Source organism: Parus major, chromosome 1A, assembly GCF_001522545.3.
Source record: "Parus major isolate Abel chromosome 1A, Parus_major1.1, whole genome shotgun sequence".
NCBI lineage: Eukaryota > Metazoa > Chordata > Aves > Passeriformes > Paridae > Parus > Parus major.
This window is the reverse complement of record NC_031773.1, coordinates 56,620,507-56,750,050: the sequence shown is the minus strand read 5'-3', so window position 1 is coordinate 56,750,050 and position 129,544 is coordinate 56,620,507. Positions and strand designations below refer to the sequence as shown.

The following is a 129,544-nucleotide window of genomic DNA, read 5'->3' as shown; positions in this document are numbered from 1 at the left end:
CACACACAATTTGTGGTTGGTAACAAAAAAAATACTGTAAAAATAACTGTAAAATCACAATGTAAAAGCAAGCAAACTGCCAAACAACCAAGCCTCCAACCTCCTCATTCTCAGATGTTTCCCTTGTTGTGCTCTGTTCTGAGGACAGAAACAAGAACACACATGTATTTACCCAATAAACACCATGATGTGTTTTGCAGACAAGGGAGCGCAGTTCTTTTCTTGGTCCTTTGACAGGCAGGAGATGTGGGAACAGGAGCTTTGCCCACTGCTTTGGGAGAGTCTCTCACGTCCCAAACCCCCAAAGAGCAAACTTTTATGGTTTAACATCCCAAGGACATTAAAAGGAGATGCCAAGCCAGGAATGGACCATGGAGCAGGGATGGTGCCCAGCAGAGCAGTGACCATTCAGAGGGTCCCACCAGTCCATCTGTGCTGCCCAGGTTTGGGATGAGCAGGGATGTCTGTCCCTGTGTTTGCTCTGCAGGATGAGGAAGCCAACCTTGGCAAGGAGGAAGATGAGGAGATGGGGGGGGGGATGGAGACAGAGGCCACCAAAGGCTGGAAAAGGCACAGAGTCAGGTAGGAGACATTGCCTTCCAAGGAGAGACACTTGTCTGTCCCATTGGAATTTAGGACCTGAGGCCAATAGAGCAAAGGGCTTGAGTCCATTTTCCTATGCAGGTTCTCATGTGCCTTAGAAGAGATTTGTGAAAAGGCATTACCCCTGATGGAATCTCTGAAAAACAGGAGCTGAAGCTTTCTGAAGTGGCCCAAACCTGCCTGCATGTATCCAAATGCAGCCCAATCCCTATTTTTTTGTACAGCTGGGGTGAGACCTCAGCTGCTGTTACTTGCCAGCTCCCAAGTTGTGTATCTCAGAGTCTGCAGCCCTGAAGGGCCAGGCTGTGGTTAAACAACCTGAGGTGCCAGAGAGCTGGAGTAATTTCCTAGCAGGTAACTTGGAAGCTGCATTCCAGACTAGTCCACGTTTATTTTGTTTCATTTCCCACATGGAGGCACCATGCATAAAGAAGCAGAAGTGGGGTGCTCCCAAAAAAAGGACATCCAAATTCATTGGTGCTAAAGGGCTTAAAATTGAAGTATGAGTGGAGGTGCCTTTAGAACATTTCCAGTTCCTTATTATGAATGGAATTTAAATGAAGTATCCAAATCATGACAAGCCTGTATGAACTCCAAAGCCTCTGCAAGTGTTTTACAACCAGGCAGGGAGACAAGAGTCTGGAGTCTCTCCCCAAAAATTGGCTGCTGGTTTGAGCAGGCAAAGGAATAATTTTGTATTCCCTAGGGCTGGCCCTATGGATAAAGGTTTATTTGTGTGCCCTGGGTTTATTCAGTGTATCTCCAAAATGCTGGAAACAGATTTCACTGAAATGCCAGGGGTGCCAAATACCTTCCCCAGCCAGAGCTCAGAGCCAGCCCTGTGGGAAGGGGTTTAATGTCCATTTTCTCAGTCCCTCTAGGCAGCAGCACCTGCACCCCAAAATGCCCAAGGTGTTGAGTGCTGGCAGGAGGCAAATCCACGGATTGGACAGTAGGAGTTTGCACTGGTACTGTAATCCCAGACCTGGAACTGTGCTTTACAACTCCCAGGAGATGCTGCCTCACTCAAAACCCATTTAAAGTTCAGCATCCTTCCCGGACCTTTGGAATTATTGTTGCTCCTGTTGTTGCTCTTTCCCAATACTATTAGGATTATTATTGTAAATTACCACTCCATTTCTTCCATAGCCCTTTGCTTCCCAGAGGTGGTTCTTTAAGAAAGCCTCTCCAGCCTGGAATGGTGCTTTTGGTTCCAGAGCCATTCCCAGCCCCGGGCCCCCCAGTGCGATGTGTGGAAGGTGCAGTGGGGCCGGTGTGTGTGAGCAGCCCCGTGCGGGGACTGCACCGAGGGCGGGGAGAGAGGAGAGATGGAGAGTGAGGAGGGAAGCGGAAGGGGAAGGGGAGGGGGGGAAGAGGGAGGGCGGACAGACGACGGGAAGATGGGAACAGATGCGGGGGTAGCAGGATAGGGGACAGGAGAGGAAGAAATGGGGGGTTCAGGTTTGGGGGAGGAGGAAAGTGGGGGAAAGAGGGAGAAAGAAGAATACCGGGAGAAGGAAGGAGGAGTAAAGGGGAGGACAGAAGGGGAGGCCGAAGCTCCCGCGCCTCACCTGCCGAGCCCTCCTCACTGTGCCCTGAGTGAGCAAATGGCGGCCGACGCCATTTCCGGGCATTAAATCACCTCGGCCCCGCCCCGCGCAGCCGCTCCGGGGCTCCGCGCGCCTGAGCCGGGCCCGAGCCCCGCCCCTGAGCTCCCGGCCCCCCTTCAGCGAGCCCCGGCCTGCCCGGGATGGGGCCGGAACCGCCGCTCGCGTCTCCGCCCATCACACCTGTGCTGGCATCGGGGTTCGGGTCCTGCCCGTGTCCGCTGGGGGTCCCAGGGCCGGAGGACCGGGGCAGGATTGGCGCTGGGATGGACCCCGGGCTCGCCGCGGGCCGGAGGAGCCGCTCCGGGACGGGCGCTGGGGCCGAGCCCGGCGCTGCCGCTCCTGCTTCGGCGCGGCCCCGCCGGGACTCCGGGACCCCCCAGACCCCGCTCGTCCCTGCACAGCCCGGGGGATTTAGTTTGAACTTTTTATCCAGTCTAGGCAGATAATTCTCATGGAGAAATCCCAAAACTAAGGATATGGGGTCGGGGTAGGGGGGTCGGAGCACTGTCAGTGTTCTTTAATTTAAAATTGCTTTAAATTAAAAACGCATTGGTGTCAGGAAGATTAATTCACAAACACCAGAGGTTTATGTCCAAAAAGGAGACAGAGGAGTGCTTTTACTTTTTCGAATAAAGGGAGAGGACATGGGGCATTCCCCTGGGGTCTCTCAAATTTTTGGAGGACGCAGCCTCCTTTTTATCCTAATTTCCCGGCTACATTGGCTGAGGTACTTGAGAGGTACAGACTTCCCTATCAGGAATCTGCCCTATCAGGCATTCCAAAGATTCCCCTCTAAAGTATAACCCTCCCTCCTAATTTTTAATTCTTATGGGATTTATGGTGTTTTCCCATTGTCTCTTTCATCTTTCAATATCCAGTCTCATTTATCAGCAAACATACAGTTTGTTTGTAAAGGCAAATATCTTTTTTTCCATTCATCAACCAGTGGAATCTTTCCCAATTTTTCTTTTATCTCTCAGGGCTAGTTTTATTTACCAGCAGACCCACAGCTTGTTTGTAAAGACAAATCCATCAATCCTGTCATTGGGAAAAATAAGTCTGTGGAACATCTCATTTCCAGTCCTGGACCGGCTTCTGTCTGTCTGGCTGTGATTCCAGGTGCTTCCATGGGATTATTGGCCTGTGCGACTCTAAGGAAGTGCCAGGTGCTGCACATGACAGAAAATAATGGGAAAACTCTCTGGATCAGGCACTGTCTCAAAGAGCTGGCACTGCCTAGCATTCCTGGCTGGAATCTGTGGATCCCAGCACAGCCCCCCCATAATGTCCCCATGGAGCTGACACTGCCCACCATCCCTGACCAGGGTTTGGGGGTTCCAGCACAGCTCCCCCCCCACCCCCCCCAGCACATCCCACTGCTTGATCAATTCCCCTTTAACCAGGATCATTTTTTGGAGTGGGGGCACCCAAACTCAGCAGAATTGGCTTTAACCAGTTTTGGGGGATCTCCCCTCTCCCCTCCTCACTGAATTCCTGCTGCCAAAACCCAGCCTGAGGCTCAGATCCCCATCCCCTCAATCCCTCTGAGGAACTGCACTTGGATTTCCCAATCCAGCAGGGCAGCAATGCTGTTCTCCTCATTGTGCATCTGGATTGCAGTGACTGCTTAAGAAATAATTCAAAGAAATTCAGAGAATGAGGAGATAAAAAAAGAGCTGCCAGCTCCAACCAAGGGCTGCTCAAACCCCTTCTCAACTATTTGCTTTAATTAACGAATGTAAATGAACCAATCAAAACCACATTGATACAGTTTTATACTTTTTTATCAACTGACAAGTACTACAGAATACAAAATACCCTTTTAAACACCAAAACTCTTCTAGGAGATACACAGGGCAGGGCTGCACTGAACCCCCAAACTGAGAATTGGGAGAAGAAAATCCAGACTGAGATTCCTGGAGATTGGTGCAGCTTCTGCCAGCCAGAACAATCCTTGGTCTGAACACAGAGCTGTGAATCCCAGGAACCTGGGACGACATCAATATCCTCCTGGGCCCTTTCATTAAAAGCAGATTTCCACAGAGAATTAATGAAATACAGAAAATTAAATGGAAATGGAAAGGAGCAGCTCCCCCAGCCCATCAGGCCACAGCATCCAGAAGAAAATGAACAAAGATTATGGATGGGGACCATCACCAATCCCAAATCCTTGGTGTGGAATACCATGCTGCTTTGGTTTATAATCACTTCTCTTAGTGGACAAACCCTTCAGCTCTGCTTCCAATTCACCGAATTCCCAACTGTGGCCACTGAGATTCTGCTGCACTGGCGGGATCCAGGGAAACACGCAGGGTATGGTCCCATGGGAATACTGCCCAGGAAGCACATGGACCTCATCTGTGCCTGCAGCCCAGAGGGAGATCTCTTCCCAACAGCTCCGGCTGTGCTCCTTGTGTCCCACGGTTCCCACGCTGACACACCACAGCTTCCTCTCCCTGCTGCCTTGGGGAGTATCCCTGAGGTGCCACCAGCAAAGGAGCCTCTTGTGGACACAGAGTCTGGGCATTCAGGGCAAGAAAAGGAGTTTTCAGTCTTTAGACTGATCCAGCAGCTGGGCCTGGCGGTCACTGTTAAAGCCACCTTGTCCAGGGCATTGCTGCCAGGAGCCATTCCTGTAAAATCAGGGGGAAAGGGCTGAACCTTGGAGCTCCTGGAGTTAGCCAGGAGCTTTGCCAAAGGACTGGGAAAAAAACTCACATCCCTGGCAGAGATAAAAATGGGAAAAATGCAACCCATGGTGATGAAAAGGGAATGGAATGATCTGAACCATTTGAAATGGACAAGAGGAAATGGTCTCACGTGATCCCAGGGGAGGTTTAGGCTGGATATTGGGAAGTCTCATAGTGGAAAGGCTGTCCAGCCCTGGCACAGCTGCTCAGGGTAGTGGTGGAGGCCCCATCCCTGGGGGGATTTAAAGCTGTGTGGATGTGGCACTTGGGGACATGGGACAGTGGTGGCCTCAACAGCACTGGGGAACACCTGGGCACCGTGATCTCAGAGGGTTTCTCCAACCTGAAGGATTCCATGATTCCAAGGACACCCTATACACAACCAGCACAGACACACCTGTGCCTGCTGCAAGCATCATTTCACTTCCTCTCCTTCACTTGGCCACCAAATATTCCCTGGTAGCAGAGAACAACAGGGAGCAGTACTTGCTGTGGGAGAAGCCAGCAGGATTAGATCAAATTCCCTTCAGAAAGAGCTGACAGGATCCAGCCAGCCCTGTTCCCAGTTGCTTGGGATGCTCCCAGTCCCTTCAAGTAGCAAAAGAGAGGGAAATCCCCTTGTGCCAAGGGACAATGACACGAGAACTCTGGGGAGAAAGCAGTAGAGACAGGAGAGGAACACCAACACCAGAGCTTTCCAAAGGGAATGCCTGCCAAATCAACCTCCAGGACCTGTGGAAAGCATTTTCCAGCTGAGCTGAGTCCATCTATTCCTGTCTTCCACTCACAGACCTTTCAGACCTCCATGCCCAGGAGCCACTCTGGATGAAAGGTCCCCTCTGTGTCCATGGATGTGGCTTGTCCCTTGCCGCCCCTGTGGTCGATGGGGAGCTAAAGGAGAAGGAATGAACGGGGAATAAAGTATCCATAAATACAGCAGATATGGCCACATGCCTACACTGAGGTCATAACAAATAATATCCCAAGTTATTGTGATTAAAGTCCCATTTAGCTGGGAAAAGTAAGAGGAAAGACTCCTGGTCCCCATCTCTGACTCCTTTTTGTAGTACCTGTCACCCTGGAGTGCCAGGACAAGGGGGAATGGCTTCCCACTGACACAGAGCAGGGATAGATGGGATATTGGGAAGAAATTCTTCCCTATGAGGGTGCTGAGGCCCTGGCACAAGGTGCCCAGAGAAGCTGTGGCTGCTCCTGGATCCCTGGCAGTGTCCAAGGTCAGGATGAACAAGGCTTGGAGCAAGCTGGGATAGTGGAAGGTGTCTCTGCCCATGGCAGGGGGTGGAGCATGATGAGCTTTTAGGGTCCCTTCCACCCCAAACCACTCCGGCATTCCACAGCTCTGGCTTTGGCTGGAGCCAGCAGCGACTCCTGGGTTCCCCTGCCCGTGGTCTGGAGTTCCCCACCTGGGTCCCCTCAGGTGCCCAGTTCCAGCCTTTTGTTCCGTGCCCCTCAGGACTTGTCATGGTCCTTGGCCAAAGCTGCCTCCCCAGCTCTTCCCCTTGGCAGATCCTGCTGTGCCAGCTTTTTCTGAGCCCCTGCCCTGAGCTGACACCCTTTGCTTTGCACCAGGGGCCACCCCAGCGATTGTTCATGCTGGAATATCCCCCCACACTGGGTGTGTGCCTGCTGGAAGCTGGGAAGTGCCTTGGTGTTGGGTTTTTGGAAGGATGATTGGGATTTAGCACCTACTGCAAGCACTTGAGGGACTGCATGCCAGTTTGTACAAAAATGCTAATTTGTGCCCAGGCTTGTCTAAATACCCATCCTGCAGAATTCTAGGGCTTCTCCACTACCGTTCTGTTTAACTGGAACCTCTGGGATTCGGAAGGCTCCCAAGGAAAGCTGGAGGTTTGCAGGAAGAGCAGAGTTCATCTAATCCCACTTGATCCTCAAAGGCACGGGAGCTGGAGACCCAGAGCAGTGGGACTTGGGGCTGGCAGGTCTCTGCTGGTTGCTCCTGGTGATTCATCCCTGTCTCCTGTAGCTGAGAGCAGGCAGGGGATGGACACGGGATTGGCAGGCAGCTGCTGTGCCCCTGCAGGATTTAATCAGCAACTCCAATCACCTCCTGCTCTTTGGGGTGTCCCGAGGTGCCCTCACAACCCAGAATAGACACCCAAGCTGGGTGGGAGCTACCATCCCATGGATCCCTGCCTTTTGGAAAGCCTATTTCCAACCTCTGAGAGCAAATGCATTTTTCTGTCCCTCGTTTGCAGACCCTGAATGACGAAGCTCCAGCTCTGGTGAGCATGAGGGGTCTGGAGCCACATTAGCACAGGAAATGGCAAAGGAAACGGTGGGAAACAAGGACACTGCACAGTCCACACGAAGGAGCAGAGGGAGAAGAGAGGCAGGGAGCATGGGACTCCTCCCTGAGCAGGCATTTAATGCATCCTCTGGCCATTTTTCCAACTGATACCTGCTGTGCTCAAAGATAAGGTGGCCGAAAGCAGATCTCCATCACTGGGTCAGTGTCGATGTCCTCTGACCTGAGGCAGCTCTGCTGATTCCAGTTCTGCTCTCTCCACCCCACCTGGGTTATTTTCCAGCCATCCACAAGCAGGGGTCACTTGTCCTATTCATAGGGACAGCACACAAGCCAAGCCCAGCAGGTCTCTGCTAGCAATGGGATGCATTCAGCTCTGTTTCATGCCTGGATTGCCCACTCCTGCGCATCCTCCTGGGAAATGAAGCAGGCCCTGCGATTCAGGCTCCCAGCCCTGCCCAATCCAGGCTCCCTTTCACCTCAGTCCCCTGGGTTTCTGTCCTCACAGCAAATCCTGAACTGCACCCCAGATGATACCCCAGTGCTTGTCAGCCGGCCCCAGAAGGCTGCAGAGGCATTCCCACAGCCCAGCCAAAGGAAGAAAGGGAGGCAGAACCAGAAGAAAGGGCCAGCAGGGGCAGTACAGCAGCCAGAACAAACGGGGAGCACGGGGGAGGGCACGGATGAATGCAGGGGGACACCTCAGCTCCTGGTCCAGCATGGCTGGATCGATGCTGCAGCACAGCCACGGATCCAGGCCCAGTGGTTCCCGGAGGTGCTGCTCCAGGGGCACCTCTGGAAGAGCACACGGTGCCTCCGGCACACAAGAGGGAGTTTGCCTTTCCTGAACTCCTCATTTTCAGTACCTCTGGTCTCAGCACCCATTTCTGCTGTGCCTTCTGCACAGGCAGGCAGATGGAACCTTCGCAAAGGGAATGCTCTCACCAAAGGGGCTCTCACGTGAGAGCCCCTTCTCTGCCCCTTCTTCAGGCAGAGGGAATGCTGAGCCTCTGAGCAAGATCCTCAAGTGAGGCCAAGTTCATTGACTGCTACCAGAAAACCAAACACGCTTCGAACCTCTTGGTGAGACAGAGAGGAGTTTCCATTTGTCCTCGCTTAGGGCAAATTTGGGAGAAAACTTCCAAAGGGGTCCCCCTAGAAAACAGATTTCCATGCAGGGATGACTCGATCTTCTCGAGTGTGGCCCGGCTAGCTCAGTGATGAGGTTTCTCTTCACTCCAGTTTTGAGCCAGCATGTGTTTGTGGGGTTCACTGATTTTCTTCAAGAATCCAAGTCTATAGAGCAAGTAAAGAAATCAGGGGGGGACTCTCTCTCTGGTTTGCATTCCAGAGTTTATTTCTGTGAAGGGGAATCCAAGGGATGAGAGACAAAGGATTTGGGGTCTGGGGGGTCTCTTTTAACAGGGTTTCTCAGAGGGAGGGAACATCAGAGAAAGAACAAATTATTTTCTCAGTTAGTACATCTTACAAACTTTCTACAAATCAAGGTTACACACACCAAGATAAGAGATAACAGACACCAACTTCTTCAAATGCCCACAAAGATGTAGGAGTATTCTTCACAGAGGGGCAGAGGGGGAGAGAGGGGGGGCTTTGTTTTCTGGCAACACAGGGGGGAAAGGAAGGGAAGGGAAGGGAAGCATGCCCTCTCAGCTTCCATAGCTCAGAGGCATTCTGGGACAGGGAAAAGTTACAAACTTCCGTGTTGGAAAGAAGGGTTCTCTTCTCCCAACTCCGTGTTTTTCTGGGCTAAAGAAACTTCAAGCAGCTGGAAATGCCAGCAGGGTCTTCTCTTTACTCTATCCGGCCTCTCGCCGTGGGGCCGAGGAGAGAAACTTCGGTAACCATGGTAACTTGACACCAGGTAAACAGTTAGGGGAAAGAAAAGCTGGGGGGTGGAAATCACAACTAAAAGATAGGAAAAAATACATTTCAGGCTATCAACTACAACACAGGGACAGGGCTTTCCCCTGTGTATCCCAGCAGTGAGTGTTCAGAGGGAAATCTGAACAGAAAACACTGCTAAGGAACAAAGGTGTGAATTCCAGGTTCTTCAGAATTCAGGACAAACCTTGTGTCATGCTGTCACACAAACTGCCCTGGGATTTCAGGGGCTGGGGGCTGCACCTTAGCTGGTCCATCAGCACATGCAGTCACAGAAGCCTGGGGATGGCTGTGAGTCACCTGAGCTGAGGCTCCAGCTTGGCTCAGTGGATGAACATAGAGTTCCATGGTTAAATACTTTTCACTGTTGTTAACCAGAATCCAGAGACTTGGCCAATTCCCACCATGGCTGAGGGCCCAGGGGCCTGAGCTAAAGCCCACAGGGGAAAGGGCCAAAGTGTGGTGCAGCCTGGGAAACATAACCCAGCTCCCAAAATAACATAGCAAGGCTATGTGACATCTCTGAGTTACCAGAGCCCTTTGAGAGACACAAATCAAATCAAAACAACTGCCCCTGTGAGTAACTCTCACAGTTAAAACTCTATACACTCAAGACACTTGGATTTTCCCCTTCCCTTTCTATTATTGAGAAAGCATGCAAGGGAAAAAAGGCCCAGTTTTCTAGTGAGCCAGCTTTTCTAAAGAACCGGATAGGTGAAATCATACTAGTTAGAATATACCAATTTAATCCAAAATTAGTTTTCTGCAGGTTTTTTATAAGCCAGTATCAATCCTGCTGCAGTGTTGATTATTCTGCTAGTTTAAACAGGCAAAAAATCCCAATCCCCCACAGCTATGCAGATTCTCTATGCAGCACACCAGAACTGTCTCCTCTGTCCCACCAAACCCAGCCACACACACAGAATACAGTGACAGCATCTCTTTAAAAACAGTTCTATCTCAATGAACTGTTTCAGCACTGAAAGGTCACCCTTCTCCAAACCCAGCTATGTTTGTGACTCAGCAAAAATGTCACAGTTCTGTGTTTACTTCAGTTCCCCTTTCAGATTCCCTGCCTCTGCCATGGAATGCTGCAAATACTTGTGGCACTGATGTCTCAGCCTCCTTAGGCTCTTTTTAAATGGCTTGTTAAGTAACAGCCTCTGATTCTCAGCTCTCACAGCTGCCCCCATTTTACAACTCAAATAGTAAATAGTGGAAGATGAATGTGTTTTCAAAATTATTTTTATTCTGTTAAATGACTGAATTTATATGAAAATTAGTCAGATGAGTTTTGTACTGACAAGACTATTCAGACAGCTATACCCAAAGTGGGTTTACCAGACTGAATGTGGATAAGGCCCTCTTTCACTGGTTAACAGTAAAGCAAGTAATTGTAATTGTATAACCAACCCAAAAGCCTCACTTAGTCCAGTAAAAGCTGAGGGAAATAGAATAAACCAAGCCCATAAATACCATCAGCTGCTAAACTACTGAAGAGGAATTCCAAGTGAAATAAGCTTGCCTCTTCCAGGTTTGCTCTCTTCTGTGCATGGTCAGGGGCTGCCTCTGTTGCTGTGATAAGGTCCCACCCACATCAGGCCTGGTTTTTGTCCCCATTGTTTGATTTTTACCAAGCGTTCTTTAACATATGCCCCCTACCTTGCCCTGATACAGCCATTCAGTGCGAAAAGCTTTGCAGTTGGCCCCAACCCTGCCTTTGGTTCACAGCTTCAAGGCCCTGTGGAGCCTGGCACCAACGGTGGGGCAGGTAATTAGTAATTCTCTCTCAGAGTCCATTTCTAGCACTGGGCAGGGCTTTTCCTCTTAATTGAAACCAGCTCACTCCTTCCAATCAGTCATTTTAAGGCCTGGTATTGTCCTTCACACTCATTGCAGCTCTTCTGACCAGCACCAGCACATTTCCATTAGTACAGGCTCACCCTCCTAGGACAGAAAAAAGCTGCCACACAGCAAACAAAGGCTCTGGGTCAAATCCACCAGGACCTCCCCAGAGCTCTGGCTGATAAAGCTTTCAGCAGCTCCAGCCAAGACTTAATGTCTGGCGAACAAAATGTTCTGGAAAAACGTCATGCCTTCTATAAACACATTTTTCTGGCAGGTCTGCCCTGGTGTTTTAAAACCTGGAGAGGCTGACTCAGCCTGGCTTCTGCAGGAGCTAAGGGAACACCATGGGTTGAGGGGAAGGTGGAAGGAATAGAGTGTGGGGAGGAAAGAGAGGGGGGCAGAGCTGAGCCCTGCGAGGACCTTACTGCTGCACGGAGACACTGCTCCTGCCCAGCTGCTCACACAAAGTTTATGTACACATTGCCCATGTCCTTCAGCCCATTTCTGGTGCCCAGGCAATTTTCCAACATGTCTTTTGTGGGCAGGGAGCTGTCAGTGCTGGTGACAAATTGCCGCAGCGCGTTCCTGCCCGACAGGTGGCATTTTTGCTCCTCCTTGGCAATGCTGTCCAGCAGGACTCCTCGGATGTCCTTGGGCTTCCCCGGCACACCGAACACGATGAACAAGCCCAGGCAGTCCCGTCCCACCAGGCGGCAGAACTCAGCCAGCTTCTCAAACCTGCTCATGTTCTGGAAGCACTCGTCGGCCAGCGCAGCCTCCCGGCAGCAATCCTCGGCAGGACCCTCGCCGTGGAAGAGCTCGGCCGGCTGCAAAGCCTGCACGGCGATCTGGAGCTTGATCTGCTTGTCAGACCCACACAGAGTCCAGATCCAGTCCACTCCAAACAGGGAGGACTGCTGCTTGGTCATTTTGCTGGTCATGATCTGCTCCTCCATGCCCTTTCCCATGCAGAAGCTGATGAAGTTGACCAGGAAGATCTCACTCAGCGTGTTTGTGGCTGGCTTGAACTTGCTTTGAGGATCCACAAAACCGAGATAGTCTTCCAGCTTTCGAGATGCATGGAGCACACCCTGGCTGAAGACTTCACAGATGACCAGAGTTTCAGCCTTGTTCTCCTGGTTGTCCTCCTGGGAGACCTTCTGGCCCATTTTCTCTGCCGGAGGAGGTAGTTTCCACATGCAGATTGCCTCAGGGACAAACCTTTATTTTCCGGCAAAGGCTCTGCAGGTGCTGGGCTCAGCCAGACCTACTCAGCTGCACATGGATACCTGCAGCCTTCCTGGTGAAGGTGATGGCAGAGCTGAGCTCTGTGTGCCCGTGGGGTTGAGCCAGGCTTTCTCCTGGGTGTGTTTCTCCACAGCTGACTGGGCAGGGACCAGCCCAACAGGCCCTGCAGCTTTCACACGTACTGAATACATCTGGTGCTTGTTTTCCTTATTGTTAATTCCGGCACCATTTCTTTGGCTGATGTTATCTCATTCCGGTCTGATCTTATTTCCTTGGATCGGATCTCCTTTCTAGGATTATTGCACAGAAACCATTTTTTTGGCACAGAGTGTTGCTTGGAGATCAAACCATCTTTTCTTTCAACCTCCCAGAGAAAGGAGGTTAACACTTGGGACCAGAGAGAGTTTCTTCCACAGCAAGAAGGGACAGAGCACCCTGGAAGGGCTCCCTGTGGAGCACACGTTGAGCAATGATGATGCCACTTCTCACCACACCAAACAACCCAAGATGGTTCAAATCTGGATCCCAAAAATAACTAAAAAGTCTTGATATAGTTGATTTCTTAGCTGTTAGTTGAGCCCTGCTATAGGCACTACTGACAAACAGATTAACAAGTCAACAAAAAAATGTTTGATTTTTCCCCTTTTCCCTCCTTGGTTTTGAATAGAACAGAACAAGCTTCTTTGGAAAGTTAATTGGAAAATAAAAAGGAAAAAAAAAAAAAAAATAGGACATGAGAAAGGGAACCAGCTTCCACAAAAACACTTGGCATTTTCCACAGACTTTATTGGATTTCACATGGCAATACACAGCAGTTACGTTTGCCCTCTCCAAACCAATTAAGCACCTCGACAGTATCGACAGTGTGCACACACGCACATAAAAACCTCCTGACTTCATCACCTCTCTCGTATCCCCAGAACAGAACCAGGGTTCAGATCACAGCTCTGAGGGCATGACCTGGCACCAGGAAAGGGTTGTTTGGAGCAGAATGCTGCTTACACTGCACTTAAATGATCACTGCCCTCACTGGTAACACGCCAGAGAAACTGGAGAGTGTTTTTGGCTATTTCAGCACACAGAATTGTGTCACTAGCTCCCTTTTCCCCCCTGTGAATTCCCATTCCTGCCCAGTAGCCAGTTACTAGTGAGAGCCATCCAGAGGAACACTTGTTGGAAGCCTGCACCACATTTCCTAGAGCTTCCACAGGTTTTTACATTCAACTTCCATGTAAATAATAACAATATTGCAGAGTATTCACAGAAAGGGAGACCTGAATCCACATCCCAAGCATCAGCACCCTAAACCTGCCCACACTGAATTTTGCATCTTGGTACATCAATAATCACCTACACTGCACATCCTTCAGAGGTCCAGGTTATCAGCTTACATCATTCTAATGCTGGAATACGCCTCTGATCTGAGGGGAGTTCCCTGGGAAGAACCTTTATTCCTTTCCTAGCTTTGTTAACAGTGTTTTATAAACACCCCCAAAGTCAGCATGAACCCCAAATCCCCTGCATGACACCAGGAATGGTCTCATTTCCAGCAAGGAGAGTGACAAAATGAGTGACAAATGCTTGGCAAAGCAACACCACCGCAAGGAACAGTTCCAGCTGGACTTCTGTTTTCCTTTACAGAGCAAAGCAGCTTCATGCCATTGTGCTAAGAGACATGCAATGTTCAACACCATACAAATGACCACTGGAATAAAAAGTTACTTTTGTTTGTTTGTTTGTTTGCTTTTGGCTAGGACACCTCACAGTACTGGGAGTCTGACACAAGATTCCCACTGGCTAGTTAAAAATTTTAAAACCTGATGATCCTCAAGAGCAGAGGAGCTGTGCTTTAAGAAGGTAAAATGATAAGCAACACATTTGATATCTCAGTTTTGGAGGAAAAGTCCTACCTTAGGCTTAATAATATGAAATAATATATTTCCTATACATTTCTCTATATAACTTTTATTTTTTTTGCAACTACACCATCTTCACACGTTAGTCACAGCACAGAAATATCCCTTCCACATGGGAAGGGAGGGAGTACTCTCAACTTTAAGGAAATTTTTTAAGTCATGGAAGTGTTAATAACTTTATTGAATGTACTAACTACTGCTGCCAGGGACAAGAAAGAAGACATTTTAAAATGTGCAGTTTCTGGATGAGCCACTGCCAGAAGAAACATGCTTTAGAATTGTTTCATCTCAAAATGGAAGATCATTAAACTGTGCACTCAGTAAAAAGCAACAAAAGCAAACAGTTCCAAAGGTCAGCCTGCCTTTCCCAGTAACCAGCTGGTTTGCAAACTGGCATAATTTTTTTACAACCTTCTCTCTTTCCCTTGCACACCTGCAACTTTCCATCACTCTATCTCACAAAATTTAAATTTTTGCTTTTATATGTACCTCATATACTTATTTTTTCTTTTTTTTTTTTTTTTTTAATACAAAACAGTATAAAAATAGGAGCAACAGTCAAGAGCTACAGGGGAGCTTACACAGGACACGGATCTCTAGAATCCTACATTGGATAGGGCTGAACTGGTGCTTGTGCCAAAGAAAAGCACTTAGAAAAGAGCAGTAACTTCTATTTTTCAGCTGAGAGCGCAGAGAGCTGATGTGCTGTATCTACAGATGCAACACTTTCACCTAACATCTTCTGTTCTTTTCAAACAGTATAAAGGATTATCTGAGGCCACAAATAAGCAAAAGGAGCACTATCATACCACATCGATGTCAAGGCAACACTCTGAAACATACCACCAGTTTTTACATTAAATAGAGTTAAAACAATTACCATTCACCAGTGTCTGGGTGGTTTTTACGGCAACTTAAGTAGGCACCTTGTTTTTTCTCCTTTTCTCTTTAAAATTCTCCACCCCTCAGTGTTACTTCCAACAAACAGAAGCAAGAGCAATGTAAAGTACATGATCTGCTGCCTGTCACGTGGAACAGGGATGTCCTTGCATGCAGGAGAACTGCCTTTGTCAGTGCCTGGTGGTGACTGTCACACGTTGGAGTCCTCATCTGTTATACTGGTGCTAGGAGAGCGAGTGGCAAAGTCTTTGAACATTTCATCTTCCTTCAGCATGTGCTGGAAAGGAAAGGAGGGAAGAGTCAAGGTTTCTCACAACTGGAGTCACCTGTCCTGTGCTGGGCAGCAAACACTGCCTGCCAGCCACTGCTTTGTTCTGCTGAGGGAGGTCTTCACCCACTCTGCTTGCAAAACCAGCTCACCACTGTCTGCTGGCCCCAGTGGCTCGAGGTTTCCACACAGAAAATGCAGCCTGACTCCCAGCTGGAAACCCACTAACCATGGGCAATGTGGGCTGTGTCTCCTGCCTGTGTGTGGGGAGCCAGAACAGGCCACCAAGCCTCCCCACCAGGATGGGCCAGGTACCTTCCTGAAACACTTGGTTTTCTTGTGCCCTCTGTCCCTGCAGAAGACCCAAAAGACCTCACTGACCCCGTTTAACATGAGCCAAGGGGCTCACACCCATCCCACAGAAACAGAGACCTTACAGCACAGACCCCATTCACAGACTTACTGTCAAGTTGTTGATGCCTTCAGAAAATGCTCCTATTTGCCTCACTGTCCCTTCTGAATCTTCCATCTATAAAAAACAGAAAATGAACCATGAATTAGTAGCAACTTATTTGTATCACAGAGTGCAATCACAGAATTGGTGGGGTTGGAAGAGACCTGGGTCCAAATCATCTGGGTCCAATCCTCTGCCATGGGCAGGGACACCTTCCACGATCCCAGGTTGCTCAGAGCTCCATCCAGCCTGGCCTTGGACACTGCCAGTGATGGGGCAGCCAGAGCTTCTCTGGGCAACCTGTGCCAGGGCCTCACCACCCTCACAGGGAAGAATATTTTTCTAATATCCTAAACCTCCTAAGATCTAAACCCACTCTCTGTCAGTGTGAAGTCATTCCCCCTTGTCCTGCTACGACAGAGGGACAATTAAGCACAGCACACAATTTACTGATTACACCTGAGATGTTCAGAGCAAGGAAGAAGCATGGCTTGTCAGGAAAGGAGAATTACTCCAGAGCAGGCCCTACAAAGGTGCTGCATTCACAGCTTCAACCTCCTTGGGAGCACAGCCTTTTGTCACTAATGCTGTGTGACAGCAGCAGGGCCTTCATGGGCCAAAGCAAAAGAATGACTTCCCTGGGAAATGAAAGGCTTTCCCACCAAACCTGACAGCTCAAAGACTCAGAATTGTTAGAACTAGCTTACCTGCTCCAGCCTGTCCAAATCATCATCATCGTATACTCGGATATCCAGGCCAGGCTTAAAGCCCTTCTTCGATCCACTCCCAGATGCTCGCCCCAGGTCCATAGGACACACATACTCCTCCACATCATCTTGCTTCTTCTTCCTCAGGCTCCCAAAATTGCTGAAGGTAAGTTTCTTTGGCTTGAAAGTGAAGAGAAATTTGCCAAGGAGTTAGAGAATCACCGAAGAATTAACAGGCCTACTCATGCCCTCTTGTGTTTCCATGACAAAGGGTCAAAACCCCAGTGCTCTCCTACACAAAACTTCTGAATTTCATGACCGTGGCATCTGAAAGGACAATGTGTCCTCTCATTCTACCACTGTTAAGACACCACCATTTAACAGATCCCAAATGTGGTCAAAATTCCACATTAAACCATGAGTCTGTAAACAGTAAGGGACAGTCTCCCTCCCAGTCATCCCTCAGTACAGACAGAAGGGCGACATCTCCTGTTTGTGCATGTCAGAGAAGCTGAGAAGTGGCCTGTTCATGGTAGACAGGAGTGTCAACCCCAGATCTGCCAGGTCCTGCTCTCATGCTTCTTTTTTTTAGGTACAAACCCCTTTTCTCAGATCTTACTGACATGCCTTCCCAGCATGGATAAAACCAGAGACCCAAACGCCTCTCTGGAACCCCCCACCCCTCCCAGAACAAGTGGCCTACCTTGACTTTGGCAGTTGCTGTCAGGAGGACGTAGTCAGGGGACTCCATGGCTTCACGTTTCTGCTGCTGGGCCTCCTGCCCCACCAGGAGGTTGAAATGAGTGGCCAAGTGCCGCCTCAGCAGCGTCTTGTTGGGTGGGATGTTCAGCAGCTGGGCCATGGTTTCTACATTGAAACGGGGCTCCAAAACCTGGGAATCCAACCACAGAGAATCCAATCACACAGAATCCAGCTGAAGCCAGCACTGTCTGATGAGATGTCTGATGCATATCCAGGCCTATCTTGGTCACTCCCTAAGGCTCTTGTGAGATTTCTGTTGGTATTTTAGAGGAACTACACAACGAAGAAGAAGGAAAGAGAGTTAACTTGTTAAAAGATTCCTAAAATACTACCAACCTTCAGGCCTTCCTTCTGCAGTTACAAATAGGAACAAATTGGCAGGTAAGAAGAAATGAACAGATAAATCCACCCTTAACCGAAGTACTGTGTGAAGCTGCCACAAAATGTTTACCCAGCATCATGTTCCAATTCTGGAAAAGGTAGCCAGAAGAATCATGGAAAATAAACAGACACAAAATGTCTGGAGCAGGGATACAATTCCTAATCACCACAACAAACCTCTGCAGGTGTAAGTCTCTTGTCTGGAGTATGTGATGCTAGAGCAATTAAAAACAATCCTGGTTTGACAGTGTAATCCCAAATTTTATGAAAGCTTCCTTCACAAAAGAAAACCATATCCAGACTAGGAAGGCAGAAAATGGCTGTTCAATAGTATGGCAGCACTGCAGGACAGGAGGTGGAGAATGCCATACCAAAATAGAATTGTAAGGGGAATACAGAGTATTAAACCACACTACTTCCTCTCGAGACATTCATATCTTTTAAACTATAAGGTAAGAAACTTCTTATTAAGCAGGATAAGCAGAAAAAGCATGTGCAGCAAAGATAATGTCAGAACATTGACCCAGTGACTCCCAGACATCTTTTTCCTTCATAAAATGGAAGAAGCCACCCCAAAAGCTCACCATCAGCCCCCCGTGCACTCCACTGCCCCGCAGGTTGGGTGCGTACTCTGCCAGATCCACGGAGCGCAGCCACTCCATCACGCGGTGGTTGGTCCACTGGGTGACCTCGGAAGGTGTCACATTATTCTGCCAACAGGAGGGACAGGCAGGTAAGGAGACACCCCAAATCAGCTCAATCCCAGCCCAAATCTTTACTGAAACGTACCTCTCCTGCCCTTAAGGAATACAACCCTACTTTGCATTTGAGAAAAAACTCTCTTTCTGATTGCTGCCTTGGGCAGGGGACAGGGGTGTGTCAGATCATTTGACTATTGCACTGTGCATTAGGGTTATTTGCCATTTCTACCAATAGAGCTGAAAATTCAGCTGGTTCCATGAGCTCCTGTGCTGTTCTTGCACCCTGTGAATCTAAATCCAATACACTGGGTTGTTTTGTCACCCATTGCCCCATACAGAATTCACTGCTTCCAAAACACAATGATGGCAGTTTCCTGCCTGGTAACAAGGCCAAGCTCCTTTTACACAGAACATTTTGTCACAGCCATCAGTTTTCCAGAGTGTTGCACAAGACTCATGGCAGCAGTGCACTGAGTTCAAGATGATTTGTGGTCCAGACAGCACATCAGAGGCTGGGCCAAACCAGCCAGCTGTTAGCTTGGAGGCGATATGGAAGACTTGGAAAGGGGGACATGAGTTTGGGGTCATGGCAGGTAGAGGAAAGAAAGTGATGTCAGAGCTTGAGGTTAAAGGAACAACATGAGAAACAGGAAACTAAAAATGAAGCAGAATGAGGAGGAGAGAGCAGAGCAGGAATAATCAAACACCAGGGATAAAACCCTAGAGGATTCATCTTTACAGCTTCCTCATAAAGCAATACCTCATCAGACGGCCTCCTGCGCAGGCAGTTGGGCTCAAAGTTGTTTATTCTCAAAACCTGAATGGCTCTTTTGATGCTGAGGTGGTGAAGGACACTGATGACCTTCAAGGACAGCAGGTCATCCTGTCAAAGAGCAAGAGGGGGTTAATAAACACAGACATGCTTATTCATGGGACCAGCATTCTCCTGGAGGGGACTGCTTTAGCCCCTGGCTTAAAATGGCACATCTGACACATGTGGGGGAAGTTTCTAATATGTCAGACAGGTAATTCGTATCAAACCATCTGTCCCAAGATAAAAACTTTCTGTGTTGCACTGTACTAGCTCTTGGGGGATGTTTTTCACACAGGGTACAGAGCTTAGTACAAGAAATGTGGGGTAACAAGGAAGGAAAAAGGGTGAGATAACACATTCTCAGTGACAGGATAAGATCCAGGACATCACCAACACACTACATTAGACTCACCTGGCATTTAATCCTGCCAGAAGTTTTAATACCTCAAATGTCCAGCTAGAAGTTTAACTGAAAACAATAAATTACCCTGAAAATTGGGACATTCTCTATGGTTAGAATAAAAAAAATAGGAGGGAATAAGAAAAGTGTCTCGAAGTCAAAATGCAATTTGGCTTACTTAAATAAATTTATGCACCCTTGTTCCAGAGTTAGCATGGCTTAATCTTTCAGTTTTACTTCTATGTTATGAGCACTGAAATCTATTTTGTCAGATGTTTAAGACAAGATTCTTTGCTAACCCAAACATCCCACTGTGTTCAGCTAACTTTGTGATGAATCTGACAGTAGGTTAACTATGTCATGGTTTCCTATTTCATTTAATATAAAATAATAAATGTTATTATATGAATTAATATTAAATATTAAGTATTTCATTATAAAATAATAAATGTTCACTATTATTTATTTTTAGCTGGAGTAACTTCAAAAGATAGTAACAAATATTATTTTAATACTTTAGATACTTTGTTGGTTATTTACAGCTGTTACCATAATTTGATAGTTAAACTTCCTCTAAAAATATCCCCAGTGGATCTACAATTAAAGGGCATTGACAATGGTAGTAAAGTCTCCCAACACAACATCAAACTCAATGGAGGCTGCTGGCATCACACCTCCCAGGGTTAAAAAGAAGAAACAATCTTATAATAAATAAAACCGTAAACCATGACATAAAACCTATGCAAAACACATGCAAATGTGGCATGAAAAGGTAACTCATGGTTCATGAGAGAGCAGGGCTGTGATTGATTTCTTCTTTGTTGTACAGAAAGAATGAATATTAGCCATGTTCAATTTGCATTTATATCCCCAGAGAAGGAAGGTCTTATCTCATCTTACCTGAGCCCTTACACAAAGGAAACCTGACTGGCAGTGAAGTGGGGAGTGGGGAGGTGATGCCTGTGCTAAGCACTTTGAAATGCAAAAGCTGCTAAGTGTAGCCTGCTTTCAAACAAGCTGGCTCTCAGAACTGCAATTTTCTTCAAAGGAAATTGCTTGGGTTTTCTTCACCTATGCATCCACGTAAATAAGCAAGCTGATAGAATGCTTGCTTACTGAAGAAAAGGATTCCATCTGCTTCTACTAATTAATAACAACATGAACAGCAAAAGCATGAGTGGCAACCACAGCATTAGCAGCTTTGCATTTGTACCTTTGTGAACAATCCCTGCCTGAGCACACTGGTGTGACACACAACTGTTGAGCTCAGGATTGCCCACTTCTGATGCATGAGTCCGAATTCTTACTGTGTTTGCTCTTAGGCCAGAACCTAGTAGCTCTAAAGATGGAAAGAACTTAGGAAATGCTTACAGGTGAGCAGCAGTATCTGATTTCTATAGGTTACCACTACTGGCATTAACACAGGGCACTCACTAGAGTTTAAAGGGGTCCTTTGAAGACCATGAAAAGAATGTCAGAAAAGGAAGAAGCCATTTACTCACCACACTCATGTAATGGAGCATGCGGCCATCCACCTTCCCCTCATCAAACTGGGTCTTATACTGGGGCAGGCCAATGTCATCCAGCCACCCTAGGGCAGGACAGATACTCCTGTCACAGTGGCAGCTACATTACCCAGCACCACTTACTGTTCCCATCCTCAGCACCCCAAAGTAGCCACGATTAGGGACCCCTATCCAAAGCCACTGCTTCTGCATGCAGTAAAATCTTACTTGTAACCCAGTGGTAATCCAGTTTTCCATGGTTGTTTTCCTCTTCAGATCCCAGTGCCTGCAGTGCAAGCTGGAGCTTCTTCCGATGCAAAGGGTGTTTTATCCCAAGCTCCTGTGAAAGGAAGAAAAGCAGTAAATCTAGAGATAATACTATTTTATTCCTCCCCCTGCTGAATGACCAAGGGTTTCTAAGAATCACACTTCCACAGCACTGCTGGTGACCTGGCAGGTGCATTTTCTATTTGCTGAATTACAGTGTCCTTTTGGCACACGTTCAGCACTAGGGAAAGGCCCACTTACTAGGGTGGTTAGTTTCACAGTGTTGTAGATTAATTTCAAGGAGTGATGGATTCCAAATTGCATTAAAATGTTGGCCACAATATTCTCATACTAGGTTAAAAAAAAAAAATCCCACAATACAATAAAACCTTTAGCATTCAAAAAAATACTTGCTGGGATTAATTCTTCCTCTCCCACTTAGGCAGGTAAAGTTAAAATAATTACTTCATTAAGAGCACAGGAATTACTGAAATTCATCAATGCTTCCAAATGCATAACATTATTCCTCAGTTTAGTTGCAAATGCAGCCATTCCAGGATCTCTTTAATCCCATTTTCACTTTCAGCAGTGCCTGCTGGTTAATGTTACCTCTGATAACACTATTACAAGCATTATAACACATTACATTACAAGCAAGTAACACATTACATTATGTTCATAATACTTCTCTTAGTCCAATTGTTGTGTAACTACCCAATTGAGAAAACAGGCTTACTATTTGGTGAAGAGATTTTTAAAAAGCTGAAAATTCAACCTTTAGCAAATATTAGGGATTAAAAATATAAATTGAATCAATTTCTTCTGTATTTCTTGTTTTTAAAAATAGACAAACAATTCTGCAACAAATAAAGACAGACACTGATCAACTTGTGTGTAACAAATCCTCATTCCTCTTTGTATAAAATGGACAGAAAATACAATCAGACCAAAACAGCACCTTTTTATACCCTTCTCACATAGGCATAAAACAACTGTAGCACATATGACTGCTAATGAAGCAGGGCTACAAACCCATATGATAATGAGGCAGTCTCACATGCATATTTTTAGAAGGTACTACAGTCAAGTGATGTGTCCATGCTTAATGAAGTTAAATCACGTATTTATAATTATTAGCATCATTACAGAGCATTAAATTTCTACAAAACTTCAGCTAAAAAGAAAAGGATTTGGCATCACTGCAGGTGACAGTATTTTGAAAACTCATCTAGCTTCCATTTTTCTACCAAGTGCACTTTACAGACCTGATTTACATGCACAGAAACTGTGATTTTTTTTTTTTTTGTACCTTTATTTGAAAGGAGTGTTTCTGGTATTCCTCACCTTTTCCAGATCCTGCTGAGAAGCCTGCAGAAGGGTTTGTCCAGACAATATCCAGTGCCTGCCATTATTGATATAAGAGCCAAGTCCTTGGTCCTGGAGCCAGTTGCAGACCTGCTCCTTGGTCCACTTTGCGAATGGCATGTCCAGCTCACTGCGGGAGATTTTACCCAAGAAAGACTGATAAATCCCTTGCTTCCAATCTCCTGTTCTCATAAATAATGAGAAAGCCAAAAGCTAAGCCTAATTCACATATTGTGGAAGCTGGGACAATCTCTGAGGGGGAACTACCAGCATGATGAAGCGCTGGGCGTTGCTGATCTATTGCGACTGTCACAATGAACACGGCCTCCTATAATCCTACTGAAAAGAGCCACCTCTGCTGCCTAGCAATGCTACAGCTCTGGAATGAGACTGGAATGTTTCACTTTCTCCTTTAATCCCTCGAAGTGCAGCAGGAAAGGCAGAGAAGGAGTATCTGTCACTGCCACATGAGGGCTCATGCGCTGCCTCAGGGCCCCATCCTGTGAAGGCAAGAGCTCAGCAGCACGACCCCACCACTCAGCCCACCTCAATCCTGCAGAGACCCTCTCTCACAGGAGGAAGCGGCCTGTATCTGCCTGGTTTTGCTCAGAGAAGAGAGAGGAGGTTTCATTTTGGCACTGCCCTTCTCCTTTGGGCCCCGTGCTTGGCTGGAGCCGCCAGGATCCAAGCACTGGCACACTGGCCCCCCTCGTGTCTTACTTGTGGGACTGCCCCAGGTCCCGAGACCAGCCCAGCCGGGGCCCTGCAGTTGCTCTTGTCCCTCCTCTTTTGAATTCTGTCTCAGACATGTCTTCTGGGTTGAAGGTGGTGGACTGACTTCTTTTAAGTCTAAAGGAAGAAAGCACATTGACATTTGGCTAAGGAAAAGGCACATCACTGCCACCCACTGCAACCAACACTGGCAAGATCTCCCCCAGGGCTTGTAGCTCCTCTTCTACCTGCCCCCAGCCTAGTCTCATCTCTCCCAAATACCACACAGGCTCCTGCTCTTGGGATATTAAACCACGAAGCCACATGTTGGCAGGGGAGAAATAGAAGGTGTGTTCCCAGCAAACCCCTGCCCAAGCCCCAGCTCTGGAGAATGGTCATCTCTCATCTTTTACTTACCTTCCAAACAACTTCTTGATTCCCTTGGCCTTTTTCCTGGAATCTGGAGAAGGTGGTGTCATCTGCAGACTATCTGCTTCTTTTGGGCGAGGGGGCAAGCCAGCCAGATCTAAGTGGTCTGCAGATCCCTTCTCTGTTTCAGCTGTCAGAAAACAAAAGCTCTGTCAAGACCCTCTTATGCAGGACTGTACAGACATGCTCCTGACCTTGGGAATGACTCCTGCTAGATTACTGACAGCCACCATGTCAAGAAAATGGGGCAAAGAGGAATGGGAAAATCCATGAGAAACGCCACATGTTCCTCTCTCATGGGCCTGGCTGGTAATGCTCCAAGGCAATCCTCTGCTTCAGTTAAGCGCCTCGCTTCCAAGGTGGGAAAATCCACCTCATGAATCAAGCAGTGAATTAAATCCCAAATTTACTCTTCCTGAGGGAGTGTTCCTACAGTGCTTTCACAGGAAGAGCCAAGGCACATGGGTGCCCAGAAACAATTCAGAGCAGTGGCAGGGAACTAAACCAGAAGTCCCCAAAGCACAGAAAGCCAAGTTACCTTCCTGTGGCTATCTTCCCCAATAGTATGTAGTATTTCATTCCATGGCCAGGAAATTCTAGCAACAAAACTCCTGCTGCAGAAGGAGGGCACTCTTTCCCTCACTTCTGCAAACTGTGGAATATTTTGTTCCTCCTCAGAGGAACACCATGGATTTTAGGCTCTGTCTGAACCATATCTTCTGAGTGAACAAAACATCTCTGATCAGAGACCCTCAACATTACCACCCACTCTAAAAATATTAAATCCTTGATCTGTAGCTGTTTTCCATGACAACAAACCTGAGGGCTCTTGTCCCTAAAGGACAAGCCACAAAAGCTAAACTATTAAAGGAAAAAACAATTTTAAGGTAATTGAAAAAGGAAACTAATAGGATTGCAGTATCTACTAGATTACATAAGCAGAGATGTGCCAGCAAGTGCCAGATAGCTGAATAAAACTACCACTTGGAGTTTATGCCAGTTGCTTGCTGGGGAAGAGTGAGAGCATGAGCTTGTTCAGCTGAAGCAGCTGTGGCAAGGCAGTCAGGCCTGGAATCACTTGCAGCATCTTTTAATACAGCTCTGTAATTAAATGACCATCACTTGTGTTTGAAATGGACTTTCAGACTTACAGGAGAAAAGTAAACAATGCATCAAGGCAGAGCTTATATTGTTGGGACATGTCCCACAAGCCACAGAGTTGATGCTGAGATGGCCACAGAAGGGCCATGACCAGCAACAAACTCTAGGCTTTGTCAGTGTATCCTGCTGGGCAAACTTCAGATGGTTCAGCCAGAATATCTATGAATGAGTCCCATTTTCCACCTTGTCAAACCTTGCAGTGAAGCAGCAAGGTCACACAAAAGATCATTTCCAGGCACTTTGGTTTGGCCACTGTCAAACACAGGGATCGTGCTAGTGAGAGAGAGACAGAACTAACATCAAACCAGGATGTGGCATTTGTGGTTTTTGCTTTACGTGTAGAAGGTAAAGTAAAAAAAAACCCAAAAACATGTAAATGGCATTCTAGAAAGAGAACACCAGGACAAGGTTGGGTGCATTAGTAGCAGAGATATGCGGGAATTGCACTGTTTGCTCCTCATACCTGGCTCCTTTTCATGCACTGACACAACCCTGTGGAACAGATAACATTTAGGGGGCCATATGAGAAAAAGAGGGCCCAAAGTCCTTGGTCTCTTCACCACCCCACATGACACAGCTCTGCTTCCAAAGGCAGGTCTGACCTGCCCTGGTCAGAATCATCCAGGGAATGCTCACATCACAAGACTGGTTTTTATTTACTATGTGAATGGCTCCTTCCCCATTTGCCCTAGTTATTTCTCATTTGTTTTATTATATCATTGATGCAACTACATCTAGAAGACTAATTACATATGCTTTCCCTCAGAACTCCCTTAAATGAATGCCTGGGAAATACAGCTCATTCCTTACTTCACCACTCTTTATAAACTCCTCCAGTGGATCTAGGACAAGTGGCAGCACAAAGGTAACTAAGCATCACAAATTCTCACCTGGTACCTCAAAGTACACCAAAAGTACTCAAACTTTGTGCTCAAAGTTACAGCAAAAGTCTCTGCAAATTGACCCGCAATCTCTCATTAGTAGCAGCTACTCAGGAACAGCACAGCTGACTTCTAGCAGAGGGCAAATGTTACGTGAAAACTCCTTTTAGTGATGGGCAGAAGTTCCGATGCAGAGCTCTGGTGCCTGGCTGTGGTTTGGGAAGTGTGTGGCCACAGCCAGCTGTTAGCAGCAGTCGGGGCACAGGGCTGGCACGGGCAGGCATGCAGGATTACTGTACCTAAAGTAGGTGCACTTGCACTTCGACTGCGATCTTCAGATATCCACACAAGGCACAAACCCACACGCAGCACAACGGGAGAGAACACGCAGAGGCACAAGGTCAAACACAATTCAAAACTCACGGTGACAAAGTACGGGACAAAAGGAGGGAGGGACGTGAGACACAAGCGCCACACGAATGCTGAATTCACATGGGATTAGGATTCACTGGGACCTCCCTTTCTCAACAAACGAGTGGAACAGAGCTCTGTGGTGCAGAGAGAAAAATGGCACTGCACTCACTTCGGTGCAAGGGGGGTCACTTGCTCCAGGACCCGCTGCTCCTGTGAGGTGGCAAATATCTGGACAGCAACTTTACAGATGGAAGCACTGAAATCTGGATAACATCAATAACTTACTCAAAGCCACAGCACCCTGATTTAGATGACCCATCTTCCACTCCTTTATGACAGCCACAAGTACTGTGCTTTGTTAGACAAATTAATTTCAGGACAAAACAGGGTATTACACAAAAGCAAACATGAAATAAACCAAAATGAAGAGTCTAACCCTCAGAATTGACTGTACATCTATTCCAAGTAACCTAGCAACTTCCCAGGCTGTATGTCACAGGCAAATATGGGCAGCTTATCATCAGTGTGTAGGTATGTTACTTGTTTTGAAAAAAAATCTGAAATTCTCTTAGAGTAACAAAGAAGAAGCTATCCCCCTTCAGGCTTTTGAAATAGATAGCTAAATTCCTAAATCTCATGCAAGAGGATAAACAAAAACCTCAGGTGCCTGCAGTAGATCTGGTGCAGACACTCGCTGGATGCTTGAACCAGATCATTGGAAAGACTGCTAGAGCAGAGTAGTAAATGTAAGTAGAATTCCAGTTAGTGGCAACAATGACTTCTGCATTAAGCAGAGCATTTTGTTTATTTCTTTGTCATATGCAAATGTCACCAAATGACAATACCAAAATACCCCCCCCACCAACACTACAAGTAAAAACATCAACGTGAGCTTGAATGACTTGCCAATCCTGTTCCTGTTGCCACCACTTCTTTTGAAAGGCTGCTTAAGTAAAAAAAAAAATAAAAGAAAAAGTTTAAAAAAAAAAAGAGAGAGAGAAAGACTGAGTGCTGCTGTCCTATTTCTGTGTATCTGAAAATCTTATGAAAGATAAAAGAAAATCTTATAAAAAGATATGAGGATGGAGCCAAGGGAAAAAAACCCCACAAATCCCATGTGTGAACTACTGCCAGACAGCCAGCATTTCATACAGCAGCAATCCCCTAAAGGTCCCAGGGGAGATACCACAGCAGAGTCTGAACCACATCAAACACTTCCTTACATCAGTGATTTTTTTTTGTTGTTGTTTGATATTTTCTAAACATTCTACTGTCAGAAGTGCCACCAAGTCACTGTGAGACTAAGGCCGGCTTTCCTGCTTCTTAAGACAGTTACAGCTGTTGTTAAGATGCTTCAAAATGCACAGAATATGAATGCAGAAGTGTGGTACCTACCCAGATTGGGGGCACTTGCAGTCCTCTTGTTATTTTTTATCTTGAAAAAGCCTCTGCCAAAGGAAGACCTGGCTTTGCGGGTGCCGAAACTGTCCTCATCGCCTGTGCCACCATGGGAAGGAGACTTGGGAGGGAGGGTTGCAAAATTATTGCCTTCCACAGGAGGTTTAACCTGCTTGAATTAGGGAAATAAAGAATCAATACAAGGGAATTGCAGAAGGCCTTTTGAAAGCCTGCAAAGTAACCACTGGCAGATTATCTGGGAAGTCCTCATCTGTCACTACAAGAATACAGAATGTAAAAACCATTAAGAAAAACATAAACAAGATCTTCATTGGAATATGTTGTCCTGGTTTGGGCTGGATGGAGTTAACTTTTTCTTAGTTCAACACTGTGCTGTTGTTCAGTGCTGTGTTTTGGATTTAGTAGGGAATAATGTGGATAACACTGGGATGTTTGGGTTGTTGCTGAGCAGTGCTTGCCTTGAGTCAAAGAGTTTCTCTTTTCCCATGCTCTGCCAGCAAGAAAGTGCACAAGAAGCTGGGATGGAGCATGTCCAGGACAGCTGACCTGAGCTTCCACACCACAGAATTCCATGCTCAGTATATAAACTGTGGGGGTTACTGGGAAGGGGAGCCAATTGTAGCTTGGAGATGGGCTGGGCATTGGTCAGTGAGGGATGAGTAATAGTATTGTGGTGCATCATTAGTCTTTTCAGGGCTTTCTCTCTTCCTCTCCCTTTTATTATTAGTTTATTATTATATTATTATTATTATTAGGATTTTACTTTGTTTCAATTATTAAACTGTTCATATCTCAACCCCCAAGCTCTATCTTCTTTTTTGTTGATTCTCCTCCCCATCCCACTGGGGCAGGGAAGTGGACCAGCTGTGGGGTCCTTTGTTGTCAGCTGGGATTAAACACTGGCATATGTTCAGGAACCAGGATAACTATCACTACCTGCTAAGAGTAAATTGTGTTCTTTAAGATGTATCTCAATTTCTGCAAGGCTGACTTAAAGACATGGCAAAGGTAAAAACAGAGTCCTGCAAGGCTTTGAACTTCTCCAGCTTTGAAGGGTCTCTGTCTCCCCCACTGGCAGCTGTAGGGGCAGTAAGTAGGAAGCAGAGAGACAACACCCCACAGTACATTGGTTCTCTGCCAAGTGTCAAGAGAGCTCTTTCTGTCTGTCACTACTCTGCAATTTCTTAATTAATGGATTAATTGACTGTGTCCACTGCCAAAGCAAAGAGGAAATTACATATCAAGCAAGGAGTATAAATACCAAGAGAGGTATCAGACACTCCAGTTAGCCCGTTTAAAGTAGTTCTTTAACCTCACCAGCTGTTTCACTGTCTCTTTGAAAGAAGGAAGCAAAACTATTCACAGCCCAAATATAATCCTTTGGCTTTTGCTGAATCAATACAGCATTCATCCTAGGGCTGGTGTCTGAGGTCTGTCACCCCTGCTCAGGTGTTCCTAGAGGTAAGGACTGCAAGATGTGGCCTTAAGGTACCACAGGGTGACTGTTCTGCAATGTCAGGCTTTTCAGAAACACACTTGCTAGTCACAGGAAACAATTGAGAAACCCAAAGGTTTTTAAAGAGACACTAATCAAAGATAATTACAGTCAGTAAAATGCTTAATGGTTAGCTTTGCTAATTATCTTGTGTGAGAAAAACATTAGCTTAGCTTGTGCTCAATCAGACTGGAAGATAATCCACGTGTGAGGATGCAAGGACATGCTGAGCACTGAGCACTGAGAGTGGCACCACCAGAGACTCCTCACTGTCCTGTCTGCAGGATTTCATTCCCCCTCTGGAACAGCGTGTGGCAATTCCACACCTCCCAGCCTCCCAACACCTCCTCACTGCCCGTGTTTCTCCAAGGACACACATCACCACACACAAACACAAACATCACACATTACCTCTGCTGGCTTCTGTGCACAGTCTCTGTCCTGTTTGGGAAAGATTAAGACATTTACAAAGTCATGGTTTACAGCCAGTATTCAATTCATTATGATTACCCAGAGTTAAGTTCTGACTGAAATACCCTTCCCTGACTGTTCCTTTTCCCCAAAATAAATCTCTTCAGAGCTGTATTTCACACAGATTAAGTCTTGATTGGTCTGAGGTCAGTGAGCCAACATGGAAATAGGGTTGCTGTAGTTCACTTTGTGGAGGATTAGCTGTGCACATGATTAGTGACACGCACAATGTTAAGGCATTCACAGGCAGAGCTGCTTGAGGAACCCAGAACAGGAACCAGGCAGGGTAGAAGCCAAGTAGATAAAACATCCACAGCCTCTACTTCTTGTCTGTCCAAACAAACAAAAACCAAAGACCCCAAACCATGAAGGCCAGCTCTTTTCAGGTTCTGGTGACATTTTCAGTCCTGCCAGCCTCCCCCCTACACTGCAAGGCAAAGGGGGTATCAGGGAATTCAGGAGCTTCTAGGAGTTCAGGCTGTCACAAAAGAGCACAGGAATCACACTGACTTGATGGCATTGCTAGAGATTAGCTGCTTTTGGTCACTTCCACAGAAACATGAACTGAAGCTATCCCCAGACATCCAACAGCTCAGTATTTTGTTTCCTAAATACATAGGAATACATGTATTTCGTAAATACATGACTACCTAAAACATACAGTCAGCCCAGACTGTATTTTATTGTGATTACATGGCCTTCCAAAATTATTCACCTTAAACATAGGTAGGAAAAGGTGGTGGTAGTTATTTTTTTCTTGTCTCAAATCAGAAAAGCATATCCAGTAAAGAAATACCACCTCATTATCTGAGCAAAAACACAGCAAGACAGTCTTGGGTAAAAACCTCATACAAAGATTTTTAAAAAAGCACCTGTGTTTTCAAGGACAGATTTTCTTCTATAATAGAATGTGAAAGATGTGACATGTGTGTGACTACTGCCAAGACACGCGACAAGGAGCCCTGCTTTGACTCAGAATTTCTCAGAAGGCAACACAACACCCACAGGGTCACAACAGAGATGTCACACCTATGTGCAAGGAGATGGGAGGAAGTAAGAGAGCAAACCTACCACTTCAGATGTGCCTTTCCTCAAACTGCTCAGACTGCTGGACTTCTGCAGTGTGGAAGTTCTGAAACAACATAAAAACCAAGCTCAGTTATTAGAATTAAATTTGCTAAGATAAAGACCCTCAAAACAATCAGCTTTAAAGACAGCTTTATAATACATTATGAGATACACTAAACCCAATGATAATTTGAATTAAGATGCAGTAATTCAGTGCAGTAAATGCAGTAATCAGAGCTCATGCAGTTTAATGAGACACTGTAAGAACTTTCACACTGGAATAACTGCTGCTTTAGGAATATGGATATGTGGCAGAAACTAAAATTATTCTTATTGTAGTCAGCTGATCACCTTTCCCCCACTATCAAAAGGAAACAGCAAATCATGTGTGCATGCATTGTGGAAAACTATAAATTTCATAATATACTGACAGTCTACCATGAAATTAGAGATGCTTCACAATGTAACAGGAAGTACCATATGCCCAGATAAAGCACAGGAAAATAATGATCATGAAAGCATGGGACATAAGCAGAAACCTACCATCACCAAGTACCACCTAGTCTAGAATTAACTGACTTATTTACATATGCAAATGTGTATGTATGTGCTTTGTGGGGGTTCAAGCTGACCATCACATTTAAGTATGCCCACTGAACAGTTTTGATTATGGCACTTACACTGGACTATCACACAGATGAGTTTCAGGGGAGGAACCTGCTGATCTTCCTTCACTGTAAAAACAAAAGATACGAAAAAAGGCTGAGAAACAGAAATCCTATGATCTCAGCCTGCTTTAATTCTGTTTTCCCTTCAGCTCTTACGGTACTAATACAGGGCAAATTTTCCCCGCTGTGGTGGCAAGTCTTGTAAAAGATAAAGGACAAAGGTGAGCTCAAGAGCCCCAGGAAAGACAACTCTCACTGTAAGATGATGACAATACCGAACTATTTGGCTTCAATAAATGCAGAGGTTCCAGCAGGGTCTGCAGCAACACAAGGAGTGGTGGTCACCATCTCCCAGTCATCACCCACAGCACAGGGAACTTTGCTGCAGTTTAGTGCTTGCTTTGTTTTTTACCAGGAGGAGACACAGGTGAAATCCCTGCTGGTGATGGCTCGAGCTGCATGAGGAACATGCACAACACAAACTGAGCAAAGCTGGGCTTCTGGATCCTTTTCTCAACTGGAACTGGAAAAATCACACATCAAATTGAGCTTGCACTGATGTTTCACATTCAGACTGATGATTGTTTCAAGTCAACACTTCCTTGCCTCTGGATTCTTAGTGTTTGATACTCCTTAAGATAAAGCCAGGGATTTGGACCCAGAAGAAGACGACCAAAGCACAGCCTTTGTTGAGCTGTGAGTCTGGGGTGCTTTTCTGTACTCCCTGCAGTGCCAGTGCAGGTCTGCAGGGATTGGGTTTCCTCCCAGGAAAAGGAGGGTGCAGGATTAGAAATGGTGGTGAAAGGTGACAACCACTTCTCATCCAGCAGCTGTTGCTGGTTCCAAGCACGGGGACCCCTGGCTGCCACAGCTCAGCCACAGTCCCAGGCTTCAGCCACACAACCCTTGGGTTTCTCCCTGCCTCAGGTTAGAGCTGGAAGCCCTTTTGTTCTGGCACTGCCTTACAACCATCTTTAGTCCCTCTGAAAAATGTCTGAGCACAAATCACCAGGGCTGGCAGAGCCTATGCCACGCCAACCGTATTTCCATGATGCAGCCTAGACAAAAATAACAATTCCTTGGCCTTCATTGCATTAGATCAGCTTCCCTCTCCTTCTGCTCATTCCTGGTAAAGCAGCTGGTACAAATCATGAGCGCTGCTACAACAGCAACTGTTATAAATGAACTATTTTCTGATGGTTAATGTTACAAATGAACTAATTTCTAGTAGTTAAGGTTACAAGTTATCATTGTTTGGTGATTGTATTAAATGTACCGGTGAAAGAGAAGTAATGGTTGGCTCGGCCCACGTGGGAGGAGGGAGGTAAATTGAATAGTGGGAATCTTCTAGAAAAGCAGTGTCATGGAGGAAGACAGCACCTTGAGGTTTGATTGGAAGAGAGACTGACCAATAAGGTGGAGAAAATTGGAAATGATTGGTCCAGGATGTTCGTCTGTAGAGACCAATGAGAGGACTGACAGCGAGCCAATCAGCAGGAGGATGGAAGAAAGCACCAATCACAGACCCCCAGAGGATATAAAGGCTGCTTCAAAGTTCTGCTTGGGGTCTTTCGAGGGAACTTGAGTCCTGAGGAACACCCAGCTGCGGAGGTGTCCGGGCTGTACCGGGTTTCTTTGTTATCTGATTGCTGTGCAGGCTTCTGGGCTTAGCTCAGGGCCTCGCTTTCAGACGTTCTTGTTGGTTTTTTTTACTAAATGAGTTTACTTCTTTTTCAAGAAAAAAGTGATCGGTCTCGTTTACAACAGCAACTAAACCAGCCCTTGCTTACTCAGGATTTAATCAATTCACTTCAGGAACATTAGCTTGGTTTGCAGCAGCTAGGCAAGGGAATCCTAGCCTTGTTTACCTGGCTAATGACTTGAAAATTCAATGACTGTCAGATTATTGCTCTTCTTAAATGTCATAGAATATTTGATTTACAATTGAAAAATACATGGAAACCATAATACCTCATTTCACTTGCAGGATCTGGCCTAGAGTGTGTTTTCAGTCTCTCTGCAACAGTTTCTGAGCTCTTGGATGTCGATGAAAAGGAAGGGATTGAAATCTGTAAAATGCTGGTGTGGATCTGTAACGAATTCTCAAAAGAAGGAAGACTATATGTTAGAATCTTCTGAGCTGAAATTAAGCAATCATAAATGAAAAAAGAGTAACAGATAAACCATGAAGAGAAGGATCTGAAATAAGGTTTCAAAAGTGATTTTTTCCTTGTAATAGAATGATTTACTCCTTGAAAGATGGCACTGCAGATACAACATGAATTATTGCACACCTAAGTTACAGCACAGACAAAAAATCTCACAAGTCTCCCAAGGCTGCCTGCTAAATCTGTCTCTACCACAGACACCATGAAGGATAGTCCACTTTTCAGATTTAATTCTGTCCTCAGACACTCAGAGACTACAAAAACACTGCTAAACATTTAATTTAATTTTCTTCATAGCATGTTCTTGATGTTTAAGTCAAGACCCTGCTCTGACTCAGAGCTTAGAGAACAGATCCATAGTTTTTTTACTGGAAAATCTGATTGTAAAAATCAGAGATTGAGCCACAATCTATGTATAACTTAACTGAATGGATGCAATTATGATTGCATCCTTATAAATATGACAAGATATATTTAGTAAGTCTCAACATACTTACTTCAGGTTCATGACAAAGTAAATGTAGCTCCTAAACCAGTTACATTTGTAAGAAAAATAATTTCTGTCTAATAGAAAAAGTAATTTAGATCTGTTCTCATGATAAATACAGCTATTAGCTGTCTCCTGACCACATTTGAAGATTAAGAAAAATAAGTTTAATTGAAATTCCTCAGCAGCTTTCACAAGAAAACTACTTTCTCCAAAAGGATATGAGACATAACAAAAAACTGTGAAACCCAGAAAAAATATTTTCAGAAGCTTGAGTTTTGTTATCTGCAATAGGAATCCAGCACAAACAATGTTTTAAGGAATGATGGCATTAAGTAAAGCAAAAAGAAACAACCCCAACCTACCTCTTCATGAATATTTACATTGAACTCATCATGGATTGGAGATGCTGTTACTGGGGTTGGGGATGGGCTTTTCTCTGGGTCAGTCAGACTTGGTGTGTCCAACAAACCCGTGGAAACAGACCCTGAATTCAAATCTTCACTTTCACTTTCCTTGCCTGAAGGAAGAGAACATGGAAATTTGTTGGTTTTATAAGCCTTGCTCCCACACAAGCTGCAGCCAGTGTGCTTAGTTATGGGCCAAAACCAGAAGGATTTGACTGCTGGGGATTTTTAGGACAGACTACAATAGGAGAAAGAGAGTCATGGCCAAGTGTCACTTCTCAATTCAACCATCACAGTACAGCAGGGTTGGAACAGAGGGAGGTCTGCAAACACCCTCAGGGCATTTAGTGCCATCAGTTTTAACAAGCTCAATAAACTGGAGTACTTCTTTCCTTTTGTCTGTTCTGGAATTTCATTCTAAATACTTTGTTTTCCTTATTTGCTAAGAGAAAGACCAGAAGGTTGAGTCTGCCTGAAACTTTAAGATGTCTCTGTGGTATCTTCAAAGTACCCTGAGGAAAAATGCAGCTCACTGCTCAGGAGTCTATAACCAGCCTAGAAGTGACCACATCAGGTCTGCAGCCTGCCACAAACTGCGTGTGTCTCATTTAGGTAGTGCTGAAGACCACACCAGGGTTGCCATCCCCTGCTGTTTCCACCCTGAATGCTCCTGAACTGCTTCAGTGCTACCAAAAGGCTCAGACTGGCTGTGAAAGACAACCAATACTTTCTAAAAGGTGACCAGAAATCCAGTGCTTGTTGCCAAAGACCTGAGGCAAATACAAACCAAATTCTGCTCACAGCAAAAACCTCTCTTGCCCATTTTTCACCACCTGGAATCTGTGCCCATGCTCCAGGAAGTGACCATGGAGCACAGTCCCCAGAGAATCAAGGTCTGTTCTAACACCCTCCTGTGCTTGAAGGCACAGCACTGCAAGAAAGGGCAATACTAATTTAAAAATTGCTCCCCCTCCAACACTCAGCACGGTGTGAACCTAACACCACAAAAATACATATTTTACTTCCTCATTCTTGCTGGGCTATTGACAATCTTCACCCTCTGAAGGGGTCTGGAAACCTCCACCAGTCTTATAATATATAAGCCATTACATGTTGCGGTATAGATCTAGCTCTTCCTTCAGTCACACAGTTAAGCTCACCACCACAACACACCTGGAGTTTAAATGAAACAGCAGAGTTTCATTTTTTTTGGTTGTACAATACCTTTTTTACCTTGAGCCAGTATCACCATGTCTTGGACTTTCTTGTACCTGTTCAGTGATTGCCGAAGCTCTTCTATCTTCCGATCCTAAAATAAAAGGAAGTTGTGACTGTGCTGCCTCCCCCAGAAATAATACAAATACTAGATCCTTTAACTGGCTGTGGGACTAAAAGAAATGGGAAGTGTGTATGGGACAGGACTCAGAATACTGAGTGGCTTTGAAATATCAAATATTGTATACAGCAAAAACTATCATCTGATTAACCACCAGAACTACCCCAGCTTTCAAAGTGGATTTCAGAACCCTTATTAAGTCCAAGGTGGAGCATAATAAATTTGCCATGTACAAAGGATTTAGGGCTTTGGTGATCAAAAGAAAACATTCTACAAAATGCACATGCATATGAAAGAACAAAACTACGTATGAAAATAATTCATACTTCACAGAAAAGCCCTTTTGGAAATGCAGCCTGTGATTTGGCACTTGTATGGAGCTCTTTATGTTTGAAGAACATGGTGGAAATTAATCACACTGAATTCAGCAAAACAACAGTGTATGGACTCTGTACAGATCTTGTGCACACGCAGAGAGCTTGTAAATGCTTACAGCCCCTTAAAGGCACTGCAGTGCTTCTGACTGCAGAAAATCACAGATTCTTACAAATCTGATTCTTCTGACTATAGAAAGTCATTCATTCTTACAAATCTGATTTTTAATTAAAATGTGAAAAGCTCATACATGAAGGTTTTCTTAGAGATTTAAATTAATCTGATGAAAGATTACTGAAAAAATAATGACTTTGCTACCTTCTCTTCATTTGCTGCCATTAGAGATTCTACCGCCTTCTTCATTTTCTGTACCTCTATATCTAAAAACACAATACAATTCTCCAAGTCAATTTAAATAAGACAGTGTAAGAAAATAAGAAAAACAAAAAATCCAGAAGCAACTCAGTAACATCTGAAAGTAGATTGACAAATTTACAAACTTAAGTCCCTTAAATTCTTTTTTAGATGCAAACACAAAGAAGGAAGCTATTTTTCTTCAAAACCTCTTCTCTGACATTTTTATCATTTTTTCACCATTTAGGAAATTATGAAATCCAGGAAATTTCTTTCCTTCCTCCACCCCTCTCCAAGCCTTACAAGAATGGAAAACTCAAGAGTAAAACTACTGCTTGACTCTCACTATCTCCATCTTTAAAGTAACCAAATACCTGCAAAACAACAAGTTCAAAAAAAAATAAAAAATACTACATTTGAAATGCAATAAAACACATCCTCAGTGCAACAGCCAACGACCACACCAAACAGCATCTCACAAACCCACTCAACAGTGCCATGGTATTAATGGATGTGATGAAGGAAGCACCAGTGATGCTCAGCCCTAATCCAGTATGTATGGAGCAATGAGGAGGGCACAGAGAATGATACAGGTATTTGCTGTGATGAGCAGTCATGCTGGAATATTACATTGCAGTTCAGGCCTGGGAAAGGTTCCTAACACAGACAACAGTGCTTCATCTATAATCCTTATTTACCAAGAAGTACAAATACAAGAGAACATGTATATTCTGGAAGTATTGTGAACTAGGAATTCAAAAAGAATGGAAATAATCTCCATTTTTTCCTAAAGATCTACTTTGCATAAATGAAGTAAAATTCAAATTTCATTACAAATGCAAGCAGGTGGCCAAACTCACAGGCAAAAATGCCTTGTTTCAATTTCCTAAAAATTCATGGAAACCAAACAGAGCAGGAAGAACATTCTCCTCCTTAATGAAATGCACAAAGAAAAGAAGCTGCCTGACTGGCTTTCTAGATGAAAGACATTTAGACACATTGGGCTAAACCAGCAACTGATCCAGTTCCAGTGATTTTCCCCCAGTTGCTGGCTGAAAATCTGGTCTACTGGATTGCAACGGCATTTCACTGAGAGGAAACTGCTTTGTGAGCCTTCCCAAGACTCAATCCTCTATCAATCAGGTTTTCTTCAGAAAACTTTGTGTTTCAAGTGTGATGTTCTGACCCTTGTTCTCTAGTTTTACTCTAAGTGTAACTAAGGGTTATAGATGATGCAACCTAACAATGTTTGTTAAAGCAGTTTTGCAAACACATGCAGAAAGCTATTCTGGAAAGCGCTTCTGGAATGCAAATGCTCATGGAAAGACACCAGGAACCTTACTTTTATCTTTGAGCTTCTTTTTACAATTTTCATCTGTGTGGGGAAAATCCATTGGATTGGAAATTAGCATGAAGGTTATGACATGAAATAACTTTTAAGATATTATTGATACTTAATGAGTCAACTCTTCCTCACTTCATTCAGCTAATGAAGCAGATAATTTCTTAACTGCAAACAGCATTTTTTACTATCAGTCCATGGCAGATAAGACATGTTTCATGACAGCAAAAGATCTTCTGCTAAGCTACACTGAAAACCATAAAGCTGAGGACCAGAGAGTAATAAGAGTTCAAGTAGTTCCCCAGGGAAAAAAACCCTATATAAGTAGTCATGAATGCAATGAAGTCAGAGCCTGTTCATGTTTAAATGCTCTTTAAAAAAAAAAAAAAAAAAATGGAATTACAGTTCATTGTGGTCACTTTCAGTGATCTCAGGCAGTGGTTTTGAAAACACCATTTCATGAAATAAAATGTGACAATCTACACACAGCATATTCCTCCTCAGGTCAGGGGAGGAGACTAATCTCTTGTGCATTTCTTTTTCTAAAAAACGTATTTAAAAAGCACAATCTTAAAATCAGCAATAGCTATCAGTAAGCTATATTTAAAATTGAAATTGTATCAGGTCAAAAAAGTCTGTGAAAAATTTCTGTGATGTTTAAAGAAAAAATTTCTGGTTTTAAGTAAGTCCTCAATCTAAGATTCCCTTAAATAAATACTAATGGTTTCTTCTTTAGAAGCAAATAAAAGAATTACCCAGCATGTAAAATTTTTTGTGCTAATTCAAGCTTAATTAATGTTTAACGAGCACACAAATCCAGAATCAATCCTTGATTTCACCTACTCACAACTAGGTCATCATTCTTTGGTCTGCAGTATGGTTTTTCCCCTTCCCAACCAAGAAGTTTCCTTTTCAACACCATGTTTTTGGAGGATTTGTTGAAATTAGTTTAAAAATTTCTCAGCCAGTATAAACGGTATCTTTTGAGGCCCCATGCAAGCCACGTAAAGAGCTAATTAGGGATTTTTTTGTCTTGTTTAAATTTGAACAAGACCTTTCTGTGACAGTGGGTTCAGCACTTGCATCGCCAATACCCTCTAAACATATTTCAAGAGGCAAACATCAAGAAAAAGTTCAGGAAAACTGAGATTTATATCAGTTATTTCCTCTACAAGGAAACATGACCTCAGATGAGCTGACTGAAGAGGACATGGTGACAGAGGTGACAGAGACAAAGGCTGACAGAGCCTCCCTTTTTCTTACCTCTGTCCAGTATTTCAATCCCTTCTCCTTTCAGCTTGCAAACCAATTTTTCGTGCAACCTTTTCACCTCGGCTTCCTTCTGCTCTAGTTTGTCTTTCAGAGCTGACAGTTCATCCTGCAGAGACACAGAGCCACTTAGTGCCAGCTTCCACAGGCAGCTGAGATGTTTCCACAATTCCCTCCTAGGAAGCACAGTGGACAGGTCCTCAGCAGGTGCAAGTGACTGAGGGCCCCTGACATTTGACACTGCCTGAGGGTGCACCCACCAAAGTGACTCTGAACATCCCAACAGACCTCTGAGCCCATAACAGAGCAGAGTCAGCAGGTCTGTGGTCTGAAATTGCTGATCTCGTTTATAATTGGAAAGAAACCTCACATCAAAATTTAAAGACAAGAGCTAAAGGGGAAAAAAAAGAAGCAGTTTTCTTACTTTATTTTGCAGAGATAGAAAAAAAATGCAGGTGAAAAGGCTGAATGCTAACATTTCCATACTTTTTTTTGGTAATTATAGGGCATTTTGCATGTTTGAGCCGAACAATTCTGAAACTGTGCTTATGCCAGGCTGAGGACAGTTTCAGAAACTGCTCCTATGGAAGAAGAATCAATCACAACACCAGCAAGCATATGAACACATACAGGAAAGCAGTTCAGACAAAAATGTGATACCTCTGCAACAGTTTGGGTTTGCTGATCAAGCATTAGGAGAGGAAGCTTGGAGCTGAGATTCTTAGGAATAAGACAGATGGTGTTTGGGGGAGTTGGGGTGTATTAGAAAAATGCTGTCAAGTTTTAACTTAGATCTAACCATCTGCACTAGCAACTGACTGGCACTGATCCATGCATTTAACTTTTTAAAATTTGAGTCAAATCCTACCCAGTTTAGTAACATGTTTCTTTGATGTCCGAGGATATCTCGTGCAACAGCATCATCAAGACAGGACCCAACACTGAAAACTTAATTTGTTCAGTTTGTAAATAAAGCAAAACAATGCAAGACTCATCATTTTGCCATTTACAGCTTCTAAATGATATTTTAAATCCTTAATGGAATAAACCAAACTAGAACACTATGGCTTAGGTATTTCCTGAGCTACCCTCAGAAGATCTGGTGCAAATACATAGTGATGTCTGCAACCCAAACTAGGGCCCATCTACAGAATCTCCTGAAATTGGTTCGTGTTTGGTCTAAAGTATCATTAAAAAAAAATAGATCAATCTTAAAATTGCCAAGAAATCAAAGCTCTTTCCACAACAGTGGCTGGGCAATAATTACAATTCTCCAGTGCTCCAAGTTGGCACTGATTATGATGGGATTTCTGCCAGTGTAGGATCCATGCTGCTTCAAAACAAGACCATTTCTTGGTCACTTGAGAAGCTGCTGCTATACCCAAAGGCAGCTAGAGCTGCATGTTGTCAATGTGTATTTCTTCCCCTGAATTAGAAACACGATATGCAAATTTACATGTGGGAGAGGGGACAGTATGAAAGAATCACTATTTCCCAGCTAGTTTTCATGAATACATTTTCTCTAAAAGGGTGATAAAAAGTTCTGTTTGAATAATGGATGTAAGCTACAGACGAGGCAATCTTCCCTTGGAAGGGGAGTGATTTTAACCCAAGTCCAAAGCCATTAGGTGTAACCTATGCAAGTTTCAGAGCAGGAAAATCCTCTCCCCTGCAATATAAAAGCTGTTTACAAGGAATATCTACATAAAGAGCTTTCCACATCTAATGAGGAAGGGCACACCGCATATGAACACACAGCAATTCATGAAGAACAGAGCATGACAGCACAATGCAGGACAGACCAGTAAAGGGTGGAACATGAAGGATTCAAAAGAGACCCAGCATTACCCAGAAACTGCCACACCTTTAGCATCTGGCTTTTTTGCTCCATCCGCTGCTTTTCATACTGCATCTGACCCACTTTGATTTTCATGCTAGAAAGTTTGGCCATTAAAGACTGGTAACAGAGACAGAGGAATGAGAGAAAAATAAAGGTAGAAAAGAGACAAGGCTAAAAGGCAAAGAGAAGTTAGACACTTAGAGAAACAGGCTGCTAGAAATACTCAGGTGAATGCTTTCTCTTCAGAAGTGGATTGTTTTTAGCACATTTAGGAGAAAATAAATGCTGTTTTTAACCTGTGGAATACACCTTACATACTGCAACTGGTATTTCTTGGCACACATGTGAAACAAAGGTCTAAACAGGTAATAAATTTACTGTTAACAGCACGGTAAGTTACCCTTCATAAAAAAACAATGCTCAAGCTGAAAACCACAGCAAGAAATTTGGGAATAGCCACTGCTGCTAAGTGAGAACCATGAAACCCCAGGACATAAGAGTGCTCAGGATTTTGCAGAGTGCAGGCAAGGATTAGGGAAAAGAGCGAATTCCTAAAGCCAAATTTACACAAATCTCTGCTTCTTCCACTCAGCCTCACTTACTTTGGTTGTTTTCAGTTTTTTCTCATACTGGAGTCTCTCATTGTCCATTTCTCCCACCCTCAACCGCAATTCATTTATTTCCTGGATCAAATCCTGAGTGGAGGGAAAAAGGCAACCAGAAACAACAAAGAACTTCAGTAAAAAAAACCAGATGAATAGCTAAGACTGTAACAACAAGAAAAGCAGGCATAAAAGGAACTCAGTACACAAAACCACACCACTCAAATCCATCACTAAGTCAAGCAACTCAGAGCTTCCTAAATATCCAGGGACCGAGTTTCTCAGTTTCTGTTACTGCAGCAAATGTAAGAGGGCAGAGAACAAAGGGAGACACAAATTGAAGTTGTGTTCCCTATGCTAAGGGCCAGGACTCCTGCTTCTCTGTTCAGCTGCCTGCAGCCCAATACCAAGGATGGGCAATGGAAAACAGTGGCAGACTTCCTTCAACATGTAGCAGCCACATCCTCCCCTCTGCAGTCCCTCCTGCCCCAGGCTCACCAGCCATCACCTGCTTTTTTCAAAATATGAAGTGATTACACTGTAAAAATCTTCTGCCACTTAAAAGAGCCCTCTCGCTGAGGGCTAACAGAGAAGCCATCACAGGTTTCTACAACAAAAGGCACCACTACATCCAGGCTTTGCAAATCCAGCCTGGCTTGGAAGAAATTCAGAGCCATCATAAATTCACATCTGAGCTCTTTAGCAGACCAGCTCAACCTCCTGGCCAGCCTATTGGATCCTGCCAGGTTTGGGGGTCAGACCTGAGCGCCCCCAGCCCCCTTGGTCAAACAAACCCCGAGTCTGACTGCTCCATCAAGACTCCTCATCCTCTAGGTCAGGGAATGGTTTGGGTTGGAAGGGATCTTAAAGCACATCCAGTTTCACCTCCCCTGCCATAGGCAGGGACACCTTCCACTACCCCAGGTTGTTCCAAGCCCTGTCCAACCTGGCCTGGAACACTGCCAGGGATGGGGCAGCCACAGATTCTCTGAAGAACCTGTGTCAGGGCCTCTCCATCCTCAAATACAGAATTTTTATGGTCCTTAGGTTTGCTTTCCTTCCTACATCTGAGGCAAACCATATCCACGGCAAGCAATGCTGTACATTGAACTAACAGCTCTAAGCACAATTTTTCAGATCTAATAGTATAATTAATAGGGATTTATATTTATAAATTAACAAGCCAGGAGCTGACATTTAGAGGGTATTCATGGGTCTCTGATAATGCCTGCCTTCCTAAGGCTTACAAGCCTCTAATTATTATCTTGTGCTTAATGAACCTGATGCTAAGAGAGCAGCATCTGTCTTTCCTCAGAAAGATCCATGTTCAATTCTCAGAACTACAAGGAAAGTGAAAATACAGAACATTTTAATGCTTTTAGTAATTACTACTTCTAATCTATGACTCTCTAATTCAGGTACACCTGAAATTCCTTGACAATTGATTTGTTTAGGGCTGTTCTCTCCTGCAGCATGATCCAATGTCAAAATATATTGTGTGGAACTCACTGCTGAGGCTGTTCTCCACATATTTGTCACTTGAACTATATGACTTTTAAAATACTCAGTGTGACCCAGAAAACAGAACAATCTTGTAACGAGATTGGAGGTGATGGTGGATAAATCACAAAGAATTCCCTGTGACTGAGCCAGTTTTACCCTCTGGCTGCTGCTTCAAAGCCCCAATCTGGCTATGGACTCCTTCCTAAATAAACTCCCTTGCAGGGTATTTTCTTACATAAACTCAGCCCAACTCAGACCACCCATGTTCCTCAAGGAAAATAATGTTGGTGTCTGCTGAGAAAGTGGAAATACTGGAATAATTCAAAGAACAGAACAATTACAAATCTCTGTTAAGTACACAATTAGCTTTGAAAAAGCTAGGTGTTTGTGAACATCTAGACAGAAAATCCTAGAGCACGAAGATCTAGTGAGGCATCTGTTTAGACAAAGAATAGGGAACATGAGTAACCAACCAAGCTGGAATGGGAAGTTGCAACAACAGACATAAGTAGCACATGGATAATATGAAGGATTTAATCAGAATGGTAATTCTGTAGGAGACAGTAGCTCCACAAGTTGTCAGACACCAATTTTTTTTCTTTTCCCTAAATAAAATCAGAAGCAATATTCATAGTTTTGCTTTCCCAGTTTAGGTATGAATCTTTTTCCATTTTAATCACTCCCCATAAATGCCATTATGTGTTTTAGGGTCAAATATTTTAAATATTCATTTAAATACTCAGCTCTTCTAAAATAACTGATAAACAGCAATATAATTAGATCAACACTGAATAAAATACTGCATACTTCTGAATAAGTACTGCCTCCAAAATATCTCTTAGAGATTTTGTAAGGGCTGAGACCCTTACAACTAATTAGACATTCATATTTTCACTAACTAATGGAAATTAAGATATAATACCTCTTCCAGTGTTTAAGCCTAAGTGTTTTTACAGCTACAAAGTGTTGAAATAGACAAGAAATAATATAATAATATATATCACACTAAACTACATCATTCTGGTTTTTAAATGGAAGGAGAAACATTTAATAATGGTTCATTAGTTCTGGCATAAATACCCTTTATATAAATCCATATAGTCCCTATTACAGTAACTACTATTTAAATAAAATTTAGGTTATTTTTATCAAAGGCATTTAGTGTATTTGAAAGAGGAAGGTCTTCATAGGAGATAAGCCTCTTGCACAGAGATTACAGATTTGCAGTTCGTGGTGTACTCCCCACACTGGCAACATTTTTCTGGGAACCTGTAGCTCCATGTCCACCTTCTTGGTATGCTGAGCTGTGCTATGAAGTTATGGAGAGACTGCAGTTCAGGGGGAAACAAAGAAAGGGAGAGTCCAGGAGAACGCTACAATATTCAGTAAAAATAAGGATAGATATAGAGGAAGCAAACTACTCAAAGCCCAGTGTTATAGATATATATTATATTGTTGGCTTTTTGCAAATATTGGAATGAATGTTATATGTATAAGGTTAGAAAACTTTGTTGTATTAGTGTGGTTCCTTCTATTTCTGTTGTTGATTAAGCTTAGAAATGGTAGTATTATATACATTATGTGTTGAGCTATGGCATGGTATTGGAACGGGGACTACTTTTGTTTGTATAACCCAGGGACTAGAAGAGATGGTTGGAGACCCCCTCCATTCTTAGATTACCTTGTCCAGATGAGGACAGCAGTAACCAGAGCTCTGGGGGAGGAATTTATTGCATTTCTGTTATCAGGGAATGTGAAACTCGGTGGAGCCAAGAAGATCGATTTATTGAGAAGGGGGTGAGTCAAAAACTAAGCAAAGAAACATCCAAAACTTAAGGAGAATGTTGGAATCATGTATGAGAATTTATGAATATGCAGTAGGATTCTGTTTTTAAGGGACAATCCTTTGTCAGTAAGGTGTGCTCTCTTGGCTGAATGCAGACATCTGGCCGTATCTGTATACTTTATTTTTATTTCCTAATTGTCATTCTATTAAACCTTTAAATTCTATATAAAAAAATCCGTGAACCTCGTTTTTCACACCCAGTCACGCTTGTTTCCAGTTCTGGAAAGCACAAGAAACCACGGGGTGTTTGCAAATGAAGATACAACAGAACCCAGGTCAGAAAGCACCTGCTCCCCATGGTCATCTGGACCAAACCTTGCTTCCCCACAGCCATTTACTGCTGGTGCCAGCCTGCTTATCCCTTACTTGGGCTGCTTAGAGTAAGTGTCAGTCCACAGAGAGTTATTTGCTGTGTGCTGTAATTCATGAAAGAGCTGAGCTCTGTGTGGGAAGAGTCCCAGGAGTGCTGTGAGAGCAGCCAGCTCTTACACACACCTCCCACGGATGCAGGAGACCTTCAGTGATTTCCTCCAACCTTCCCCCTGCCACCTTCTCCAGCAATGCCATGCACAGAGCTCATCTGCAAAAATCAGCTGCTTTGAAGTGCTGTGATACTTCACATAACACCTGTTACCAACTAGAGGGAAAGGTAACAGGGAATCTGTTACCATCCCACAGCTTGGCAGCACCCAAGGAAAGGTGCTGCACTGCAGGAATGAACACTGCTGTCACTAGCTAAAGAATCACTTTCAAATCTAACAGTGATACAAGTCATTAGTTTTCAACCTGTGGACTTCTTTGGTTCTGCAGATTACTTCAGACAAGCCCAAAAGAGCAATTCCAAAGCAAGTCTGACTTCTGTTCTTGTGCTTGAAATACAAGTGCAGAATGGTGCTTTACTGGAAACTGAGGAGTTGGGAAACCACTGGCAGAAGTGGAAAGGGCAATTTTGTGTCCTGTCATGGCAATATGGCTTCTTTCCTTCTAGAAACAAATGACATCTGGAACATCCACAGTTACAACAAACACCTGACATTTCAGCTCATTTATGAATCCAGAACTGGAAGTTTTGTTCTGCTTCATAGACAGACTGAGGTATTTCTGATATGGGCTTCCTCATCCTGTCAGGACAGCTTAGCTGATACTTGGGGTTTCCTGGGTTTGCCCACCTGCTTTGAGGCCTTCTGGCTTCCAATATGACTGAGGTTCAGCTACACAGACCTGCAGCACAGAGGGAAATGCCCCAGGAGAGCACTGCTAGGGATGGCAGCTCTACCTGTCTGTGTTCCCCCCAGCCTCTTGTCCTGGGCTCCTGTAAGGCTGGGGTCTGAAGTCAGGCTTCTCAACAGCTCCACAGTGAGTCAGCTCACTCCCTGTTATCAGCCCCAGAAGTTCTCTTACTGTGCTGTGTCTCTGCACATGGGTGCTTTTGTACTCACACTAGGCTGAGCCACTTGCCTCAGACATGCTTTACTCAGTAGGTGACATTTTCATGTAGGGTCAGGAGAGTGCAGTATGTTCACTATCTTATTTAAATCCAACCTAAATCCATCCCTTCTGAGACCTGACAGCCAAAAATCAAAAACTGCCTTTGGAAATCTTCCTTTGTAAAACCAGAATTTAAGAAAGAGGACACTTTTTCTGCAAAAGGAACATGTTTTAACCTTAAAGATGAGTCCCCTTCTTGCCTGACAAAAAAGAGAAATCCCAGAAACTGCTCAGGTAATGTGAAGATACACACAGCTTTCACAATTTATCCTGCTGGGGTTTACTCACCTCTGTGTCTCTGAATCTGTCCTCAAAGTCCAATCTATCCTTCTCTACAGATGTAAGCTTTAATTTCAGAGTGGAAATCTCTGCCATAAGATCCAGCTTCTGAGTTTCAAGGGTTGTTCTGCTTAAAAGCTCCTGATTGAAGAGAACGGAAATTATTTACCCAAGGGGAAGAAACCAGTAATTTATTTTGACAGCTAAAGGTCTCCTTCATGGCGAATAGCATCACCCTCCTCCTTGCACTATGTGAAGCCTGAGACACAGCTATTATCCATCTGACAGATTCCAGGCACCTAGGATGCATCTGGGATCACGGGGCACTATCATGGGCTGGCTGCCAGGACAAGGAAAAAGCCTGTCTGTCATCACAGTCACTCTGGGCAGCAAGAGGCTGTGAGGGGAATCCACCCATCCTGCCAGGAGCTTTAATCTAAGGCTCTTTGAAGTTCAGGGGGGAAGGACTCAAAGGAGAGCAGAACTGGGTTCCTGCAGTGTAAAGCAGCACTGACATTACTAAGCACAAAGACTTTAAAGCCAATATGGTAGAAAAATATCCCTTAGTTAAGAGCCACCAAGGGCTGCAACACCTTGAAGGGCAGTGCTCTCACCAAAGTTTGTTAAGACAGCAATACAAGGATGACAAGACAGACATGGAGCTGTGAAATACCTGCTGCAGCATCTCCTCTGTGGCATTCAGCTTCTCCCTGTGCTCCTCCAGGCAGAACTCCAGATCCCGGATCTTTTCTCCTTGGGCCTCGACCTGGTCTGTAAGCACACTTACCTGGACAGCAGGAAAAAAGGGATGCATGTTTAAAACCTTGCCATACGGGTCAGCTGAAGAACTGCAAGGGAGCAACAGTGAGGGCTGGGCCAAAGATTAACTGGGACCATGCAGGGAGGAAGAGGAGAAGCAAAGCTCTGCAGTGGACACAACATTTGGCAAAGGAAACAGGAGAGGAGGGAAGGCTCTCCCCTCACACTTACTAGAATTTCAGCCAAAGTTCTGGCATACACATCGCAATTCTGCAGCTCTCCGCCTCACTGGAAGTTTTCACAAGGGGTGGCTGCTGCATTTTACTACCAATAATTATGCCTTTGCTGTGACAATACATTAACTCAACCCATTAGCTCCTGTCTTAACCACCACATAAACCTTGCTGCTTATAATTTATTCTCCCTCCCAAGTGATTGCACACAGTGTACCGTAACAAGAACTTTCCTCTTTTTAGAACAATAAAAGCAAAGGAGGTTAAAACACACAGCCAGAGGCTGGGGAAGACCAAGACAACGTTTTTAAGACTGCAGACAGATTCCCATTTTGCCTTCTCTGAATAATTTTTTTTATTTTCAACAGGCTCTTCCTGCAGTACTGCTGGGAAGGAGGGTGAGCTGCCCAAAGCAGAGCTCAGTGCTGTCACAGCCCCTAGGCTGGGCCCACATCAGGTAATGCCACCTGCGCAGTCCGAGGGGTGCCGGGTATTCCCGCCTCCAACAGCAAGAGGAAGCCAGCAGTCAGAGCAGCCCTATCCAGCCCAGCAGCAGGTGAGCAGGACCACCAAGGGGCTGCTTGTCTCCTCCTGCCCGCTGGCCAGTCCTGCAGCTTTTGTCACCTTTCCTAAGGACAGGACAACTCTCTCCTGATGCAGACATCATGTGAATGCTGCCGGGAAATAGTGATCTTAAGGATATACATGGATGTAAGTAGGTGGCTGCTCTGAAGACCTGCTCCGCTAACAAAATTCAAAAAGAACAGATACACAGACAGAAAGACCTTTAGGTTTTTTGCTGCAATCTAAATTCACACCTTTTCCTAATTTGGGTTAATTCTCACATACCAGCAAGTCTTCTGAACACTGTCCAAGACATCACAACTCCAAATAAATTCTCAGAAGTTTTATCACATACTATCATACAGTCTTGTGAATGCAAGAGCAGAAAAAAATAATCTGGGTGACAACTCACTTGCAGAACAAGAGATTCCTTATCATTTTCCAGACGAGCCAGCCTTTCTTGATAAACATCTCCATTCCCAGATATGTGTCCATTAGTCTGGAAAAGACAACAAATATTGCATACACAACAGATTGTGCCACAGTGTCATCCAATGTTACCAAAACATTTAATGAGTATTTTTAGTCTGCACAGCTTAAGAACAGGTTTGAAGTATTCTCCAGCCCCATAAGGGTTATAAATCAGAAAAATTGTCAAAAAAGGACACACAGCCACCATTCAGGACAGAATTGTTCAGGGGCTTAAAGATGAGAAAGGAAGAACCTTCTGGTGACCCAGTTCTGCAAAATTCACTTACTGTGCATTCAGCGTTTTGCTAACAAAACTTGGACTCATTGCTGTACAATGCTAAGCCATACTTGCAAAGAGACAAATACCCTGAGACATTCAGCAAGCGAAAAAAGCCAAACATACAATCTACAAAATGTTTATTATGCTTCTTGCAAGTCATACACACAGTCAGAGACATCCTTTTATATCAGGCACATTCTACTGGGTATGGGTGAATGTCTGCACTCTAAACACATCTCTTTGTAAAGCTGCCTGAGGCTAGAGAGAAACAAGAATACATGGTAATGCTATCAGGGAGTTCAGAGGAATCAGCAACTTTCTTCATAATAACTTCAATGCTCTTGAGCAGCGGGAAGGATTTTGTTCTATCCATATTCAAAGCTGTCTCAAAGCACTTTGTGATCCACGCCACAGTCAGATCTCAAGCTCAGAAAAGGAAGTCTTGTTCCCATCATGGTATAAATCACTTAGAGGAGTCTGAGAAGCTGCTCTGAAATCCAGGGTGCTCAGTAGAGACATCCAACAATGTTGAGGGGCCCTGATTTCCTCCTGAGTATGTGATAAAAAGAAACTGGGGGAATAATCCTTCTGCCCCCATGAGCCTACAGTACAACCCTGCCTTAAGAGGCCACCACCACTCAGGAGCTCCAAGCCTCCAGCTCTTGCTTGGAATCTCCCCTGATTACAGAGGATACCTCCTGGATAAAACTACTTTTCTAAGTTACATGTCTTACCTTGAGTGGTGGGAGAAACTGCCTTGTTTAAGCCTGAAACAATAAAACTCCCTCCAGCATCACCTAAAGATCCAACATAAAGCAAACAGGAGGAGGTAAAAGTGTTTGACCTCACCTGAAGTGCTCTCAAGAAATCAGGCTGCATCCTGGCAGGTCTTAAAACACTGAGCAGTACCGTGTCTCCCATACACGAAATTTCACTTGGTGACCATAATATATCTCCACCAAAATTTGCTCCAGCAGACTAAGAAAGCATGCTCTCTAGTAATTTGTACCAATACCTCATCACAATGACCTGAATTATGACCTGTGTCTGAATTATTTAGCAGCATAATACTAAGCCACCTGACCACCCAGACACTAAACCCCAGGGCAAAATTCCTCTAAATTTCTGAGTTGGCCATATTTTCCCCCTGATCTCTACCAGAATTTAGGTCATGCCATTCAAGATCAGTGAGATCTTCTGCTTTGTAACACTTCAATTTACGTGAAAGAATTCAAAATGAAATAATCCTTTTAGCTGTTCATCTAGTAGATTATGCTTCAGATTTTGTGACCTGAGTTGTTTATGAAAACCAAACTGAGGGTTTTGTCTACTTTTGCTGCTCTGCAGCTTCCTTGGCCTTTAAGTCCTCCAGTACATCTCAAGCACTTATCCTGCATAAGAACAGCATCTGTACTTTGTAATATACAACACATTTATCAATCTGGTGCATGTGTCTGATGAAGGAAAGGGGTATCCATATCTCACTACGGGCAGCAGAGCTGCAAAGTCACCTCTCCAGGCTGCTGGGGCTAACATGGAATTCCTTGCCAAAGCACAGACTTGACTCCCTACCTCCCAACCACCACATCAACACCTGAACCACTGACCCTCCTGATAGCTCCAGGCAGCATCACCAGACACAAATTAACTAAAATCAAAGTCTGCAGGAAGAAAATGTGGGGAGGGAAGTCTTGGTTTCACAGCACGATTAAAATGTCTGTGAAAACCAATGAGGTGTCAAAGCAGAATGTTAGTCATTGTGCAGAACATCTTGCCAAGACACCTTTGTTGTTAAACTCAGTTCACATTTCTCAGGAAAAATCCGCCTGGCTCATCACGTCAGCCTTGGCTTTAAAGCAGGAGCGTTTGGAGAGGGAAGGTTCAGGCTGCAGCTGCACATTGCCATTAGAAAGAGGTGATGGGAACCCCAAACAGGCCAAGTGCAAAGGCTGCTCTCCCACAAAACAGAAATTAATGCTAATAGAATCACAGACTCATTAAGGCTAGAAAATACCTCTAAAATTAAGCCAAACCATCAACCCATCACCACCACCATGTTCACCACTAAACCATGTCCTCAAGTGCCATATCATATGCACTTTTATAAAGTGCCATATGCACTTTTTAGAAGTCCCTCCAGGGAGGGCGACTCCACCACTTCCCTGGACAGCCTGCTCCAATGTTTAATAACACCTTCAGGAATGAAATTTTTTATAATATCTGACCTACTCCCACTCTCGGCACAACCTGAGGCCATTTCTTCTCATTCTGTCAACACTTAGGGCAGTTTGTCTATTCTTTGGGAGAAACCTTGCAGAGATGTCTTAGTTTTGCAAGTTGTGTGTACTGGTGTGAAGATCTCTTTTCTGGGTATTGCTAGAAATATTGTCTAAGATCTGCATAAAACCAGACCTCCTGTAGCACACCGAACCCAGAAAGTTCTGTGTGCAACACAAGAATTGTTTGCTTTTTGCCTGAAGTGTTGTAACTTCTGTAAAATACCTGTGACTGACTCTTAATTTGAGGTATGAAAAGGCAAGAAATCCCCTGACTTTGGTTGCAGTGAAGAAAATTATGATAGTTGGAGAATGTATGATAGAGAAAAGACCATGGCAGCTCTTTCAAAGAGAGCTACCTTAACAGTGCTCACAGTGGTGCATAGACCCAGGACCTGCAGGCACTGGACACACAACACTTTCCCAGATCTTTTCTCTGGACTGTCTTCAAAGGTAAAAAGTTGATTCCTGGCAAGATATTCTTCCCAGAGAGATGAGGAAGGAAGAGGGGAGATGAAACATATGAAAAGAACAGAGCAATAATGGTAGTGAGCAGGACTGAAGAGAAATGGAGTGGGAATATGCTCAGACACTGGATTTAGGAAAATAGTGCATTAGGAGATGTGGTGGAGGGAGCCCAACAGGCAGGAATGGGCAGCAGGGAGGTCTGAAAAATGCCAGGAGACCTGGTGTGTGCAAAACCTGGGTGAGCAACACTCAGTGTGTCCCTCAGAAGCATCCCTCCACCAGCAAATCTGCATACTCCCCTCCCCCTGAGACTGAGCCTGGCAACTACTCACCCTGCTCTGCTTTTGGGAGTGGGGGGTGGGGAGGAGAGAAATGAAACAATAAGAGAAGCAAAAAAGAAAAGCAAATATTTGATAAAACAGCAACTGCAAGCATATTTAGAGCACTTGGTAGTTCTGGATCAAATTTGTATCATTTAATAAAATAAAGGATTAACATACTTTACTAGCTGTGTAAGAAAGGTTTTCCATTTCCCAAAGAAAGCATTTTTCATTGGCAATTTAAAATCTATCTTCAATTAAGCATCTAGATTTTGCTTGTGTTTTCAATGTTAGTGATTAATTGCAAAACACTATATGGGAAGAGAATGCAGATTTACCAACACCGATTTTAATCTTAAAAACAAAAGAAGAGTTGTCACAATGGCACTGAGACTTTGCAGAAGTTTGAGGTCAAGCATTTATTTAAAATGCCTTGTAAGATCAGAACCCAGTGCACTTATTAAACTCTGCAAGATCAATCCACAGCTAATCTGATAAACATGTGTGTAAAGCTTTGTCTGTAATCATCTAAGTGTAAAAATCCACGCTGCTCTGGAGGGAATTATTCCTGTAGTAAGTAGATGCATCACCAAACTTTCACAGCTTGCCTGCCTTCAGTCTTTAATCCCTTCTCCCTGGAAGCGAGTTAGCATTCCAAACTGCAGGAACATTTCTGGTAGCTGCTGGTTTAAACCTCCTAATAATAGTAATTTAAAAAAAGTTAAAAATCCATTTCCTCTCAGTTGCTGAATTCTCCTTTCAAAATTAAACCTCATTTTTAGCCTACCTCAGCTGATACCCTCATTTTCCTTCATTTTCTCTTCTGCTTTGGAGACGAAATAAGCAGCACAAATCACACTGCTCTTGCTGTATGTGCTGTTTGGTTTGTATAGAAGGAGCTGCCACTCCACAGCATCATTTCCCTGTACAGCAGATTGCACTGACTGTTTTGACCACCACAGTCAAGTCAACAGTTGGGCAAGTGAGCCTTTCCCAACACCTCTTTCCTGACCATCTGGAGTCAAATTAGAGCTCATCAACATGCTTACGTGGTTCAGATCATTACAATACACATTACCTATGCTCAGTTAAACAAAGCTACTGCTGTTCTGCTTGTTTCCTCAGCTTTAGAGCCCCTTGCAAGAGGGCTCCTCCAGCCTCAGCTACCTCAGCATCACTTAGTGTGTCTTGGGCAGAGCCTCCAGGTTTCCCAAGCCAACTATCCACCACCTGTGATACAAATCTGTGGCAGCTTTACCCTCTGTCAGCATCAATCCCATCCCAAATTCATACTGGTCATACTGTCTGAGCTGGTGTGTAACCAGCTTATGTGGGAGTCCACCTCTGCCCTCAAACCAGCCTCTCCTGCATTTCCCGCTTCCCTGCTCAGAGTATTTGCAGCCTGTTCCACATACTCCAGCAGCAGACCTGCTGCTAAGCTTTTCCAAAAGTTTACAGGTTACTTCCTCCCCAGAAAATGAGAAGGGGAAAAATAAAAACAACTACAAACCCACCCAAAGCTCCCCACACTATATTTTAAAGGCTTCACTACAATAAAAGTGAATTCTGAAAGAAAAGCAGCTGAACACAGCCCTTCACTCTGAGGCATTTACCTGAAACATTTTGTAAGCATAAATAACACGCTGCTGAACAGGGAAGATGCAACCTCTCCACAATACTCGGTTTCCTCAACAGCAGCCCAGCTGTGCAGGGGAAGGATGTGAGGCTCATTCCCAGTGCTGCCCAGCTATGGCTTGTCACCGGGAGAAATGCAGGAGCCAGCACAAGCAGTGATCTCCTTACCTTATTTAGCCAGACGCAGTGCCCGTGAATGTCCCAGCTATACTCCATGCTGGTCATGACTGTTTCCATGCATTCACGGACGCCAGAAGCCGTGGCTGAGGGCTCCAGGCTCCTCTGAGCCGAGGTTAAGTGACAGCAGGTCCCCTCGCCCAGCCGAGGATGGAGGCGAGTGGAGTGGGAGACGTGGGAAGCAGCAGCGCTCCTCAGGCGGAGCAAACAGCTCTGGGGAATTAACACATCAAAGCCCGGCAGGAAACTCCTCCAACCCGGCACACACAGGAGGAGGATGCAGGCAGGGAGGTGCAGAGCAGCATAGACCAGGAGCAGGGACAGCCCCACGCAGGTGTCACCTGGCCATCTCCACCCTCGTTCTTGTCACCATCGCAGCCCTCTCCTCTGGACCCTCCCGGAAAGCACCCAACCCAACAACACAGGAGAAAAGAGCAATTCCCACCCCTTCACCTGAGCACAAAGTAAACGGGGAGGGGTTTCCTAATAATCGTAAAAGCTGCAAGAACACATGTAATTAATTCACTTGTAGACACCAAGAAAAAATGGAAGAAAAAGGTGACTCAACCATCCCAGGTCTCGCAAGTTGCTTGTCCCAAGTTTGTGTCACACCTCAGAATGATGTAAAAAGCAATAGTAATAACTAACCTCTGTCCTTAGGTTCAAGTTTCAGTTGACCCACTACCAGCAGCAGCATGACAAATTCCTAGTATTTTTGACCACAGAGCCCAGCTCCAAGAGTCATGTGATTATCTCAAAAATCAGTTTTATCATAATGAAACGTCTACAACTACCATTGACAGAGAAAAATCTTGGAACCATGAATGCTGAATAAATCAGGAGATACCAGAAGAGCAAAGGACGAGCAGAAGCTGTGCTTTTGAAGCCAAACTGATTCATCTTGGATTGGGAATGGTGATTTTTGATGGGTTGTTCTTACTGCCAAAGAACTCATCCCAGATGCATGAAGATGCCACGCCAAGGCGTACCATAAATGAGCCCCTATTTTCTTCCAGTGTTAAAAACACACCAATCTGGATGATCACCTTTAGCAAGAAGCAGGGTCCTGTGTTTCCAGAACTTTGGGAGGTGGATCTCTCAGGGACAGAATGCATTGCCAGCAGGGAGTGGATGATGACAGACCAACGTGGTATCACAAGACTCCTTTCATATTGCAACTCGAGGAGAGATCTCAAAGTGTTTGGCACCAACACCCTGCATAAGACCTTTTGATATCTAAACTCAATATAAGCAGAAGCTGAATCAAATGACTGCACTGTACACCCACACCAAGATAATCAAAAAACAAACCTGGGATTGAGGACAAGATTTATTTTTTTTCCCACACGTAAGAGATGATTTCTGTTTAACCAAACCGCTTCCTCCACTTGGGAATTATCCTCTTGTCCAAACAGGTCAGCACACCTCTGTAAGATTACAAGCTATGTCTATGCAGCAAGGAAAATTTCTCTTTGAAAACTAATATCTCCTCATATTAACTCTCATTACTCCCAGCTATTCTCTGGAAGAACCAGCTTAAAGAAAAAATGTCAAAATCTGAAGCCGGTCTGTGAGGCAGCAGCAACACAGTGGATTGCCTAGCATGACAGCTACCTCAGCTCAACCATCATGAGATAAACTGAAAATGTTCTGTGGTTGGACTTGATGATGATCTCAAAATTCTTTTCCAACCTTAATGATTCTATGATTCTATATGATTCAAGAAACCTTCAAAGGCTGTAAAGTTCTGCTTGATCCTAAAATCAAAAATTCACTTATGGTGTGAAAACAATTATTAAAATATGCCTTATAATATATATATATATATATATATATTTAAATCCAGAAAGTCACTTCCAAAGCCAAAGCCACAGCTGCACTTGCTGTGGATATTAAAGAAAAAATACTATGTTATCCTGGCTCTTTCACTTCAGGGGCATGTCCTCTAAAGAGAAGAAGGCACACACCAGGACCTACACACCCAAGTTCAGATCAGAAGCATGAGGAAAATGGCTCTGAGGTGTGGGAAGGCACTGTCCACCCACTCCTACCCTTCACTCTTTTTTTGAACAACACACAGTTGGTTTCTTCTTTCTGGGAAAGTTGTTGCATAAGATGTACTTTTTAAAAAATGCGAAAAAAAACCCAACCACTTTCAAGAAAAGTAATAATCAGAAACAAAACTGTCTCTTATTTGTTTCAACTGAAGAAAAACTGGAGCAACGTGGATTGGGAGCAAGGTTTGCAGGAATTACTCTTCAAGAGATGGTTCTATCAGCTTCCAGCTGGATGCAACAGGGCTGCCTTGATCTTTCAAAATGTGGAGTTTTGTTTAAAATGGTTTTGCTACTGTTGCTGAGTTAGAGATTACTCACACACTGCCTGTACTGAAGCCAGAAGCTCAATTTTCAGAGTACAGTACACGCATTATTAAGGCACACATTGAAATACACTAAACATTTCTGCTGACCAAGGGTATTCTGAATAAATTCCAGAACTTTGGGACAGTTATGACCTGGCTATGGCTTTCAGGCCTGGTTCCCAGTTAAAGCATGGAGTCCAAACATGCTTAAGCTCAGAAAGGTCTCAGTCTCCTCCCAGACTTGGAACAAATGGCTTCGTTTGTAGTTTCACCCATGACATTCACCATTCATACATGGAGACATGAGCAGGGTTTCAGCAGCAGACATCAGTTTTGAGCTGCAATGACATGTTACAGTAAAACTGACTTCTTTGTGCAGCAGAGTTGCTTGTACAAGTTTTCCCAGCTCCCCTTGGGGACGACAGGATGGAGTCTGTTGGAAGAGCTGTGCCAGATGTCCGGGCAGTGTACGTTGCTCTGGTGTCACGTGGCCATCTGGCACCCACCCGTTAGAAAACAAAAAGCAGCATGAGGTGTTGTAACCCACTGGCCCTTTCTGAGTGCATGCACACACACCCTGAGAGGAGCAGGAAAGAAGAGGATCAAGGACACATGGCAGCCCATTCTGGCATGGCAGGACTGAATGCTCTACCCTATTTTACAGAAGCTTTGGTGACTGCTGTCATCCCCTTTTCCCAATGTGGGCACCAGTGGCTTGGCTGCAGGAGCCAGGGGAGGACTTTTCTCCTGTGACACACTGTCTGGCAGCAGCAAACACTATTTTTGTTTTCCTCTGAGACACAAGAGGCTTGCTTACAGCCCCACATGGGATGTCACACACCAGTTCCAGCATCCTAGGGGATGCAACTTCATGCATGGAGAATTAAACCAGTTTCAAACAAAGAAGGTGTCCCCCTCTGTAAGGAGGGGCATAGTTGCAAAAAAACTTTCTGCAAATCATCCAGGCACTTCATGTGACACCTCCTTGCTCAGACAGGGACTGGTGACACCTGCAAATCCTGTGGCTGTAGCACACTATAAGTGGAATGATAAGTTTTTCCTACAAGGGGCTTTAAGGATGATAGAGAATAACAGATAATAATTTGAGGCAGATTAAGGAGTAATTGAGGCACAGATGGAATAGCAATTTTCTGTAATCTTTGGTACTCACAACCCCTGCACATCTTCCCCAGTGATTGGGAGGCACTAAACTGAATGGCACAAGAGAGTCCTTCCTCTCCCACTGACCCTGTGGGTACAATAAAAACTCACTGCTGTCCTACCACCATTAGGTGATCCACATTGTGCAGGTCTGAAGGGTCCCATTCCAGACCCCACTAGCCAGGCACCCCTGAATCACACATCTGCCATCACAGGGGGCAATGACTAGTCTCCATCTCCTTAATCTCATCAGGCACTGCAGCCTCAGCCATGCTGCTGGGCCCCTTCACTCCAGAATAACCTGCAGGGGATCAGCACCACTAAACATGGCCTACAGATGACTGTGAACACCATGGGAAAGTGCAGTTTCCAGGACTGTTTATTTAGCTTATTTTTTGTTCATCAGAACCTGTTATGGCCACAGAGAGCAGTGAGTAGTTACAGTGATGTTCACGGCTGTATGTTTCACAGACAGGGAATGCTGATGTTAGCAAGAACTCTGCCTGTTTTAAAGATCTGACTTCAATGTCATTCCTGTCTCCTCCTCCTGATCTCAGCGTTGGCTGCCACACTTTGACAGTGAGGGCGAGATCCAGATCCCACTGGAGGCAGTGGGAGAGCTCCCACGTGCTTCATTAAGTTTCAAGCATTTCCAAATGAGTAGTTCAAAGTAAAGATTTTAAAAAAAAGAAAAAGAAGGCTCTCCCTTCAGATCTTTCTTCAAGGGCTACAGTAGCAAATCCAAGGTGCCCGTCTGTCCCTGCACTGCTGTGCTCAGCCCTCATGACAGCAGATGGCACAAAGGGTTGCCTAGCGCCAGCCGAGCAAGCACGGCCCGCACCCAGGAGTCCTCTGGGCTGCCACTGAGCACTGAGATCAATCCATTTGTTGAGATACAAACACTTTTTGTGAGATCAGCCATGACTCCAGGGAGATTGATTCCTTCCCAGGGGGTGCAGCGCCCATCCTGGGAAGGGAGCAGGCAATGGTGGCCATCTGTCCCAACAGCAGCAGTACATGGGGCACATCTAACACAGAGCCACCACTGTCCTGCAGCAGCCCCAGCCTCCACCAGGGCTGGCACTGCAATTTCAGCAGCACAGTGCCACCTCGGCCATCACCCAGTGTGTGACACAGTAGGACCTGGCCACGGCCGCAGGATGGGTTTGACAGCAAATGTGGAAGTGCCCACCCACCTCTGTCACCATGACAGCTGCAGTGAGACTGGCTTAAAAACCTAAGTGTGATCTCTGGGAGCAACTCCTGACTTCCACTGCTGGAGCTCCCCCAAAACCGGCACACGCCTGGACCTCCACAACACAAACCCTGGCACACACCACAAGAACAAGGAGCCTTCCTTGGACCTGCTTGGAAGTCACCAGCCATGGAGCATTTGGAGGCAAACCCAGCAGCTTCTTCAAAAATTATTATTCAAAAATTAACTTTTGGTAAGTACAACATTTTATTTCCCAGAGCAATCTTCAGGTAACCTACACTCAGATAATTGATTTTTTGTGAAAACAAGTCTTGGGAAAAGAACTTCCTTGTCAGTTATATTTCTGTGTATTTTTAAAGTAAGGTGACAAAAACTGGCCGATTCACAAACACAGAATATAAATTTTGGTTTGGTATCTAGATTAAAGGGATGCAGAGCTTACACCACTCCCCTGTGTTATAAATTGGGTAAGGAAGCTTGCTGATCCCCATATAAAAAATGCTGCCAAAAATGCTTTTCACTGAAAACTACTCAAAACAACTTCTTTCCCCCCACCTAAGCATCTGATTCTTAAAAAAAAAGTCTTTCCCCAGCCCTCTGAGATGAAACTGCTGTTACCAAGTATTGTTTGCTCCCTAGATTGAAGCACAGTGGTATGTCAAAGACAGCAAAGGCCAACCCATTGCACAAAGCATTTGAGCAACAGCTTGTCCAAGACTCCACAGCAGCATCTCCAAAACAAAATCTCTTCCCTGATACACACTCTAAGCTTTATAAATAGCTGTGTGAAACAGAACCAGTCTAACCAACATCCAAAATGAGCCAGGTAGAGGTAAAACAAGGTGAGAATTTACCATTTGACTTTGGAGCCATTCGATGAGAGCCTCCGCCGTGGAGTCTGGGACCTGGCAGCGCAGCCCCTCCCTCTCATCTGCTTCCATCATCTCCAGCAAGCCCCTCAAGTCCTCCACGAGGTGCAGTGCCCGCAGGCCCCCCATGAATGGGGAGGTGGGAGACTGGCAGTCAAAGATGCCATTGGAGTATTCCAACGCCTTGGAACCTGCAGGGAGCAAAATTGCATGGGATGAGGCACGGAATGAGGGTTGGGCGCACCCCGAGGCTGGGAAAGGGTGGGGGTTGTTCCTGGCAAGGTTTATCCCAATCAAACTCAGCACCGGTGCTTGGGGAGGAAGTTCCAGCATGATCGAGGTGGGCTGCTTCTCAGGGAATGGGAATGCCACAACCTGCCCATGGGGTTGAGGTGTAGGCTGGGCTTCTGATCTCCAGGATGAATTCCCAAGGGAGAAGGTGCTGCCAGGGATGGAACATCCTCTGCCAGTGCCCTAAGTCACCCTGCAGGCACTGAAAGATCCAAGTCACATTCCAGTGATGGTGACCAGAGGAAACCATGCCCTGTGTTTTCCATACAGGAATGTGTTACGCTGCTCCAAGGCACTGGAAATTTTTAAAAATAATAAAAAAGATGAAGATAAATTAAAAGACCAAATCGCTTCTGCAGGGGAATAAATTTTAAACCCAGCAATTTGATACAGCAGCACTGACATTTGCATGTTAATAAAGAGAAAAATCTCTCATTTGCATAAACTCACAGGATGCATATTTGACCTACATTAGAAGTTGCTATATATTAAGTAAGAAAGGAAACTATGAATTTAGGATTAAGGTTGATTTAAGTCAACCTAGCTAATTCCAACTGTAATTCCAGTACACTGATTTGTGACCTTAATTCTGTAATACCTTGGCACAATGACACGTGTTCATGACAGACCTTCATTTGTGCTGTCAACTTTTAGAAACTACAAGGATTTGCCATATATGCACTTCCATGAACTTTCATTCACCCCATGTGGCAAGCCACAAAAATCAAAGTATTCTGCTGAATTCCCACTGAAAACAATAAAGAGAAAAATAACCTCAACAGCACAGGAGCTGATATCCCTTTGTTATATTCCTTTACAGATCTATTCACAGACATGGGTAAATGAAGTCTGTGGTGACTTAAATCTTCCAACATCACTTTTTATTTTTTTTTTTTTATATTAAACCTCATCCTGCCATAACCAACTTGGGCTCTTGGAAACACAAACACATGATCAGATCCAAATACCAGTGTCTACTTACGGAAATTACTGAAGTCACAGCTCACATGTATTTTTAGAGATCACGATGATAAAACTGTATTCCCTTTACATGTGTTCCTGCTATGTGTCTTTAATATCTTTATGCAGAGAAGAGCCATTGTTCAAATAAAGCACACACTGTATGATTATTTTATCCCTAAGGAAAATTCCTTAAGTGGAACTACTAAAAATTTTATAACTGTGTTGCTATACTTGTGAGCGTATTATTGACTATTGACTTCTTGATCTTACCCTCCTATGTGTTGGGTATTTATATCATTTTCTAACTCACTAAACTCAGCTTAAAAGCAGAGGTTGTATTCTTTGTGATGCCTCTCAGTGGGCAACTCACAGTTTACAGATACTTATAAAAAATCCAAATGTCCAAGGCAATTCCAAACCAAATGTTTGGACCCAAAGCATTACAATTTTAAAAATATTAAAAAAAAAAAAATAAAAAAAAAAATAAAAAAATTAATGTTTTAACTTGTCCGAGCTGAGGGAAGTTCAGAGTAGCCACTTTTGTCCTTGACTCTCCTGGTGCCCTGTACAGGATCTGAACTGCATCACTAAACCACTTCCAGCAGCCCTTTGAGAGAGGGCAGGAGAAAACCCAATCCATGGAGCTTGTGCAAGTCTGTGCATTCTGGTTATTTGTTAACTCTAAGCTATAATGGAAAGCAACAAAAGCAGTTCCCAGCATATTCCCTTCTCCACCTAGAACTCTGTCCTCACAGTGGGAGAAAGAAGGACCCAAAAAAGCAAAATAAACACCTGCCCCAGGTGTTTACCTGCTATAATGCCATCCATCTGCTCCAGGGCTGCAGCGAGCATGTCACTTGCATCACTCATCATCTTCTGTCTTCTCAGGAACAATCACCAGCCTAAGAAGCAGTAAAATGCCGATGGTGTGAGTCGGTCCAGAGCCTCAAGTCTGCAATTTAATCTGCAAAAGAGAATTTATCAGGCATCACTGTTGTCAGATCAGAAAGAAGATTGGGGCCATTTGCTGACTACAAATAAAACCCAGAGGTATTCACTATGAGGCATGGACCAAGGTGAAGGAATCAAAGCACTGACCCGATGACCCAGTTTCCAGTGACCCATGGCCTGCTCTGCCCACAGGTCCATGCCACTGACTGGGCATTTCACAGAACACCTCAGAAATCCCACATGGCACTTCCAGGAAGCTCAGAGAAGACACAGGCACTGTGTCTCACTGTGTCTCCCTTTTCACTGAAAGGGAGCTGCAACTCAGCAGTATATCGTATGTGTGTTTGCTGTAATTTTCTCCCCAAGAAATAGAAAAAGACAAGTCTGAGATTGTCTGAGATTTTTGGATATCTGATAATCCAGAACTTCCTGGCATGGAACTGTCTCCCTCTAGACAGGATCTCTCAGGTGCCCAGCACTCACTGGATGAGTGTGCATGCATGGACTATCTCTGCTCTGAGTTTAGCAGATTCACATCATAACAATGCAATGTGATCTCACTCTCAAACTTCTACAAGCCAGAAGTGGTCCCCAAAGGAGTATTTCCAGCAGGCTGGAAAAGCAAGCCTGCCCAACATGCTGCCTGTAGGTGAGCTAGTAAACCAGAAATCCTGATGGGCTACAAGTTAATTTAAGCAGGTGCTAAGAAACTTGGCTGAAGTGGAGCTGCAAGGGTCAGAGGCATCCCCAACCCCTCCAGCCCACCACAAGGGACACACAAACCACTAACACTGTGCAGAGTGCCTTGGCTTTAATTTAATACACATAACATTCCTTCTGCTATAAATACAGCTAGGAAACAAAGCCAAAAAAAAAAAAAAAAAACAGGAAGGAAAACTCGCTTTAACCTTTGCATGCCCTGCCATTTGGTTTTTGTATTAGCCACACCACTGCTGACATTCGCCCCAACACAAGCAATTAAGAAAGTAGTTCACAGTATCTCTGGTGTAAGAGAAAAAGCCTGGAAAAGAGTCTACTAAAAACAAATCTAAACAAAAATCCACATTATAAAAAACTGATTTTCCCCTCCTACAAGTCAATTTATTGGTCTGAACCAGGTGGGAAGAAGCTCTTATTGGAGGCTGCCAGCTGGCTTTGCTGAAATGTTATCCTTAAAATGCCAACAAACATCTTATCTTCACAACAACATTTTGATTACATGAAGTAGGTCCAAACCCTAAGGTAACCTTTGAACGACAGCACAAAGACTGCTGTGCTTTTGCCAAATGCCTCGTTTTATTACGTGGTTGTCAGTCAGAAAAACCAAAAGAACTTTAAACAGTCAAAATACCTGTAAGTGAAGATGCTCAAATCTTAAAAAATGCAGTAGCATTGTAACTGAAGACTTTCAGCTTCCAAGGAGGAAGCCCCCAGCTTTAAACACAATGTAAACATTCAGCTTCAATCAGTACAAGACCTGCCAAAATATGCAGATCCTACAAGACAACTGGTTCGGTGCCTCCACATCATAAAAATGAGCAGAAAATGCAGCTTTTCCAGCACACAGATTCACTTGGACAACACTGAAGACAGTCTCTTTTTTTATCTACTTAAGATTTCCTGGCTCTGATACCAGGTCCTGCTCAAAAATGGGTGTCTGTGAAGGCAGAGTGTGAACAATCTGCTGTGGATTTCCCTCAAAGGGCAAAGGACACACGAGAAAGCCCGGGGCTTCTACAGCCCCAGGCAAAACACTGATTCTTCACAGCTCTAAGTGGAAAAAGACCAACAACACAAAGCAAGCACAAACCCACAGAAGCAAATCAATGTTTGGGAACCAAAAGTGCACATGAGTTTTTCAAAGTGCATAAACACCTCATGGGGCGAGTGAAGATTACAGAGCCAGGCTCTTCTCAGACGTGGCCAGTGACATGGCAAGAGACAATGGGCACACATAAAAACACAGGGAAATTCACCTTAGAATTAAAAAGGGGAAAGAAAGAAAAGCCTAAATTAATGGAAATAAATTTAAAAATCTTTTTTACTATGAGGATGGCAAGTAATAGAAAGGGTTGCCCTTTTGGGGTCTCCAACATTGGAGCTACTCACAGCCCAACTGGACCCTACATGGCACAGTATGTCCCAGGCATCCCTGCTTTGGGCAGGGGCTGGGCTGGAGACCTCCAGTGCTGCCTTCCCACCCCAGCATCAGCAAGCCCAGTGCAGCTCATGCTCAAGCAATAAACACAGTCCTGGAGGCTGGTAGGAAAAGACTATGTAGGCTAAAAACACACAAAGGAACAGAGTGCTCCCTAACCACATTTGTTCATAGTGCGCCCACCCCTTGATTCTGACTTCTGGCTAGGAAATGCACGAACTAGGGACAAGGAACTGCTAATTTGTACTTGCACAATATAGCCATGGCTTGCAGGCACAGAAAAATCACCATCCTTGCACTTCACCCAGGCGCAACCACCTCTCATGTCTGATGTTTGCAAAAAGAACTCCTTGCTTTCCTAAACAAGGGGTTTGTACATGGTTGTTAGAAATCCCTAAGACAGCTCTACTGATGGGAGCAGACAGTGGTACCAATAGCATCCAAGAGACTTCCAGGTTACCTGGCTCTGCCTCCAAAGAAAGACACATCCATTTGCACAGAGCTTCCTCCTCTGTTACTCCCAAAGAAGCTGCAATGCTGAGGCAGCAAGGAGAAATTTTAAGATAAAACTTACTGAAGCAAGACCCTGAAAACACACACACCTCCAAAAACTCTTCTACCACTCATGGAACATCTGCTAACAGCCTGACCAAGCCCACAGCTGAGAAACTTGGAGAGGTGAAATGAAAAAGAACAAAAAGCCCCTAAGCCGAACAGCTGGGGATGACACAACAAAATCCCATTTCCCTGGTTATTTAGTCCTAAAAGTGGTCATTGAAAACTAGCCTGGAACAGCACATCCTGCTCTGGCCACTTTCCCAGCACAGTGCAGCACATCCAGCAGTCAGGAAGTAAAACTGCTGTGATAGAAAAAGAATTCCCTAGCAAAGACTAGGGAAAAAATCCTAGAAAAATCCTTCCCTAGCAAAGGCATAGAATTGTTTTTGATCTTTGCACAACTATCATGAGCACGTGGGGAGAGGGTGGGCAGAGGGCAAAGAGGACCTCATACACCAGGGGAGCAAAGGACCAAACTGCATGGAAACAGAAAAGACAACAAACCCCAGGAGGAAGAGGATGGAAAGGGGAGGTGCAGAGGGAGCCAAAGAAACACAGATCAGCAATCAACAGCCCTCTGCAGACTATAGGAAAGTGGACAACATTAAAACACCAGCAGATTAATCCCTGTGACTCCTGAAGGACCCTCTGACTTCACAAACTTTGAGAGAAGCCTCAGCTGGTCACTGACACAGCAGAGCTTTTCCAGTATGTATATTCCATTCCTTCCTCCTTATGGTTTTGGTCTAATACAAATAAAACCTAAGAGAAAACTCAAGGTTTTGGGTTTTTTTTCTTGGCAGTGATTAAGGAAAACCACACAGGTAACACGAACAAAAATCCATCCTGGAGGAGAGCAATGGAGCTCCTTAGGAAAATAATGCATAGCTAATAATGACAAGCAGTTTAAATTCCCTTCATCTACAAAAGCAGGAAGGGGAAAATCATAATTTTAACACAGATGGATCTATGGCATGGCAGATGAATGAGATATCAAGGTGCACACAGGAGACAGAGAGGCAGATGGATGAAATCCACCCCTGCCATAATGTCACTGACAACACACCTGAGAGGAAAGTACCTCTGACAGTGCTCTGCCTGACAGACAATTTAAAGTAAGTTTTCTCTTGCTTTCCAAGAAAATGACAACACTTACCTTCCTGTGTGCAAAACCAGTGCCAGGTAGGGTGTGGGGGGGTTGTTTGAACAGAGGCAGATCCTTCTTTTAGAGCTCCCAGCTGAATACCTTCCTCATGCCAAGAACAAGCATCGCTTCGTCAAGCTTGTATTTACAACCCATCATTAAAGAAACCAAAAATAAACTACAAATGCAGCTCTCTCCACTATAATTTATGATTAATCTTATCACTGGCTGGCATTTCTACCACATCCCTGGCTGCAACAGAGAAGACATAATGTGGTCTTACTTGTTTAATGTCCTTTCCTCTGGTTCAAATGCACCAGCCGGTTGCTAGGGCTGTACTGTTCACTTTTCGGTAGGTGGAGATTTTTTATTTTTATTTTTGAATGACATACAAACCCTCTGGCTACAGCGCTGGTGAAGACGTATTCCAAACGGCTTACAGAGAAAACAAAACACTGCCCTGCAAATAAACACAAGGAAAGCTGGGGAAAAAACCCAGCAAGGGGCTCTGTGAATGGAACTGCAGTCTGTTGGATGCAAAGAGGAAAGCTGCCTATGTACGGATTTCAAAATCTGATATTTAATTAAGATGGCAGACTTCAAAAATGAAGGGGGGAAAAAAAGTGCTTAAGCATTTTACATATGTAGGAAATGATAGTTTTCCCACCCAGAGGCTGCCTCTTTCCCAGATCAAACAGCACACACAGAGGCATCAAGGGGCAATATCTTTGAGCCCATTTTTTTGTAATTTTGGGGGTGGTTTCATTCTGGATCTCCACCTGCAAAACACACCATGCTTTAAAGCCCAGAGGTTCACAGAGTTAAAAGCAATCAGTTGCCTGCTAGCAGGTCTGAAGGCCCAGAGGACACACTGTACCCTGGATGCCACTGCTCTGAGGAAGGGAGAGCTGGCCTTTTGTCCCACTTGCCTCCCTCTTTGTGCACATGGGCTGCAAATGCTCAGTGTTGGGAAATAAAGCATATTTTTATGACATGATGCAATAAGATGGATGACCTAAGTTTCCCAGCTCTCCCATTCACACATAACACTCCTTAAGCTAGGAAATCTTGGTACACAGAAATTGAGAACCTTGATTAGGGCTTGTTTCTGAGAGCTGTTGAGAGTAATAGAGGACCCCCAAGAGTTGGCTGTCACTCCAGAGCAGCCTACCACAAAAGTAAAATGAAAAAGCTAAGAAGCTGCAGTCATCTTCTCTGGGGAGGCTGGGGGGAAAGAACCTGTTCCACGGCAAAAATAAGACCCTAAGTGCTGTCATAGATTGTCCTGCATTCTCAGTCCTAACATGTACCAGATGACTGCACAAGAGGTCTAAAGCAACTTCTGAATTAATCTCTCTTGCCTCACTACACTAAAACAACACATCCCTAGCAATCAACTTTTACAAAATAAAGCTCTGTTTCATGAAGACAAATGCCATTTCAGACACATTTATTTCTGCTTTTTCTGGGAGGCCAGAAGAGAAACACAAACACACAGAGACTTATTTACAAAATACATTTCAATCACAATTGCAAACAGTTTCAAATTAATTCAATCCAAATCCCTGGCACAGTTTCTCATGGTATGTTTTGAAGATGCTCAACTACAGTGCCACCAGTCAGTAGCAGTTTAACACTTACTAATGAATATATTCGGGTAATTTACACTTGGAGTCATTAACATTTCTTCTAATGTAAATGACGACTCCATTTCACTCCTTCCAGGCCTGGAAGAAGAAACTAAAATAGAAAATGGATCCTAGTTGAATACATTGCTCTGGTGTTTTGGAAGAAAAGAACAAAAAAGTAAAATTAGGAAATGCTGGAAATACCGCAACGGGAACAATATAGCAAAATATCTTCGCTTGAGGCAGGGATGGGAAACTAGTAAGCCCCCAGATATGCTTTTGGCCAAGTAATTCAGACACTGTCCCCCTTACCCAAAGTCACCATGTGGAGCCAGGTGTATCCATAACCATTATTATGGATACAAACAACCCAAACGTTGGCAAACGCTTACTTTAAATGGATAATGTCTATTTATTTTTACAAATAAAATTGTTTTTGAATTTGCTGAGCTGTAGTCAATGACATCAAAGCAATACTGCTCTTGTATTACGAATGTCTACAAAAAAAGCAACAAATGTCCCTTTGTTCCCTAAGTGTAGATCCTTTCTTTGTTCCCTGAATTTCATTATTTCTTTATTATACAACAAACATTATTTATTTCCTTTAACTGATAAAAATGAATGGAAGCACACTGAGTTTAAAAGCCCATCCCATAGTACACATGAAACATCTCAAGATAAAAGGTTTCAAGCTGTAGAAATTACTTTAAAATCCTTTAAGAATACAAAACACAGAAGTCCTTCCAAAATATAAAAGTTTATACCTGGGAAAAACTTAACCTCAAATCACACAACTTTTACTACAAACCAGCTGAGTTGTATTCTGCACTTTGCCTTAAAATTTGTTAAACGCTCTGGTCGTAAATCAAAAGCTCAGCCTCGACAAGATAAGCATCCTTGAGACTCTTTGACAGAGATGCCTACACAGCAAACAGCTTATGTGAACACCCAAAGTCTCTGAGTCAAGGTTTATGGCTTATGGCTCATATCCAATTACAAAACAAACCCTTTATTTGGGTCCCCAGCACTGAAATCACTCTGGTTGCTTATCTCTGCTATCCTACTCCAGCAGTTCTTTTGTTGTTGTTGCACTTGAAAGGAAATTTAAAAACCTGGGTTTTACACTGACAGGCGATGTTGTTTTGTCGACTCTGAGTGCTGGGTGACTGGGAAGCAGCTCCTTACCTGCAAAGCAGATGATGTGTGATGCTAATACCTGTCTGCACACCCTCTTCAGACTCACTTTCGCTCTTTTCTCACAAGAAATACAAGGTCTGACGAAGTCTTGTTAAAAAAAACAAAACAGAAAACACCCCCCACAGACCACTTCAGGCTGTTCCTGTTCTACTGGTTAAATGTTTATTAATAGTCTTCAACTTCTCACCTCAGAGAGCCTGAATACCAATACATTATTTTCTCACTTGTTTTGCCTGGGTCCACTGATGAGAAAAATAAATGAGATATTCATCCCTGACTCCAAGACTGCTAATGCAATCAAGGAAATGCCTCACATTCCCCAGCAGCATGTTACTGAAACACTGTGATCACACAGGCTACAAAACAAAAGGGGCACTGTCAGGCCAAAAGGTAGTTCTTAAAAATACCTTAAAACCCACCTAAGTCCTGAGCACTGACCCACATTTAGATCCTATTTCATAGTTTGTGCCACTTTCTTTCAATGAGTTGCCTACAAAGGCCAAATTCACAAGCCTTCAGATTTGAAAGGACTTGGCTCTAGATTTTGGACCTCCAGGTCTAAGGGGTCCTAGATGCACACTTTCAGAGTCGACACTGCACAGAGCAGAAGTAGAGGGCATCACTCATAAAAAGTCCCTAAAAAATATATATTTAGCCTGAACAGTGTTTTAATACATGTCTGTAGAAAATAACAAAAAATCCAATGCCTTATAATTTTGCAGCATCAACTGCTACACATGGAAAAAATCTGTCTATATATTGCATCCTTCCCCTTCTATCTACTTCTGATTTTGCTGTGTTAAGATTTACCTTTCAGGAGTACTACGTAAAACAAGAGTGTGATATCTGAAGCCCACGTTTGTGTGTGAGGATACTTTCGTTTTTCAAAGACTCATGATCTCTGAGAACCTGAGGCTGCCAGTACCACCACTGCCACAACATGGTTTGCCATCTCAACTCTCCTGACATTTTAAAAATGAAGCAGGGTAAAATTCAATTTGGTTAAGGGATCTTTTTTCTGCCATGTAATAGAATGGGACTGAATTCTAATGAGTAAAAAAATAGAGGAAAAGTGAAAACCAATAAATTGCAGGCTAACTTTCCCTCTGATTTTCTCTTTTTCTCCTCAAAAATTTGTGGATCTCTTAATTTTCTCCTAAACTGAAGCCCTTTGCCAGTAACTCCCACTGGAGATTTTCTAACAGCCTTTGTTTAGGTAGCACAATTGGGAATATCAGAGAGACCACACGAAGACAAGCTGCTTTAGCAAGCACATGGACTTTAATCACTATTAAAAATGAATGTTTTACCTTTGACATTCCTGAAATACTCCATGTGGGTTCAAAACACAGATTTCAAATTTTGCATTAGTTCTCAGCTTGGAAAGGGTCAAGTGGTTCATGGGCAAAACACTCTGAAAAGTGTGTTTGTTGTCCTCAAGCAGTGGCCTCTAATGTTTGGTAACTGCGGCGTGTGCTATCCCACAGCCAGTCAGAGCTGCCACAGACCCTGCAGAGCAAGGCTCCACAACAGTGCCTCCTGTCCAGGCAGTGTGGCTCTGCTGGGATGCACTCCCTCGTCCCTTCAGGATCATCCTCTCCTTGCTCTGGGACACAGCCTGTGCTGACTGCCCAGCTGCAGAGCCACATTGATGCTAGAGTGAAGAGGTCACACACACACACACAGGGCATTTCCCAGCATTTTCCCTGTTCTGCCCTTCCCACACGTTTTCGACCACTTCTCTTCCGCACATCCTTTTTCCAATCCCTAGTGAAAGCACAGCCCTGAGGATTTCTGGAGCAAGCAAAGTTTTTTAATTCTTTTTTATTTTCAGCCAGGGAGCTGAGTGCTGTTGATTCTGTCTTGCTTTTTCAACACCAAAGTCCCAGTGCTAAGACACGAAGGACAAAAGCTGTGTGCTCTCAGCTCTAAGGGAGGGCCTTTCTCTGCTGAATGCTGCACTGGTGAGTAGTAAGCAAACAAATCCCAAGAACCCCACTACTACTACAGTGCTGCTTTAAGGAACCACATGCTGCCCACACCATTGCTCGGCTGGGGAGCTGTGTGTCCTGCCTACCCTTGTGCCAGCTTTGCTCCTCAGCACAAAGAAATTTAGCACCCAGGACACAGGAGGAATCAGCTCTTCTACTGCTCATTCCTTCTCCTGGAAGCCTACAGATGGTTCTTTGGGGTAGAGATGTTGTCTTTTCCATCCTCCTCTTACTCAACTGACACCTCCTCACCATCCCTTGCAGAAAGATGGTTTCAGTCCTGGTGCCCTGCAGCTTCCACCATCATCCAAGGCTAAAACACTTGGTGAAGCAGGGACTGAGCTGTGCTTGGGGCTCAGAGTTCATAAGACAAAGACATCAGTGCTAGGGGAATGGAAACAATTCTGGGTAAGGATAATACATCCATAGCTGATACTGACGGGTAGGAGGGCTTCACCTGCAAGGCAGAGGGAGACAGCAGATCAGCAGCAAGCCAGAGCTGTGGCCTCTGCAGGAATAGACCTTTAAACACAACTGGGCCCAGCCCTATACTCTTCTTTCTCCTGCAGCAGGAAGAGGAAACTGGGGGGGAGAGGGTCTTCTTTCTGTTCTTCCCCCAGTAAGAGAGAAAGGTCTAGGGATGGAAGGGAACAATCACTCTCCATCCCATGGCCAAGCTTCTGGATGTATGTAGAAGTGGGGAAGATCCCACCCCTCACCCCATTAGCAAGATAAACAGAAAGTGCTGGCTTTGCAACTGAACAAGATGCAGTCCATGAGATGAAGACAAATTTTAGCACTCGGAAAATTAAGACACACTTGCATCAAGAGATATCTGACACCCAGCTGGGGCAGAACTCCAGCTGCTGCAGACCTACATGGATTTCTCTGGGATAACAAGGTACAGAAACTGGAATCACTTACTACAAGTATTCAAAGTGTGGAACTGTTTTAATTATACAGAACAATGAAAAATGCCTGTTTATTTAGATACAGCAATAAACTGTGGTTTATTACTGACCTTACCAATAGTGGGCTGCCTTTAGCAGACAGGGCTATAACACAATAAAAAAGAGAAGACAACTTTCAAAAGCAGTTTGCAAGAAAGTTTGCAGTGCAATTGCAGCAGTTCAGTGTGAATACACCTATAAATCACCTGGTTTGATAATTACAGTATAATTGAAGCAAGAAGCTACAAAACTTTCTTTGTAGGCCCAGGATCAGCAGTGGATGGGTTAGCACACAGCACCAGTGGGGCCACAATCCAAGTCAACAAGTCTGAAGCAAACTTAGGTGTGGCTAAATCCCATGACAACAACAATAATGTAGAAATACCACCACATGCAAGAGCTGAACTGCCCCTCTTCATTATTAAGTATCTGCTACATGTTTAAGCCAGTCAGGTTTACAGACTCTTCTGGAAAGCCAGTTTTACCCCACAAACTCTCTCAAAACTCGAGGTCATCCAGTGGAGTCATTCCACCAGGATATTAGTTTTCAGAAGAAAGAACAGCACTATTGAGGCACATGGTTGTTGAAGGAAGTTTTGTGATCTATGAATATTGTGAAAGTTTGAACACAGAAAGGCCCTTATTTGACATGAAATACAGTAAGGCTCAGAAGGGAAGGAAGCCATGGGGAAGCAAGATCACCTGATGTTTTTAAAGTCTGTAATAGAGAATAAAAATCCTAGACTGCTTAACTGTTTCCATTCCCTTGACCTACATATCTAATTAAAATAAACCTTCAAAAACAATAAAAAAATTTAATAATATTTTAAGATAATATATTAAAATTAATAATTAATATTTTATTAAAACACTGAATAAAATTTCAAATATGTTTTTATGACATAGAAAGACCAAAAGTAACCCCACTGTTGTTTCGAAGTTGTATTAGGGAAAAGTGGCTCTTGTGTAACTTCATAGTTTTCTAACTTTCCACAGTTCCACTCCAAGTGATGATAGCAAGGATGGAACAATACATCTAGGATTAAAAGCTCCCAAGCCCATTATTTATATACAACTAATTAGCTCCTCCTGCACACATACATACACACCCCTGCCTTGAGCACTGGGAACTGCTAATATAATTTCTGCAATTAAAAACTTCAATGCCAGAATCCTTGTCTGCCAAAAGGAAAAACAACAACCACTCTCCCCCAGTACAGCTGGGCATGTTTGTACAGGAGTGGATGCCCAACCCTAAAACAAAGCTCAGCTCTAAGATCTGAACTCTCCCAAAGTTCAAGGTATTTATTAGAAACCTGTAATCCAGCACCACAGACCACCTTGGACCACAGTAGAGCAACCAATGAAAATCAGAAGTTTGGGGAGTTTACACACTGTGGTTTTGTTCAGCCATACCAGAAATCTCTGCTCATCATGGGATAACAATGCTGAACAAGTCTCACTCTGTAACAGCTTTTGCTCTGGCTTCCCCCTCAGAGACCATGTTAACTTATGTTGTGTCAGGGATGCTGGCAGTGCAGACAGATGGGGAAAGACCACTTACTTGCCTGCCACCATGTGAAAGCAAAACTAGCCCAGAATAGTTCAAGGCCAACACTCATAAAGGCTTGGATGCATTAATGACCCTCAGCATTTCCATACAAATCTTCCTCTGAATACATAATCTCAAGATAAAGCTTCAAAAACCTTGAGGGATCAGATACACTTATAATGTTACATTTCTTTGAAGTACTTTTCTCTTTGTATTTCGACCGCACTTCAAAGTTTTCCTACTTACATACAAATCAAATTAGATATCTAATGCTAAAAGAAGCAGACACAAAGTGTTTCACACTTTCCCAGCCTTTAGGGGTGGTGGGGCAAGACTCAGTCTTGTAGAAAGAAAGGTATATATTAACCATAGGCTGATTGTCACTATACCATCTGGCCAAGGAGTTGTTCTTCATGTATCAAGTCAAACAGAACCAAGATACACCTCCAGTCCACACCTGCGGCTGAAGATCCAGCTCCCAAGGAACAACACAGGTTTAACCTGTAGGATGCAAACTGACTTGCTGCCATGAAGTGGGAATTTGTGATTAATAGAAGTGCCCAGTGCATGAAGGGAACAGGATGGAGGAGGCTAGGACAAAACCAAGGTACACCAGCACTGGCAAAGCCCTTATGAGGTTTAATTGGGGTGAGCTGATCATCTTCAAGTGTTCTCTTAAGAGGCAAAAGGAAAAACTCAACCCAACTCCCAAACACTGCAACCTTTGCCATGGAAAGTGATTGGGGATGGCTGTCAAGATGTACCAGGTTTTGTGCTTCAACCAAAGACCTTTCTGGAACCATTAAAAAAAAAGGATGATCCTAGAACTGTCCTCTACTACCATGACAAAAAAAACCCACAGAAAACAAACCAACCAGAAGACTGCAAAACCCCACCCCAAATAACAGAAGTAAACAAATCATTGCATTTTCTCATCATGAACTAGCAGCTTCCTCAGCAACCACGCAAACATCTGGGGCCAAATCTTTTGCAGCGTACATGGAGACACTGGAGTTACCTGGAGATAATCTTGCATGCTCTCAAGCACTAGGTAAGTTTTAAAATGTTGGTTCTTGTTTCATATATAACAGATCTATACAAATAACTATTTAAAACTATTGCCTCCTGTGCTTCCCTTTTAGGGCCGGAGTATTCTTCCATATGTTTACTGAGCCATCACTGGAGGGATGGTTTCTGGGAGGTTATATTTAGCTCTAAAGGACTAAAGATGTTTTTTCCCTGTCTAAAGTCAGGAAGGGATCCTCCCTTGGAGGAGGATCTTACGCTAACTCTGCTGAACATAAAAAAGCACTGACACAAATCTAGTTTGGGCTTGCAGAGGACACTGGTGATGCCTCAGCCATGATTATCCTGCTCCTTAAAATGGGAAAAGTAAATCCAAAACTGGCACAAATGTTTGCTTTACATATACAACAGAACTACAGTTTTATCCCTGTTTAGGAAAAGAAACATCACTTATTTCAGGATGGAAATTGTCACATCTTCATGCAGGGCTCATGTCACAGTACAGCTCCTCTCAGGGATAACCCAACATTTATTTACCACTCCATGGAAACAGGCTGCAGCAGGGGCATTTTGGCAGCTCTGCATGGCTGCCACCTCAGTCACTGGACAGAAATGGGGACAGCTCTACATTGCACTCACACTGAACTGCTCACAGAAAAATACACTGCTGCACACACCCTCCAGCCGTGCGACAAAATCCCTTCAGTCACCACCCTCCTTACGGTACCAAACCACTGCTTGCCTACATGGATTCATCCACTTCAAGGTTTTGTTGGCAAGACACAGCTACCACAGTGATTTACCTCAGAGAGGTTCAGGTCTTGTTGATAAATTCTTATTTTTGCAAATTAATTCCTATCATAGAATCAGAGAATGGTTTGGGTTGGAAGGGACATCAAAGCCTATCTCCCTCCATCCCCCTGCCAAGGGGAGGGACATCTTCCACCATCCCAGGTTGCTCCAAGCCTCATCCAACCTGGCCTTGGACATTGCCAGCGATGGGGCACCCACAGCTTCTCTGGGCAACCTGTGCCAGGGCTTCACCACCCTCATAGGGAACAATTTTTTCTCAATATCCAATCTAAACCTGCTCTCTGTCAGGGTGAAGCCATTCCCCCTTATCCTGTCACTCCAGGCCCTTGTCAAGAGTCTCTCTCCATCTTTCCTGTGGGTTCCCTTCAGGCACTGCAAGGCCACAGTGAGGTCACCCCAAAGCCTTCTCTTCTCCAGGCTGAACAATCCCAATTGTTCCCTCAGCCTTTCCTCCCAGCAGAGCAGGGCAGAGGGGCAGAATCCCCCTCCCCTGCTGCCCTGGATGCAGCCCAGGATGCATCCCTTAATGCAAGTGTGCTCCTTTCTGGTATTGCTACAGCTTCAGAAGCATGGCAACAGCTTGGGAATCCTGCACTACTGAGTGTTAGTGTGTTTCAGACACTGATCTCTTCTCTCTGGTGACCAGGGACAGGACCTGAGGGAGCAGCACAGACCTGTGCCAGGAATTTCAGGCTGGGGCTCTTCACAAGCACACACACAGAAAAAGCAGGGAAAATAATGCCAGAACATCTCTGCGTGGTAACAAGCAGACATCTCTGGCAGAAGAAGTACCTGAGTCATGCTGTTGGATTTTGGGATTTGTTTTTTGCCCTTTAATAAAACTTATGGCAGTTCTAAGTTTCTGTTTCCTGCAAATGGCTCAGTGATCATAAATGCATTTAGGCCTCACCTAGTATTTTAATGAAATATCAGCTCCTGCTCCTCTACTTGACTTGCAGGCAAAATCTGCCATTTTAAGGAGATAATCTTAAGCAGCTTTCTGCAAAATATCAAGAATTCTAAATTGCCATTTCTGTGCTCTGGTTTGGGGGAGATTTTTTTTCCCTCTTCCCTAATATTCTATTTAAATTGTCTTTCAAAAGAAAATGGAGGGTTGCCCAAGATGTAGTAGTGTGATGTGCAGTATTCTACAGATTACAAGATCTTAATCAACATGTCAGCTAATTAAAAACCTTCCAAAATGTAGGGGTTTAACTCCCTGTTGCATTATTGTGTCTAAAAAAAAAAATAAAAAAATCAAGACTTAGGAAAGTAACATGAATAAGACAATTACTTCTAGGGCATCCTGTTTTTCTAAACTAAGTCTCAGTATCAATGAAACAAGAGCTGATGTCCAGTCACACTAGTGACCATTGATGAGGAGAGGAAGGAAGTGACAGCACAAGTGTACGCTTACCAGGGAAGAAAAAGGTGAGTAAGGTACATGGGATGTCTCCAAAGGCAGCCTCCTGAGTAAACAGGTAATGAAGTCAACCTGAGGCTTGAGGAGACATTTACCACCAGCCTTACAGTGGCTGACCAGTGACTTGTGCCCAGAGGCAGTGCTCTGGCTACCTGGGCTGCCCAGGGAGCTTGCAGAGGGAAGGAGGAAAACCAGCAGATATGGGACAGAGGACTTCAGGCTTGAAACCAATACTGAGAAGCCAGATCATGGCCAGACAGCTGCAACCCTCCTTCCAGCCAGAGGAAACAATTCCACATGGTTGCTGGTGAGTTCCCATGCCACAGGCACTCCTCAGGCTGTACTAAGCAGTGCTTCCGGCAGCTGAGACCACCTGTTCTGTACTCACATAACAACTCAACCTGTGGCAGCAACTCTGCCCAAGAGGGTCTCCTGGTACTGCAGCATTGTGGGCCAAGGTAGGAAACTTCCATCTTAGATGAGGTCAACAATTTTGAACTTGAACACAACAGTGTGCCAATAACATGCTCTAAAACAACCATTGTTTTCCTAATTCCAGCTGCCAAACTCCAGAGAGCTAACCTGATTAAAGACAGACATGAAGGTGAAGTAAACTGGGCATTAAATCAAAAGAAACAGCTTAGCTAAACCAGCCACCCTGAAGGACTTAGGTTAAAAGTTGCTCACCTGAGCTGGGGCTCCTGTTACTCTGGTCTTCATGGCTATTTTAAGGGGTGTGCCTACCCAGGTAGAGCACACATTCAACTTGGTGCAAAATTCCCACCAGTGGGAACTTTTCATTTGTGGGAACTTTGCACCAGTGAGGAATAAAGACAGCACTCCATGTCCAAGAGCATCTAGGAATCTGAAGCATGGCTCCACACTGCTGCTAAAGCCAAGTTCAGCGCAAGCAGATTTTCAACTTGTGCCTGAGCAATTTTTTATCTCATAAACAACCTCAACACTACTCCACTGCAGATTTCAAAACACTCATTTCAAATCCTTTACAACTGCCCACAGCATGGGGGAGAGCAGAGTCAACTTATTTCTCACTGACAGTAGAATTGTGGTAGTGCTCTTCTGAAGTCAGAAAATACCAAGTAACAACAGAAGAAGAGAAACACACCCAGTATGCCTGCCAGAATGCACAGGGCACCACAAGGACATATCAGCAGGTACCAGTTCTGTGGTATCTCTGCATCAGCAGCCTGTTCCCTGGAAGCTTCTTGTCCAAGAACTGTGACCCAGCCTGGTGCTCCTTTGCTTGCAAGATCTGACAAAATCCCAAGATGCCGGTGTGGCTGCATGCCAGCAACCTGTTGCTCCAAGGAGCTACATGCAGATGTCTACTGAGGGTAACATGACCACACATGTTCCCTCTCCTGCTGTAACACCAGCAAGGCTACAAACTCCTCCTGCATAACGCAAGAGATAACACAGCCATATCCAACTGCTCCCTGGCGTGGATCACAGCATTCACTATGGCTGTCACAACCCTCTGTGAATTATACACAGCACACACCCTTAACAACACAAACCTCAGAGCTGTCTCCACATTCTGTGGCAGCAGAGATTAACAGATGTTGACAACTGATCAGATAGGGGAAGCATTAGAGGAGACAGACACAGCCTATTACTACTATTTGTTGTGTACCTACACGGTTTCTCGCTGTCAGAACTGACTGCACTCATAGTTTCTCCTGATGTAGCAATGTTTTTGGGCTTCCCTTTCCCATCTTCCCAACAGGCAGTTGTTTCAGTTGCTCAAAGCAGTACTGCCCCTTCTTTTAGTGACAGGGGGATAATCACTGGCTGACAGCATCCTGCTAACAGGAAATCACACCTTAACATCACACCCAGGCACCAGGAAACCCCTTGGCAGTAGGCATCTGATCCAAGTGATTACTTGCAGGAACTATCCAGAGGACACAATACCACATTCATACTGGACTGGGCACATCACTCCTCCCAATTCCCTGCCCAGAGCACTGCAGCACAGCTGGCAGAGATGCTGTGAAAGACACCACAGTTGCAAAGAAGGTCCCTAAGGGAAATTATGAGATCAGCTACAGAGGAATGGGAACACACTCTAGATACTCATAGGATACAAAGGTGTTACATTTATACATGACACACCCCTTGATAACAAAAATATTAGAAGAGAAGGTTTCATACAGATCTCACAGCAGCTTTCCAGTATCTGAAGGGGACCTACAAGGAAGCTGGAGAGAGAATCTTCATTAGGAACTGGAGTGACAGGACAAGGGGGAATGGCTTCACACTGACAGAGAGCAGGGTTAGATTAGATATTAAGGAATTGTTCCTTGTGAGTGTGGTGAGGCCCTGGCACAGGTTTCCCAGAGAAGCTGTGGCTGCCCCATCCCTGGCAGTGTCCAAGGCCAGGTTGGATGAGGCTCTGAGCAACCTGGGATGGTGGAAGGTGTCCCTCCCCATGGCAGGGGGTTGGAATGAAATGGTTTTTGAGGTCCTTTCTAACCCAAACCATTTTATGATTCTCTAAATACCATCAGTGCCCAAAATCTGCAAGGGAAACAACAAAACACTATCACATTGTTGCACTGTGAAGGACAGGATGGGAAAGGGCAAGGGCAAAGGAGAAACCGTGGAAATCTCTGCTGAGGTCTTAGAGCAAAAAGCAACCAAAGCCACGAAGAGGCTCCTGCAAGCGCTTGCAAGCTGCCAGTTTGCTCTGTTGCCAGGCTATTCTGGGGCTGAAACACTGACAGTCAGCAAAGCTCTTCCTCAGACAGGGATGCAGCATTCGCACCTATCACAGTTTCACCTCCTGCTGGGAGCTGGGAACAGATACAAGGAGACCAGAGCTGCCATAAACTCTGTTTTGGTATTCCCAGCAATGCTGCAGCATCCAATGGGATGCACGACTCTATTTTCTGTCCCCACAGGGACAGACAGCTGTTCAGTGCCCAGATGGCAGAACCAGGATGGCTGCTTTACCACTGCCATCCCCCAGTGTCCCTCAGGCACAGTGACACCCAGGGCACGTCAAGCCTCAGTCGCTTGGCATCCAGCCAAGCAGGCAAACCAGCCAAAACACCCCTGGCACTGAGCCCTGGGAGTGGAGCCAGGAATGGCTGCCCAGTCCCGCAGCAGAGCTGAACTTTCCAAATATTTTGAACAGCTCCTTATCAGCAAAGCAGCTTTGCACCAGCTCAGCATTTCGGTGTTTATAATCTGGCCCCCTTAAATTGGATTGACAGCCAAGCGGAACCACAGCCTGAAATAGCGACAGTCTCTCTGTCGGCATAGGAGCTTTTCAGCAAGACCCACCCAGCCTGAGATCAGCAAGTTGCACAAGCCCACATTTGATGTCAAGCATGTTTCTAATGCCACTGAAGTCAGTGCTGCTGAGGACATGCTTAACACTGGCTGCCTGTTTGACCAAATGACCAAAACAGGATGTCAAAATACAGATCCTGGCAGCTTTGTGCAACCTGCGGGTGCTGTCAGTAATAAAGAGCAGCCCTCTCCTCACCTTGAGTGACTTTAGACCATCTGCCACACATGGCCTCTGCCACAAGCACAACAGGAGCAAATCTCCACAAACATCCTGATCATTATGGTGGCAATCTGTCTTCCTTCTCCACTTAGAGGCACCACCAGAGTACAGCTCTAGGAGTGTGTGTGAGTGGGTGGGTGGGTGGGTGTTTGAGACCAGGGGAAACACTGAAGTTCCAAAACTCACACCCAATCTGCAACAAAGACATGTTCACATGCAATATGGATCTTGGTCCACATCACTCTGATTCAGTGTGACACCACCATCACACAGAAAGGTAACTTCTTTACCAAGGTGTCTCAAGGCAAAATTTCCCTAGGGTTACACAGAGCCACCGTTACTCCATACTGAATACAAATCAAAAATCATTCAGTAAATCAGCAAACAAGTGCTGCTCTGTTGCACTGAGGGAATTCACAGGGTGCGAGAGCAGGCTGTGTCTGGGAAAAGGAATGAGGCACAGAAAGCCACTACTGAACAAAGTTCACCCATCTGCCAGCATTCAGACAGCACCTGAGCTAAAAGTTAACAGCCTGTGCCCCTCATGGTGAGAAGAAAACAAGCACTGGCCACTGAGTCATCACCCCTTGGGGACATCCTGCAGTATTACCATCCTTAGTGTATCAGGGACTGACTTTACTAGCCACTGATGCTTAAATGACTGCTGTTCCACTGCTGTTACCTAACAACAGTTGCTAAGGGCGTGAGAAAAAGCACCTCCTTCAGGTGTAGGACTGTCAGCTTGGAAGGTGCTCCAGACATTAGAGATCTTGGATCATTCTACTCCCAAATTCCCATCTTGTCCCGGCCAGTGCTGCTCACTCAGAGGTCTCAGAGGAACAACTTCATATCCCTCAAACAGGGTGTTGGAAGGCGTAAGCCTAAATCCCTTCTGCTTAATGTACCTCCAGTTGGTGGGCACTGACCTATCCAGGGTTTGGAAAGAAGGGAAACACCCTTCTGTAACTACCCCATTACACACCTCAGAAGAGGTGTCCCAGAGGAGGATCAGGCCTCTGGAATACAGCAATTGTTGTGTCATCCTAGGGAAACACATGGAATTCTCTGGCCTTACCATTACACTGAACACTAGATGATTCAACTGAATTTGCTCTCCCCTCATGAGGTAAGGCTATTTCCTACTTTCTTCCAGTAACTCAGATTTGTCTATGTCCTATTTTTGGTTTCTAAATTAAGAATATTGCTCATTACTGGATTATATGGCATTTATTCTGAGGAGCAAGAGATACTGATGCAGCTAAAAAATCAGTATAAACACCCTGTGGATGTAAGCCATGACATTTATATACCGGATTAATAAGCACTAAGAGGAATTTCTGATGTAGGGCACATGACCCTCCCTTCATTTCAAAAGCAATTATTTTAATACCACAGTTTCAAAGTGTGATGTGTCCTTGAAAACACTGGTAGACAGGCAGCTTTATCAAAAAAGCTTCCAAATCCTGGAAGGACAATTTCAGGTGCATCTCTGGTTTTGTGATAAAAGAACATCTGGAGTGAGTGTGGGGGCTGACCAGCAGATAAGCAGGATGAGACAAACAGCAATTTAATGCAGAGTGGGTCTGAGCCTCTTTTAGAAAGAAGGGAAAGACTGGACACAGAGCTCCTGCTCCAGCCCACCTCCAGCTTCATTCAGCACCTCTCCTACTGCTGTCACTGCCAGGTTTCTGGAGCGCTCTCATTGCTCAGAGTGGCCCTTGCCTTTCACACCTTCTCACCTACCCCTTGATATTTTCCAGATACCTCAGCCTGGAAGCCACTCCCTTGCTCATTTTAGAGGGCCAACTTACAGCTGGAATCCTCACAGAGAACAGTCAGGCTCCCTAGCTATCACTTGTCAAACCTAGGCTGCACCACCTCAGCCTTTCAGACACAGGAAAAATGGGGAGCTTGCCAATTTGTCGTGAGGAGAGCTTTAAAAAAGGACAACAGTTGGTTTTCCACTGAAGACCTCAGTGCTTTCTGACAGTGGTTTGATGTCCCAGGAAAAAAAACAAAACAAAAACCAAACAAAAATAAACAGACAAACAAAAAAAACCTCCATCCAACCCTCCCTGGTCAATTACCTTCCAGCCCTTCCAGCCAGTTGGTCCCTTCCTCTTAATTTCAAATACCTAAGGAACACCCAGAGATCCTAAAGGATCTCAACAAAATTCCTTGAGTATCAGCATGATCCAAGCAATTCACCCTGGGCACGCTCTTGGAGGTGCTCACTACTTTTGGATGCAATACCTCAAAAAAAACTACAGAACACAAAATTAAAACAAACACAGCAGAACAACCCCAGACGCACATGCAGTTCCCCACACACTGACCTGCTGACATTTTTCCTAAGCAGCTGAAATCAAAACCTAGTGAGAGAAGCTGTCAAATGACAAAGGAGAGACATCAAGACCTCACCACAAGTACTCACACCCTGCAAGCAAGGCACGAAAGCCTTCACCAAATGCTCTGGACTCACTGCTGCAAAGTCCAGTCCCAACTCAGCCCTGAGGGCTTCCCAAGCCCAGCAAGGGAAAAACATCCAGATTCATGAAAAGTCACATTCAGATCCATAAAAAGTCAGAAGACAAGTAATTTGGTTGTCATGAAAAGCAGAGGATGAATCCAGAGCCCTGGGAACATAGAGTGGTTCAGGACAGCTCTGCCCAACACTGGGAAGGAGCATGCACAAATAAGGTACCAGATATATAAGAAAGTCAAAGAAAAATTAAAATAAAAATTTTCATTTCTAAAGGTCGTGATACCTTGGTGCTGCTGTCCATTGCTGAAGGTCTCATCTAAGGCATCAGGATAGCTGTCCTACCCATCAGAAACAGAAAACTAAATATAATCTTGGAACTAAATCTTGAACCCCTAAAAAAGGCTCTGCAAAGTTTTGCATCCCCAAAAGGAGAACATAGCTGGAGACAGCTGCTTTCTCCTTTCTGCCTTCACTAGCACAGCATGCCCAGAATAAAGCTGTGCTAAGCCATGCAAGGCCTTTGGCCTGAAAGTCTATCAAACAAGGCATCTGAAGCCAGTCAGAAGGTGGTCAGGGAACCTCTGAGAGCCTGCAGAGATGCAGCCATGAGATTTTCCTATGGAAGATGGAGTTCTTCATGTGATTTCCATGCTCCTCTTCACCTAGCAGATTATCTGTTCTCCCCAAAAGGACTCAACTATCCTAACACTGCCCAGCGCTCCAAAGCAACTTTGTAAAAAGCCAGAAATCCTGAAAAAAAAAAAAAAAAAAAAAAAAAAAAAAAAAAAGTGTTAACTAACTTCTAGCAAGTAGACAATGAAATTGTTGCCATGACTTCCTCTGTAACAGAGTGCCTAATTCCACAGTTTACTGCCTACAGCACTCACCTTTTCTGTATGCCATGCAATGCATTTGGGGGGTCTTGTCAGTTCATTAAGCAGCTGTAAATCAAAGCCTATAGCCTAGTACAGTTGTATGAAATTATTTCTGCTAATGACATCATTCCAGACACCACTCTAATGCAATAATTTCCACTACAGTCCATAGGAGGGAAAAAGAAAAAATCTTAGCATGGTATGTGGTGGATGAAACAAGATCTGCTTCCATGTATTGACACAGTTCCCGTTTTGAGGATTGCTTCTCCCATCTTAGTCTCAGATGGAAAGCAAGATGGGGAAAAAAATATTCCCAGATAATACAGAAAAGGTCTCCCCTGCCTCTGGTTTGAGAGGAAAGAGGAAGGAAGGAGCAGAGAGATCCCACAGACAGCAGTGACTGACACCCCACAAACCTAACCCCATTAACATGCTGCTTCACCTTTATAAAACTTCAGACAATTCCTCACACACCTCCAATCACTCATTAAGAAGGAACAGCCCTATCAGTCTGTGAGAAAACTTATTTAGAAAAAAACCCAAAACAAACGACAACAACAACAACAAAAAAAAAAACCCTGAAAAAATACCACCAGTAAATGCACTTAAGCAGTTAAGAAGGCTAGGAAAGATCATTACATTTCCCTTTGTGTCAAGCTGAATCAAACTTTTTGTTGCTCTAGCAGAAGCCAGGAAGGTGGGAACTCAAATTGACCTTGTTTCTCTTTCCATGGCCTAAGCTCATTTGACTTCTTGTTCACTTTGCCCATCTGTAAAATGGGGGAAATGAGGAGAAACTAATACACACAACATTATAGGAATTATTCAATCCATAGCCACAGAGTTCTTTGAAGATGCAAAGCGCCAAGCATTATTACTAGATGAAGAAATGATATATTTTCTCCCCCAAGCTATACAGAGAAGAAAAAAGCCATGCAAACAGCCAACTGTATTCCTAATGAGATGCAATACTCAAAAAGTGGGACATCATAAAACAGATTGGACAATCTTTCTCCAGCTCACAAAGATTATTCTCAATACATAAACCTCAGAGGATTATAAATTCAAGCAAAGAAACTTAGCTTTTTACAAGATTTCTGCAGACAAAATAAGCTTGTCTAAATAAACAGGGAAAATGTACATTTTTGGTCTTAAAGAGAGCAAAAAGAGTTTTTCAAAAAAGAAGGAAAGAAGTAAAATCAGATTTGCAAGCTTTGTGAGGCATGAATTTATGTTTTCTGAACATAAAGCAATTTCCAGGACTGGGAAAGTCAGTAAAATAAGAAGAACCGGATTGGAGGGAGGCCGGAAAACACTGTGCAGCAGAAGGGTCACATGCTGGATAAACAGGGCAGGCTGCTTGCTCACTGTTTACAGATAAATACATCCCCCCTCTCTGCAGAGATTTATGTGTATTAGAGAGCCACCATCAGAACTGTGGATGAGCAGAACTTTAAGTTACATTAAGGTTTCCCAAACCACATCACATAAAATGTGAGGAGCAAAAAGAGAATAACATGCTTCTTTTCTGCAAGCAGCATTATTACGTCTCAAGAGAAGAGGAGGAAAAAGACACCAGAAAAGTTCCCATCAGAGCCTGCCTGGGGACCTATGGATGCTGAATGCAAGAAAGCAGGCAGGGAGCACAGTGTCTGTGTGAAACTAAGTCACACAAGGTTCTCACTCTGGCCTGAGAAAGCATAAGAAGGAATCTAAACAGTCCTTGGAGAAAGACAACAACCTTTGCAGGTGTTGTTTTGATCCTTGTTGTTTACTTGCAAGAAACAGTCAAAGGGTGTTGTTCCCCAGTTGTCCAATGATTGTGATGTATTGGTTTACTGACCAATGAGAGTTTTACCTCGGACCGGTCTATAAAAGAAGATCTGGAATAATAAATCTTGCTCTCTTAGGCAGCCCAGCCACAGAGTCTGTGTTGTACTTTCTGCTGTTCCTAATATAGTGAGACAGGGACCCTCCTGTGCCCCAACCATGGGCAGTGCTGCACCTCCCATAAACATGCAGAACAGCCACAGGCTCTGGGGAAATGTTTGAAATTATTTCTATTTTGAGCACAATTTAGTTTAGCACAACTATTAAGAGCCTCAGAAAAACTGTGTGTGGGCTGGGCCCTGCAGGACAAGTCATCAAGTGCTAATAAATGGAATACATAGAAATTGCCTTGTGCTTCGCTCCCTCCCTTCATTCAGTGTGACATTGAGGGGGGGGAACCCAACAAATACTGATTTTTGCCTCTTGCACACAGGCACTGTAAGAGAGTGGACTGGACACTATTTCAGTGCTGCATGTGATGCTCTGTCTCAGCTTTAGACACACTAAAAATCTGCTGCCACGGAGCACAGACCTAGCTCAGAGCTGGTGGAAGAGGGTGAAGACACAGCTGCAAAACTGCAGGGTTTTGCTAGGAAAGAGCAGGAGCTATAGGGAGCACATGACTGACTCTGGCTACATGGACTTACCCTTTCTGTGTCTTCATGGCACCATGCTGAAGGAGCTGTCTCTGCTAAGGCTTATTTTAAAAGCCTTATTTAGCTTTTCTGGATTATTTATACATGTGGCCTTACTGTGGGGCAAGGCTGAACTGGCAGCAGCATGTTAAACATGGAGCTAGCCAGGGAGGGAACAGCGAGATGGAAAAATCCATGCTTTTATGGATAAATAGAGGCTGTGGGCAGAGGCACTGAAACTCCACTCTGAACACTCTGGTGTATTCTGTGTGGTGAGACTGGAGGTCAGACATCTGTGCTGAACTTGTGGTAACCCAGCAAAGAAGCCCATGTTCCTCTCCATGTGGGAGAAACAACCAGCAGCACAAAACACAGTCCCCTGCCCCTGTCAGCACTGAGTCAGGCACAGGAATTTCCTGCCATCTCATTAGGGGAGGCCCTTATTCATCTGTTTAATGGGGAAAGCAAGCAGCAGCTGGAGAAATCAAGCTTTTCAGACTGATTGCTGAGTGCAACAGGTCCGATTCCACCAAATGCCAGAGACCTGCCAGTAGTGGAGCCACAGGAATGGAGAAGGGAGGACTGAGCACCTGCTCCTACAGCCCCAGATGGACATGGACACACACACCCCCTTCCCAGAGAGCAGCAGCACCAGAGACAAGGAAAACCAGGCAGATTTATGTCCCAAGCCTTCTGCTGCTCCTGGGGAAGGGGATTGAGCACAGCATTTGGGGAGCAAAGAGGGAGAGACTTCCAGCAAAGGCAAGACATTCGCACAGTGATGCCAGCAGATTGAAAGTTTCCAAACACGCATCCAGCAGAATGTGGCTGCCAGCCAGCACCAGACATTTAACCATGTTTTTACAGCCACGATGGATGCAAATCCAGCTGGAGTATAATCTCACTGACCCTGATAAGCAGTGATAAAACTGAACAAATGTGACCAGCATGGGAGACAACAGGTGACAACCACTCCCAGAGCCAGCAGACCTCTGATTAAAAACCCAAGGAATAAAAACTTTTGGCAGTGGAGTTTAGGGCTTCTGACAAACAAGGAGCAACAACAGCCACTTCTTTCCAGGTCTGGTTCAAGACCTTGGGCAGCTGTGAATCCCAGAGAGAGCTCATGCACAGTGATTTAGTGTGGGAAGGGGAAAAGAGCCGCAATGAAGCACTCCAAGGGCTATGGAGAGGATAAAGGAATAAAATAAAGGAAATGGTATTTTAAATGAGACACCAGTCCTCACATCCTGAGGGACTAGGAGCTCAGCTGTGGAGTTATGGGATAAGCACATCCCAGCCATGGGTTACAATGATCAAGTGCAGGCTCAGCAATCTGACCCAGCTCTCCAGCTGGAATTTAGGATGCTAAATCATACCATAATATCCAAAACAAAGTAGATGAGGGATCACCATTCCCAAAACAAGACTGCCAGCTCTGACATGCACTAGGCTACTTGGATCAAATCAGTCTAGACCGAATGCAAAATCCTGCTCCTTGAAGCCAACAGAACTGGGACACTTCCAAAAGACCTCACAACACATACTCTGTTTTGCTGAATGCATTTTCTCATAAACTTGTCCCAATAATCTGAAAGCTCTTGGTAGTTTCTCTGCACATTGCCATAGACCTGCTGAGTCAGGTTAACTGCACATGCACAGCTACATCACGCAGTCACAGCACGTCCAGGGGGAGCTTGTGCTGGAGCTGAACCCTCCAAACTGGGTGCACTGGCACCGTTTGAACCCTTCATATGCCACAGAACAGCTCCAGTGCTAATTTCAGTTTTGCTTCTTGGATAATCCAAACACACTTCATTACTCTGCCACAGTCCACACCTTAACCCTAAATTCACTGTCATTAAAATGTAGAAACATAGTTTCCACATTTCTCTGACCCTAAACTACAGCTTAGACTGTGTTAAGTAAGGACCATCCTGTAAAAAATACAAAATCAATGGATATCTGGAGAAGCAGACTGACATTCTTCTACAATTCTAACTAGAAGTCATATAGAGCATCATTTTAATGACATTTGAAATGAAAACCCAAAGGAGCTGTTGTGTAAGATATCAAAAAGCAAAAAACCAGCAGATAGTAGATAACAGACATCAGCAATGCAGTGGGTTTAGATTACTTACCTACAGGAACAGACTTAGTGTTGATCTCCACTGTTACTCTTAAGCACGTACCACTGATCCATATAAACTTCCAACACTGAGAAAAAGAGAAATGGAGATTTTGATTAATCACTCAAAGCCTGAGATGACTTAACTGTGATATCCTGTAAAAGTTTATTATCAAGTGACACAGGATACAGGAAGCACTGTGGATAATGTACATAACAGCATTTAAAAAAAGCTAATACCAAGAGATTAAAAGATGACAACTGATGTACAAAACTGAAATGAGCTTGTTAATTCCAAATAATTCCCAGCAACATTATTTCCCAGTATCTCTACATTACACAGTTGGTCTGTGCCTGCCCTTGACCTCCCCAGATGATCACACACATACAGCACAAAAAAAAGGTGAATAATGTCTGGCAATGCTTCCTTCTCACTGCTGCAACCTAAACAAACCCCAAACAAGCACCCAATGTTGATGAACATTTGAAAATGTGTGAAGTAAAGCCAGTGGAAGTCAGAGGAACCCATAGCACTGAATCAACCCCACAATTCATTCTCAGCTTGAGTTCCTGAGTCTCCTTGCTATGACTATTTTCGTAAATCAAAGATGTTCTCTGTTCCTGTGGCTTGACAGGAAGCTTTAGTCTCGGATACTCCCATCTACAGACTGTGGACAAAAGAGGAGTTATTTGGTATGGGAAATTTGACAAAACTGTTCCAGGAGAAGGCTCTGGGTAGGCTTTGAATCTGAAATGCAAAAGGGAAGTTTGGGGAATAAAACTTCAGGCTAATAACTCAAAACTTCCAAACCTATGCGGTTACACAAGCTCCCATTAGAAGAGGCTTAAGAATAAGTGACTCAAAGACGAGTGCTCAGTGAAATATGGTTGGTAGAATGATGGAAACAACCAGGAACACACCAGTGTAACCCCACCTGCAACACTTCACTGGCACACCAAGACACTGCTCTCCAAAAAAAGTCATGCCAAGAGCATGAGGAGGAGTTTGAGACAAGCAAGTAACATCATCAGAAAGCAAAGAATCAGCTCAAAAAAGTGGGAGTAAAGGCACACTGACTAACTAGTTGTTGACTTGTGGCAACAAACTGCAAATATACAGAGACTGTAAACTGGAAGACAGATAATTCACCCCTTGTATGACTGGGAAAGGAAAAAAAGAAATCCCAAATGTTTTCAGGGCTATACACTAAAAAGCTATAATAGATCATCTCAAGATGCACAAATGACTGGGTGCTCATTACTTCTCTGAAGAGTTTTTTAGAGTAGATTGAACAAAACCACCAGGGGATAAAAAAAAAGACACAGAACTGAGCAGGACATAGGAGTCTGTGCAAGCAGACTCCATCACAGGACAGGGCTCCAGGCTATTGCAACAGAATAATTATGTACTGAGCCCAGTGCAACACAGGGGAAAAAACATCTGCCAGATGGAAAAAGACGCAAAATGTTGTAGGCGGGGAAAAAAAAATATTTGAGGTTTCTATAAAGGGCACTGCAGAATGTCATGTTGGTGTTATTTTAAGCCTGCCTAAAGTAATATGAAGGGCCAAAATGGAAAACCTATAATTAGATGTAGCTTCTCCCCTTCGTTACAATCTGACCAGAGCTGATGCTCCTGGATTGACAGGACCTTTGGGATTCCCATTGCCCGGGCTACCAAGACACACAGGCAGCAGGGGGAAGGAGACATGGAGCACGGCAGCCGTGGGATTCTGCCACTGCATCTTTGCTGCGTGGGACTGGCCACCTCTGCTCCTTGCAGCTGGCCTGGCCCTCCTGCTGCAGCCACTAGTGGTGCCCCAACTCCCTCAGCATCTTCTGCAGTTGTTCAGAACCAAGCTCCCAGCTGGGTCTGTCCCCCTCCACCACTGCAGGAAACTCACACTCCCCACGAAAGCCATTCTCCAGACTGACTTGCTACTCCCAGCATGGGTGGCAGCACCACAGATATTCCCAAGCCTCTCCACCACCACTATTTTGGTAAATCAAAGATGTTCTTTGTTACTGTGGCTTGACAGCAAGTTTAGTCATTTCCTTCTCGACAGAGTCAGAGTTACACACACACAACCCACACCTCGGGCAAGCTGCACAGCCACTGGCTGTCTGATGAGGAAGGGAACGTGTTCCTGCATTCCTCAAAAGGGAACAAACTGCCTCAGACCCTGGCAACACAAGGATTCTGTTTGTTCCCAAGGCTGCTAGGGAAGTGGGCTTCATTTCCCATTCCCCCGCATCCTTCCTTCCTCAAACTCAATTTAATTTCGACTAATGAAATTCTGGTCCTGGTTTTGGCTGGGATAGAGTTAATTTTCTTCACAGTGGGTTGTATGGGCTAAATTCTGGATTTGTGCTGCAAACAGTGGAGATGGTTTAGTTCTTGCTGAGCAGGGCTTGCACAGAGCCAAGGCCTTTTCTGCCTCTCACCCCACCCCAGTGAGGGGCTGGGAGTGCCCAGGGAGTTGGGAGGGGACACAGCTGGGACTGCTGACCCCAACTGACCAAAGGGACATTCCAGACCATATGTGGCATTACATTAGTATATAAAGCTCGGGGAGGATGTTTGGGATGCTGGCATTTATCTTTTCAAGTCACTGTTACCTGTGATGGTGCTCCTAGGGATGGCTGAACCCCTGCCCATAGAAGGTGGAGAATGAGTTCCTTCCTTTGCTTGTGTGCACAGCTTTTGCCCTCCTTATTACACCATCTTTATCCCAACCCATAAGGTTTGTCACTTCTACCCTTCCAATTCTCCCTCTGATCCCACGAGGAAAGGAGTGAAGAAGTGACTTTTTGGGGTTTAGTTGCTGGTTGGGGTTAAACCCCAACACTATCCCTACCAGACACCCCCTAATCCTAAGCTAAAGAAACCCCCTTGCACACCCTCACCTCTGAAGACTGTTTACAGAAGTATTTCCTATAGGATTGGCTGTGAGGTTTATCCCAGCATTTCTCCAGCCTGAACAGGGCACAGGACACAGAGATCCAGGGGGCTTCACCCTGCACTAGGATGCCAGGCAGGCTGACAGCCCCCAGGGAAAGTTTGGTGTTCAGGACCATGAGTGAAAACTGGGACTTCTGGGAAAGGGTGGGGCTTTTCTGGCTTAACTGGAAGGGTAAATTATCATCCAAGAACAGGAGCTGAGGGCATAGCTGCTCCCATGTCACACAGCCCTGACCTGTGGGCACACAGGAGACCGGGGGTTCTCCAGCCTTGACAGCAAGAGCAAAAGCCTCCATCAAGTTCAATCCAAGTTCACTTTCAATATGAAGAAAACAACCTCCCAGAAAACCACACTCATAACCAAGAGCCAGTCGTTAGGAATGATCATTTAAGAAGAACAGGACTAGGCAAACCAGGTGAGAGTTAATTGGGTTTTTGCTTTCATAGAGAGATCACAAAGTATAAACGCCCTGGGGGAACCTCTCCAGTATCCCCAGGAAAGAAAGATGCACGATATGGTCTTTTTCTTTTGCAGACTCTAATTTCTTAACCAGAAAGAAAATGCAAATCCTACTCCCACAATCTTGCATGTTCAGCAGCAATATTTTACCTTGCCAATCAAATGTTTTCTGCAATAGCCACCCATTCCTTTTTTAAATTCAAGACACACAACTGCATGCAATTAATTACACGCTGTGTGAATTTAAACAGGACACAGCCCTGTGCTCAAAGACCTGAAAAAAAATCACATGTTGCACTGTGTTTAGGGACACAGCTGAAAAAGAAAGGTGCAGCACTATTTCTTTGCTTTGTGACTCCTAGGAGCTTTGTTTCAGGAACATTTCCAGAAGAATGCAAGAGCAGTGCAAATAAATAGTTGGATTCATGTCTGTTCTTTACTAGATAAAAATAAAGATCTGTTTTGCCTAATCATTTCTGATCGAGAAAAACAGGACTTTGAGATACAAGATCTGAAAGCCCCTCCTCTCTACTAAAAGCTAAAAAATTATTCTGAAACATGGGACCCAGGTAATCACAGCACAATTCAAATTAATGCTCCTTCCCACACACATGCCTCATGTCTGTCTGTTTATATTGCAATTAAAAAGCTACTATGACATTCGTCCTACGTTTTTAAAAGAAATTTCCACAGGCAACAGGATTCAAAATTACTAAGGAAAAATTATTAACAAATGCAGTTCCAAGGAAGTCACTGATGCAAGCTGATTCTGTCCAGCTATCTTGCCTTGGAAAAGTGAGAGGAGGATTTAAAGCCAAGAAGCCAAGCAAGGAAGAGACACTAACAGTTTGAATGATCTGGAGAACTAATGGTTTTCCATGGAAAAAGCCACTGATGCATGTCTTACACTAATGACATGATTTTTTGTAAAAGGCCTTTGGGCAAAGGCTGGTTTGAATCTTAATGGAAGCAATCAGGACTGCAGTTTGAATGCTTTCCTCAATCTTATACACCCAAGTATCACTCACCAACACAGCCTCCTTCACCTTTAAATCACCCTGTCCCTGGAAGCATTCTTCAGCCTCTTCAGACCACATAGCAGATCTCTTATTTATGCTGGGACTGGCTAGCTGCACTCAGATAAATTAGGCAAGAACAGAAAACACAGACACTTGAGCCCTTATCTTTATTTTTGGTTTCTGGAAGGCCACAGACATTTTGACACAGACAAAAATCACACAGCATCAACCGTAACAAGGCAGTCTGGTTTTGGGTCTTATTGCACCCACAGCTGAAACCCAAAACGTGGGCACTTACCAGCCCAGCAAGTGCCAGCCTGGAGCTTAAAAAACAAGTTTCGATCCAAACCCAGGGAGTCTGGCATAACTAAAGGGGCCTGGACAAAAATAACCTCTTCATTAACTCCAGGGATCCAAACAGCTGATAGCTCACACATTTCCTACCACAAAACAGTAGATTTGAACAATGTACATGCACAGAAGTCACTGAATCAACACAGCAGCACTGGAGGATGCAGACAACATAGCCAATCACCACAGCAAAAAAACACTTTCTGGAAGCATAATAAAATATTCTGAATAATTTCATGAGTCAGAGATGAGTAACACAAGATTAGACCATTCAATGAAGTACTTTTAAGACCAGCAACAAGAACAAACTACAGAAGGTTTAAATAAAAGCTTTCAAATCACTAACTTATCAGATATTAAGTGGAACTAGATATGATTTACACAAAGAAAAAATATGACTAATCTATGACTAATTTCATATTAATCACTGTGTCCATCTCTGAATTGGAGTGCCACTGTATGCAGTTTCTGTCAGCTAGTGCTTTGTTTTAATTCTACAAGCCATAGCCAAAGCAACAGATTGTGCAGTTCATCGTCTTTGAAAATGCAGATGTTAGTTGATGGAAGATGCAAAACTGTCTGAAAAATGTGGAAGACTACCACATTAATTTAACTGAAGATCTCATGCCCCAAAACTCACGTTATTGAAGCAGGGTGATGATAAGTCTGTGGGATCAGATATGAGAGAGTGACAGATCTGAGAGCACCAAGCGCTGGTGCTGTCAGTGTTCCCCCCTCAGAGTTGTGTTATGTTTGCTGACACTGAGGTGATTAAAGCCATGGATCCTGTTTATCAGACAACAACCCAAAGCAAGCAGAGGCTGCTAGAGTTTTGTTAGAGGAAACTGCTTTTTCTTTAGGGCAAGATATCACAGTGAAGCACTGCTATCACTAAATGAACACAGGAAGATTTTCAAAGTGTTTTCTCTCTCAGGCACCAGTTTGGTTTTCTTCTACTACAAATGCAAAAGAGCCAGGAGAAGCCTCCATGTCCTTCATCCCTTCAACCCTGGCACACCCCATCAAATGCAAAAGGCACTGCTCTATCAGTGGTGTTTATCTCCTAAACCTCACTGGTGTTGCCATACTACTTTCTGTCCTCCTTCCCAACTCTGCTCAAAACAAGCACAAGATATTCCTTGACCAAAAGGCATCAGGCTTTTACATAAGGTTAATGTGGTAGTTTGACTGGGAAACTCAGATTGGCAAATCTAAACCACTACAGTTCCCCATGACACTTTCCAGGAACATGCCTGCCCTGTAATTACCCTTAATTGTTCTGGGCATCCTTCACATTCACAGCAATACTTTGACATTCCTCAAAGGAACTTAAATAGCTCAAATCACCACAAACTTAGAGAATCCTGTTATTGAAGCACACACAGCCCAACTCTGTGTTTCCAAATCTGGGAAGTGAGGAGGAAGCTTTGCAAGAAGCAAAACCCAAAAGCACTTACCAAGAAAAGGAACAAAATAACATCCCTTTGCTGCTGTCAAGAGGAGGCAGCCAAAGGATTAGAGTTGAAAACCCTAAAAATTAGGATCAATTTAACTAGTTGTTTTGCCAGCTTCACAAGTAAGTTTTATACATGTATTTTGCTTTCTCTCCATACAGACACTTGGGTTGTCTCATCCCTGTTAAGTTGGTTACATGCTAATACACATGCACACATCAGGATTCAGCTGTTGTGCTTTTATATGCACTGCAAAAAATCCTGAAAATACCATCAGAATCACAATCTTGTTGTTCCACACAGTTTTAAAGCACATGATTGCAGAATAAAACCCTCAGCACATATTTCTGGCCTGGATTCTTAAGGAAATGAAGCTTATGTGGTAGTGGTTTTTGTCAGTCCTCACCCTAATAAATTTTCAATTTGCTTGTCAGTTTTGACCACATTTGGCAGAAGTCAAAGAGATCCAAACAGGTGTCACATTCCTACACCTTTGGGAAAAATTATTATTCAGGTGGAGGAGACACATTCAAATCAGCCTCTCAGGCTGAATCAGGATCAGATTCTACTGCAGAAACTCAGCAACTCCCTCCTTTGGCTGGTCCAGCAGCTTCTCCATCAGCAACCTCAGAGCAAGTCCCATGGCCACCAGTGGCAAATATAGTTAGTCCCACTTCCTAATTTTATTCAGGAATCTGCTTTATAACTAACCTATTACAGCAGTTTAGTTAAGGAATGAACAAGGATGCTGACACAAGTATTAAAAACCATTTCACAAACAGTCAGAGAGCATTATTCTCAGAGGAAAAACTTCATTAGCTTTCAGTCTGCCTTTTTTAAGAGGTCAATGTCTTGCAAGAACAGAAAAAGCAGCTTTTCTCTCAGAGAAAATATCAAGGAGGCAGTTCATGACACAGAAGAGATGCAGGCAGAGTACAAGACTCAGGAGCTAAACAAGATACAAAATCATTTTCCACTCCTAGACCACCACTCCAAGTGCAGACCAATTACACAGCAAGTTAAAAAGTCACCAGCAGCAGCTTCCCCCCAAGCTCTCCATAATATGAAGAATAATGGATATGAATATGGAAAATTAATATATATGGCCATAATATGCAAAATCACATCCACCACTTGTCAGAGGGCACTTTAGCCAGCCTCCAGTCTGGAGGACAGCCACAACAGCTCCTGCAAACACCCCAGGTCAAGAGCAACACATGTCCTGATGATAGCATGGGGAAAATACTGGTCCTGCCAGGAGCATGGATGTGATGAGGGGATCTCTCTCCAGCTGGGAGAGTCAGGCTCCACTTATTAATAGAAGGTGCTGGCATCCACAGCCCAGGACTCTGAGCCAAGCACTGCAGTGTGTCAGGAGCAATGTGGTGAGGTTTATGGAAAAGAGCTTCCAAACACCGGACCTGGGAACAAGACAGAGACTGGGCATAAATGTAAAGTTATTCCACAAAAAAAATAAGCCTTAAATCACAATGAACTTCAACCAACAAAATTCATTGTACCAAATCCTGAAATAGAGTCAGATGAGGATATCAAAGCCAGGCTGGACTGGGCCCTGAGCAACCTGGGATAGTGAGAGGTGTTCTTGCCTATGGCAGGCGGTTGGAACTGGATGATCTTTGAGGTCTCTTAAGACCCAAACCAGTCTATGATTGTATTATCTGACCCCCAGAAAGCAGCATCTTCACCTATGAGCTTTCCACTCAACTTAGTCCAATAAACGCTCCTACTTCAATCACCCAGTTTTCACTCGCACGGAAGAACAAGCCCTGGCCACCATAGCAGCCAAGCAGACCCCAGCTCAGTGAGAGCCACTTTCATATTTCACATGAAATATGGATAAATAAATTTTTCATATTTAACTGGTTGGTTTGTTTTGCGGAAGAGCAGCTGTTTGTTTTATTGAGGAAAGAGGCAAACTTTGCTTAGACTCCAAAATGAAAGGTCAGAGGTGGTCAAAGAACTACTTAGAAAATGCTGAGGGTAAACAAGTGCACCATTAAGTTTTTGTTGTGTTATACTTTCATTTAGAAATCACCTAATAACCATCTTTCCCATGGGAAGAGCTAATATTGGAAGCAGGATACATCCCACAAATGTTCTATTAAACATCCTACAAACAGATGTTCCTAGAGTCCAACAATTCAGCCAAACAGATTTTTAACTGCTGTATAAAATTTGAGAGACAGCAAAAAAGACTTCAATATCACTTAAATGGATTATTTTCTGCAAGGTAAACTGGGGAGGGACCACCTTCAGGAGAGGTTGTGAAACACAGGGAGATCTGTCCTCTCTGCAGAAGGGCTGGGTGAAACCTAAGCCTCTCGCTGGAAGGCTGCAGGGTCTTGTCCCTTTGAGCCATACCCAGGAGCATGTGCTGCTGTCCCATGAAGGAGATGGTGGAAGCAATGAAGACAGGAGAAGATCTTTCCAAGAGATCTTTTCAGGGAAAGTCACCACATCTCTCACCTCCTGCAATCCAAACTCATCCTCATTACTGCACACAGTCATTGAGTCTCATTAGAGATCCCTCCACACAGAAAATGAGAGACTTATTCTATGATCTATGATTCTATGACCTTCTGTCTCAACTCCTTTTATCCTGAAATTTCCTCTAAGAATCCTATTAACCTATGAGGGGAGAAAATAGCCTTCCATACCTGACCAAATAGTAAAACACAACTCCTGCTTTATCTACATGGCAAGTCATCACTCACAAAAACTTTGATTTCTATAAAACCCTTTAGCTGCTGAGCTGCAAGACAACCTTCACTTCCCACACATTCCTTGTTTACTATCCTTAGGTAGCTAGCATCTCTCTAACCCAGCAAAGACAAGGTCTAGGAGACACTGAACTGGCATCCTCTGCCAAATCTGAGGCTCTGCAGGTCAAGATTAGCTTAAGAGAAGACTACATCCATGCAGTGCTCTACAGAGGGTGGTCTAGATGAGCCAGGAGAACACAAGAAATGAAGTACAGGGAAGAGAAGGATAAACTGGGAAGATCTGTATGAGCTGTGTGTGCAGCACTGCACAACTTGCCATACAGAGATGCGTGCTACCTCTCTTCTGCAAAGAAGGCATCTCAAGCACAGGGCTCCCATCATGCAACAGCACATTGTTTTTTAATTTGGGATTTCCTCCTGCTCTTCATGCAAGCTGGGGACCGGCAGGCTGAGAGAGCACCTCCTGCAAGATGGAATTACTGAAAGAGCTTCCCGCAGGTCCTCATTAAACCCCAGTAATCCTCACAGACATGGCAGCAATGCAGCTGGTGGTAATGCATTTCCCCTTTCTGCTTGCATCACTGATTATTACTCATTAGGGCACTTATAATCTTTATATAGAGTTCTTTTATGTAGCCTAATTTGCTAAGAAGTAATCACTCTTCTCCTCCCTTGGTAGTACAAAAGAGGGCTGTAAAGTGATTTCATTTGCAGATTATTCCAAGGTTGTCCTTCCCAGAAGTTTCTTTCAGATGTTCAGTCTGAAGCCAGATACATTTGATCATTAGAAAATAGCTAAGAGAATCCCTACATTTTACCCAGTTTTGTGTGGAAAAGACGAGTAATTTAGGAAGCTTTACATCTCTTAGTGCATTTTGAGTTGCTTGCCAAATAAATCCATGAACTTCCTTCTTAAAAAAAAACCCAACAAAACACCTCTGCAGCACTGAAGAATTCAACTCTTCACACAGAGCAGGGTAAATGGAGTTTACCTAATGCTCAGAATGAGCACAGGACAGAAGAGCAGGACAGACACCTGCATCACATGCAGCAGGAGAATGATGCACTTGTGTGTCTGCCCAGAGCTGTAGCTCCAAAATTAATGTCTGGTGATCACACAACTGCATGCTCTGGCTTCGGGTTCAGGGCTCTGCTGCCAACCCATTCAGGAGCTCCAGCACATTTCACCTCATTCTTCCAGGCTTCCCTCAGGGGAAGCAACAAAAGACAGCCTAAACCCAGAGCTGCTATTCCGTGCTCAGACTCCAGTTCTGTGTGTGCAATCCAGACTTTAAAGACCCATCTCACTATAGCTTTTCCAACAGTTTTTGGACAATAAATATGCTGGATGCTGAAAAGGTCACTGTTGAAATAATCACTGTCTTGCACTAACTACCACTCCCTACAAGTAAGTTGAAAAAAAGGGAATACAGATTTGTATCCAGCCTTCCCTGTAATCCAAGACTGTTCATGACAGATGATTTTGCTTCTGGATGAGTCCAAGTCCTTGCTGAACTCTCAAAATTTCCGTAAACACTCACCAAGGAAGAGAAAATGAATGACTGGATTGCAGCACCTCATGACACACAAACCTCAGAGCTTTAGCTGTTTAAAACCACCCACACCAAGCAAAGGAATAGGCTGTAGTTACAAACTCCAAACAGCAAAAATAGGACTACTTAAGACAGAAGAAAATGGTTTTTTAAGAGTAGAACAATTCAGGCAGTTGTATTTGCAAAAGCCTCCTTCGACATGCTTCTATGCTTCTGTTTCTAAACAGTCTTTCCATACTACAATGAATTTTGTGTAATTACTATGTACTGAGAAACTTAATTACACTGTATTAACAATAGAGGTTTTGACTTCCTATCCAAAGGCTCTGCTACTTTTAATTAAACGTGAACACTGTAGCCTTGTTAAGCCTATGCAAATCCAACACTGTGAAGTTGCCTGTAATAAATCCAGAGGCAATGCTGCAGCCTCAATGCAAGGATGCTGATAGAGTTTAAAATAAGCTTTGTTAGTACAGATCAAACAAACACGCCAGAGTGTGGGATATGGTTTTGAATATTGAACTTTGCACAAGTTCAATATTCAATCCATCCTCAGTGTGTTTTCAAAAGGTCAGTGAGCCACTACAAGTCTCCTCAATTCCTTGTTAAAGCTGAACAACAGAGTTTTCCATCAGATTTGCAGCAGATTAAGGATTGCAGCTGATTTCCCACATGGCAGCCATGCAAACCACAGGACCCAAGTGAGGCATGACCTGACAGCACTGGGAAGTCAAGGAGGGAAGAGAACATTGAACAAGATAAGCAGGGGAGTCTGCTAACCCAGGCCAACACCACTCATTCCCCCTGTCTCAGGATAAAGGAACCAGATTTGATTCAAAGGGCACTTTTTACAAAGTTATAGCACTGACTTAATGGAGCACCACCTAAATATCCACTTCCTCAAGCCAAGGCTGGATTAGTCCCAGAAAGCCAAGTTCTGATGCTCACACTTGCATGTCATGGAAGTAGAGTATGAAGGTGCCAGGTCAGGGCTAAACCAATTTTTAATGTTTTCCAAGTCTTTTCATGTCAGTCACAGATTTTTTATAGTCAGAGTTGTGAAGATGCAGTCTAGTCCCAAACCCCGAGGGAGAATGATCCAGACATGCATGTACCCACTGATTCAGCAGCTGGAGCTCCCTGCTCTCCCGAACAGATGCAATTATCCCCAAGATGATATGAAAGGGCAGAATGGGGTGGGAAAAGGAAGGAAGGTGGCTGTATGGCCACCTGAGAGCCCTCCCTGATGATGCTGCCCTTAATCTGGGCTGCAAGGAGAAGTTATCCCTATGGCCCACTAGCCCTCTGAGTGTTCCAGACTGCCTGGCCAGGGGGAAGAAGGGCTGTGCTGCAGGCAGGCTCATCTGGCAGGCAGCTCCAGTGAGGTGAGACTGCTCTGGGACAGATGGGGCAGCAGGGGACTCTGCTGCAACTCCTCATCAGTTGCCCCCTCTGCCTTTGCTAAATCTAAATTTGATGGAACTGATCATTTGCATGAGGGAAGATATCAAAGCAAATTTAAAGCCCCTCATGGGGTTAGATAGTACTATATATAGTGCAATTATAGTTGCACTGGCTAAGAACCAATTTTGGCAAAGCATGGGGCTTTCTGGAAAGTGGAGCCAGGAAAACGACAAATAAAGGAAAACATGCGATTGTTCCCACTGCTCCTTCTCAGTAACCATTTCATTACATCACTATTTTCTTAACTAATAATTGTCAAACCGTAATTTTTGTTATTTCAAATTTATAGTTTCCCTTAAATTAAAGGTATTCTTAAGCCAGGAAGAAGCAAAAAGATCTATCTGCCCTACAGATATCATGGCAAACTTAGGTCAGAATTAAAACAACAAAGAAACTATTATTTCCCCAACCTCCTTAAAAGGGGAGAGAACAGTGAACAAGATTACTAGCAGGCAGAAGAAGGAATAAAACAACAAAAACCAAACAAAACAAATAAGAAAAAGAGTATGAAGAGCCTTTGTTCCCAGGAAATCCTTTTAAAGATCTGAGGAGACTCCAAGCGATGCAGCTGTACTTCCTGTGACCTGCAGTGTCCAGTTTGGGAGCACTAGAAGGGTCACAGCCTGGGGACATCTCGGTACAGCCACGCTGCACACACAGAGACCTCAGCACAGGAACCCCTCACAGCAACTGAGACATCCTGGGCTGCAGGGAGCCACGCTTCAGAGCTGTCCTGCAAAGGGGACCCCTTGAGTCATACGCGGTAGCAGGATTCTCTCAACACTCAGAGCTGGGGTTGCTCAGCCTGCAGAAAAGGAGGCTCCAGGGAGACTTTAAAGCACCTTCTGGGGCTACAAGAACACTGGAGAGGGACTTCTAACAAAGGCACGTACTGACAGGACAAGGGGGAACGGCTTTAAACTGAAAGAGTATGGGGTTACATTGGAAATTAGGAAGAAATTCTTCCCTTTGAGGATGGTGAGGCTCTGGCACAGGCTGCCCATGGAAGCTGTGGCTACCCATCCCTTGAAGTGTCCAAGGCTAGGTTGGACGGGGCTTGGAGCAACCTGGGATAGTAGAAGGTATCCACTTGGCAGGAGTGCTGGAACTGGGGGATGTTTAAGGTCCCTTCTAACCCAGGCCATACTAGGACCCCTTTAGAGCAGAGTCTGAAGTAACAAGAAACAGCAAAGCTCTTTAACAACATAAAGGTAATAAAACAGCACCTTAATGAAACTGCTGCAGGACTTAGATAAACTGATTACCAGAGAGTTTGTCTACATTGAAGAATTAACTCCAGCACTGTCCCTGACTTGCTCTCCCACCTACATCTTGAATTCGAGCACAATGCTTAACTTCAACTGGCAGGAGACACAGGCAAATGTTTGAATAAGCACATTAAGTAGCGCCTAAGCACCACTGCAGGCAACCAACACTCAGGGACCCCAAAGCTCTCCAACTATTCCCATAACTCCATCATACTCTGTGGACAAACTCAGAAAGCAACACAACATTTGTATACATATTTTAAATGTTTTACATGTTTTAAAAGTTTTGTGCTGCATATAAAGCTTTCAGACTCCTTGGCATCCTTAAAAGCACAGCTACTGCTATCCAGAGCAGCATTCTTCCTGCAAAGGATGCCCAAGATCCCTCATGTTTGACTCATTTGAGAGTCCAGCTCCACTGGGACACACAGCTGAGAATGTGTCTCTTCAGCCGCTCACCACGGGAAGAGTGGCCAGACAATAGCTCAGTATTTTGGGCACACGAGCCCTTAACTGCTAGCAGGAGTCAAGTTCAATATATGTGGGCGAGATCACTTGAGCTTAACTCAAATCCAAAGGACATCAGCATGAAAAAAATGGGAGGAGAGGCTGCCAGTCCCTGAGGAATAGGAGAGGGAGGCAACAGTTATGCTTGCCTATAGCAAGGAGGTATTTTACCCCAGCTGAGATCCCTTGAGCTGGAACCCAGCCAGAAAGCCCAAATAATGGCCCTTCTGCTCACAAAACCATCCCTGAATTTTGATTGTTCACAAGCTGCCTGGAACACAGTTTTAAACTCATCTAAAATACAATGAGGGGAAAATTTCCTGCTTCTCGTTGCTCAGAGAAGATATTAAAACAGTATTTTCTTAATTCCTGCTTTGCCTGGCTTTCATTACTCATTTTCCAGCTTTCTTCAAAACTGAAAAATTTTAAAGTACAGGGGTTTTATGTATAATTTTTTACTTTGTCCCTGCACAGGCTATCATTAGAAGTATGCAATATTTAAGCACTGCATATACACAGATAGGAAGTTTTTGCTTTTACCTTGATTAAACATTTGCTTTGTTTCTTTAAATCACCCAGCTTGTGTCTTTTACAGGAAATTAAATTAACATAAAGTGTCTTTTAATAATCATAAGAGCTTCCCAGCAATTCAATTTGCAAAATGACAGACCAGCATTCTGCATCACAGTAAACAGTTTATCAAGCTATTCTGACAGCAAATCTTGTTCAAAGCCTTGTCCAGAAACGTAACACTACCTCCTACTATTCCAGGCGTGCTGTCAATGACAGAAAACAGTTATGAAAACACAGCCAAGCACAGGCTCTGTCTCCACAGCATTAAAATCTGTAAATCTCTCTCTCTACCAGCTACGACCCAGCTGAGCTGCAGCCAGGACCAGCTCTGTGAAGACAAGTTAATACCGACCTGCATTATCCTGTTTTCCTGAAAACGAAGCCAGCTCTGCGCTGCCGGAGGCCCCAGCCTTGCGTAGGAGGGAGCCTGGTGGTTCCACTCCCAAAACCTGCATGAGGTCTTAGCAGGGACTCCTTGGCACAGGTCAGCTCACAGGATGCACACAAGAGAGGAAAAGATGCAGGGAGGAAAGACAGCATCAAGGTATGGAAAGGACTCAAAACTACAAAGTAGCTCAGGGGCAAAGGCTGTGTGTGAGGAATCGCCCCTACCAAACCCATAACACATGGCCAGGGCCAGCAGCCCAAGCTCTAGGAAAGGCCTTGCTGTGACACACTGACTCCTTCACATGCCACCTGACTGGCAGTGCCTCCCCAAAAAGTGTTGTTCCTACTCAGGCAGGACTTCTGTCTGCCCTCATACAGCACAAAGGCTTCAAGAAGCCAGATACAAACCCTGATAGCAGGAAAGCAGTGAAAACAAGGAAGGCAACTTATCCCAGCCTCAAAGGCTATGAGTGGTGGAGTTAAGAGCTCAGTCTGGCCCTGTCCACACAGCAGCAGCTCCAGCATGAGCAACTGGCTTTTCTGCAAACACTGAGACACGGAGCGTACTCCAAACAAATATTCCTCAGAGCAGGAAAAAAACCAAAGATGCATCAAGTGAGACTTATGGGACAACTACTTTCACTCCTGGGTTCATGGGCTTTAGCCTGTTTTTAGCAAATTGCCTTTGCAGATGTCAAAATAGCATCCCTCCTCCTCCTCTGTACATATACAGCTGGACATGAATCTCCACAGCCTGGCTGGCAGCATCTGCATTCAGGTTCGCAGTAAGAAGTCTAGAAGGGAAGCCTCTTCTTTGGAATTCCAAACACAAGTATTTAATATGGTCCAAGTGCCAAGTATATAGCCCATGGAAAGGAGGGACCCACAAGCATGGAGTTAGAAAGTTCCTTCCTTGCCACCAGCAGTATTTCCCTGATCCTTTATTCCTAAGCAGTGTTGAAAGAGATCAATATGCATGACTTAAAGACTGAAATATAGAATTGCTCCTTTGCTCCAAGCTCTATTTGCACACAGTATCGCAGCTAAGAATCAGTGTTCCACTCAGAAGCTGTCTCTCCTTGGCCAATCAGAGCCCTGCAGAAAGGCTGCAAATCTATTTACAGCCACCAGACCAACACAAGCTCCATGTGGGCAGGAGAGGAAGCTCTTTCCCTTGGAGAAGCACTGCTGCATTCCTGGGCTGGCCTGCAGTTTCAAATTCCGTGGCAGCATCCAGCCCTGCCCATTCCCAGCCCCAAAAAAGCAAGTGGCACTGCAAACCCTCCAGAGGATCACAGTTCAAGGCCAGAACAAACTTATCTGCAGAACTGCACTGGTCCATCTCTTGCCTCCACTGCTCCCAGCATACCTTCCTGAGCAGGCATATCTTTGTACACCTTTTCTTCTTTGAGAGGCCTAAAAACCTCATTAGGAGCAATCTGTCCATTCCAAAGACATGAACCAGCAAGGCCCCATGCCTCTGGGAGCTGTCTCTGACTTCATCCAGAGAAAATCATTCCAGCCTATGATGGCTCCTTAATACCACCACTGCTGGGAGGCCCAAAACATCTTCACTCCAGTGCTTGGAAAAGGGGGCAAGGGCCAAAGCCAGTCCCAGCAACATGTTTTCACACTGCCCTAGGGAATGCCAAGCTTCCCATTGAGAGTCTGGCCATTAATCAACCTCCAGCATTTCTTCCACCAGAGGCTCTGTAACAAGAATAGGGCTGTCACCCACTCACTGGAAAGCTGCCCTGACCAGACTGCTCTCCCCTGCCTTCCACATCCCTGCCACATACTCCATGGCTGTGGAGTGCCAGGAGGAAGCTGGCATACAGAGTGGGATACAAAATCCCATCATGTAGGCAAAGCAGCTCCAGTTTGGCCCACATTAGCATGACACACAACCCTCCTCCACAGGGAGGAGTTTGCAGGTCCACAGATTCACCATGAGCAGCCCCATAGATTTTTAGTTACTTTAGTTCATCTCCAGCACTCCTCTGCTTCCCTGTAACCACACATCCCCTCCCAGAAATCTGCCTCATTTCCCACGAACGCCTACACAGTGAGCTTGGCGTACTGGCTTGTCTCAAAACCTCATCAGGCCTCAAACAGGGACAGCCAACTTTTAGAGGAGGATTCGCATTTCATTTTTCATAGTCTCAAAGCTATGCAACACGTTGAGTCTGTGCTGTAACCTCCTCTTTATCAGGGAGTGATTAACAGTTTAATTTGGATTAATTTCACGTATGGCTTCTATCCGACCCCACAGTACCTCTGGCTGCCCTCAAGCTTCTGTATAAACATCAACAAAATCCAGGCATGGGGACCTAGATACCAGAGGAAAACGTCTGCCTCAAAACTTTGCAGCACAGGCAAGATAGGAAGGATTGAAGGAAGGACACCATGAATTACAGCACTCTGAATTTCCCTGTGTGCCTGTGGGAGGGCAGGGACATGCACTGAAAGGATGGACCCTATGGCAGGAGGCACTGCCAACTCCAAAAGTCAGCAATGTCCCCTCCTCGGCAGCAGCTCAGGCAGGGCTCTCACCACCCAACAAGCCCAGTCCAGTCCCCCTATATTCCCTGGGGGACCTGTTTCCTTGCTGCTCATTTCCATGCCCAAGAACTTCATCAGCAGAAACCCCACTACCCCTTTGGTACCAGGGTGCCCTACTCCCTTCCCAGCCATCCCCCTAACACCTTGACCAGACAAAAGGGACATCAGCAAAGGCATCTCCATTTAGACCATCACTGGGCCTCCATCCCCAACCACCTCTCTCTTCCAAGAACACATGGCAAGTCAAACAATGTGAAGTGGAACTCTGACTAGAAGCAGAAATGGGATTTTCATTGGCTCTAGCAGGTATTTAATGGAAAGCACTCCTATTTCTCACTCTGCTTACAGCAAGTAACACCTCACCCACAAATGGCTCCACATCTTAGGGCAAAGAGACAACAAAGTAAGGCGCAGAGGGAAGGTGGTAGGACCCCTTCCTTCCTTTTAACACAGAGACAGACCCCCTGTTTTGCTCCTAAATGCACATTCTGCAGGAGGTACATGAACACAGCTGGATCCGAAGAATAGAAATGCTGTTCCTCACCTTGTGCAACAGCAAAGCCAGACCTAATTACCACAGCCATACAAAAATTATATCTAACATTTTTACTACGAAAAATTAACTGCAATATCACAGCCAAATCCCAATTCAGCATCAGCAGTCCAGCTGAATACATTGTCCTAAACAACTGGGTTGTTTAGGAAAAGCTGATCCCACACAACCACATATGCTGTAGCTTCCCCACCCTTTTTAGTAATAGAATGAGCTGAGTAAGGAGGGACCTACAAGGATCATCAAAGTCTAATTCCTGGCCTGCACAAGATGGCCCCAGGAATCATCCCCTGCACCTGAGGTTGTTGTCCAAACACTCCTGGAGCTCTGGCAGCCTTGGGGCTGTGACCATTCCCTGGGGAGCCTGTTCAGTGCCCCAGCACCCTCTGGGGGAAGAACCTTTTGTGATACCCACCCTAACCCTCCCCTGACACAGCTCCTGGTGTTCCCTCAGGTCCTGTCCCTGGTCACACAGAGCACAGATCACGGCCTGTCCCTCCTCTTCCCCTCGTGAGGAAGCTGCAGAACTGCTGTGAGCTCTGACCTCAGTCTGCTCTTCCCCAGATGAACAGACCAAGTGCCCTCAGCTGCTCCTTGTGTGGCTTCACCTCCAGGCCCTTCACCCTCTCCATGTCCCTCCTTTGGGCATTCTCTGAGAGCCTCACATCCTTCTTATATTGTGGCTCTCAAAACTGCAGAGTCCTTCCCCTCTGAAAGAGGCACAGAGATACCCCAGTATATCAAGGCAAGCCACTACAGAGACATCCCCTTGTTTCAACTCCTTCTGCATTTCCAGGTGCTCCACAGTCAGCTCAGCCCTACCTAAACTCTGCCGCCTGTTTTTCTGCTGCCATGCCCCAGAGTGAGACATGCACACACACCAAGCACAACACCTCTGTTCTGACAACTGCATTTCCACACTAGCACCAGGTTCCACCAGGAGCAAAATTACTTCCTAGGACAGCACAGGACAGAGTATCAAACATCTTCTCTGCTCAGAAACGCAACACGGAGAGACATCTGTTGCAAGAAAGCCAAACACACAGCAACTACAGTTTTTGTTCATCATATCTCTGTGGTATTTTCACTGGTGAATGAATAAATCATCCTTTACAGCAAAAACAAGATTTCCAGTAGGAGGTTATTTACTTTCACCTCAATCACAGCAGCCCTGGCAAGCCGGATGATGTACAAGCCAAGCAGCAAGTGCCTGCATGCTGGGAACTGTTCAAACAGGAATAATTCAATCTTTTTGTAGTCTCACCCTAGCTAATTTGCCACAAGCTGTCTCTTTTCAGATGCTACATGAAACACAAGAAAAAAACCAAGCTGGATTAAGCTGGTCCATTTACAATCAGTTGATCTACAGAGAGTTCAGATCAGTTCATTTTCTATGTAAAAAAAAAAAATTCAATTTTTTCAGCTTCACAGGGTTTAAGGAACAAAAATTTATTGCCGTAACCAAACATTGCTCACTGGACAGGCGTGCAGTGATTACTTAACTAATGCAAACAATTCTCAGTCTGCGTGCAAGGAATGCATGGGATAATTCCAGGGCACTCTCTTCCACCAGCATTTTACGAGTACTTTTTAGGTAGCTATGGAGACGTTACAGCCTTTTTCATTTTGCTGTCATAACTAGACAGCTATTGATTTCTTTGCAAAATTCCTTGGAAGAGTGAGGAAGGGAGGGGGAGTTTCAAGCACCAAGAGGCCTGAGAGCAACAAGCTGAAGAAAATGGGAACAGATCTCAGTTGGAGACATCAGCATGGAGGCTCCTTGCAAAAGATAGCCTTGAACCTGGTCCTGGCTTTCATACTTCTGCAAAAAAAGGAGGTAAACACACACACACACGTAACAGAGATTGTCTTCCAACAAGCTCCAAAAGGAAAAGCATTTCCAGCCACCACTGCCATCACCCTGCACAAAAGGAGGCCCTCTCCATGGCCAGGCTGTGGTTTTGCTCCAACACAAATCTCTCTGGAGGCATGGTGGGCCTCCATCCTCACAGTCATGCTGGGCTACAAGATGTTTCCCTCTCCCTCTCTGCAGGTTACATGGAGGTCTCATCCCTGACCTGCCTTGCAGGTAATCAGTGCCTCCTCTCCACTCCCTCCAGGCATTACAGTTTTATGACAGACAGCTCTGCATTTCACTCTCCTTCCAACAACAGCCCAAGAGCTTGGTGTGAGCTCAGCACTGCTGGTCCTCAGCAGCTGATTCTGCCCAAAGTGACACTGAGAGAAATGCCTTTCACCTTATTGACCCTTTAAGATAAATCATTCCTGCATATGCAGATTTAAGACTGCACACCATGACAAAAGAATCTGAAACATGAGATACCGACCTGGAAAACTCTGTGTCACACAGATAAGGACATGCAAATAATCATGGAATTAGGTCTCGTTCAGAAACTCCCTCAGTAATGAGAACAACAGACCACTCTCTGAACAGATATTCCCTTTGGATAAAACAGAAAGGAAAGCCTGTTCAACCAAAACATTTTTCTTAAATTCACTTCAGACCCAGCCACAACAATGGAGCTAGAACCTGCAGAATTATCTCTACCACAAGCTGCAGGAAGTTTACCAGCACCACCCTGAAAATAAATCTCAATTTTCTCATCTCCAGGCTATGTTTACAGTCCCATGACTGCTCAACAAAAGGACACTCTCTCAAGCTCTACTGCAAATGGAGAGCAAGATGCTGCTGCTGCAGAACAAACCCATGACTGCTCTGTCCACATAATGACCATCCAGATATGCAGCCACCTCTTCAATGCTGCCTTTTTAACTCTTGTGAAGGTTTGAAAGGGGGAGGGAAGAATTAATCACCCATGGGAAGCCCCATGACTCACCCCATCTTGCAGCCAGCTACTCCCAGATGTTTCCACCACCCCAACACTGCCAGCAGCATCCCAGCATTACAGCAGTACCACAAATCTGCACTACCCACCAGCTGTAAGCCATAAAACTGCAGTGTCCCATGCCATAGGGCACAGTCCCAGCCTCAGCCACTGCTGCTGGATGGCTGCATGCCCCCCTCTCTGGGCACTGGGGAGGGAGAGGGGCATATCTGCACCCCAAACCCAGCCCCAGTCCTCCCACTCACCCAGAGCAGGGCACACACCTCCCTAGGAGCTCTCACCAACACAAGGACCAGTCCTCCCAAGGAGGAGGGAGGGAGGTGTGTGCCTCCCTGCAACGGGATGCAACTCCCCTATAGCATCCAAATTCCTGCTGCTAGCATCCTAAAGATATTCCAGAAAATACAGTTCTGTCCAGCACCATCAGAGATTGCAGTGGCCCTGCCCAACACAGGAGGTCCAACACCAGCTCCAGCAGACGTGTGGATACCTCTGAGAAGATGCTTTTGGTTAGGACCTGTTAGTTAACATGTTTCACATCCAAGAGAAGGTGGACACCAAGGTAAGCAACTGTATGTTCCTTCTGGAGGTGAAGAAAACAAACAATAAACCAAACAAAAAAAGAATTATGCAATATAGAAAAAAAAAAATCCAGCCTTTCTTTATAAAAATACAAAATCCAAATTCTTAGATCCAATTTAAACTCAAGCAAGAAATATAAATATGTATTTCTGAACTTTTCCCTGTAATGTTTCCTTTACAAACATAACAAAATACACGTACTGTCACAAATTAAACTAACTTTGGTTAAGTGGAGGGGAAAAGAAAATGCTGATGGCTCTAAGAGCCTACTGACAAGCCTTTTCAAGTCTGCTCTGATGCAAAACCACCTTCCTAGGGATTTAAATTAAGAGTAAAGAAATATTTTCCTTGGCTTAATCCTGCTTTGGAAGCAGGACAGAGGATACTACAACAAAGCCAGCACCTGAACCCACAAGGAGTCACCAGCTGCCACAAGCCTTTCCTGGAGATCAGCTGCTGAACACACCCACCTCTTCTTCAGCAAGACCATTGCTCCACTGTGCCAATAGCTGTGGGCAGCAATGGGGAACACTCAGTGTGCCCTAGCTGCTCCAACACGTCCTCCCCTCCCTCTCTGTAGGCTACTAATGCAACAATACTGCCTATGATGCATATTCAGGTCCAGGAAAACAGACATTTGAACTTGGATCGTGAGGGAAGTCAGCAGGGACAGCTACTTCAGCCTCCAGCTACAATGTGGAGGTCCCCCCTCACAGCTCAGAGGTCCCCAAGGTACAGATCATACAAAGGATTTTTCAGCTGTGGGATGGAGCACCTTGCTTTTCCTGGGGAGGATAAAATTTCTCTCTGTTTTTTTCTAAAGGGAGCTCTTTGTACCATCCCTTCCCCACCATTGAACAAAAGTCTACCAGAGATGCTTCCGGTATATGAGGGAGAGAACAAGTTTGAGCATCACGGCCTGTCGGGAAGGATGAAAATATAACAGAAAAGTTTTACAGATATGCATGCTTAGCAGAAAGTTCTCTAGAAATGAAAGCAAGCTTTGATACATAAAGGATGTTTTTAGGGACAGTTGTTGCTGAAACAGCTGAGGGAACAAAGGTTTAGTCGAGTTGGAAGGTTTAGAACAAAGCTTTAGTCAGTTAGAAGAAGGTTTTATGGCTAAGTGGTCTTCAAACAAGGCATGTTTTCTACCAAGTAAAAAAGAATAGGCAGACAGAAATATGTTTTTTACCAAAGTAAAAAGGATTTTCCACGGCAAAACAAGTTTCAAAGTTTAACATGTAACTACTAATTCAGATGATTGGTTAGTCACTAATATAGTACGGTAATTTTAGCAGTTTCAATAGATTACACATAAATGTAAAGGTATTGTGTATGATGTTGATTGATTGTTGTGTACTAAGATGCACAGCAAAAGAAAGATATGATGCTTTGTAACATGAACAGAAAGGGGCTTCAGGACTCATGGCTTGTCTACAGCCAGCAGCTATAGGGTCACCCATGACCCCCAACTGCTGTGACCCAGTCTATGCAATAAAGAGCATTTTAAAGGAGAGATGACTGAAGTCCCCATCTCCCCATCAGGCTCTCAAACAATGGCCATCAAACCACCACCTCCCACATGTTTTCCAGTTTGGAATGCAGGTTCCAGCACCAGGAATGTTCCCTGTTCCTACACAGCCATAGCCTCACCCACACCCCAGCCCTTGCCTTCCCCCAGCATCCTGCACACAGCAGCTTCAGAGACAGCCAGACAGATTCCCTGACACTGGGGATGGACAAAGATGAATCCATCCTACTTTTAGCACAGGTCTAAAACCTAAGCCAGGAGAACAGAGGACACAGGTGCTTCAAAGACACAAGAAAATGTTCCAAAATCATGCAATACACAACCACACAGCTGATATCTATGAGTACCCACTCACCCTCACACTAAGAAGATCCCAATGCATTTGCTCCCTTTCCCTGTCACCACAGCACTTCTTCCATAGGAGCAGCCCACCTGAGCCAAGCCTAACAGAGAACAGACTCTGACAGACTCCATATGGCCAGAGAGATTTTTACCAAGCCATGGCAGCTGTGTAAGGACACAGCAAAGCTGTACAAAACCCAAGATCACAAGGGCTACAACCACATGAGATCACAACTATTTTCAGAAATAAACCAACAGCTCAGGGTGTTTTTACAAAAAAAAAAATGCTCTTCTCACCTGCTCTTCAAAACAGACATTAATTAGCAGCACTACACTCTGCAGAACCCTAACTTCATCTTATAGACATCTTCACATGCCAACTTCATGAACCCAAAAACATGGAGACCAGCCTCCAAACAGGATGCAGGTTCTTCTCCCCATCCCTTACGCTCTGCATGACCTGGGCTAGTCTGAATAGCTAACTCCCTTCAACAGTGCTCACACCTTTTCCATGATTCATAAAGGCTGTATTTCTGTAAAAACTTCTTACCTGACTGTAGTCAGTGACTACATACACTTTAGAGAGAATATGAAGTCAAGATTCAGTAAAACAGCCTTTCTGGATTACTCTGGACAGATTCAGCCCATGAACCACGAAGCTGGGAGAGAACCAGACCCCCATGGCCACGCCTGCTGACAGAACAGATGAACAGCTGTGTGCACAGCTGCCACAGCACCAAGGAAAGGAACTGCCTTCCCTCATCCCCAAAACAGATCCTGGTACTGATTGGGTAAATACATGTGTGTTCTTGTTTCTGTCCTCAGAACAGAGCACAACAAGGGAAACATCTGAGAATGAGGAGGTTGGAGGCTTGGTTGTTTGGCAGTTTGCTTGCTTTTACATTGTGATTTTACAGTTATTTTTACAGTATTTTTTTTGTTACCAACCACAAATTGTGTGTGCTGTATCTCCCTTCACAAGCACTGCAGTGCCCATGAACTATCTGGGGTTAATTCTACACTGACATATAAAATATACCCTGATTTTCCTATGCTTTTGCTTCAGCACTGATCAGTCTGAGACGAGGCAGGGAAGACCAGACCATTATAATTTCCTTTTATTTTGATGTGTCCATAACAAAGCAAGAAAGCAAAGTTCTTCTCCCAAATTCATCACATTTGGAGCCATGAGAACTGCTGGATTTAAAAGATGCTGATTCACACTAGTGGTTATCAGGTTTTTCCCATCTGTGACACAATTCGACAGCTGTCTGGCAGCACAGAGTTCTCCACTTAGGAGCTCAGATGCTGCAGCAGCCGGCTCAAGTCTCAGCCTTCAGTTTTCCACTAATATTTAGGGAAAAGGCCTGTAAAGAAAGATGCAAGCACAAACTAACTTTTCCATCAGCACTCCTGACCTCAGAGCCTTTTGTGCACAGGTACCATTTGGCAAGGGGATTTTATTCATGCAAGAATTACAACATTGTGCCTGCTGGAACAGGGATTGTCATGAAAATATTTGCCAAGGGCTGCTTAAAGCCACTGGGTTTGTTGTTTTTATCTCCTCAAACACCACAAGCCAGAGACTGCTGAAGTGGCCTCTGGTGCTGTTCCTTGACACAACTTGCACTGCTTAAATGATGCAGAGGCACAGAAGGGAACAGGAACATCCCCATCTTACCACAAACAATTCCTCCCAGCCAGCACCTCTAGCAAGGAGCTCTCTCCAGAAGTACCAGCTCTGTCAGCACAAAGGGACTGAGCGCTCCACAGCAAGAGCTCACAGGACTCACAACCAGCAGATACACTTGTTTGGTAAGGCTGGACTACACAGCCCAATCTCTCCCAAGTTCTTCACCTGCATTTCCAGGCTGGGAAAGAGTGGCTGGAAAGTGCCCAGCAGAAAAAGACCAGGGGGTACTGGTCAGCAACAGCTGAACATGATCCAACACCTGCCCAGGTGGGCAAGAAGGCCAGTGGCACCTGGGCTGGGTCAGCAGTGGTGTGGCCAGCAGGACCAGGGCAGTGACTGTCCCCCTGTTGTGGGCACTGGCGAGGCCTCACCAATGTGAGGTGTGTCCAGTGCTGTGTCCAGTTGTGAGCCTGTCACTGCATCATGGACATTGAGGGGCTGGAGCGTGTCCAGAGAAGGGAACGGAGCTGGGCAAGGGGCTGGAGCACAAGTCTGATGAGGAGCGGCTGAGGGAGCTGGGGGTGTTTAACCTGGAGGAAAAAGAGGCTCAGGGGAGCCTTATTGCTCTCCAAAACTCCCTGACAGGAGGGTGAAGCTGGGCTCTGGTCCCAGGGAACAAGGGACAGGACAAGGGGAGCAGTCTCAAGCTGTGGGAGGGTCAGGTTTGACATCAGCAGGAATTTCTTCATGGAAAGGGTGGTCAGGCATTGGAACAGATTGCCTAGGGAGGTTTGGAGTCCCCATCCCTGGAGGTGTCCAAGCAAGGACTGGACATGGCATTCAGTGCTCTGGGCTGGATGACAAGGTGGGGATTGGCCAAAGGTTGGGCTCATTTACCTTGGAGATCTTTTCCAACCTAACTGATGCCGTGACTCCATGATTAATGATAAAGATGACCAAGGCAGGGGCAGGGAACAGAAAGACTTTGCCTACAATTGGCTGGAATACCTGCATCTAAATATAGTTCCACTGAGGAAAGAAATCAGCTTTTTAGACAATTGGTTTTTCTTGGCCTTTTAACAGAAACAGAAGGACAGCCAATGGAAAAAGGAAAAAGCTTTAACCCAGCACACTTTCCTCGTGTACTGCAGAAGTCAAAGAGGAGCAAAGTGCACTGGAAGCTCAAGGACACCAGGAAATTCTAGGTGTCCATAGCAAGAGCAATACACACCATGGGAAAGCAGCTGTGAATCCAGTGTGATGACTGAATTAGTAATAAAATTCCATTCTTTATGCACAAATAAAGTACAACTTTGGCAGCAAGCACTACTAGAAAAGTAACAAAGTCACTGTCTTCAGTATGAGCTGAGTGAACAACAGGTCAATTTGTGAAAGAGAGGAGGGGGGATAAAAGCAGAGGATAGAAAAATGCATCATTCCCTACATCCCGAAGTATGTTCCCAGCTAAGCACCCTCCCTAGAGAGAGTGAGATCCAAAGCAAAGATCCCACCAGAAACCCACTGAGAGATGTCAGGACTTAATGTGATCTCTGCTGAAGTTGCCTCAAATTGGAAACACACAAATGCAGGTAACAAACCCATGGCAAGCAAAACACTGACTTCCAAGACGACCAAGTTTTCAGTCTGCATTAGATGCTGACATTTCCAAATACACAGTAAGAGATGTAATCTCTGGTGAATAGCACAGAACCTTTTTTGTATGATGCAAAGGTTAATGCTTGCAAGCCAGACATCCCCAAAGAGCTACCTGTGATTTCTGAATCTGCCATAAAATGACCACCTTGTCTTCACTCAGCTAGGGTGGGAATTTATAGCAAATGCTAAATAAACATGTGGGCATAAAGACCAGCAGTAAGCATGAGGTGAGGCAATATAGTTCACCTCTTCTGGGCTGCATTCAAAAGCTAAGTCACCAATGGGATGACTAATGGGATCTCACAATTACTTATGGGGGAAGGGGTTCACTATTCAGTGTAAGTACAGGAAGGTATTAAGTAGTTTTATTTATGAAGGTATTAAGTGTTTTTATGTATCCTTAATGCACAGCTGTACGCACACATTCCATGCAAGAGAACACAACAAAACCTGCCTGAACCTTCCAATAAACATGTTCCTTGCTTTTGTAACTTTAGAGATGTGGTTTGGCCAGGCAGAAATAGGTCAGATCATAATTGCACACTTTAAAGCAGCCACATAACTTCAGTTTTGCTTTGAAGCCCTGACAATCACCAAGTAGGAGAAGAAGCTGTCTCAGATACACCAGCCTAACTTGCACATCACCACTTAGCAGCTGAGGCAAAAGTTACCAGCACCTCCTTGAGGGAGGGCATGAAAATTCAGCAGTGGGACAGGGGCTTTGCTGACCATCCCTAAGACCACAGGATGCTTTATTGCCCCTCTAAATCCTGCCTTATATTTGGGCTCCTACTTCTCTGTTGGAAACTACTGCAAAACAGCAGACTCCCCAGTCAGAGGCATTTTGGGGGTTTTGCACCCCTTCTGAACCACCTCAAGAGTCAGGATATGTTTTTGGAACATCTGTCCCAGATTTGGGATCTGGTCCCCTGTCCGTGCTCCCTCCATCTTCCCAGGAAAACACATACAAAGCACAACAAAGAGAATCAGTCAGTTCCTCAAAGGAGTTTACAGCAACTCCCTTGTGCTCAGCAAGCCAAAGGCTTGATTCAATCCCTCCACCGACAAGAAAGTGACTAAACCTTCCTTGGTTTCAAAGCTCTTCAGGGGAAGGATTTCCACTTCACTGAAAGTGCTCCTTTAAGTGGGGAAAGAAACATCAGAGAACCCCCACTTGGATGGATCCAAGAGACTAAAACCTCCTCAAGGACAGCGCACCCAGCACCTCATCGCACACAGCTCTGCCTGTGCTCAGGGCACCCTGACCTGGCTTGGGAGCAGTGACCAGACTTTGTCCTGCTCATCACCGGGGACCAATGGGACCAGACAGGCCGGCAGCACCACCTGGGAACCTCAGACTCCTGGGAATGGCTGTCATTCCAGGAATGTTAACAATTATCCTCCTGTTGCCACGGGTCACAGGCAAAGCCTCCCCATGCACCTCCAAAGACATTTTCAGCAGCACCACTCTCCTTCCTGCACTGCGTGTCACACTGCACTGGCAGCACAACCCAGAAAGGGAACAGGACTCACATCTAAGTAGGAAAAAAGATGGAATTCACCACGCTTCCCTGCCCCATGGAACATCCCTGGTTTCCAGGTGCTCCACCCTGCGTGTCAGGCACAAGCAGAAACGCTACTCACCGAGTTTCCTCCAGAGCCTGGATCTGCTGCAGACACACCTGCACAGGACAAACCAACTTCAACATTCCTCAGCACAACTCTTGCACCCGGATGCAGCAAATGGATGAAATCCCAGGGCTCAAAGCAGGAGATGGGCTGCCAAAGAGGGAACCTGCTCCTCAGGGCCCCCCTCACAGCCAGGAAATGGGGCTCCTGCTGCCTTTGGGGAGGAGAGGAGCAAGCACCAACTTCACACCCCTGGCATGGGAACATCAACCCACACGTGTGAGCACCAGGGCACACCACTGACAGACACTGTCACTGCCAGGAGCTGATCTCTGGTGCAGCTTTTCAAGGAGCTGTGCTAAATCCAAAACTCCACTGGGACGGATACTAAACTAAACTAGGAAGTGCCCTGGCTCTTCATTTCTTAGTGATGTGAAGAAGTTAAGAGGCCAAAGTCTTTGCTGCACATGAAACAGAGTTGAACCCAATTTCTGCTTCCCTACTTTCCAGAAAGGCTCCCAAACCAACCTGTCACGCTGCCTCGCTGAGAGCACCAGTTTTACTGAAACCTCTACTTATGTCCTTTGCAAACATAAAGCCTCAAGATACAGCTGCTCCCTTTAATAGAGGCAATAAATCCCAAGCTGACACTCTGAGACATCTTCCTCCCCAAAGCTCCACACTGTAAGCATGGAGAATATTCCCACCCCGTGTCCCATTTGTGCTGTTTACTTTTTGGAATGCAGCGACACTTGTATTGCTCAATCCACTGCCAGTGCAATCCACACAGAGCCTACACACGGTGCTGCTGGTAGTGGCTGTGCTCGGGCCAGAATAAGGAGAGCCAGCAGAGCCTCTGAAGGCTCAGGCACAGCCAAGCCCAGCCTGGAACTCTTCCCTGTGCTCCTCACTCACACGAGGGAGCATGCACACCTTACACCACAGCCAAGCGTTGAACACCAAAGCTTCCCTTCCTCCCCAGACACAGCCACAGAGGTGCAAAGCACCTTTTTACAGCTCCAGCTGCAGCCCGGCCACGGTGGGAGCAAGCACAGCTATTTCAGCTGGTAGAAGTCACGGCTCGAGCAGAAACAGACCTCGAAAAATAATTACAGGATGTAGGAACCCCAGGCCTTAAATCAAACCGCATTTGTTAGCTCTAGATAAAACTCGTCACTGCAGCTTCACGGCACCAGGGCCTGAAGCGCCCTACTAGAGCCTGAAAACATTAAATGGGAGACGGCCAAGCTCTCCCCAAAACTTCCCGAAAAGTTACGTCAGTCCAGCACAGAAACAAGGCACAGAAGGTCGGGAGTGCCGAAAGCACCGGGACACACCACGGGAAACAGGGACACACCACGGGGGACAGGGACACACCACGGGGGACAGGGACACGACACGGGGGACAGAGGCTGGCAGGACGTGCCGGGGCAGCCCCCGTTGCCCCCCGCTCCGGGCACACGCGGCGCTCCCGGGACCGGGGTGGCTCCGGCCCCGCTGCCGGGGGCCCCGGGCCATGGCGGCGGCAGAGGAGGAGCCGCCGGGGCAGGGCACGGCGGGGCTCATCCCGCCGGGACACGAAGTTGCCGCAGTTGGCTCCGAGCGGTCTCGGAGCGGGTCCCGGGAACTTCCCTTACCTGCGGCCGAACCGCGCAGAGCCCTCCCGGGGCGGCCGCGCCTCCGCCGGCTCCGGGCAGCCCGCGCCACTCCGCTCGGTGCCCGCCCCGGGATCGGCCCCGCGGGAGTCATTATCGTGGAAATATTTGCTCTTCTACAACTTCAACAACTATTGTAGCTGGGCTGTCAAAGCTATCCTGGCTTTCAGCTACCTGAAGTAATCTGATAAATACTCAGCAGAGCAAACTGTTTTGGCCTTGAGCTTTGGTATGACATCATGTTAAGCCCTAGGAGAAGGCACTGTACAATGTCTAGCTGTCAAATCCATACCTGAATTTTTCTCCTCGTGTTTAAATTCCCCTCCAATCTCTTCGTAAAAAGGACAGGAGAGATTCGGTGCCCAAAGGATTCATAATCCAGAAGAGCTGAAGGACAAAATGCNTGCCCCGCCCGGCCGAAGCACCGCCCGCCGCCGCTCCCGGGGCCGGCCATGAGGGAGCCGGCGTGGGGTGGTGCGGGCGGCCGAGTTCCCAGAGCCCCTCACGGGCAATCCCAGCATCGCTGAGGCTGGAGGGGACCTCCGAGATCATCGAGTGCGGCCCATTGCTGAGCACCGCGGCACGAACCTCACACTGGTACCAAGTGACACGTGCAGGACTAAAACACCCCCAGGAACCGTGACTCCGCCACCTCCCTGCGAACAGCCCGGGGTGCTCTGGCCGGGACCCGGCCTCCCCTGCCCACCGACGAGTATCCCCGGTCTGCGGTGCTCTGAAGCAGCCCGAGATTCCCCCGAATCGCTCCTGGGCAAGGGAAGGGGTCCGGCCGCGGCTGCCGAGCAGCGAGCCCGGTGCTGCAGGAGGCAGCACCGCCACTGCCGAGCGCCGCAGCACTGAGAAACACCCTGGTTAAATCTGCAGTGCACCCTTGCCTCAGTGCTGAGGATAAGCATGGTGCAGGTTTTAATGCAGGGATCCTTGCTACATTCGCACGAGCTTTGCTCTCATTTAAACAGTGTGAGGGACTCAGTGCACTCCATCAACAGCCTCGCAGCAAAGCCAAAAAACAGCCTTGGCTTTGCCAGTTCCATGGCAGAAAGGCCTGAGATGCTGCTCTTTCAAGAGCGGAGCTACACTAACAACAGACCAAGGGGTTCAGCCAACTAACTCTTAGTTTTGTTTGGAGTTGACTCAAAGCTCTTCCTCCCAGACCTTCTCCAAGAGCTGGGTTAGAGAAAACTTTCCATGTTTTGTTCATGGAAAAGACAATTTGCTTGTACTCTGTTTCTGACCATAACATGCAAAAAATTGGAAGTTTCCATTCAAAATGGAAAAAGTATTGGTGACATGTTGAAAGCAAACATTTTGAATTCCCAGCAAAAATGGGAAGGTATCATTTGCTTTTTAGGCATATTTTACAAAGAGGACAAGTCGATCCAAAATACTTTTTTTTTTTTTTCTGGCAAGTTACCAGCCTGTCACATTGGCCACACAATTCCAGTGTGTCTCAGGTTAAACAGCAGGATTGAGTTTTAGACTATGAGAAAATAAAGGCAGTTTAAAATGCCTAGGTTTCTTTGATACCTTCTATTTCTAGTACCTCTGTTTCAAAACTTTGGTGCCTACCTATGGTTCTGATGCTCTGCAGTTGGTCTTTCTGCCCATTTTCCTCAAATCTTCATCAATTCTCCAGCAAATGTTGACAGTTTGCTGTCAGCTGATGGGTGAGTGCTGATCACACTCCAGATCACACCAGACTGAATCATGGGGATCCCACTCCAGCCCTCCATCCTTCCTGAAATGGCTGGACTTGGACTTGCCCAATAACAAGCACCAAGAACAAATATGGATCCACTATTCTTCAGCCTTTGTTTTCTTGATTGAATTTTCTGTTGATTGCATTTTTTTTGCGCTTTGAATTTTTAATTCAGAAAGTGAAGATCTTTATTAAAAACCTAATGCAGAAGGGCTTCATTTGTCAGGATGGCATGAGAGAGATCTCTCTGAAAAAAAATCTTAGCAAACAGAACATTTAAACAGTTGTTTGGATTCTTTCATCAAAGAAAATACCTTTGCAAGTTAAGACAAATCTCTGATAAGGCTTTCTGGTGTACTTATCTCTCATCTCCTGAAATAGTTTAGCTTTTTTTTGCTCCAGGCTGGTTTGCAAGGAATGGATGATTTTCTCCACCTTTGTGAAAATGCAGCAGCCCCTGAGAAGGCAAACAATTTGCTGGTCCCTTCTGTGAAGGCTTGGGGAGGTTACAAGGAATAAGAGCATTTTTCCAGTATTGTTCACTCCTTGAGGAGGTGAAGGAAAAGAGCTTTTCCCTCACTTTGCACTGGGAACACACACCATCTCCGTGGTTACAAATCAATAAATGGCGTTAAGTCTAGTATTTCAAGAGCTATCAGAGACATTTTGAAGGAGCAGTGTGCACTTTCTTACAGGAATTTCTTTGGGCAGTACTTCCCATCTCCACACTCACAGCATGGTACAGCAGTAGTGTCCTAGTGCAGTTAATTTTCATCTGGATCAATGGGTGAGCAGATGAACTCCAAGATCCCTGGCACAAAGCAGGTGATTTTAAGAAAAAATTCTTCAGTATCAGGGTACTGAGGCCCTGGAACAGGGTGCCCAGAGCAGCTGTGGCTGCCCCATAACTGGAAGCATCCAAGGCCAGGCTGGATGAGGCTTGGAGCAACCTGGGAGAGTGGAAGATATCCCTGCCCATGGCAGAGGGTGGGAACTGGATGATCCTTGAGGTCCCTTCCAACCCAACCCATGCTATAATTCTATGAGTCTATTAATGCCAGCTCACAGGGAAGGCACTAAAACACAATTAGAAGCCATGCACATCACAGTCAATTTTAAACAGTTTTTTGTAAATAAATTCAGCACTTTGCTGGGCCACAAAGGTTTTCCTTTAGACCAAAGCTGTTCCCCAAAATACAATAGCTTCAGAAAGAGCTGAGGGATCTCCTTCCCAAATAACAATGGTTTCCCACCCAGGCTGTGCATGGCTTTCACTTCAGGACAGCTCAGAAGGTGGACTCAGTGAGTTCCTCCTTTTATTCCCAGCTGTAAATTTTCTATTAACCCTGCAGCTGAGCCAGGGTGTTTTCAGGTCAGGGCTCCACCATTGACTCTCCCAGCACAGTTGTGTCAGTCAGGGCTGTGATAATATCCTCTGAAGACAGAGCTGTGCAGCAGAAGCACCTTGTGCAGATGGAGGTGTAAACAGAGAAAATGGTCCTTTTGTCCTGGGAGCTTCTTTCACATGAGGAATTTGGAATTCACCCGCTCAGTAGCAGCACAGTTTTACTATTAGAAGCCATTATCGTGGAAATGTTTGCTCTTCTGACCAGCTATTTTAGCTGGGCTGTCAAAGCTGTCCTGGCTTTCAGCTACCTGAAGTAATCTGATTGTTAAATACTCAGCAGAGCAAACTGTTTTGGCCTTGAGCTTTGGTACCACATCATGTTCAGTCCTGGAACAAGGCACTGCACAATGTCTAGCTGTCAAATCCATACCTGAACCTTTCTCCTCATGTTTAAATTCCCCTCCAATCTCTTCGTAAAAAGGACAGGAGAGATTCGGTGCCCAAAGGATTCATAATCCAGAAGAGCTGAAGGACAAAATGCTCCCAAACAGTCAAACTTCTGACCTCAGCTGTCCCATCCCTGGCTCTTCCCAAAGTGTTTGAACACTCAGAGAAAAGCCCTGCACACTGAGCCTGCTGCTGAACTGATGGAAGAGATGCTGTCCTGTCTTGGCTCTGCTGCAAAATTTCAGATCTAAAGTTTCTCTGTCCTGAAGTTTCTGGTTTCAACGTCCCAAAATGCAGAAGGCTGTTTAAGAAGTGACCATTCTGCCCCAGTGCTTGGGATTGTTTCAAGTGCTCAGTGTCACATGATCAGTCTTGTGCATTTGATCTGGAACCTTGTGTAATTAGCCCCTAAAAATCAAGAAAAAGCAAACTCTAGTTCCTTTTTGTGTGGACAAGGAAGCTTTCCATACAATTTCACATACCCACCAAGGTGCAAAAGTAATTAGCTACAGAAACCTCTCCAGCATGAACACTGAGCGTGAAAGCAGCATGAACCTCAGAGATGTGTCAGGTGGATCTGAAAATCACAAAGAACAGTGTTACAGATCAGATGCTGCATATTTTACGTAAAATGTGAGCAAGAGAAAACCTCCTGACATGAGCAGGAATCACATCAGGCTCAGCTGGAGGAATCCATACCATGGCCGTAGCACACCTAGTGGAAAAGATTGGGTATTCCAGACCATTGTCTTCCTGTTACTCTGAATCACTGCTGTCATCAAAAGCAGGAAAGAAAAGGTTACACTTTGAGAAAAGTTTTACATCCTTACATTTCTGTAGGTATACCAAACTTTTTTTTTTTTTTTTCCTCTCTGGAGGTCTCCCACTCACTAATTTAGGTATAAGTGCACCTTAACTGGGCTGAAATCTTCATTAGGTTCACGTACATGTACTTATTACAACATTCTCTCAATTTCAGTATCAGCAGATAATTGTTGCTTACACTCAGGAGAGGATTTCTGGTATAGTCAGAGCTCAAACAAGCTGAAGACAAGCCCTTTGGGTACTCAAAGTGTTTAACTTCAAACACAGGACAAAATGTTCACCAGAGGAGTCAGGAACTGGCATAGAGGTGCCAGCAATAGCTTTTCCTGGTAGCCCCCACACTGGAATGTCCCAGATAAGCACCTCTCCACTGAAATGCACACACGTGTCTGGCACAGCAAGGCACATACCCAAGTCTGTGAAGCACAGCAAAGTGTTATCAGAACAAAGCAGGCGTGCTGGATGCAGCAGGACATAACAACCCTACCAGAAACTCACTTTGTAGCATCTGCCTAATCTGGAGGAGACTTTCCTTCTAGCCACAGCCAAACTCATCCCTTGCACAACTCACACTGTTAATCACGGCTGACCTCACTGCCACCCTTCATCCATGCCTGGCTGCTGATGACATCCTACACCTAAGCTTTGCTCCCCAGCCACCAGGATAACTCTCACTTTTCACTTCCCATTAATTCTGAGCACATATTGCTCTCATTCCTTTCAAAACGTCTTTCCACATTCACATTGCCTGGGGAATTGAGTGAATATTTTCCTTAAATTTTCCTGAAATTTCTCAGATACCCAAGCACATCTGGTTTGTTCTTGGCATTAACTTCTAGCTGGTAATGAAGTACCACCTGAAGTGCTGCTCAAGGCTGTCTTTCCGCGGTCCTGACAGAACCAGGCTGACGGGCACTCCCCAAATCCCTCCAGCACAGGGACAGCCATGAAGCACCTTTCAGAAGAGAATCTCCAACAGTGCGAGTACCATGGCGATGCTGCAGAGCAGCCGAAGGGCTCGTTCCCCCCGTGCATGCCCTGCAGGAGCAGCCGTGCTGAGCGCGGACATCGCTGCCCGGCACCCTGCCGCACATCCCCGGCCACGCTGTGCCGTTCGCACAATGAGGCAGTGTCAGAGCCGGCTCGGCCAGCCGGGCCCTGGGCTCAGGCTTTAAGTGGCCTTCGGGAGCGGAAAACAACGCGGTTCAGACATTCCTGAAATACTCGGGCTGAGAGGCCGTGGAGGAAGGCGATAGCATCCTGCCCAGACGGGAGCAGGAACTGCGTTTGTTTCCCATCTCCAAGAGATGCGTTCACATCGTTTGTTCCTGGACTGACCTCTCTGGAAATGCCTTTTGCTGGTGACTCACTGAGGTGGGAAGCCAAAACAGGCTCCCCGGCTGAGTCAATCAGGTGGCAGGACCCAAGCAAGTTAATCACTTGAGATTACTGTAATCTTCTGCTCTGGAGAGACAAGTGATAAGGAAAGTCTTAGGGGCTGACTGGAGTATTCACTGAGCTGTCTCACTGTATCAGTCAGCACGGTGCTTGCCATGCTCCAAGCAAAGTGACAGACAGCCAGAAAACAGGACTATTTTGTCCTAAAAGAAGGGAGAAGCACGGAAAATACAGCTCCAAGGGAGCACAAAGTAATGGTGATAATCAATTTAGGTACTATTGGTTTCCATCTCACTCTCTCTCTCTCCCTCTCCACAGATGTGGAGAATAAGTCTCTCATTCATGGAAGATACCTATTTTTTAGGATAGAAAATATATCAAAATGATCTTTATTCTCCATTTGTGAGCCCTGTCTTTTTGTGTTAAGGATAAGTAGAAGAAGAAACAAAGGGGTTTTGTTTAAGTTGGGGGAGTAAGTCATGTCTGAGTATGTGCAATAGGAATAGTTAATAAATAGAACTTCACTAAGCCTATAAAATTAAATTTACACATTATAATACATTATATACCTAAAACAAACAATTTGAGGACCATCCATGAGACAGACAATGGGGTAAAAACTAAAATCACCCTTCAACATTCCTGCATGAAGGTGTGCAGGATGGAATGAATTTCAGTTGTCTGCTAGCGAATTGGAGGAATAGTTGCCTCTTCCCATTGCAAAAGTACCTGAATATCTCACTGAAGTCATTAACAATTGAAGTCTGGATGGCACAGAATCACAGAATGGTTTGGGTTGGAAGGGACCTTAAAGCCCATCCAGTTCCAACCTCCTGCCATGGGCAGGGCCACCTTCCACTGTCCCAACTTGCTCAGAGCCGATCCAGCCTGGCCTGGGACGCTTCCAGGGATGGAACATCCACAACTTCTCCAGCCAACCTGTTCCAGGGCGTCACCACTTCACAGGGAATAATTTCTTCTGCTTTTTCAGATTGCATTTATTCAACCATATCCCTGTGAAAACTGGTCAAACATTTTAACTTCCACCTCTGACAAAGCATAGATTTTAACATTTTGAGAGAAACAGAGCAATGCAATTGAGTTGAAGAGAGGGATATTTAGGATTTTCAAATAGCAAATATTCCAAGAACAGCAGCTAAGCAAAATAATATGAAAATCACAACATAAATATCAAGCTGTTTCATGGGAATGCACATGTGTTCATCCATGGATTAACCTGGAAAAGGTGGTGGAGACCTAGTGAGGAGGTGAAGGCTGGGACAAAGAGCACAGGAGTTCTACCAGGCCACAGGGTCCCTCTAACTTGTTCAGCTGTGCCTTCTGCATCCGTTTAAATGTGCCCTGATGCCACTGCAGTTCCTGCACAGGGACGAGAAGAACAGCCTGGATGCAACATGCATCGCAGTGTGAGTGATAAAAGATCAAACACGTGCAGCAGAAAAAGGAAGGCACAGAAAGCAGGTGAGCACAACATAAGGGCAGATAAGCAAACATGCATCTCAGATGAGATTAATGACATCCTGACCTTGCTGAGGATGAGAGCCACATCTCCTCTGGCAGCTCGGCTTCGTGGCAATACCTGCGGCGGTCACGTCTGCTTGGCTAAACGCCTCCTGCCGAATGTTTTACAAGCCCTATCAGCTCATTAATGCCCAATTTGCTAATGCACAGGCAAGAGGGATCCTGCATCTGCGGTCCTGTCGTGTTTTGTCTTCGTGCCAGAAACTCCTGAGAATTTTTTTTAAAAACAGACAGTGGTAAGAGTGCACCAAGCAGGTTTCACCAAGGCCTCCAAGAGCAGAAGGTCTGCTTCAGTTTCAGAGAACAGCTGTGTCCATCTTCTAGAAAAGTAGCTTTGGTTCCTAAAAAAATAATTTTCACTTACAAAGGTTCTTTGAAGAAGTTTCAAATGTAAGTGATCAAAGTCATTGCTGTATTTTTTCTAACCCTGGGTTCTGAAAAGAACTATTTCACCATTTCTGAATAATTTAATTGCCACTTCCCCTTACTCAGGTTACATCTCATGGACTTACATACAGCACTGCTGTATTTGTTCACAAACCATCTGAAAATTAAAAAAAAAAAAAAGGCAGGAAATTCAGATATGAGGCCTTTAATTTATACACAAAACACGTGCAGGGGACATTAAAAGATGTTTCAGTCTCTCTCAGGCATCCAAGGAGTGATGTTTTCACATTTAAGATAAAACAGAAGTCAGAAGTAATCATTATCTTCTGGCAAGTGTTTTTCAAACACAAAAGTCCCCTTGAATATTTGGGAATCAGGGCTTTAGACTGGCTGATTTTTAAAAATCTTGTCTTCTTTTAAGGTATATGTCTATACTTGTATATATATACATAAGTAAACACTTAAGCTGGATTTATTAATAATTCCATAGCATACTTAAGATATAATCCTATTTAAAATAAAGTTTGAAATTCTTACACTGAGTATTAAAACATAAGTTTAATATAAAAATAAAATTTGAGATGAAAATCATGAACATTTGTTACTAAAGTTTTAAAGAACATAAAATCAGCCCAGCTGATGGAACTACCATCTGAACATCTGGAACAAGAATTGGCTGAAGTGAACCAGCTTTTGATAAAAGGGATTTTTCTACATGTGCAGAAAGGATATTGAAGCTGAATAATCTGAAACAGAAATACAATAAGTTCAAGCTTAGAAACTAACTGGGGGCTACCCACCAAAACCTTGTGTTCCTAGCTGAACTGTGAATAAAAGCAGGGAATGGAAGTGCTACCTCTCCTCAGGATTACGTTTTGAGGGATACTGACCATCAGCAAGAACTTTGATTCACCACCTGTAAATGATCTATCTAAATCAGCTATGTTTTATGCAGAAATATACAGTGATGAGCTTTGCATTGGCTCTTCCGTGGACAGCATGCCTGTAATGGTCTGCCAGGTCAGTCAGATATAATTGATAAATAAACATGTGATACATGGGCATGGCCCTGCAGGGGACAAGCTGAGCTCCCCCTGTCCTGAAAACACAGGAGATCGTAGGAATGTTCCAGTAACACAGGACAAACTATGTTGCATTTCTTATGATAAAGCATGATGGAAAAAGGACTTAAAAATCACAGGCCTTTCCTGTGTCCATTGTCACTCACAGAATCCCCATGGGCTGCAGCAATCAGAGTGGGCCCCCACAGTGAGATACCATTATCATTCTGCTGCATTAAGTGGGGGCATTTTTAAATTCAACATATCATATTTTGCATGTAGGAAGACACCAAGGCAAGCTGCCCTCCTGCTTCCCATGAAAATGATGCAGCTGATTGGGCCTGCATTAACAACAGACACGCATCAAAGGAGAGCTGGGAGACTGACACGAGCCCCCAGTGACTTCAACCAACACGTGTTTCAGGCAGTTTCAAAACATGTGTCTCATCCAACCCAAAGGCAGCCATGGCATTCCTAAAAAGAGAGTGTCAAAAGTGAGTTCTCGCTCTGCTCAGAGCTCACATCCCCTTCTCTGCCCCAGAGAGATTGATTCAACCTGGAATTTGCTTTCCTTGGGAAAGCTGCTGGCACAAGTGCTGTGCAGACCTGCCAGCAGCTTTTGGAGCATCACAGGGGGAAGTAATCTCTGTAAATAATGGTCTGAACTTCCAGCATCAATACAGTGTTATTGTGAAGTGGCTGAATGAGACCCCACAGGCTATTGCTGTGGGGAGGATGAGAATGAGAGGAAGGAGCCTGGAAGGAAGCTGGCAGGGGGGACAAGCACAGCACACTTCCAGACTGGGAGGGGTTGTGCTCACATGCACCCTCAGACGGACACACACCCTTTCTAGGGGCTCCAGTGCTGTGGGAAAAGCCAGTTTACATGTCCTGATGTCCCTCACACAAGGTCTTGGCAGAGGCAGCAGCTCCTCCAGCAGGGCAGGATAAGGAGGGGAATTGAGCACACAAAGATAACTTTGAACAAAACCCAGAAACAAATTGCAGCAAGAAGAGATGCCAAGAGAGAAAATGGCAACTTCCAGTCATATTATGCTTGTCTTTCCCCTCCATCCCTTCTTGTAGGTATTTGTCTTAAGTTTGAAACCTACATAAGCAGCTTCTGAAGGACAAGAAATTACAGCTGCAGGACACCAGAGTGCCTCTGTCTTGGTGCACCACGCTGGTGCAGGAGGAACAAGAGCATCTCTCTGACAGCTGAAATTTCCATCTGCACTATGTTTGGTGAGGGCTGGTATAATTTATTTGTTGGTGCCCTGCAGCAGATCTGCCTCTCTGCTTGAATGCTCCCACTTCACAAAAAAAAAACCCCTCCAGCTTTCTAGACCAGCTCTGTTGCTGGCAGGAGAGGGAAATGTCAAACTAGCACAGAATGATATTTAAAGAGAAGCATTACCAGGAAGAGCAGGCAGGTCTGTAGGGGATGTTTCTGAACCGGAGCTAAGACAAAGTCTGGAATAACATTTCCCTGCACCAGTGTGCACCAGTGCCCTCAGTGAGGATTCACCTGTCTCTATGAATCCCCACCTGTCAGTTAAAGCAGAGGTTCCCTGTGGTGACAATACCAGGCCAGATGATGAGGAAGACATTGCCACTGCTGTGATTTCTCTGGCTCTGAGAGCTGGGGAGTAGGTGCAGCACCCAGGGAGGATCTCCCCCTGAGACATTTGGGTTCCTTGCACATTCCCAGCTTCTGCTACACGCAACATGGTGAATCTTCTGTTTCCACTTACTGTCTGGTAATCAGGACCACCATTTGGCCTAATCTGAGCTCTTCCTGGTGGAAACGCTCTGGAGGACTCTTTCAAGGGTGGCACTGCTCAGCTCAGTGACTGGCTGTAAACAAGGCACTGTAAATCCTGATTTCAGGAATCTCATTTAATAAAAGCTGGGATTTTTTTTTAAAGAATCCCTTAATCCGAGCTATATCTCATGCTAGCTGTCTGGACAGTAACAGCTGATGAGGAAGAATGGAGAAGAGACAACTGAGATGGGATATTACCAATATGTCCAGATATTTTAAGGGTGTGTGTCAAGAAGAGGGGAACAGGCTCTTTTCAGTGGTGCCCAGTGATAAGACAAGGGGCAATGGTCACTAACTGGAACACAGAAAGTTCCATTTGAAAAATGAGGGAAATTCCTTATTGTGCAGGTGACAGAGCACTGGGAAAGGCTGCCCAGAGAGTGTGGAATCTCTTTCTCTAGAGAGATTCAAAACTCACTTGGATGTGTTCCTATGCAACCTGCTCCAAGTGAACCTGCTTGAGCGGGGGGCTTGGACTGGGTGATCTGCAGAGGTCCCTTCCATCTCATCAAGGCCAGGAGCAAAACAGAGGTTAGCTCCATCCCCCTGAGAAGAAGTGTGCAGAATCAGGTCTTTCTGTATTCAGCCTTCTCCTAGAGATTTCAGCCTCTCTCAGCTTGAGGGAATAACTTCAATTTACACTTTGCACACCACAGGGAATGAACCAAAATCACCCAAGGGAACAATTACAAGCACAAGCTCAGCGATGACCCAGGAACACCTGCAAGAAGGGTGCTTCAGCCACACAATTCTTTGTAGTGGGACACTAAAGCTTCTGTATTCTATACTGACATGGGGTAGATAGCATTTGTAGATAGCAAATCTACAGCTGCCATTGGCACTCTGCTGCATTGCAGAATTACATCTTCCATGCATCATTATTTGGGGATGAATATTCAGCTATAAAGAAGACAGCTGGGTGGGCTATTGTGAGACAGGAAATCCTATAGATAGCACAATGCTCCTCTCCACATGGCATTTTCTCCAAAAACCTTCAAAAGTCAAGTTACAGAAAGAACTCAGACTCACTGTCAATCTGATGAGATTTAAATATAAACAGGGATTGATGTAACAGCAGTGCAGGGCCAATGTGTGCACAAGTTCTTATTTTCTTCAGATGATCACAGATCAGCTCCATATGCTGGTTTTCTAGTCAGCAGCTGTGTCCCAGCTATTGATTAAATTTTAATTAATCAAACTGAAAAAGGGTGTCTCTGCTAGCAAGTTCAGCTTTTCAGACTCAAGTTTGGTTCATTGTTCTCATTTTGCTTTTCAGGAAGAACTACCAACAAAATCAGCACTGTGAAGCTGCAGCAGATTCCTAGTCAGGCAAGAAGAGCCATCAGCAGGAAACAATTGACTTCTCCAGGCCTTGAAGTCTGGCCACTCCACTGTTCTCTGATACACCTCATTATTGTTTGATCCAAATGGTACACCAATTCATTAACAAATTGGCAAGAACTTTCCATCCTATACCTGAGCTACAGTACAAGCTGTGGCACTGATTTCCTTATGGCATTAACTGTCTGCCCTGTACATTGCTCAGAAATGCAGCCTCAGCTTGACAGTAATTGCACTTGGCAATTATTAACTCTCCATCTGTGCAGCCTTCCCAGGTAGGAGAAGCCTTCCCTGAGCTTTGAACACTTTATGATTGTTCTTACTGTA

General features: G+C 44.8%; 2 protein-coding genes and 1 long non-coding RNA gene across 20 annotated transcripts; 1 reads left to right on the top strand and 2 right to left on the bottom strand.

The window, feature by feature from the left end:
• Positions 1-8,783: 8,783 nt before the first annotated feature.
• REP15 (RAB15 effector protein) lies at positions 8,784-12,867 on the bottom strand. The gene has a single exon (XM_015628083.2). The coding sequence runs from the start codon at positions 12,140-12,142 to the stop codon at positions 11,402-11,404; it is 741 nt and encodes a 246-aa protein (XP_015483569.1). The 5' UTR covers positions 12,143-12,867; the 3' UTR covers positions 8,784-11,401.
• A 1,403-nt stretch (positions 12,868-14,270) lies between these two features.
• Positions 14,271-117,503, bottom strand: PPFIBP1 (PPFIA binding protein 1). 18 transcript variants are annotated; one of them, XM_015628064.3, is made up of 31 exons: positions 117,309-117,503; positions 87,585-87,660; positions 61,499-61,653; positions 59,421-59,626; positions 48,613-48,699; positions 47,318-47,431; positions 46,654-46,785; positions 41,529-41,621; positions 40,951-41,043; positions 39,081-39,195; positions 37,818-37,850; positions 36,440-36,501; positions 35,635-35,719; positions 34,369-34,523; positions 33,320-33,450; positions 31,361-31,414; positions 30,684-30,744; positions 29,553-29,582; positions 27,623-27,797; positions 26,113-26,145; positions 23,760-23,901; positions 23,352-23,480; positions 22,611-22,761; positions 21,228-21,339; positions 20,997-21,085; positions 19,041-19,163; positions 18,164-18,289; positions 17,140-17,328; positions 16,437-16,616; positions 15,739-15,804; positions 14,271-15,284 (listed from the first exon to the last, which is right to left on the bottom strand). In XM_015628064.3, the coding sequence occupies exons 3-31, from the start codon at positions 61,560-61,562 to the stop codon at positions 15,198-15,200; spliced, it is 3,117 nt and encodes a 1,038-aa protein (XP_015483550.1). In that variant the 5' UTR covers positions 61,563-61,653; positions 87,585-87,660; positions 117,309-117,503; the 3' UTR covers positions 14,271-15,197. The 18 variants fall into 18 exon arrangements, with proteins under 18 accessions (XP_015483550.1, XP_015483553.1, XP_015483554.1 ...); XM_015628067.3 differs by having other exon boundaries at positions 27,623-27,794; XM_015628068.3 differs by having other exon boundaries at positions 33,320-33,438; positions 117,309-117,502.
• On the top strand, positions 112,392-113,712 carry LOC117244412. The gene is made up of 2 exons (XR_004497439.1): positions 112,392-112,568; positions 113,470-113,712. It is a non-coding gene; the product is annotated as an uncharacterized LOC117244412 (long non-coding RNA).
• Positions 117,504-129,544: the final 12,041 nt, after the last annotated feature.

Bases quoted from the DNA above. Each gene is read 5' to 3' on its own strand.
- REP15 (XM_015628083.2), bottom strand. From the start codon at position 12,142: ATGTGGAAACTACCTCCTCCGGCAGAGAAAATGGGCCAGAAGGTCTCC.
- PPFIBP1 (XM_015628064.3), bottom strand. From the start codon at position 61,562: ATGATGAGTGATGCAAGTGACATGCTCGCTGCAGCCCTGGAGCAGATG. The intron at 41,622-46,653 runs GTGAGTAAACCC...CCCTCCACTCAG, and splicing joins ACAGATTCAGAGACACAGAG to GATTTGATCCAGGAAATAAA. The intron at 31,415-33,319 runs GTATTATGGTTT...TTGTTTTTACAG, and splicing joins GATCCTGCAAGTGAAATGAG to TGAAGGAAGATCAGCAGGTT.